This window comes from Danio aesculapii, chromosome 14 (genome assembly GCF_903798145.1).
Source record: "Danio aesculapii chromosome 14, fDanAes4.1, whole genome shotgun sequence".
Classification (NCBI taxonomy): domain Eukaryota; kingdom Metazoa; phylum Chordata; class Actinopteri; order Cypriniformes; family Danionidae; genus Danio; species Danio aesculapii.
Genome location: NC_079448.1, coordinates 17,912,648 through 18,056,826, shown reverse-complemented (window position 1 = coordinate 18,056,826; position 144,179 = coordinate 17,912,648). Strand labels below are relative to the sequence as shown.

At 36.1% G+C, this 144,179-nt stretch overlaps 2 protein-coding genes, 1 long non-coding RNA gene and 1 pseudogene across 6 annotated transcripts; all 4 read left to right on the top strand.

The window, feature by feature from the left end:
- Positions 1-17,822: 17,822 nt before the first annotated feature.
- LOC130241225 (ribose-phosphate pyrophosphokinase 1-like) lies at positions 17,823-35,117 on the top strand (annotated as a pseudogene).
- Positions 35,118-38,942: 3,825 nt separating this feature from the next.
- On the top strand, positions 38,943-43,441 carry LOC130240767 (uncharacterized). Its single transcript, XR_008838795.1, has 3 exons — positions 38,943-39,049; positions 40,591-40,699; positions 43,108-43,441. It is a non-coding gene; the product is annotated as an uncharacterized LOC130240767 (long non-coding RNA).
- A 15,251-nt stretch (positions 43,442-58,692) lies between these two features.
- On the top strand, positions 58,693-93,752 carry zgc:66447 (SLAIN motif-containing protein-like). Of its 4 annotated transcripts, none has more exons than XM_056472561.1 (9): positions 58,693-58,752; positions 62,565-63,128; positions 70,082-70,221; positions 70,747-70,869; positions 73,820-73,957; positions 79,324-79,614; positions 82,734-82,874; positions 92,529-92,823; positions 92,912-93,752. In XM_056472561.1, the coding sequence occupies exons 2-9, from the start codon at positions 62,569-62,571 to the stop codon at positions 92,979-92,981; spliced, it is 1,758 nt and encodes a 585-aa protein (XP_056328536.1). In that variant the 5' UTR covers positions 58,693-58,752; positions 62,565-62,568; the 3' UTR covers positions 92,982-93,752. The 4 variants fall into 4 exon arrangements, with proteins under 4 accessions (XP_056328536.1, XP_056328535.1, XP_056328534.1 ...); XM_056472560.1 differs by lacking the exon at positions 58,693-58,752 and adding an exon at positions 61,908-62,050; XM_056472559.1 differs by lacking the exon at positions 58,693-58,752 and adding an exon at positions 61,908-62,055.
- A 331-nt stretch (positions 93,753-94,083) lies between these two features.
- znf711 (zinc finger protein 711) lies at positions 94,084-135,640 on the top strand. The gene is made up of 9 exons (XM_056471885.1): positions 94,084-94,250; positions 101,673-101,756; positions 104,775-104,872; positions 110,712-111,176; positions 111,267-111,419; positions 119,429-119,563; positions 119,836-119,973; positions 120,251-120,382; positions 132,546-135,640. Exons 3-9 carry the CDS (start codon positions 104,797-104,799, stop codon positions 133,721-133,723), a joined length of 2,277 nt encoding a protein of 758 aa, XP_056327860.1. The 5' UTR covers positions 94,084-94,250; positions 101,673-101,756; positions 104,775-104,796; the 3' UTR covers positions 133,724-135,640.
- Positions 135,641-144,179: the final 8,539 nt, after the last annotated feature.

The window sequence follows — 144,179 nt, the reverse complement described above, 5'->3', positions numbered from 1 at the left end:
TCTCTTCACAGGTCTTGGATCGCATCAATGACACTGCATAGTCTCTAGGGACCCTCGGAATGAGTATCCCCCGGTGGAAATAGAGAAAAAGAAAATAATTAGCGTAGCTGCTGTTCATAGTATATAAACAAGATGCAAAAATGAAGTGTTATAAATGAAAATAGCAGTTATATAAACAAACATGTAAAGCATATGAGAGTTTCTAACACAGTGTCTGGTGTATTAAGGAGGCGTGTGTCCTGCAGGTGGTTGTCAAGCCAGCTAACCTGCGTGGAGCACATTCATGCATCATACTGCTATGTGATGCCACAGTGTGTATGCTCAAAAGATAGTCTTTAATCTAGTTTCGAATGAGAGAGGTGGTCTGAGCCTCGGACATTATCAGGAGGGCTATTCACATAGTTTAGGAGCCATAAATGAGAGAGCTCGACCTCCTTTACTCGACTTTGGTATTCTAGGTACTACCAGAACCCCTGAGTTTTGAGATCTTAAAGATTTCTTCTTATATCTGTCATATCTGATAATATGGTGATTGATTTAACAAGTGTGCATTGATATGTTGAGTATAAAACACTTATTTAGCAATAACAATTTTGTAAAAAATACATCCAGAGTTCTAAATCATTGACATGAGGCTATAGAAAGCAGATCTTTTTCATTCAAGATGTGAAAGCAAAAATAGAGATGTTTATTCTGATACTGTTTGTCTCAAACAAGAAAAAAATATATAACAACATGAATTAGGCATGTTCTTGCTTTATAACAGGCAGTAATGTAAATATTTATATTGAAATATTTTAAACTTAAACATTTCTGGCATCCCCCTGATGTAACAGTCAGAAACTTTCTTTTTTCTGACCTGAGCTAATATACTGTACTGAACCAACCAGCTCACATTTTTGCATCCATGTTGACTTTAATTTGTTTGTTGCTATTAGAACTTTCACCAAGTTATTTTTAGAGCATGCATGCAAAGTTATTGGATACAGACGAGCACAACAAGTGCAGTTTGCGAATGTTCATTGGAACGATGGATTTAGCAAACGGCAAATCAATGAACTATGTTGTAACGGCGGAACTTGAGACCTTAGTTGGCTAATGATGGCTTTCGTAAATGCACCCCAGGTCAGAATTTTTTTTCTGTCTGTTACATCAGGGGGAATGCCAGAAATTTTAAAGTTAAAAATATTTCAATCTAAATATTTACAATTACTGCCTGTTATAAAGCAAGAACATGCCTAATTCATGTTGTCATATTTTTTTCTTGATTTTAGACAAACAGTATCAGAATGAACATCTCTATTTTTGCTGCATATCTTGAATGACAAGATATCTGCACAATAGAAATTATGGGTAAAATAAATTAAGAAATTATAAAGAAGTTGTTACACCCTGCGAGTTATGTCGTTGTTTGGGAATGCACCCCCTGAGCTAATATACTGTACTGAACCAACCAGCTCACGTTTATTATCCATGTTGACTGTAATTCATTTGTTGCTATTCTGCATTCATCACTATCTAAAAAGATGTTTCATCTACAATACATGCTCAGAAACTTTCACCTGAGTTATTTTTATGCGCATGCATGCAAAGTTGTTGGATGCAGACGAGCACAACAACAAGCGCAGTTTTCTCTGTCGTCCTCAGTGGTGATGATGGCAGACAGATTAAAAAAAATCTAAAAAGTCGGGGGGGTTTGGGCTTGAGGGGGGGGGGGTATGGTTGGGCTTGAGTGGACAAGATTGTATTTTGAAAGTGGGGGACACATTTTCCCTCTGTCCAGTAAAAGTTACATCCTTGTACATTTAGAGCCGTGACGTCAACACACAGAATCTATCTGCACTGTTCAGCACGGTTGTCTTACTGTGCCAAGTATTCCTGGTCTAGAATGGTTTGTATCGTTGCCACACCGTTCCCAGGCTCTATGGAAAAAACAACTGTAATTTTACTGAACTGTTCTTAGAACAGTTTGACATGATAGTGGAAAGGTAGCTTATAATAACTGCTTTCTTTATCTGTCATCTCTGATGATACAGTGATTGATTTATCAAAGTGTGAGCTGATATGTTGAGTATAAGCTTTTAGCCAAAAAAAATAGCAAAAATGCATCCAATTTTCATGCATGTTGACCTTAAATTAGTTTTTTGCTATTCGGCATGTCATCGCTGTCTGAAAAAATGTTTCAACCTCAATACATGCTCATTAGAACTTCACCGAGTTATTTTTAGAGCGTCCAAGTAAAGTTATTGAATACAGATGAGCTTAAGAACAGACGCAAGTCTCTCAGTGTCTTCAGTGATGATGACGACAGGCAGATAAATAAAAAAACATAACAAGTAAGGTGCACATTTTCTCTCTGTCCTCAGTAAAGTTACACCCCACCCTTGTATATATATATATATGTATATGTATGCTTTCTCACTGCAACCGCACCAGACAGTGTGCATTTCTGAACCAAGACCACCTCATTTAGGTGATCTCGGACTCTGGATCCAAATGCAATTGTCATGTACACATATGGCCAAATGAATTAACGGGGGAAAAGCGCCAGTTTCAAACAACAAGGAGTGAAAGCACCCTGAGATCATCTGATCAATGTGGTGAAAAAGCAAATCCAATCAACAAAATAGGCTATATCCCTGCTGTATACTGGTATGTAATAGGCATTTATGTTAGGGGTGTAAACAGTACACTGAACTGTTCTGTTATCAGCAAGAGAGGTAGAAAGTGAAACTGACTGTACCGGAGCAGCACAGAATGGAACAATTAAGCCATCAGAAATGGACAGCCTGTATAGTGGAATAGTAGATATGTGTTGTCGCTGTAGTTAAGCTAATTTATAAAGGAACACAATCTATATTAGCATGACTAAAGATATATGAATCTACATATGTTGATATGCTATCCTTATTTTCAGCCCGATTGATTGGACAAGCATTTTTTTTTAGCCCTACGCTATACCCAGAGTATAAAATACATATAAATATGTTGTATCACTTACTTTAATCATTACTTTTGGAATGTCAAGCGACTTTAACTAGCACAACAAAACATGTTTCCAAAGAGAATCACCTATTGCACCTTTAAGTAATGATCTGAGATGATGCCAGCAAATTCTTTTTTGTCCCTATTATGTGTTTTTAAAATGACCTTCCATGCAGTGCGTAGCACAGCACTAAGGGAATGAAAACATCTAGGTTTAAATCTGAAAGTGCACAAATTTCTAAAACTAATGATTCTTTAACAAAAGAGTCGACTCAGAGTCGAATAAATGAATCATGTTAGATCACATTAATGTCAACATGGTACATCACCAAATATGTAGTGCTGGATCTGGTAAAATGTGAACGCGCCTTTCCCTTCAGACATTAGCTAAGCGCGGGGGATCTTGGGACTAATCGTGACATGAAGATGACGATCACTGACAGATGGAGATTCGGCTGTGGGGAATAAAGGGTTAAGTTAATTTTCAGCAACATCTCCTCTTTTGCCTTTACAACAAGCCTCATACTTTCATGACATCCTTCAGGTGTAGACTCATTTAAAGTCATGTAAGGTTTTAATCAGGTTCTGTTAAACAGCAAACATCTAGCTTTAGATCGTTTATCTAATTACAGTTCAATCTTAAGCCAAGCTTGCACATTTGGTAAAGACAGCTGTAAGAATCATAGGGAAAAGGGAGTATCAATCTTTAGAATCTGTTTATGAGCAATGAGAATCTCCTAAGATAATATCTGACTGCTCACATATTTTGTTTTGTGAGTATGAGTTCTGTGAGACTGCCTTCTGGTAGATGAATACAGGCTGCTTGTTTGCAGATACAATTAATTTAAGAAATCTTTTTCACCTACAGTATGTCAGTTAGACTTATGTAATTCTCTTCTTTGAATGTATTTTTTGTGTGTTTATTTGTTGTTGTTGGTTTTTGTTCAGTGCATGCAAATGAATATAAAATGTATCAATAAATAAACTATATTTAACAAAAATATATTTAGAGGAAAGTTATTATTACTCATCCTGCCATTACCTGCTTACAAAGTTACTTATTCACCTGTTTGTGTGTCTAAAGCCTGGCTTCACTTTGACTGTAACTTGTCAGACTGCACAAACATGATCCCCATGTCAGACTGTAAGATCTCAGCTGTGATAATGTCAGACAGAGTGACAATGAAGATACACCAAACACGGACATGCAAGGTAAATCATCCAGTTTGACATCATATATCCACGACACATTCACTAACCCATTTTAAAATCTCAAAGCAAACATAAACAATCTGTAGCTGTAATTTGCTTGCATCATGCCTCAATAATAAACTAGAAAAAATACCATTTTGACATTTCCCTGCAGGTGTTTACAGTTGTCTTCAGATTCAGCGCTCCTATTGGTTCTTGGATTGCCACTCATCATCAGCTAAATTCACACAAATGTCTGAGATCTTCTGACACTGCCAGAATTTCTTCAGAGGGAAAATTTAATTATGATTGCTGTTATGAGGGTTGTTGGTCAACATGTCAAACCAATGATCAAAGATCACAGAATTTAGCCTAGGATTTTAGGAATCTTTTCGGATTTCCCAAATTTGTCTCAGATGACCAAATCATGGCTAAAATCGCAAATTGTGAGCAGGGCTTAAATTAGCAGCTGAAAGTCCACAGCTCTGCACAGTTTAGCTTTACCTAAACCTGATGTCACAATCACCAGCGGACTAGCCTGGGCAGATCACTGGAGAACAACACACGTGCCATGTTAAGGAATTACAACTCCCAGCAGGCACCTCGCACATACCAGTTCCTGTTTCCCACTGATTACACACACACAAACGGTCAACCAAGATCATTGTGGACTGATTTCATGGACTATAAGACACACACACACACACACCACACACACACACACACACACACACATTGTGTTATGTTAAACAGTTTAGTGACCATTACACTGAAAAAAGTGTTGCATGCAAAACTGTTGCACACAATTTATTTGTGTTGAATTTAAACAAACAAATTAAATTGAGCAATGTTCAACTTAATTTGTTTGTTTAAATTCAGCTTAAATAAATTATTTACAACCACTTAACGTAAAAAAATTTAGTAAATCCAAGGAATCATCTTTGAATATTTTTTTTCAGTGTACGACACGTTTCCCTTACCTTGACTTGCCTGATTTGACCTTTTCTTTGTTTCTTTGTTTGCGTAGTTAGCCGCCTGTACCATTCACCTGTTTACCAACCACTCTTTGGATTACTCCACATACACCTGTTTGTTCCTGATTGACCCTTGCTTGCTAGAAAATTCTCTTAATAAAACTGCATTTGGTTCCTCAACTCCATTGTCCAGCATACTAACATTACACCTGACCACAAGTCCTTCAGTCTTGTTTACCTACAGATACATGTGTTGGAACTAATTGTTGCAGGCCTTTGGCCCAAGTCAATAAATGCCCTGCATTGAAATTCAAGTCAGTGTCTCTCATCATTTTGTAACAATAATAAACTATTAACAAGTTAATAAAAAAATTATGACAAAATTAAAAATTTGGTGGAAAATATTTGATTATTACTTGTATTAATAAAGGAGTTGTATTATGCTTACCACACCTTTGTTCTTGCGTAAAAGGTTAGTTGTGCCAAGTGTGTTAGGGAGTGAATTCCCAGAAAAGAGCATGTGATAGCTGTTTTATAGTACAGTCAATGTAACTTTGAGCTATCTTTGATAAATCAGGCGAGATGTGCTTTCACTTGACAAAAATGTGTTTTCACAACCCTTTACGTGTGTGGTCATGTCTGAAGAGAAGCATATTTGTATGCTGTGCCAAAATCATTAGATGTATTTTAGATACAGAGAAGAACAACCAAATGTTTGTGTGAGACAGTGTTTGTAACATTTCAAATATATAGAGATATATTAAATACATTGAAGCATTTGTACTACAAAGATGTGTAACTGATTTATTGTATTGATTATGTCAATTAACTGTTTCTTTTAATGATGATTGTACCTACTCATCACGATATGGTCATAAAAAAAATTTCTTAATCTTTTTTATTTATTTTTTTTTTTTGCAAAAATATAAATGATGTTTCCTTACACAATAGTCATTTCCTCAATGTTAGAATAGTTTCCATGTTATTGCTAGGGTGTTTGAGCGGTTGCCAAAGCATTGCAATGTAATGTTGGTTGCAACTCTAAAAACGTAGCCCTAAATAGATTTCTAGAGATTGCGAATTATGCATCCAGAAGTACGTGTGCTGAATTTCATCTTTAAAACGAATGCTACTGGGTGGTATGACGCCATTCCTTTTCATTCTTACCAGCTGACTGCTTACCTTTTTATGGATGGCTTTCCAGCTGTTACCAGTTTGTCAAGTGACTTGTTGTGTATGTCGGTGGACTTGAGAGGAAAGAGGAGTTAACCACGACGATGGGGTTCAAGTTTGGCGAAGAACGATTCCAAAAGCAGGTAAGACAAAAACCAAAAGATAAAAATAAGTAACAACGGTGAGAATGTGGTAAATCTGAAAACGTGGTAAAAATCAGGTGAGGCTTTCTTTTTCTGGATTGCTTTTGAAAACACTGTCGGTTGAGTTTAGGGTAGTGGGTGGGCAGGTCAATCCAGTGCGTATGAAAACACTATTGGTTGGGTTTAGGTAAGGAGGAGGGTGGGTCAGTCGATCAGTCAGTCAGCCGACAGCGACCTCTGGTGGATTACGTGAGAAGAGCAGGTGCAAATTGCACTCGTGAAAGAAATTTGAGATCTTAAAAAGTGTACACAGCGGCGCCTCTGGTGGAGAACTGCAAAAAAATTGCTCCTGGGACATATTTGCCGCTCTCCAGATATGTATAATAGGTCTACGTTTTCAGAATGAGCCTGGGTTGGTTGCTTTGCAGTTGGCTAAGAAAAAATGTACATCAGGTGTTTCCACAGCAGTTACAAGCATGTGAAGGATGAGCATCCATTTTTTTTATAGACTGCAAGCAGCCCTTATTATCGCAGACATAAAACCACACCCAAAACTCACTTTTTATTGGACCTAATGGTGTCACCACATATTTTTGTACAACTGTCTTTTATTCTTACATGCTGAACTACAGCTTCAGTGTGAATGTGATCATGTACAAACTTGTCTCTACATGTCAGAAGTTAGCACTATCTACTGTGCCATGTTTAAACATGATGAGGAACTTTCTGCAATATCTACAGGTCTGTAATGTGATGTTATGGGCTCTCCTTGTCAACAGTTTGAAATTTACATAAAAATGTTCGGATATGAAAAAGAAGCCTAAAGACTCTTGAAGTGAGACAGGGTGTCCGCGGGGGTCTTAAAAAGTATGAAAAGTTGATAAAGCAATTATGAGAAAATTAAGGCCCTTAAAGGTATTAAAAGTCTTAATTACGTTTTTATGAGGTCTTACATTTTGTTCAAGTGTTTGTCCAAAGTGTTTGACTCCAAAAAAGCATAAATATATTTATTTTTCTCCTAATATTGACAACGGCGGGCTCGATCCACGTGATTGGTTCGAGCTGGGGCACGTTCAGCCAAGCTCCTGCGTCAGGGTGATATCCCCGCAATTTGCGACAAATGTGGAAGGTGATGTGACGCTCCACATGTAGGGAAACCATAGAACAAAACAGACGAGACGGCAAAATAGGAAAATGTAAGTTAGCTTACTTCTGGTTGGAGAAAGATGAGTTTAAACAGTGGCTGAAGCCTGTCACTAAAAACAACAGCTTAATTTATTCTTTCAAGCTTTATTTTTTTATGAGCTTAATTGAGTTCTGTTGCATGGTTGTGCTCCATTGATTATTTAACTATAACTGTTTATTAGCAACAGTTTATTAAGTTAAAGGTTGATACTAATTAGAACTTGTAGTGGCGATGAGGTCTTTAAAATATTCTGAGAAGATCTTTAAAAAGTCTTAAAAGGTATTGAAATTATCTTTAGGATTCCTGCATATACCCAGGGAGTGAAGCTGGGTCAGAAGAAGATCAACCTTTGAAAGTGACTGTTGGCATCATTAAACAATCAACAATTTTATTTGGAGAAAAATGAAAGCATTATACCATTTAAATGTCAATATATGACATTGAAACAGAAAGGGGAAATAAAAATAAAGGCCTGAGCTGTGTGTGCATGTAGTTAATGTGTGTCTGTTTGTATTTAATAACCAGAATAACAGTCACACAGGTACTAGTGTACATATCAAGACTTCTGTTATATTAGTGCTGCGCATCGTGATGAAGACCAGTGTTGTGGGTAACGCTTACACGTAACGAGTTACGTAATAATACTTTTCTAATTAATGAGTAAAGGTAACTCATTACTTAAAAAATAAGTAATAATATTTGAGTTACTTTTTAAAAATCTACATGTAACTCGTTACTTTTTAGATTAATTAATATGCTTTTAAAATAGTTTGCTGAATTAAAATTAGTGTAATCACGTTGAATCATACTCAATGAGAAAATGAGCTCCCCATGGAAAACCAAGAAGGCAGAGCCTTACATTTCTGTGATGGAAGTATTCTCATTAATTTGAACGCATGAAAGAAAAGGGGCTTGTCCCAGTGGACACTAATTTTACTGAACTAATAAGACTAAAATACAAAAGTAACAAACACATTGGTTTAAGCTGTCAATAATCTCTATATACAGCATGTATTGCTTCAGGAATTTCTCAGAAGGTAACATTTAAAAAAAAAAATTTATACATTTTTTTAGAGTAAATGAAGGAGTAGTTTATACACTGTGTTGTTAAATGCAGATCTTCTCTATTTAACCCTAATTAATACCCTGCAAGACATCAAGCCTCAGGCGGGCATGAAAAAATGAAGTTTCACAAACTAGCACATGATAGGATTGACTACAGCTGATCCCTATCACTAATCACTAACTAGCCAATTGGATCATTCCAAATTTAATATAAATATCCAGCCTAAACTTCATTCCTCATCTTCGTTTTGGAACCCCCCCTCCATCCATCCCTCTCCTCAATTCTAAGTTCGGTGTGACACGGTGGCTCAGTGGCTAGCACTGTTGCCCCAAAGCAAGGGAGTTGTTGGTTCAAACGCTAGCTGAGCCAATCACACTCTCTGTTTGGAGTTTGCATGTTTCCCAGGTACTCCGGTTTCCTCCACAGTCAAAAGACATTGGGCTCCTCTATCTTGGGCTCATCTATCTCCGAGCTCAGGGTTCTCTCCCGGGACAGCCTGCCAAACCCTACTAAATAGTCAAGATTATCTAAGTGTGTACTCTTGAAAGTAACTCAAAAGTATTGTAACACATTACTTACAATAACAACAAAAAAAACTAAGTAACACAACTAGATGTTGTAAAGCATTACTTTCAAAAGTAACTTTCCCCAACACTGATAAAGACCACTCACTATTATTTTTGATTGTTTATTTTTTCTGAAATAGTTTAACAAAAGCTAAATCATTATGCATGGTGAAGCCCTAAACCTCTGTGATTCTTTTCCTAAAATGACATATTTTGTAAACTGAAGTATCTATGCCACTAACTATGCTCTAAAGTGGACTGATAGATCACATTATATTCATGTGAAACAGTATCTTTGCATTGGGAGCAGCTTTATTTGAATTGATTATAATAAAAGTAGCCTTAAATCCTGTATTGTAACTGCTGGAGATACAACAAAATGCTAGAACATAGTATAGTAGAAATGAGAGCAGATTCCGAGCAGACAAATCAACTTACGACAAGGTTAGCTTGAGATTTAAGAACATTCGCATGCAGACCAATCCCATTGTATGAATGACTGTATGCTGATAAATATGGGAACTGAAAACAATGGTAATCACGCCCTTAAATATCCACTCTCTAGGCTGCGTTCCAATCCACTTTAAGATACGCACTCACAAACTTTCCTAAACATGTTCTATTGGGGAAATTCCCACCAACATTTTAAAGTGCGTTCCATTTTGTCAAGTGAGCGAGGGAACCCACATAGCAAAATCTCTGGCCCACACAACCTGCTTTTGCTGGCCCCCATGCCGCAGAGAATTACTGTAGAGGACTGGACAAGTCTGGCTTCCAGACAAGGGCCAAACATAGCTCATATCTGGGCCAAGTCTCATCCAAGTTAATAACCCATAACTGGTCCACAGCGGAATGAACCGTCAACTTATCCAGCATATGTTTTTCGCAGCGGATGCCCCTCAGCCGCAACCCAACACCGGGAAACATCCATACACTCTTGCATTCACACACATACACTATGTCAAATTTAGCTTATTCAATTCACTTATAATGCCTGTCTTTGACTGTGGGGGAAATCGGAGCACCCGGAGGAAACCCAGCCAACACGGTGAGAACATTCCAACTACCAGTCTACTTATAAACTAATGAGAGTTCGTTGAAATGTAGATGCAATGTAGTTAAATTCAACAAACAGACCATCCTAAATAAAGTGAGACCAACATGTATTTTAAATGTTGGGTCAAGATGGACCAACTTGCATGGCCCAAATATCCCTTATTAGCATCTGGGCCAAATGCTACATTTGATATCTGGCCCAAGTATTGTGTGCCGCCTTAAAGACGGTGCCACCTCAGCCAAACCTGGGCCACGTTTGGCCCACTGCTGTATGTCAGTGCCGGATGAATGCCTGCTGTGCCAGCTTTATGCCAAATCTGGGCCAGAACTCTTTGCTACCTGGGAAAGCTTACATGGAGATACCATCCAAGGGAGCAAGTCTGTTTCATATCCACACTCCAAAAACTATTTATCCCAGAATGCAATGTGAACGTGACATTACAACAGTGTAGATTCCAAGTGCTCAGGTTTTAGGGCATTCCATTGAGCACATTCAGATGTTCAGCTAGTGGATGCTTGTGTAACTTAATCAATGATGTTCATTCAAGTCAATGAGATGGAGGGACGTAGAGAGTGAATGCTTTGGTTAAACATAACCTAACAAAATGGGAACTTCTCCAACAAAGAGAGGCTTAGGCTGTGTCTGAAATTGCTTACTTTTCTTTAATTAATGCTAAAACAGTATGCAAGCTCAGTATTATTTCTGAAATCATAGTATTCAAAAAAACAGTAGACAAGTATCTACTACTTCGAAGAGATGCTGAAATGCGAATCTTATGGATGCTACTCTATCCCATGATTTCACATGAGAGAATTAAATTTTATGCCCTTCAATCACTAACTCGTAGTCTCTGATTTATGCCATTGATTACATAACACAGGTGCATTGCATTCTGAGACAAATGGTATAGGTGCTGGAGTGGACCCAATCCAAAACCAAAATTGAGAGGTCGAGGGTATGTCCATGTAAGCTTCCCTTGTTTACTTGACGTAGTAGAACACACTTTAAAATGAAAGCGGAGTTTCCCCTGAGGGGAAATACTTAGGGAAGTTCGCAAGGTAATTGGAACACAGCCTAACTGTTAGATTTCCACACAATAAATAGCCCCAGTCACCACCCACATTAAGAACTCTTTCTCTTCTAAGCAGGCGCAGAATGTGTGCTCTGTCTTATATCAGTTAGCTGCTGTCTGTTTTGTGCTTTTTTGGTCCAGATATGAGCCGACACGAGGCAACAACACAGTTAGGTTTCATTGGTGCTAATTGTTTGGTGTCAGCTTGGTGTGTACTGGCCCTGTGTGTATCGCAGTCCAGGGGGGTATTCCAGAAAGCTGGGTTAACTTACCATCTGCTAAACCCTGAACTCTCGGTTGATTAACCCAAAACCTGCTTACCGCGAGTATGTTGGTTCCAAAACAGCTGATAAGAGTTAGTTAAATGTACCTCTGAAGGAAAACTGCAGGTTAATGCATGCACACGGCACATACCTGAAGGCATTTTCAGTAGATCACCGAATTCACGAGTCACCATAGAAAGTCACGGTTAGGAAAAAAGGGCAACGCATTTCACAGAGGCGGAGGTTTTTAAATCACAGATTACACATCTGCATCAATGAAAGAAAGAAATATAAGATAATAAATAGATAAGAAAAGGAAAAGTAATAATAAGAAAATTCATTAGTTCATTTAAATTACACATGCCACCCTGCCTTTTATTGTAATGAAAAATTAATCTTCTCTTTAACGTGCTTTTTGAGTATGTTATGTAACCATTCATGCATTTCATTTCCCTGGCATTAATTTCTTATGGCCACAATACAAATGTGTATTGACTAGTACTGTATATAAGGCTTATAGAAATTGTAATCCTTCTGGAGCTAGAAGAACTCTGTCCAAAGTCATAATTAAACACAGAAACCTACAGCTCCAGTAATATTTGATTACTGGAGCTGTATTAAACACTCAAGAATATTCTTTCTGTCATGCAGCTAATAGAAATGAGACTGAGGCCTGTCTAACTGCTGTGGGCCACCTGTTAGAGGAGCTGCTCTGTCCTTTAATAAAGGCTCATCAGTGGTTATTTGACTTAAACCACACAAATCTGTCACTGTTGTACGTGATTGTTGTCAGTTAGCTTTAGGTTCTTTTTATGGTTTTTGTTCTGCATGCAGATAAGTTCCTTCTGCCTCAACTAACAAGCAGTGTAAGAATTTGTCTGCAACTTTCCATATTTGAATTTCACTATTGTATCACAAAACAATCTTTTATTTATTTATTTTAATTCTAAAGTAGCTGTATAGGTCCATCTTCAAAGACAAATAAAGTCACATGAGCATCATTCTTAAGGTGAGAAATGTAGAGGAAAATGTTGTTACACGTTGAAAGGTGTGTGTTTAAAGCAGTGTAAAAAGTCATTCATTTTATTTAAGGAAATAATGAAATGAACAGTTGCTTTCAGTCCAAACTATTTAATTTTAAATATTTTTTTGACAAATTATATTTCTTAGCACTGTTCCATCTCTTTGGTCTGCTGGGTCACTGAGGTTTCCTCTGTGTCAGGCTGCAGGTAAGGGTGTCATATAAAGCAGAAAAAGGGTATCCTTGTCCTCCAGCAAGTAACAAGTAGTGCCTAGTAGTGATTCAATTGTATAATACAACATAAAATAAAAAAGAAACATTGTGCAAAGCAACATTTGCTCTACACAATGTTTTTTATACTATATTTATATTACCCCCCTTGAATCATTACTCCCTGACAATTGAGACAATCAGCCATTTAGCCTCAACATAGTGATGACGGTGGGGTCACCAATTATGAGCTAATAAGTGGAAGAGTAATGAGTTTTATAGTTGAAACACCAAAATATTAAGGACAGAAAATTAAGTTGTACCTGCACATTTACACTATGGACAGATTTCATATTATCAGTGTCCTTTAGGGACTGATGGAGCTTAAACCGGCTGCAATTGATGCACACAATAGCATTTGGAAACTGAAAAAAATTATATTAATGTATCAAGTGTGTGTGCGTGAATAGATGTATACATATGAACGACGTCCTACATCTTAAAATATGAATCTATTTTCCTACAAAAGACCAAAGCTGCACTTATTATATATAAGCTACAGAAAAATGTGAGGGGTGCAGAAAGGAAAACACGAGATCTCTATGAGAGATTCGAAACTCGCCCCGCCGCGCTTTGTTGATCATTGGCGACACACTGTCCACTACGCTGTTGACCACTCTGAATCATCTGTGTATTGATAAGCAGTGGTTTTGACCAAGGAACTGTACAAAAGTGTATAAAACAGTTCAGTGCCAGGCATACTGTATGATGCTACTGCCACATTGTAACAGTTGCCTAAATGCCCTGACTCGAATACAAAGACTGCTGCACTTTTCTATGGTAAGCGCACACCCGCGGTACTGTATATCTTGTTTGATTTTAAAAAGGTTTTGTTAAATAAAATAACGATTCTTTTGAAAACCGATTTCAATGTAAATAAGGGGAAAAAACGTTAACTGATTAATTACATGTTGTGGTCTTTTTAAAATAAATATTTGAAAATTCAAATCTGAATTTGTATAGCTGTAACCTTCCAATTAAAAATAATAAAAATAAAAATACAGGGTAGCCTAAAAATCCCAGCGTAATGCTTTTTGCCGCGATTAAACAAAAAGTATGCGTACAAAGTTGCAGAGAAAATTAGCTTCGATCATGTCTCTCTCTACTTGGAATAGAAATGTTACTACAGTGAGCGCCATTAATTATTTTATTTTAAAATGTATTATATGCTTCACAACCTAAAATAAAAAACGTAATCATAAAATTCATTATAAAACAAACCATCATTATACAATAACTTGCCTAATTACCAGAATCTATATATATGTACAGTTGAATTTAGAATTATTAACCCCCCTAAATTATTAGCTCCCCTGTTTATTTTTTCCTCCCCAATTTCTGTTTAATGGAGAGAAGATTTTTTAAACACATTTCTAAACATAATAGTTTTAATAACTCATTTATAACAACTGATTTATTTTATGTTTGGCTAATGTGGATTTAAGCCAAAAGTGGCCCAGAGAAGAGATGGCAAATGTGGCCCAGTTATCCTAAAAAAAATGTGGGCCACTTTTGGCAATATTTGGCACAGTTAGCTCTGGCTAATATGTGCTGTGAGCCTAAATCGGCCCAGAGAAGATACGGCAAATGTGATCCCGTTATCTTAAAACAATGTGGACCACATAGACTAAAGTCACCATCATGGAGAACAGTGTTTGCTTTAGTTGGGCTCATAGCCCTGAACCTCTTAATATAATTTTATTTTGGGGCTGCTGTAACTTTTGAGAACTTTGCTAGAAAAGTTTATTCATTACAGCAAACAAGCAACAACAACAAAAAAACAACTAAAAAAATAAACAATACAATTAAGTGAGGCACAACCTTGTGATGAAATAATGTAATTCATTGATGTTAAAAAAATGTTTAAATTTTATTTGAATTATGAAGGATTATGAAGGTTTATAAGTTAAAATACAAGTTCTATGGTTCAACTTCTCTGCTCACAGAGACGTCAATAATCAGCGTATGAACCTCAACAATGGTGACAATTAACAAAATGAACAAAACACCACAAAATAAGATACTAAAAGTGACAAAATCAACAACGTCAAACATAAACAGCAGAATAAACGGCAAATTAATAAAAATTGGAGCATCAATAAGCTATATAATGTATTTATACTACAATGCACGCTGGAATTTTTGTAACGTGTAGGCCAGATCTGGGCCAGAATAAAAGCAAATTTGGGCCACAATAGGGATCATACTGGTTCATTTGGTTGAATTCTGGCTAATATGTGAGATTGCTATGGCTTATTTGTGGCCCAGATCTGACAGAAAACAGACCACCTAGAGCTATCATTCCATTCAGTATGTGGTCCAGATGTAAGTGTCTGGTGTGGGCCTGATCTGGGCCAGAAATAAAAACAAACTGTGACCAAGAATAGGGTCAATTCTGGTTCATTTGGTTGAATCCTGGCTAATATGTGAGATTGGCTATGGCTTAATTGTGACCCAGATCTGGCAAACAGCAGAGCGATTGCCCAAGAGCCTCATTCTATGCGGTAGTGGGGCCGGACTAATATTTTATTCCATCTCGTTTCTTAAGCAAAGATGCTGATACCACACTATACTGCCAATATATATATATATATATATATATATATATATATAATATATATATATATATATATATATATATATATATATATATATATATATATTACTAGTCTAGGTATTTTGCAGTAAACTTTTTTCAATGATTGCTGACTTTTGTTGCATTTGTCTGTTATTTTCTTTGTGTGTTGCATAATTTCCATCCATACTCCAAGCATTGACCACCTTCTAGGCATGGGACAATAGCCGTTTTCAAGGTATACTACGGTTTGGAAAAGTCAAGGTTTTAAACCGCCAAAATTTTATTTTTTTTTTTTTTAGTACAACAGTATCTTCAGCAGAAAAAAAAATCAAAAGATGCCATTTTGAATTGTAAATGAATCAGTATTTTCTAATCTAATGAGTACGGCAGAAGTCAATGATTGATTTGAAATTATTCAGCCTGACATGTTTACTGCTCCAAAATACTTTAAATGTTTCTCAAAATAAATATTTTGTGTTCAAAAAATAAAATGTTTTTTTTTTTGCCCAGACATTAAAAAAACATATTTTAGAGCAGTAATCACAAAACCATAAAACCGTGATTTTAATTTTTTTTTTATCCAAGGTTATCATACCTTCAGAATCATATACTGACCCATGCCTACCACATTCTTAATAAGTTTTCTGTTCTGATCTCAGTAAATAACTGAGAAAGCATCAATCTGAGGCTGCATTTTTATGACGTTATCATGTACACTTCTTACAAAATATTTTACAGTATTTTAAAAATACAAAAATACAAGACACTAAAGTATTTTGATACAAAATATTAAGCCAGTTTCATAAACCCCATAAAATACAAATTACAGAATACTATTATGTATTTAAAATACATATTTGAAATACATGTATATATATATATATATATATATATATATATATATATATATATATATATATATATATATATATATATATATACATATATATATATATATATATATATATATATATATATATATATATATATATATATATATATATATATATATATATATATATATTTGGAAGAAACCAGTTAAATGAAAAATGTGTCCAAATGTTTGCTGGAATATAATCTTTGCAAAATGTTTTTGAATGACTACAGTTCAGAAAAAATTTTAGTACATTTTCTGATTAAACTGAACAATAAAAATTTAAATTATGATTAAGAGTAACTGCATAAACATGTTATGGTTATTTTTAGAACAGTGAGCGCCACTTGACTGAGCGCTGAACTACACAAACGTCCACTAGGTGGGGCTACACTTCAAAATACCTTCTGTGGCTTACTGCAGTGGGCTGGCGGTCTAATTTGATTGGTTCAAATGGTGTCCATCACCCCCACGACGATAGCAAACGAGCTAACTAGCTCAACACAGCCAAAATACTGTGTTTATAGCATAGCAACGACAAAACAGCGGTTTGCTTATTTAAAATCGATTTATTTTGTTAAAATATTGAAATAATAAATCGGACATTTGCCGAAACTGTGGCGAGAGGTGAGGTATGTTTATTATTGTGCTGTAATCATTTAATTTGTAAGCGCAGCTCATTTTACACTCTACTTGACATAAACATTAGCTAAATGTTCATTTAAATGCATCAACATTTTATCTATTAAACACGTTTTGTTTAAAAAACACAAAAACATTTAATAATCTTTACAGAGTAATTCACTTAATGGAAACTTTTTCTGTAATTCTGCAAGTACATCCTTGATAGTCTAAACAATCCTCATTTGTTTGCTGGTTGGTTTGCATTGCTAACTTGTGTGTCATTGTTTATTGCTAGGAACATTTTTCCAGCACTTTAACACTTGGACATTATTTACTTAAGAACTGGATAAAATACTATTTATGAAGCATATATTTGCTGACGTGGAAACACAAGAAGGTTAAACAGTTGTTTTATTAGTTTATTGCCATTGATCAGTCTAGAAACATGTACGTTATGTTGCAGTATATATTTGATTATCGAAACACAGATGTTGTTACTGTACATTCATATTGCAGGAGAATGGTGGTCCCTGATAGTGGAAGTGATATTCAGCCAGCGGATAATGGTGATACAGACAAGGTGATGTCCAATTCTGAGCCTGAACTCGACCCAAACCTGACCACGGTGGAGCTTGAGGAAGTCCGTAAACTACAGGATCTAGTGCGGCAGCTGGAGGTTCAGAATAAAACCCTTCATAACAGAAGCAGAAAACAAGTGCTTGGAGGCACCAACAATAGCAACCAAAGCAGGAAGTAATATTAATAACCTGCACAAAGTCATGGACACTTCTCCCAGAGCAGAGGACGCTGGGAACTTGGAACTCTCTGCTCCAGCAGACAGCAGTGGCAGTGAAGACATGTCTCCACTACCTGACACCTCCAGGGCAGAGGAGCAGGATGGGTTCTTAAGCTTGCCGTGTTCTTCTGGCTCCAAACAAACACTGGGATGGTTTGTCACAAGTAACTGTGATTCCGGCCTGCTGGGAGCAAGTGAAGCAAGTATGGACCAATCCGCCCTGGATGAAGTCGAAGTACTTGACTTGGAGTTATGTACTAAAGCTGAGGATGAAGACAGTTGGTAGGTGTTTTGAGCTTTATATATGTCATGTAGTGCTGAATTTGCATGTTTAGAATTTGCTATACACTGTAAAAAATTTAATGACAAAAAGTAAATGCAACAAATATTTTTCAATAAGTTCATCAGGTTTCAATAAGTTAATCAGGTTTCAACTACATTTTTTTAAGTTATACATAGTTTAAGTTAATATTTTAAGAAAACTTAATTTGATTCAACAATTTGATTCTTTACAGTGTACTTGTAATGTAAAAAAAAAATCTAACACACTTTTGTACTTTTTAGGTACCAATATGTAATCTTGAGTTATTAATATGGCCCTTTTAGTGTACACATTTGTACCTTTTGAAAAGGTACCACCCCAATGACAGCTCACACACCTTTATTTCTGAGAGTTTAGTAGTTATTAGGCATGGGATGATAACCGTTTTCAAGGTATTCCACGCTTGGAAAAGTCCGTAAACTACAGGATCTGGTGCGGCAGCTGGAGGTTCAGAATAAAACCCTTCATAACAGAAGCAGAAAACAAGTGCTTGGAGGCACCAACAATAGCAACCTCAAAGCAGTTTTAAAAACTTGGAAAACTTGGCTGTTTTAAAACTTGGAAAAGTCAAGGTTTTAAAACAGCCAACATTTTCTGTAATATCGTTCCTAAGGTATAAAAATTTTAAAGAAATCAGTGTTTTTGAAACAAATGAAGACAGCAGAAGTCAATGATTCATTTGAATTGTATAGCCTGACACGTTTACTGCTCCAAAATATCATAAACCTTTCAAAAAATAGAATAAATATAATAAATAAATTGGATCAAATTTGATTTGCATTGTAAAACTGAAAAAAAGTTTGAAGTTATTATTTTTTATGTTTTAAGTTACTATACTCTCAAAATCATCATGTATAAATCCACATATTAGTATTATGTATTTTATTTCCAAAAGTTTGCACAGAAACAGCACAAAATTTCCACAATTCTGTCTGGCTTTACATAAGATGCTGGTTAGCCTTCACTAAGTTGCCTTACAATATTTAGCATGAAACCTTAAATACAATTGCCTGTAATAGTCATTGGCAAAATTACATGCTAGAGCAATCTTCACTGGTTTTTGAAAGCCGCATATGTGTTTTACAGGGTTCATACAGTCATGGAAAACCTGGAAAAGCCATGGAATTTTGACATGGCATTTTCCAGGCCTGGAGAAGTTTTAAAAAACCCCACAAAGTTTTGGAAAAGTCATGGAAATTAGTTTAACAAATATCTGTATACTTAAATTAGGGCTGTGCGATATTGGAAAAAACTGACATTATGATATTTTGGATTTCTGTGATATATATTGTGACGTTAATACAATTTCACTAGATGATTTACCGGGTTTATTTGGATTAATTGGGGGGATTTTTGTAGGGGACTGAATCTTGAATAATATAGAAAAAATAATAGATAAAAGTTATATAATAAAGATAAAAAGTATTATAGTTTTCAGGCATTCACTATTCAGGTACAGATATGGAATAATCAACACTGGATAGTCTTCATTGTATATTATTTAATCTTTATTAAAGTTTTAAAAAGTTTTGTGGCCGGATGTTTTAAAATTTGAAACATTGAAATGTTCACACAGTCACAGGCCTTAAAGGGACAGTTCACTCAAAGATTAAAATGTACTTAACTATTTAAGTTAAGGGGGTAATAAAAATGGAAAGTAATTTTTGGTTGAGCTATCTCTTTAAAAATGCATGCAGATGACAAACTGTTACCCCATTGTGATTAAACTCTATATTAAACTATAATCCCAACATTGCATATCCTGCGATGTGACTATTGCAGATGCACATTGCGATATCGATGCTGAAACAATATATTGTGCAGTCCTAACTTAAATATAGGTTAGTTGTCTTTACTTTTCTGTCCTTGCTCTCACATTGTTAGTGCTGTGTAAGCTTTATCAAAGTTTTACATGGATATAAAAACAAATTTAAACAAAATAGATTGTTGCGTGTTCTATGATAAGCTGTAATAAATTTCAACGTTATGTTTTTTTATTATTCAACATGTATATGTGGACATTACATGAAACATTACGTCATGAAAATGTACTTGAAAGGTCTGGAAAAGTCTTGGAAAAGTCATGGAATTTTAGTGGAAAAAATGTGTATGAATCCTGGTTTTAGCATCTGATTACCATATGCAATGTGCTCAGCATTTGTGTGTATAGATTTGAATGAAAGGCTATATTTAGCCTATATTAATGGTGTTATTATACAAACCAATCCTGTTGTACGACTTGGATTCATTTGCTCCATTAGATTTTGCAGAATCTTCAATAATGACTTTTTTGAGGATCATTTCAATTTGATCTATTTTGGACTTTTGTAAGAGGGACAAAAAAAACTTAGATTTCGTTAAAGAATATATAAATGCATTTGTGTTTTGAAGTAGGGCTGAACAATATATCGTTTGAGCATCGATATCGCAATGTGTGTATCTACAACATTCATGTCACAGGAATAGATCTTTGTTTTATTAATGTTTGTTAAATCTTAAAAGAGAAAGATACTATTTTTTTATACAACAATGGCCATTTTATTTTACATTTAATTGTTCAATTTCAGTGCTTGAATACTTTTAGACTCCCCAGAAAACCATAAAGCACTGTTTATTTATTTATTTTTGCTTGTAATTTATTATATTGTATGCATATTCACTGCATAGAAAATGACTTTACCCTCTTAGTCAATATAAATTAACGAAATCTTTCCAAATAGAGCTATATTCAAATCATCTGGTTAAATGATATTCATATCATAATACATTTGAAGTCAGAATTATTAGCCCCCCTTTGAAATGTTTTTTCTTTTAAAAATTTTTCCCAAATTATGTTTTAAGGTCAAAATTATTAGCCCCTTTAAGCTATTTTTTTTGATAGTCTACAGAACAAAACATCATTATACAATAGCTTGCCTAATTACTCTAATCTGCTTGGTTAACCTAATTAACCCAGTTAAGCCTTTAAATGTCACTTTAAGCTGTATAGAAGTGTCTTGAAAAACAATATCTAGCAAAATATTACTGTCATCATGGCAAAGATACAATAAATTAGGTATTAGAAATGACTTATTAAAACTATTATGTTTGGAAATGTGGTTAAAAAAATCTCTCCGTTAAACAGAAATTGGGGGAAAAAAAATAAACAGGGGGGCTAATAATTCTGACTTCAACTATATATCGCAGTAAAACAAAATATCGCAATGTCAGATTTTTCCAATATCATGCAGCCCTATTTCGAAGATGATTGTAGGTATTTGCGGTTTGAGATGACATGGGGGCAAGTAAAATGGGACCATTTTAATTTGAGGACCAACAATCAAAAGTAATTCATTCAAAAATGAAACTTACAGTATGCCATCTTATACTAATCCACCACTAGTTCCAAGTTTGAGTACTGTTGACCACAATATAAGAAAATGTTGGAAACCGCCATTGACTTCAGTTGTATCCTACTATGGTGGTTAGGATGTTACATTTCATCATTGTTCAGAATATATTATTACGTATTCAACAGAAACCATTACGCTTTGATGCTTTAGTGAATGTGGGTGTAATTTGCAAGGCAATGGGAGCTTTCTCTGTAAACACAGAATTTCCAGTGGCGTATTGCAAATCAAGCCTAGCTGCTTTGCCACCATAGTGTTTGGGACACACAATGATGATCAACAATAGTCAGTACTTGCATTTTGAAATCCACTTTGAAGATAAGGGATGGGCAAGTGAAAGAGGTTTGTTCAGCCCAATGAATTTTTCATTTTCTTTGAAAGTTTAAAATTTGAGGGTTTTAGTATGCGTATTCAATCTGCTCTGTCTGTTTTTTCTGATGGTCTACTTGGATTGAAAATAAATCTATATTTAAAAGTCTCATTAAATTAAAATAAAATTTTTTTAGAAGTTAGAATCAGTAGTGTTAGTTTATAAGACATCTCTTAGCTAGTGTGCTCCAAAACAGTGACACAATTTGCATTTAGAAGATATAAAACTGATATAAACATGTAAAGCTTCGTGACTTCCACCCAAATGGATTAGTGGTTTTATTCACAATAACTCAGTTCAGTTTCTCATCAAATCGTGACCAATCAAATGCTCTCTAGTATCTGACATACCCCACCCCCTTCAAGACGCTTCTCATTTGCTTTTCGTTTGATGCGCTTGAGCTCAACCACTCTCACTGGCTGAGTGGTGATTAAACAAAACGCTCTTGGCTGTTTTTGACAAAGGGGAGGAGCTACACTGTTCCACCCTTTCATATTGTTTTGGTTGAGATTACTTTAAACATAAAAAAATGCATATTTCAAAGCACTTCACTTAATAACTGTAATTTATGTTCGTGAGGATGGATTTTTGCAGGAGGTGATTTTACATCAAGTAAATCCTTATTTTCTGTGGAGCAGGAAGCAGGTTAGTTTGGAATACAGAGTAAGAGAGGAGCGGGAAATGGTAAACCTGGTTGGAAAATGCTTTAATTCTGCTCCATTCTGGTGACAAACTCTGATTACAGTTTGATTGTTTGAATGTTTGATTGGTACTGTATGTAGAATACAGTACAAATCAACAGTGAGAGTGTATATGTATACAGTGCTCAGCATAAATGAGTACACCCCATTTTGAAAATAAATTTTATAAATTTTTCAGTGAATGTAGGTAATATATTTGGGCACACTTCTGTCAAATAAGTGAAAGTTAAGGGAGTACATAAATTCAATTCAATTCACCTTTATTTGTATAGCACTTTTACAATGTAGATTGTGTCAAATCAGCTTCACATAGATTATAGTAAATTGAAACAGTGTAGTTCAGTTTTCAATGTATAAGTTCAGTTCAGTGTGGTTTAATAAACACACTGAGAGTCCATACACTGAAGAGTAATCCATCGATGCGCAGCTCTACAGATCCCGAACCATTGAAGCCAGTGGCGACAGCGATGAGGAAAAAATTTCACCAATTGGCGAAAGTGAAAAATTGAAAAACCTTGAGAGAAACCAGACTTAGTTGGGCACGACCATTTCTCCTCTGGCCAAACTTCTTGTGCAGAGCTGCAGTCTAGACGCAGGAGGCTATAAGCTGGACCTCAGCGACGACTCGTATGTCCCTGGAGCATCACAGGAATCAGTCTCATGCTCTCCACTCCTCCATGACCACCACAGCAGCTGCTCAGGATACGGCCTGGTCCAGGATATGGAAACCTTGGGATCATCTCGTCGCTGGTCTTGGATCGAATTAGTGGCGCCGCATAGTCTGAGGGCCTAGGGATGAGTATCCCCAGGTGGAAATAGAGAATAATTAGCGTAGCTGCTATTCATAGTTTATATAAACGAGATGCAAAAACCTGTGTGGAGCACATTCATGTATCATACCGCTAAGTGATGCACTGAGTGTATGCTCTACTAAAAAGATAGGTCTTTAATCTAGTTTTGAATTGGGAGAGTGTGTCTGAGCCTCGGACGTTATCAGGAAGGCTATTCCAGCCATAAATGAGAAGGCTCGACCTCCTTTACTCGATTTTGCTATTCTAGGTACTATTCTGTGTATGGATGCAATGTATGTTGTAAAGTAGTTTGTGTATATCATATTTACATAACTTTTTTTGTATTTTTGTATTTTTTGCAGAGTCGCGCACCGATTTCTGCTAAGTTGGTGGCAATATGCTATCAGTCTCTGGTGCCGACCACATTATAACGATGGATCTGCATGCATCTCAAATACAGGTGGGTTTTAAACTCGTGAAAAGGAGTTACATATTCAAAAATACATGTATTAAACTGAAATTACAATTTGAACATCAATCTAGGTTTTTTTATGTTTTGCAGTTGGGTGAGGAAGCGGTACTAGCTTACTTTTGTTTATATACTGTTAAAATTGTATACAGTTTTTTTATTAAAAACCAAATAATAAAAATAACCTGATTGCTCTCCCCTGTATTTGATTCCCTATACCTTCTCCTTTGCATTCCTAAATAAACATGTATTCTTTTGTTGTCACAATGCAAACAATTGAAACACAGAGCCCATGAAAGTTTTATACTATCCAAGCACTACGTGACATGCTCACAAAATCCAATTAATCATAATGTCAGTATGCCTGAATAGAAGGCTGTTTTCTTGAAACATTTTTGCCACTACTAAATCTCCATTTGTTTGATTTTATTTTACATTTATTTCAATAAATAGAAATTGTTTAATAGTCTTGCCCTATATTCCACGATCAAACTTAGAATAGTGGAGAAAATGATCTTTGTAAAATTTCTTCCATCGTGTCCTTATCCAGTAATCACACATGACTAAAATTCATCAAAATACACAAAAGGTGTGGGGCCCATGCACAAAGATTTAAAAACATACATCTCTCCTCCTTTTTAGGGTTTTTTTGACATTCCAGTGGACAATTTATATGCAGAGCCTGCGGTTTTGAAATGGATTAAGGAAAATATACCAGAATGGAAGAACTGCACAATTGTGTCTCCCGATGCTGGAGGAGCCAAGAGGTCAGGGACGCCTTCTCATCATCTGCCTGCTTAGCTAAGCTTTAGGTTATGCTGACCTCTTGTGTTTTTTATTTTCCCATTGATAGGGTTACCTCCATTGCAGACAGGCTGAATGTCGACTTTGCCCTTATCCACAAAGAAAGGAAAAAGGCAAATGAGGTGGACCGCATGGTTCTGGTTGGAGATGTGAAAGATCGCGTGGCCATATTGGTTGATGATATGGCAGACACCTGCGGTACAATTTGCCATGCTGCAGATAAGTTAGAAACTACTACAAATACCACGTTATTTGTATAAATAGATGAATTTATTTAAACCGCATCACTGATACAAATTTATAAACATGAATAAAAAACTAAATCCAATCTAATAATCTTTACTCAAGTAAAGTACACTCATAAAGTTATGCAAGTAAGAGAAAATACTGAAGTAACTAGTTACTACTCTCTTTATTCTTACATATTTTAAGAACATGCAATCTTAGGAATAAAATAAAATGCAATAATGTTTTATGTATACAGTGCTCAGCATGAATGAATACACCCCTCACAAGTCTATCTTTTAATATAATATTTTCTATAGGATGCTATGCATATATTATATTTGGGCATGCACATTAGATGAGTCAAATCCGGAGCTAATCTAACAAAATAACTCATGACGGTGTTACAATTAGTGAAAAGGTGCCAATAGTTATCAAATTACCGTTAACGTGTTTTTAAGGTTAAAGCTGGAATTCATGTAAATCATCAGTTCATTCTTGTAGTGTACACAGAGACTGAGCTTGAAGCTGCCGGTGATCTGATCCTATGAACTCATCAGCCATCATTCATTCCAGAACAGGCACGCACGGGCTCAGGAGACGCATCTCTATAGCAACCTCTCGCAACACCCTCTCCAACGTGGCACCTCGTAATATTTGCGAAGAAGTCATATGAATCCTATTTATTACTATTTGACCGTATTGGAGGAATGCCACCAAATGTAGTGAAGTAAGAGTAAAGTTTTTTTTCTCAGAATTTACACGAGTAAAAGTACACATTTCTAAATTTACTCAAAGTACACGTTACCCAACAAATTTACTCAAGTAAATTTAGCTAAGTCAATGCAATTCGTTAGTACCCTCCTCTGTTAATTGGCAAAGTAATGTGAGGAAAAAATCACATTTTAAATGTTTTAATTCTTTTTTTGGCTAGCTGTCTAAATGATCACTATTTTAATATGCATCAATACTGAAATATTTGAAACTATACAATATTAAGGCCCAATCCTAATTCTATATATTTTTTTACCCCTTTTCCTTCCCCTTGGCCCTTAAATGAGTGTGAAGGGGAAGGGCTTCAAAATTTACCCCTAAGAATTGGGACAGCACTACAGCACCTGGACTTGTCACCATATGTCATCGTGATCTCTTGCTTCATATGAGATCAGACGATCGTGACTGCTGTAGTTATTTCAGTTGTGTCATTTTTTTGGTATTTATCTTCAGGAAATCACTGAAGGCAAATATCATGTTATCATAACGATCTAATGTGGCAATAAGATCATAATACTGTGCATTTACAAGGTGGTCATATTCACCTATGTAAACACACGAAAACAACACGAGCGCGCAAAACGAGGGGTAAGGGGAAGGGCTAAGGGGTAGAATTGGGATTGGGCCTAACTTTTACTCAGTATCCGTAACTGCTGCAGTTACTCTGAAAGTGAGGTCACTCGCACCTCAAACCCATGTGACCACACCTACCACTAACTTGTGCTGGTTGAAGCCATTTGATTCATTCAATAATCAGTAATAACTTTTTTATAAAGATAAATTTATAAATTTTTCACATAAGTGCTTAAATGTACAGGTCCTTCTAAAAAAATTAGCATATTGTGATAAAGTTCAATATTTTCTGTAATGTAATGATAAACATTAGACTTTCATATATTTTAGATTCATTACACACAACTGAAGTACTTCAAGCCTTTTATTGTTTTAATATTGATGATTTTGTAATACAGCTCATGAAAACCCAAAATTCCTATCTCAAAAAATTAGTGTATCATGAAAAGGTTCTCTAAACAAGCTATTAACTTAATCATCTGAATCAACTAATTAAATCTAAACACCTGCAAAAGATTCCTGAGGCTTTTAAAAACTCCCAGCCTGGTTTTTACTCAAAACTGCAATCATGGGTAAGACTGCCGACCTGACTGCTGTCCAGAAGGCCATCATTGACATCCTCAAGCAAGAGGGTAAGATACAGAAAGAAATTTCTGAACGAATAGGCTGTTCCCAGAGTGCTGTATAGAGGCACCTGAGTGAGAAGTCTGTGGGAAGGAAAAGGTGTGGCAGAAAATACTGCACAACGAGGTGACCGGACCCTGAGGAAGATTGTGGAGAAGGACCGATTCCAGACCTTGGGGGACCTGCGGAAGCAGTGGACTGAGATTGAGGTAGAAACATCCAGAGCCACCGTGTACAGGCGTGTGCAGGAAATGGGCTACAGATGCCGCATTCCCCAGGTCAAGCCACTTTTGAACCAGAAACAGCGGCAGAAGCACCTGACCTGGGCTACAGAAAAGCAGCACTGGACTGTTGCTCAGTGGTCCAAAGTACTTTTTTTGGATGAAAGCAAATTTTGCATGTCATTTGCATGTGTACCCACAGTCAGTGATGGTCTGAGGTGCCATGTCAGCTGCTGGTGTTGGTCCACTGTGTTTTATCAAGGGCAGGGTCAATGCAGCTAGCTATTAGGAGATTTTGGATCACTTCATGCTTCCATCTGCTGAAAAGCTTTATGGAGATGAAAATTTCATTTTTCAGCATGACCTGGCACCTGCTCACAGTGCCAAAACCACTGGTAAATGGTTTACTAACCATGGTATTACTGTGCTCATTTGGCCTGCTAACTCTCCTGACCTGAACCCCATAGAGAATCTGGGATATTGTGAAGAGAAAGTTGAGAGACGCAAGACCCAACACTCTGAATGAGCTTAAGACCGCTATTGAAGCATCCTGGGCCTCCATAACACCTCAGCAGTGCCACAGGCTGATTGCCTCCATGCTACGCCGCATTGAAGCAGTCATTTCTGCAAAAGGATTCCCGACCAAGTATTGAGTGCATAACTGAACATAATTAATTTTGAAGTTTGACTTTTTTGTATTAAACGCTTTTCTTTCATTGGTTGGATGAAATATGCTAATTTTTTGAGATAGGAATTTTGGGTTTTCATGAGCTGTATGCCAAAATCATCCATATTAAAACAATAAAAGGCTTGAACTACTTCAGTTGTGGTAATGAATCTAAAATATATGAAAGTCTAATGTTTATCAGTACATTACAGAAAATAATGAACTTTATCACAATATGCTAATTTTTGAGAGGGATCTGTATTAGATAAATATGTAAAAAAAAAAAAAATTTCCCCTAAATATTGAATAAGGTGTGTCTTAAAGTGATAGCAGTCATTAACATTAATAACACAATACAATACCTCCTGAACAATATTAAGCATTATTTTCATCTCTGTATTTGCCTGTTTGTTTATCACTTACTGTTCACTTGTCTGCAATAATGCTTTAATGTGATTTGAGAGAAATTAAAACATGCATAAATATCATTTTAATTTATTCTGTTCCAATATTTCCCAGTTATAAAATTAGGCATGGGACTATAACCAAGGTTTTAAGGTTTACCACAGTTTGGAAAAGACAAGGTTTTTAACCGCAACCTATTTTTGTTATACTGGTTTTATGGAATTCGATTTTTTTTTAAGACCATGAAACATTTGAGAAACAAATGTCTTATGTGCCAACATCCAAGACTGCATATCTTCCAAGTTTATATAGAAACTAACGAAGACAGCAGAAGTCAATGATTTATATTAAAGAGCCCCTATTATACATTAAAAAGGGTCATATTTCGGTTTTTAGGGTCTCCAACAACAGGCTGATATGCATGCAAGGTCAAAAAACACTTTCATTGTCTTATAATAAGCATTTATTTTTACCTAATTATCCTACCGACTCCCATATGAATTGTTCAGCGACTTATTTGTTCCCAAACCACTCCTTAGCGCGAAGCTAATCTGTGCTGATTGGACCGATGACAGCCTGTTGCGATTGGTCGACAGCGTTAAGCGCGAGACAGAGTGAAATGCCCAGCACGGCTTATCAACAATATTGAAGTAGTCAGAGTGCACAGCGTATGTGTGAGCATACCTGCCAACACTCCTGTTTTTCCCGGGAGTCTCCCATATTTCAGACCCATCTCCAGCCACCCACCCATTTTGTTATGTATCCTGGAAAACTCGTTATGTATCCCGTAATTTCAACCCCCCTCCCTTTTCTCAGCATTTTGGTATGCTCTGTGAAACCCAGATCCGATTGCAGCGGCTGCCCGAAACACGCTTCATTGTAGTTACTAACACCACAGTACATGGTTCTTAACAGTGTTATTCAGACATCTCACCCCCTAACCTAACCCCCCCGACCCCCCCCCCCCCCCCCCCCCCGGGTCTCCCCGATTTTCAGTGACAAATGTTGGCAGGTATGTGTGTGAGCCCAATGCAGTTAAACAACAGCATATCGCTCTATTCTTAACCATAAGTAAAAACAGTGAAACACATTCATTATTAATCCACACAGTGGCAAAAGCTAAACTATTTTGAAACTTGACCACTGCACGTGTGTAAGAACAGCTGATGGTGGCCATAGCAATGACAAACGGCAGTGGAACGCGAGCTCACAAATGCATTTAAATCCGTAAACAAAGCGGCACGCGTCTCACTTTCAACGTGGCATTAAATGCGAAATGAGAATATAAAGAGTTAACCAGATACACTACAAGCGGTTACAAGTAACAAAACACAATTAAACATAATTTGCAAGCTAGAGAAAACAAGGAGGCAACCGTGGTAATGCACTTACTTACACTTGTGAAAAGGAGGAAGAAACTGATCCTTGATCCACTGATCCATGTACTGATAAAGTTCCTGTCGAGCTCTGACAAGTAGTGGTGGGCAACGCGAGGCTTCATGAAACACTGAAACAGTCGAAGCGAATGTGTCGAAGCTTCGAAACGTTTCGAAACCCCACTCTACAGTGACACCTAGTGGTCTTTTTATGTATTGCACTTATTTAGTAGAGCTGTTAGGGTCCCTACTACCGTGCGGGGATACTGGGTTCAAATCCAGGCTGATACAGCTATTTTGAAATGCTTTAATATCAGTCTGAAATACTTTGTTCTTGTATTGTTTGTTTCAACATTGCTCTGACATCCGAATAAACACTTTGTGAATAAATGTCTTGTTTTGGTCATAAAACAGGGTTGTTGCTAGATCTGACATGGTTGTGGCCAGAAGTAATCAAGAATTATTTATGTTATTCAATAAATTTCCCATTGTATTTTTTAACGTCTACCAAAGCCTAAACCCAATCGTCACAGTACTGTAAAATATTCATTATTGTTTTACATTGTTACAAAAATGATGCTAAATTGATGGTGTATCAGCTGTATCCTATCTAGACTACACCATAAAACAGTAACATTATTAAAATATATAAAATCATGAATTCGGAGTATTTGTACACGTCGGGATTCGAACCCAAAAGTAATTTGAAGCACAGTAACATCATGCACACGCACGGTCCACTAGGCTATATGAGACAGAAGATTTTCTGACCCTGTCAGTAAAACGCAGATTCACCAGGTGTCGAAATGCTTCTGAACTGATGGATGCTTTGAATCACTTTAGTCACATGACCAGGTGTTTCAAACCTGGGTGACCTGGGTTTTTCGGATCATGCTTCGGTGCAGTGTTTCGAAAACACTTGCTCTTCGGGATCTCGCTACTGTGTCGAAACGTCAGTTTCACGTCAGCCATCCTACGGACAAGTCCCTTACATCAATAGTCTTTTCTGAACGTTCCTTTAACAAACGGCCGACGAATCCCCCGTTTAAGCGTGTAGATTCCAGAAGCACTTGAACAGTATAAGGCTGGGTCGATAATGCTGAGGTATTTTTTGCAAAAATAACACTCAACCACTGACTCTTCACAGTTTCATAACACTAATAACACTAACTTTCCCTCACACTTCCAATAAGATCTAGCTGAGCACAGCATCTTCGTGACTTGTCTTCCTGTTTTCTTTGCTACTGTGTTTGTGGTCAGGGCCGCAGTTTCAATTTCCCAGGTTTGCGGCGCTCAACAATTGGGCGGGCTTAAGTTTCGTATTGACGTCATGCCAAAACGGCTAAAGACTCGTTATCAAGACGATTCATTTGAAGCACTATGAGTCGACTCTTTTTATAAATTAATCAATAGTTTTAAACACGGCGCACTTTCAGATTTATCCACTTTGGATATTTTCACTTCACATATTGTTGTGTTACACACTACATGGAAGGTCATCTCAAAAACCCATAATAGGGGCTCTTATATTAATTATTTACCTGACATGTTTACTGTTCCAAAATATTTGAAATGTTTTTTTTTTTAAATAAAATATATGTGTTCAGAAGGCGGCGTAGTGGCACTGTAAGAAGTGCTGCCGCCTTACACCAAGAAGGTCGCTGGTTCGAGCCTCGGCTGGGTCAGTTGGCGTTTCTGTGTGGAGTTTGCATGTTCTCCCTGCGTTCGCATGGGTTTCCTCCAGGTGCTCCGGTTTCACCCATAGTTCAAAGACATGTGGTACAGGTGAATTGGTTAGGCTAAATTGTCCGTAGTGCATGAGTGTGAATGTGTGTGTGTGGATGTTTCCCAGTGATGGGTTGCAGCTGGAAGGGAATCCGCTGCATAAAAACGTGGTAAATAAGTTGGCGGTTCATTCCGCTGTGGTGACCCCAGATTAATAAAGGGGCTAACCCGAAAAGAAAATGAATGAATGAATGAATGAATATTGTGTTCAATGGGAACCAAGTTGTTTTACCCGGGCATTTAAAAGAACATATTTTAGAGCAGTAAGCACAATATCGTGATTTGTTTTATTTTTATTCATGGTTATCATACTGTCAGAAAACCTATACCACCCCATGCCTATATAAAATACAATATAATGACAAATCTAGTGACTGCAACATTCATGTGTTTGTGATTTTTAAGTGCTAATTGATGGGTGTTTCTTACAATGTTTTGTGTGTATGTGTGTTTTAGGTTAATATCAGCTGGAGCAACCAAAGTGTATGCCATTCTTACTCATGGCATCTTCTCTGGACCAGCTATTTCACGCATAACAACGCTTGCTTTGAAGCTGTAGTTGTGACCAATACAATTCCTCAAGAGGAGAAGATGAAACATTGTCCCAAAATCCAGGTTTGTCATGTTATGGTTTCATTTAACCTAAATTGAATTAGCAAGTTTTATTATTTAAAAAAAAAAAAAAAGTTCCATTCCATCCAAGTTTCATTTAATAATACTGTATTCAATATACGTGAATATGCAATATAGATGAATTTGCAGCTTGCTTTGGTTGAGACTGCAAACTGGTATTTTTACCATATTATTTTATTGTATAACCTTATTTATAAACAGTAGTAAATTAAGAATTTACAATGTACAACACTTTATCTTCTTTTCTACAGTGGCTAATGAATTATAAGTATTACAGATTTACAGAAAACCCACCTTTAACTTAAACCACTTTAAACAAATGTACAGGTGGATTGAAGCTAGGATGTTACAGCTTTAGTCACGTGTTCTCTTCACAAATCTCTTAGGTTATGATAATTAATCCGCTGTTTTGGATGAAATAATCTTAAATAAATAGCTTCATTTACATGGACACTTTTTGAGTTTCAGTTGGAATACAATTATGAGATTGATCACCGACCATCAGGTTTGAATGCATGATAACAAAGTGATTGGATTGATGTGCGTGTTTGTGTCACATGCTTTAAATAAGATTTAATTTTCTCATATGTGCACACTATGCAAAAAAGTGAACAGACTGGCAAATATTCATGCGGCTTTGTTTTGAAAACCAGTCAATGTTTATGTTTGGGCTGACGACAAAACTTGTGCTGCTGCCTGTATTTGTTAAGCTGTAAAAATACCCTTGTTCCCCCAGTAAACAAGGCATCTGTAGACAAATGTCTGAAACAACCTGTCCTGCAGCATTTCTCTGACAGTGAAAGAAATTTTCAAAGCAGCTGAAATGATCAGTGCATCTCTGAAACACACTGCTGAGTGTAAATGAGTGGTCCTGATGCACCATGAAATAATGAGATGCTTTGGCTAAGACAGGATATCTGCAGTACTGATTTCAAATATTATTTGTCCACTATTACAGTAAATGTGTTGGTACAATATATAAAAGTATAAAATCATTCTCTATTTTTTGTTTGCTGTGCATGATGTAGTACAGTCTGTCTATACACTTTCAGAAAAAATTTACAAAATCTCACTGGTGGCGATACCTTTTCGAAAGGTAAATTTTTGTTTCTACCTGTTTTTTAAGGTGCATATTAATATCTAAAATGTGGACCTCATAGTAACTTAAAGCTAGAAGGGAAAAAGAACCCTAAAGGTACAAATGTCCACATGTATGTAACAAATGATTGAGTATTAACCAACTTGTATCAAAATGTATGTTGTCAATATGAAAAATAATTATTGATATTGCATTTTTGCCATATCATCCAGCCCTATTAACAGTTGATGGGAGAAAGCTCAAGGTCCCATAATGCAAATTGAAAGCAGAAATAAATGCGGACAATAAAATCTTGAATCGCAAAATACAGAAAGCTGCTAATTTACAGATATTTTTCACAGTGTACATTTAAAAATACTGAAACAAAATTATGCGTTTGCCTTATTGACTTCCTTTTGATCAGCTTGCGATTCCAAGATGTGCTACTTGTTCAATATATACAACCCAGATTTTGGAATTGGTGTTTTAGGAAGGCATCTTAGTTTAAAAATTTTTTTGTCATATTTATGTTATTCAAAGTAGTAATGGATGATGCATTTATACAATCTTTATTATTATTATTAGCATATGGTGGTGGTTGAGGACATTCAGAGATTTAATTGGATTTAATTAATGCTCCACTGTCATTTTTGTATCACAAACCAATGTAATTTCAGTGTTGCTTTTTAAGTATAGTGCATTATTGTTGTTTTAAATAGAAGTGCATGCATCGGTTCACATTTGCTTATTTTATTAGGCTACAGCCATATTCCAAAATGAATTCTTTTCCTCGATCCTGACTAGTCTAGTCTATACAACTCATTCTCAAGCACTATGACACCACGATGTTAACGATTCAAGCGATGATCTTCACTAAGTGACTATTAGGTTCTTGGTTTGGCAAGACAATTCCTTTAACTTTATGGCTTGACATACTCTTAATGCACTGGTCATCAAACTTGTTTCTAGAGATCCTGTGTCCAGCAGAGTTTAGTTCCAAGACTAATCAAACAGACATGAACAAGCTAATCAAGGTCTTCCTAGGTATACTTGAAACTGCCTGGCAAATGTGTTGAGGAGAGTTGGAGCTAAACTCTGCAGGGACACCGACCCTCTAGGACCGAGATTGGCCATTTTTCCTTTATTGATCATTTCCAATCAACTAAATTTACAAGTTGCATCCTATCAAGAAACATCTCAAGGGTGATCAGTGAAAAACAGGATGTACCTGAGCTTAAATTTGACTGTAAAGTCTGGGATACTTTTCTACATGTGTACACTTCTGTACAAGCTTGCAAAGATTTCACAAAAACTTCTCTCACACTGTCATTATGGGTTATAGTTTGTAGAACTTTGAGCAAAACAATCCTCAATCATTCTTCTTCTTATTATATCACATTTTATTACAGTAAATTAGAAAACTACCATAACTACCATAACTTGAACTATGAATTTAATTATTTCATGTCAACAAATCTAAATGCAAAATATTTAAAGTATTTATTAATTATTAACTAACTATTGCATTAACTTCCTTGAACAAAACATATCAATATATATTGTCTTAATGTCTATTGTGTCTTTTTAATTATTTAAAAGATTTTCACAATAAACAAATAAGGTAATATTAGCACAGACTTTGTGTTGCTTTGGCGGTTTTGACAACCATCAGACAAATTTCCATTGATCGTAAAACATGGATGTTTACAAGAAAATAAATCACATGCACATTAAGTTTAAATTGTACCCTAAAAAAAAAACAATTATCTGTAAAACCTTTTTTAATGTATTTGTGATCATATCGTTCTTTAACATGTTACTGAAATACACAGGTCATCGACATTTCCATGATCCTTGCTGAGGCCATCCGCAGGACCCACAACGGCGAGTCTGTGTCCTATCTCTTCAGCCATGTCCCTTTGTAACGTCAGCACTTAGCTGGCAAAAGAGGAGCTGCTCCCTGGCGTTGTTTTGTTCATAGTTTGAAGATTTAAGCAAAACTTCATGATTTGGTTCTTGAAAACTGTACAGGATATTGAGCTTCTGTTTGCAGTCTGTTTACTAACAAATATCTGTTTACAATCTGTGACTGAAAGTTAGACTTGTAGGTAATAACAGGCAGAAGCTTGTCAACCTAATTTATTTATTTGAATCCATTTGTATACATTTCTGTGCTTTGAAAAAATTTGTCTTGTGTCCGAGACTATGACTTTGAAGAATGTACAAATCAATGGACATGATCCCCCCCTCCCCCCTAAAGCTCTTTTAAATAACTCTTTCTATGAAAATTTCTCTTAATAAAAACTTTGTTTACATTATGCCAGTCTGATTAATTTCAGATTTCTCAACTGTGATTTTTACTTTTTATTATTTGATATCTTAAATTTAATAATATTTAATGGTAACAATTTAAGCAGAGATTATAATCTGTATTTAAATCCTTATTTCATGTTTGGGCAAAGATCAGGGCCCATATTCTTAAACCACTTATGAATTCTCCCAGAGAGTAGTCTAGAGTTAGACTAGTCTAAATCCTAGTCTAAAATGCCCTTTTTTTCTGGTTTTGGCACGCATCACAGATACTGCAACTACACCATCACTGCAGCTGCAGAGTGTTTGTAGAGCGTGATATCCACAGCTGCTCCAAAACAAGAAAAACTATTGATTCAGTAAAGTGCACAGTTACAGATGGCACACAGACACAGACACATGCCCCAATCATGTGCATATGAGCTTTGTTCAGAACAGCAATGTAAATTTTGCAATTTATTGGAAAAAAATTTAAGCCTGATTTTCCACAATTTGCATTTCCAAATAAAAAGACTATACAATTGAAGTCAGAATTAATATCCCCCCCCCCCCATTTCTGTTTAACAGAGAGATGTTGTTTTCAACACATTTCTAAACATGATAGTTTTAATAACTCATTTCTAATAACTGATTTATTTTATCTTAGCCATGATGACAGCAATTAATATTTTACTAGATATTTTTCAAGACACTTCTATACAGCTTAAAGTGACATTTAAAGGCTTAACTAGGTTAATTAGGTTAACTAAGCAGGTTAGGATAATTAGGCAAGTTATTGCATAATGATGGTTTGTTCTGTAGACTATCGAAAAAAATATAGCTCAAAGGGGCTAATAATTTTGACCTTAAAATGCCTTTTAAAAACCTAAAAACTGCTTTTATTCTAGCCGAACTAAAGCAAATAAGACTTTCTCCAGAAGAAAAAAAATTATCAGACACACTGAAAATTTCCTTGCTCTGTTAAACTTCATTTGGGAAATATTTAAAAAGAAAAAAATCAGAGGGTAAATAAATTAACTGTATATAGTATGAAATTTATTGATTATTTATTCATTTTCTTTTCGGCTTAGTCCAATTTATCGAGTATGTGTTTTACACAGTTGATGCCGTTCCAGCCGCAACCCAACACTGGGAAACACCCATACACTATTGCAATTACACACATACACTATGGCCAATTTAGCTTATTCGATTCACCTATATCGCATGTCTTTGGACTGTGGGGGAAATCGGAGATCCCAGAGGAAACCCACACGAACATGGGGAGAACATGCAAACTCCACATAGAAACGCCAGCTGGGCCTCGAACAAGCGACCTTCTTGCTGTAAAGTGATTGTGCTACCCACTGTGCCACCGTGACGCCCCAAATGAAGGAATCCCATAAGGCCCAACCCTGCTTAACTTCCGAGATCAGATGAGATCGGGCGTGCCAAGGGTGGGATGGCTGGTAAGCTATATTGATTAATCAATTAATTAAAATGAAATAAATGAGGAAAAATGTAAAATAAAAAAGTAATAAATAACTCATGGACAGGGCCAGACCAAATCTGCGGACATTTTTTGTTATTTCTGCGCAGAATTTTGTAAAAAATCTGCAGATTTATGCGGAAAGATTTTGGAAGTATCGTAACTAAAAATATATATGAAAAAAAAAAAACCTTTTTAACTTTAATGTTAACATTGCAAATCCAATTAAATCCACTTATTTTGAAAACAAAGCAAGTCTTTCACATAATATATCTACTAAAAGGCTGAAAATATTACTTTACAAACTATTGTAAATAAATTAAATGAACATTTTCATAATATTACTGTAATTTAGAAACTGAATAAGGCGATGCAGAGGGTAGCACTTTCGCGTCACAGCAAGAAGGTCACTGGTTCGAGCCTTGGCTGGGTCAGTTGGCGTTTCTGTGTGGAGTTTGCATGTTCTCCCCGTGTTCGCGTGGGTTTCCTCCAGGTGCTCCGGTTTCCCCTACAAGTCCAAAGATGTGGTATAGGTGAATTGGGTATACTAAATTGTCCATAGTGTATGAGTGTGTGTGAATGAGTGTGTATGGATGTTTCCCAGTGATATGTTGCGTCTGGAAGGGCATCCACTGCGTAAAACATATGCTGGATGAGTTGGCGGTTCATTCCGCTGTGGCGACCCCAGATTAATAAACAGATTAAGCCGAAAAGATAATGAATGAATGAACAAATGACAAAAAAACAGGAAAATGTAAAATAACAAAGTAATAAATAACTCATTAATAGGGACAGACCAAAATCTGCAGACATTTTTTGTTATTTCTGAACACAATTTTGTAAAAAAATCTGCAGATTTATGCGGAAGGATTTTGGAAGTATCATAACTAAAATATATATGAAATAAAAATAATACATTTTTAACTTGAATGTTTACAATGCAAATCCAATTAGATCCACCTTTTTGGTAAACGAAGCAAGTCTTTCACATAATATATCTACTAAAAGACAGAAATATTACTTTACAAACTGTATTGTAAATAAATCAAGTGAATGTTTTCGTATTAGCCATTAATATTACTGTAATTTGGAAACTGAATAAATATAAATGTACACACATTTAGACAAGTAAATAAATAGACTCAATGGTGGGCTAAAAAGCTGCGGATTTCTGCGTGCGCAGATTTCGTGTGGGCCAACTCATTGATAACAAACAACGTTTAATCACAAATTATTTATATTCATAGTAATTAATAATGTTGATATTGATATAGATTTTAATTATAATAATACTAATAATAAATAAATCTGTGTTAGTTAATATGATGTTAATTTCCTGCACCTGTCAAGTCCAAGGTTGGACTTCCAATATTTGGTGTTAGAGGCTAGGCATGGGACGGTAACGATTCTTAAGGTATACCGCGGTTTGGAAAGTCAAGGTTTTAAAAACCGCCAAAATATTCTGCTATACGGTTTCTAAGGTATGTGTAAGATTTTTATTTACAGTTTTTTGAATTAGTTTTTTTAGGAAAACAGTATCTCCAGCAGAAAAAAATATCCAAACATGCCATTTTAAATTGTAAAGAAAACTGTTTTTAAAACTAATGAGGACAGCAGAAGTTAATGATTCATTTTCATTATTCAGCCTGACGTCTACTGCTCCAAAATATTATAAATGTTTCTCAAAATGAAATATACTGTGTTCAAAGGGGAAAAAGTTTTATTTTTTTTACCCAGACATTATAAAAATAATATATTTTAGAGCAGTAGTCACAATGCCGTGAAACTGATCTTTTTATTCAAGGTAATCATATGGGTGTCAAAAGAGTCAATGGAATACCTGTTGTCCTAGGTTGTGGTCCACCTCAAATACTCTTTACATGGAATGTGTTTCGCCACAAGGTGGTGCTGCTGGTATATCATTGTATAACGTGCAAACATAGGCTATTTAACTGCAGTGTTTTGCCCGCGTTTAGTGTTCAATCATATAGGTTTCTGTTCATAGAATTCCCACACATTTCAGATTCGATTACAGTTAACTAAATGCACAGGTTTGTCCTTTCAGAATACAGTACTGACAGATTGAACCAATCAGAGTGAGCAGCAGATTACATCCTTGCTGTTGCGCAACAGGGTGTGGGGGCTATTTAACCTAGCTGCTCCCTCTAAGCATTGCACAGAGATTCTAAGATATATTTTGTACTACAGCTCTGAGGCAACGCCAGGTAAGTCTTTTAAATACATTAATAACTTTGTTTCCATTATCTAAGAAAGAGTTTCTACTGTACACCATTTGTGGCTAGTTGCTATGTGCGCATTCCAAATTAATGGGATTATGAATCAACATTTAATTATATTACTTATGTAATGCATTAAATGTCGTGTGTAGTAATGTGAAGGGAATGCTTTTCATTTGAAGCCATAGCCTATGGCAGCATATGTTTGTGCTCACCTGTCAGTGAAGTGGTATAACGTTAGATAGTGTCCGCCCTTGGATTCCTCTTGTATCGAACGGTAACGGTAGATAAGGTGTGCACTGTGAGCTGAGCAGTCCGTTAATAATTCTCTCGACGCATAAAAGCTTTTTAGAACACACAGTTGCAGCAAAACATCTCGTCGACTGGAAAAACATACAAAAGAGATACTATAAAAATAGTTATAATAGTAAAAGATTTGGCAGACAATCTCTGCTCTTTGGCGACGAGTCTTGGGTGTGGTGAATACTGCTTTTATCGTGATCATACCTATTAGGAAATGCACCACACAGCCGCCCAAATGGATTATTTCTTCACCACATTTGTATGCATATATGTTTGGTTTGAGATGTTTAGAAAATAGGCTTTGAGAGGTGAACTTTGCTGTTAGTGTTGCTCCAAGAATACAGTGTGGCATTAAGGTCTTCAATACATAAAGAGGCTCCATTCAAAATAACTATTATCGGACTGTATTCAATATGAAATGGAATATCAAACGTCCTTTTTTGACACATGGCATTAATATGCAACTCTAAGAACTTTAATATTAGAATTTTTTTTTATCTTAACTGAAGTTAGCTCCACAAAATGATTTTGTAAAATTACTTCTTGTGACTTTATTTATGTTTAAATATACAAAAATCAACCTCCAGCACACTTTTTTCCCCTGCGCTCACACGCCCACACATCTGGTTTGTTGTCCTTCTGAGGACTTTCCGTAGACATATATATATTTTTTTCTATTTTTTTACCCTAAACCCAACCCCTCAGAGTAAACACTCAACATTTTTATATTTTCAGAAGTCTGTAGAGTTTAGAACGTTGTTTACCCATGGGCAAACAACAGTGGCTGACTTCTAAGCCTTTTAAACGAATGATGACAAGTCCGCATGTTGTTGTGATATTTCACTATGCAAGTGAGGACATTTGGCCCTTACACACACACAAACGCTGCAGTAATACTTTATAGTTTAATTTTTAGTCAGTGTTGTTGATAAAGGCTTATGTAACATAGCTTTTGAACACATACCTGAGGGGAGGGTGGAGTATGTATACGTGTCCAGACAAAGTCATGAATGCTTGAACTTACATTTTTGAGGAAAATAGCATTGGGTAGTTAAAATGCACAAAACAAAAGGATTACAAATAGCATAAATGTAATTTAACCAAAACATACTTTAAATAAAAGTTGATTCATGAACAACCAGTCATAAGGAATGTTTAGAAGAGAATAAGTTCATTCTGTGTGTTAAGGCTGAAATTAACTGATTTAATTACTTGAATTCTTGCAGACTCTTCAAAATGAGTGATAACCCTGTCAAAGCAGAAGTGCAGAACTTTGACAAAAATGTCTAAAAAAGACAAACACAGAGGAGAAGAACGTTCTTCCGACAAAAGAGGGTAAGCGAGTTTGGCAGCCTCACCCTCATAAGTCATTGTACCAGAACACAGCTTAGCCTTGCAGAGTCGTGTGCTGACCTGACACAAAGCAAACATTACAAGAATATTCGCATACTGGAATTCTTCTAAGATAAGACTATCTGTCTCTTTCACCTGGCTAAGGTGAAGAGTACACAAGAGAGGATCACAAAGAACACAAGAACAATGATTACCGTTAGCAGCAGGATTTATGAATTTTAAGCTTTGTTTTCATTAAAGGAATAGATCACTCAATAATTATCTGTTAATTTACTTGCAGGCTGGCCACCCAAGATTGTCTTTTTTCAGTAGAACAAAAATGAAGAATCAATTTCAAAGGCAGAAACACAGATACAGGCAACATACAAGACCTTATAAAGCGAAGCAATCATTTGTACCTACAGTTGAAGTCAGAATTATTAGCCCCCCTTTCAATTGTTTTTTCTTTTTTAAATATTTCCCAAATTATGTTGAAGAGAGCAAAGAAATGTTCACAGTATGTCTGATAATATTTTTTTCTTCTGGAGAAAGTCTTATTTGTTTTATTTCGGCTAGAATAAAAGCAGTTTCTAATTTTTTAAAAGCCATTTTAAGGACAAAATTATTAGCCCCTTTAAGCTATATTTTTTTCAATTATTCTACAGAACAAACCATTGTTACACAATAACTTGCCTAATTACCCTAACATGCCTAGTTAACCTAATTAAGTTAAGCCTTTAAATGTCACTTTAAACTGATATATTATGCACTGTCATCATGGCAAAAATTAGTCATTAGAAATGAGTTATTAAATCTATTATGTTTAGAAATGTGTTGTAAAAATCTCTCTGTTAAACAGAAATTGGGGAAAAAATAAATGGTGGCTAATAATTCAGGGGGGCTAATAATTCTGACTGTATATTTTGCTCTTAGATGTAATAAAACTGCATTCACATCAGTGCAGTTTTGCTACAGTATCTCTGTAATTGGTTTGCATCATGACATTAGGAATTTATTTTGGGGATTTGTTTTACGTTGCCTAATTTGCATTTCTTACTCGATCTTATTGATTGATAAGGAGCATGAGTGAAAATGATCTTCTGTGTTCTGCTGAAGAAAGAATCCAATGAGTAAATTAACAGCATTGTGTTTTTATTTAAATTAATTCTACAGTTTTTTGCATGCCTAAATTTGAAATTTGTTTTTCTCGTTCAGTGGAAGTAACTCTGCGATTCATTTACATCTGAATTTGAATTTACAGTTTCCTCAAAAAGAAAAAAATAAATAAACAGGAAGATATCTTGCAGATCTGTGTGTGCCAACATTGTAATGATGATATAATGTTTTCAAATGATAAGTTATACCAAAGTCCCTTTTAGGCAAGTCATTTCACTCAGCAGCCATTTTAGAAATGCCTCTTGAGGCATAATGCTCGGGCATTCTGTTTGAATGGGGAAACAACATATTCTCCACAATTGCTTGCCAAGCTTATGATTAAATTTCATATTATTCATTCATATTTCACTTTAGTTTCATTTCTAAATAATACAAATCTGCAGAAACTTTTGGCTGGTCTGAGCCCCTCCCGCTGAGAATCTTCAGTCTATATTGATCGCTGATTGGCTCTTGTACTAGAAGGCGGGGCTTCATTCTCTATTTTCCCGATTCAAAACTACACAAGTGACATATCATGTGTATTCTATAGTCTTTGGTTATACCAAAGAACTTAGAATCACCAAGAGGCGACACTCAATAGAACATTCCATTGCAACAGCAGCGCCCAGCAACAGCCCCGCGATTCCGCCATTTTGGAGTGAAAGCGATTGGCCGTCCATTGGATCTTATTGCCGTCGTGATGGCTAGCAGCTGCTTTGTTTTTTGTTTATTTATTTAAAAAGCACATTAAAGCTGAGATACAACCTGAAAGATGACAATACAACACTTACTATGACAATCACCAGCACTTTTAATAGTTTATTTTATTTTTATGATAGTCTATTTTATATTTTAGTTTATGCTGTTGTTCTGTTGGAATTTTCATTCCAAAGTGGCTGTCGCTTGACACTAGCGGCATCTAGTGGCTGTTTCCCAAATTGCACTAGAGTGTCGCCTCTTGGTGATTCTATGCGCTTTGGTTATACTTAAGAGCAGTGTTGGACAGATCATGAACTATAACACCACAACTCAGCTCCTCCTGAGAGCTGTGTGCTGAGAATTGGAGTTGTCAAACAGTATAACAATGATGTTCAAAAGGTTTTAGATAACACAAAATGAACCCTTTTGTTGTTGCATTGTACATTTTTATGCTACTCAGACCATTCATCCTAACATTTCATTTTAAACCTTGGTAGTCAAACTATTTGCACTGGCATTGTTTTCTATACCACTACTCCTATTTCATCTTTTCACAGATATTGAGCAAGAGAAGAAGGCCGGAGAGGGGGCAAAATGAATCTAACCTGTCACACCTATTCTCACATCCTCACAATTCTTGTACCATGATCTACACATCAATTCTAATTCTATATATGAGATTCATAATAACAGCAGCTTAAAAGCCATAACACCGGGGAATCATCTATTCATCGCAACTGTGGATATCTTCAGTCTTTTAAACTTGTGATTTGTATAGGAGATGGATAACGCCCACATCATTCTGGTGCCGTTTTCTGTTGGCCATTCTTCTTTAAATAACATGTGAGATTATATTTTTGTGTAATAAATGAAAATACAGAAGCTCTACAATTTTTCCCAATGTCCATTTCTTTGTGAAAAGAAACTTTAGCAATTGTCTCCTGAAAAAAGCTAAGATAATACATGGTTGTTGCAACCCAGGCTCATTCTGAAAACGTAGTCCTACATACGTTTTTGGAGACCACGAAATATGTCCCAGGATGTACGTATTTTTGCAGTTTTTGTTTTCGCAAATCCACGAGAGGCCGCTGTGTACTCTTTTTCACATCTCAAATTTCTCTCGCGAGTGCCGTTTCGCGCCTGCTGTTTTCGTGTAAACCCATCAGAGGCCACTGTTGATTGACTGTTTCACTGACTGACTGACCAATCGTCTAACCCACCCTCCTCCTTCCCTAAACCCATCCAATTTTATCGATTGACCCCCCACCCATCCACCCACAATTTACAAAAGCAATTTGGTAAAAGAAAAGCCCTCATCCGATTTTTTTTTTACCATGTTTTTGGATTTTACCACATTCTCACCCTGTTATTTACTTGTTTATTTAATTTTTTTTTGTCTTACCTGACACGAACCCCGTTGTCATGGTCAATTCCTCTCTGCTTCTCAAGTCCGCCGACATACATGACGAGCTAACCGGACAAACTGATTACAGTGGGAAAGGCGTCCACACAGAGGTAAGCGGTCAGCTGGTAAGCACGAAACAGAACGGTTTCATACCGCCCCCTAGCATTTGTTTAAAAAATTAAATGCTGCCATACGTACCTCCGCGGTCTGCAGAAACGTATGTAGGACTACGCTTTCAGAATGAGCCTGTGTTTGGTTTTTGAACCCATGAAACTCATCACTTAGAATAAGTCATTAAAAAAGCAGCTAACACTTTTTGTGGTTTGTAAACCTTACAACTTGGAGGTTGAGTATTGATGACAAAACCTGAAGTTATGGCCAGTACTCATGGTTAGAGTAGGGGCGAAGAAAGACATTTTTTAAGTCAGTGGACCTTTGTGAAATGGGGTGGACCTCAGTGCATACTTTTAAACTAAGTAAATAATAACTGCTTTCTTTTTCAATTCATGTTTATTTAAATAGCACTTTTTACAATGTAGATTGTGTCAAAGCAGCTTAACAAAGTTCTAGTAAAGTCCAGATTTCAGAGTTGAAGTTCAATTTAGTTCAGTTCAGTGTGGTTGAAGTTTCGCTGCTGAAAGTTCAAACACTGAAGAGCAAATCCAGAGAAGCGCAGCTCTACAAGTCCCAATCCAAGCAAGCCGGTGGTGACAGTGGTGAGGAAAAAAACTTCACCCATTGATAAAGAGAAGGGGGAAAAAAAGCCTCAAAAGGAACTAGGATCTGTTGGGCACATTATTCTTCTGGCCAAACTTCCTGTGTGGAGCTGTAGTCTAGGCGGCGGAGGCTGGAGAAGCTGCAGGGGTGAGTAGGTCACTGGTGGGGAGTCTGGCCTAAACGATCAATGCGGGGACTCGTCTGTCACGGTGGTCTTTCAGGAATCAGTCTCATGCACTCCATTCCTCCATGACGACCACTGCATCAGCTCGTGATACTGCCTGGTCCAAGATTATGGATATCTTGGGATCATCTCTTCACAGGTCTTGGATCGCATCAATGACACTGCATAGTCTCTAGGGACCTCGGAATGAGTATCCCCCGGTGGAAATAGAGAAAAAAGAAAATAATTAGCGTAGCTGCTGTTCATAGTATATAAACAAGATGCAAAAATGAAGTGTTATAAATGAAAATAGCAGTTATATAAACAAACATGTAAAGCATATGAGAGTTTCTAACACAGTGTCTGGTGTATTAAGGAGGAGTGTGTCCTGCAGGTGGTTGTCAAGCCAGCTAACCTGCGTGGAGCACATTCATGCATCATACTGCTATGTGATGCACAGTGTGTATGCTAAAAAGATAGGTCTTTAATCTAGTTTCGAACTGAGAGAGTGTGTCTGAGCCTCGGACATTATCAGGAGGGCTATTCCATAGTTTAGGAGCCATAAATGAGAGAGCTCGACCTCCTTTACTCGACTTTGGTATTCTAGGTACTACCAGAACCCCTGAGTTTTGAGATCTTAAAGATTTCTTCTTATATCTGTCATATCTGATAATATGGTGATTGATTTAACAAAGTGTGCATTGATATGTTGAGTATAAAACACTTATTTAGCAATAACAATTTTGTAAAAAATACATCCAGAGTTCTAAATCATTGACATGAGGCTATAGAAAGCAGATCTTTTCATTCAAGATGTGAAAGCAAAAATAGAGATGTTTATTCTGATACTGTTTGTCTCAAACAAGAAAAAAATATATAACAACATGAATTAGGCATGTTCTTGCTTTATAACAGGCAGTAATGTAAATATTTATATTGAAATATTTTAAACTTAAACATTTCTGGCATTCCCCCTGATGTAACAGTCAGAAACTTTCTTTTTTCTGACCTGAGCTAATATACTGTACTGAACCAACCAGCTCACATTTTTGCATCCATGTTGACTTTAATTTGTTTGTTGCTATTAGAACTTTCACCAAGTTATTTTTAGAGCATGCATGCAAAGTTATTGGATACAGACGAGCACAACAAGTGCAGTTTGCGAATGTTCATTGGAACGATGGATTTAGCAAACGGCAAATCAATGAACTATGTTTGTAACGGCGGAACTTGAGACCTTAGTTGGCTAATGATGGCTTTCGTAAATGCACCCCAGGTCAGAATTTTTTTTCTGTCTGTTACATCAGGGGGAATGCCAGAAATTTTAAAGTTAAAAATATTTCAATCTAAATATTTACAATTACTGCCTGTTATAAAGCAAGAACATGCCTAATTCATGTTGTCATATTTTTTTCTTGATTTTAGACAAACAGTATCAGAATGAACATCTCTATTTTTGCTTGCATATCTTGAATGACAAGATATCTTGCACAAAGAAATTATGGGTAAAATAAATTAAGAAATTATAAAGAAGTTGTTACCACCCTGCGAGTTATGTCGTTGTTTGGGAAATGCACCCCTGAGCTAATATACTGTACTGAACCAACCAGCTCACGTTTATTCATCCATGTTGACTGTAATTCATTTGTTGCTATTCTGCATTTCATCACTATCTAAAAAGATGTTTCATCTACAATACATGCTCAGAACTTTCACCGAGTTATTTTTAGAGCATGCATGCAAAGTTGTTGGATGCAGACGAGCACAACAACAAGCGCAGTTTCTCTGTGTCCTCAGTGGTGATGATGGCAGACAGATAAAAAAAATCTAAAAAGTCGGGGGTTTGGGCTTGAGGGGGGGGGGGGTATGGTTGGGCTTGAGTGGACAAGATGGTATTTTGAAAAGTGGGGGACACATTTTCCCTCTGTCCAGTAAAAGTTACATCCTTGTACATTTAGAGCCGTGACGTCAACACACAGAATCTATCTGCACTGTTCAGCACGGTTGTCTTACTGTGCCAAGTATTCCTGGTCTAGAATGGTTTGTAATCGTGCCACACCGTTCCAGGCTCTATGGAAAAACAACTGTAATTTTACTGAACTGTTCTTAGAACAGTTTGACATGATAGTGGAAAGGTAGCTTATAATAACTGCTTTCTTATCTGTCATCTCTGATGATACAGTGATTGATTTATCAAAGTGTGAGCTGATATGTTGAGTATAAGCTTTTAGCCAAAAAAAATAGCAAAAATGCATCCAATTTTCATGCATGTTGACTTAAATTAGTTTTTTGCTATTCGGCATGTCATCGCTGTCTGAAAAAATGTTTCAACCTCAATACATGCTCATTAGAACTTTCACCGAGTTATTTTTAGAGCGTCCAAGTAAAGTTATTGAATACAGATGAGCTTAAGAACAGACGCAGTCTCTCAGTGTCTTCAGTGATGATGACGACAGGCAGATAAATAAAAAAACATAACAAGTAAGGTGCACATTTTCTCTCTGTCCTCAGTAAAAGTTACACCCCACCCTTGTATATATATATATATGTATATGTATGCTTTCTCACTGCAACCGCACCAGACAGTGTGCATTTCTGAACCAAGACCACCTCATTTAGGTGATCTCGGACTCTGGATCCAAATGCAATTGTCATGTACACATATGGCCAAATGAATTAACGGGGGAAAAGCGCCAGTTTCAAACAACAAGGAGTGAAAGCACCCTGAGATCATCTGATCAATGTGGTGAAAAAGCAAATCCAATCAAACAAAATAGGCTATATCCCTGCTGTATAATGGTTATGTAATAGGCATTTATGTTAGGGGTGTAACAGTACACTGAACTGTTCTGTTATCAGCAAGAGAGGTAGAAAGTGAAACTGACTGTACCGGAGCAGCACAGAATGGAACAATTAAGCCATCAGAAATGGACAGCCTGTATAGTGGAATAGTAGATATGTGTTGTCGCTGTAGTTAAGCTAATTTATAAAGGAACACAATCTATATTAGCATGACTAAAGATATATGAATCTACATATGTTGATATGCTATCCTTATTTTCAGCCCGATTGATTGGACAAGCATTTTTTTTAGCCCTACGCTATACCCAGAGTATAAAATACATATAAATATGTTTGTATCACTTACTTTAATCATTACTTTTGGAATGTCAAGCGACTTTAACTAGCACAACAAAACATGTTTCCAAAGAGAATCACCTATTGCACCTTTAAGTAATGATCTGAGATGATGCCAGCAAATTCTTTTTTTGTCCCTATTATGTGTTTTTAAAATGACCTTCCATGCAGTGCGTAGCACAGCACTAAGGGAATGAAAACATCTAGGTTTAAATCTGAAAGTGCACAAATTTCTAAAACTAATGATTCTTTAACAAAAGAGTCGACTCAGAGTCGAATAAATGAATCATGTTAGATCACATTAATGTCAACATGGTACATCACCAAATATGTAGTGCTGGATCTGGTAAAATGTGAACGCGCCTTTCCCTTCAGACATTAGCTAAGCGCGGGGGATCTTGGGACTAATCGTGACATGAAGATGACGATCACTGACAGATGGAGATTCGGCTGTGGGGAATAAAGGGTTAAAGTTAATTTTCAGCAACATCTCCTCTTTTGCCTTTACAACAAGCCTCATACTTTTCATGACATCCTTCAGGTGTAGACTCATTTAAAGTCATGTAAGGTTTTAATCAGGTTTCTGTTAAACAGCAAACATCTAGCTTTAGATCGTTTATCTAATTACAGTTCAATCTTAAGCCAAGCTTGCACATTTGGTAAAGACAGCTGTAAGAATCATAGGGAAAAGGGAGTATCAATCTTTAGAATCTGTTTATGAGCAATGAGAATCTCCTAAGATAATATCTGACTGCTCACATATTTTGTTTTGTGAGTATGAGTTCTGTGAGACTGCCTTCTGGTAGATGATACAGGCTGCTTGTTTGCAGATACAATTAATTTAAGAAATCTTTTTCACCTACAGTATGTCAGTTAGACTTATGTAATTCTCTTCTTTGAATGTATTTTTTGTGTGTTTATTTGTTGTTGTTGGTTTTTGTTCAGTGCATGCAAATGAATATAAAATGTATCAAATAAAATAAACTATATTTAACAAAAATATATTTAGAGGAAAGTTATTATTACTCATCCTGCCATTACCTGCTTACAAAAGTTACTTATTCACCTGTTTGTGTGTCTAAAGCCTGGCTTACACTTTGACTGTAACTTGTCAGACTGCACAAACATGATCCCCATGTCAGACTGTAAGATCTCAGCTGTGATAATGTCAGACAGAGTGACAATGAAGATACACCAAACACGGACATGCAAGGTAAATCATCCAGTTTGACATCATATATCCACGACACATTCACTAACCCATTTTAAAATCTCAAAGCAAACATAAACAATCTGTAGCTGTAATTTTGCTTGCATCATGCCTCAATAATAAAACTAGAAAAAATACCATTTTGACATTTCCCTGCAGGTGTTTACAGTTGTCTTCAGATTCAGCGCTCCTATTGGTTCTTGGATTGCCACTCATCATCAGCTAAATTCACACAAATGTCTGAGATCTTCTGACACTGCCAGAATTTCTTCAGAGGGAAAATTTAATTATGATTGCTGTTATGAGGTTGTTGGTCAACATGTCAAACCAATGATCAAAGATCACAGAATTTAGCCTAGGATTTTAGGAATCTTTTCGGATTTCCCAAATTTGTCTCAGATGACCAAATCATGGCTAAAATCGCAAATTGTGAGCAGGGCTTAAATTAGCAGCTGAAAGTCCACAGCTCTGCACAGTTTAGCTTTACCTAAACCTGATGTCACAATCACCAGCGGACTAGCCTGGGCAGATCACTGGAGAACAACACACGTGCCATGTTAAGGAATTACAACTCCCAGCAGGCACCTCGCACATACCAGTTCCTGTTTCCCACTGATTACACACACACAACCGGTCAACCAAGATCATTGTGGACTGATTTCATGGACTATAAAGACACACACACACACACACACACACACACACACACACACACACACACACACACATTGTGTTATGTTAAACAGTTTAGTGACCATTACACTGAAAAAAGTGTTGCATGCAAAACTGTTGCACACAATTTATTTGTGTTGAATTTAAACAAACAAATTAAATTGAGCAATGTTCAACTTAATTTGTTTGTTTAAATTCAGCTTAAATAAATTATTTACAACCACTTAACGTAAAAAAATTTAGTAAATCCAAGGAATCATCTTTGAATATTTTTTTTCAGTGTACGACACGTTTCCCTTACCTTGACTTGCCTGATTTGACCTTTTCTTTGTTTCTTTGTTTGCGTAGTTAGCCGCCTGTACCATTCACCTGTTTACCAACCACTCTTTGGATTACTCCACATACACCTGTTTGTTCCTGATTGACCCTTGCTTGCTAGAAAATTCTCTTAATAAAACTGCATTTGGTTCCTCAACTCCATTGTCCAGCATACTAACATTACACCTGACCACAAGTCCTTCAGTCTTGTTTACCTACAGATACATGTGTTGGAACTAATTGTTGCAGGCCTTTGGCCCAAGTCAATAAATGCCTGCATTGAAATTCAAGTCAGTGTCTCTCATCATTTTGTAACAATAATAAACTATTAACAAGTTAATAAAAAAATTATGACAAAATTAAAAATTTGGTGGAAAATATTTGATTATTACTTGTATTAATAAAGGAGTTGTATTATGCTTACCACACCTTTGTTCTTGCGTAAAAGGTTAGTTGTGCCAAGTGTGTTAGGGAGTGAATTCCCAGAAAAGAGCATGTGATAGCTGTTTTATAGTACAGTCAATGTAACTTTGAGCTATCTTTGATAAATCAGGCGAGATGTGCTTTCACTTGACAAAAATGTGTTTTCACAACCCTTTACGTGTGTGGTCATGTCTGAAGAGAAGCATATTTGTATGCTGTGCCAAAATCATTAGATGTATTTTAGATACAGAGAAGAACAACCAAATGTTTGTGTGAGACAGTGTTTGTAACATTTCAAATATATAGAGATATATTAAATACATTGAAGCATTTGTACTACAAAGATGTGTAACTGATTTATTGTATTGATTATGTCAATTAACTGTTTCTTTTAATGATGATTGTACCTACTCATCACGATATGGTCATAAAAAAAATTTCTTAATCTTTTTTATTTATTTTTTTTTTTGCAAAAATATAAATGATGTTTCCTTACACAATAGTCATTTCCTCAATGTTAGAATAGTTTCCATGTTATTGCTAGGGTGTTTGAGCGGTTGCCAAAGCATTGCAATGTAATGTTGGTTGCAACTCTAAAAACGTAGCCCTAAATAGATTTCTAGAGATTGCGAATTATGCATCCAGAAGTACGTGTGCTGAATTTCATCTTTAAAACGAATGCTACTGGGTGGTATGACGCCATTCCTTTTCATTCTTACCAGCTGACTGCTTACCTTTTTATGGATGGCTTTCCAGCTGTTACCAGTTTGTCAAGTGACTTGTTGTGTATGTCGGTGGACTTGAGAGGAAAGAGGAGTTAACCACGACGATGGGGTTCAAGTTTGGCGAAGAACGATTCCAAAAAGCAGGTAAGACAAAAACCAAAAGATAAAATAAGTAAACAACGGTGAGAATGTGGTAAAATCTGAAAACGTGGTAAAAATCAGGTGAGGGCTTTTCTTTTTCTGGATTGCTTTTGAAAACACTGTCGGTTGAGTTTAGGGTAGTGGGTGGGCAGGTCAATCAGTGCTTATGAAAACACTATTGGTTGGGTTTAGGTAAGGAGGAGGGTGGGTCAGTCGATCAGTCAGTCAGCCGACAGCGACCTCTGGTGGATTTACGTGAGAAGAGCAGGTGCAAATTGCACTCGTGAAAGAAATTTGAGATCTTAAAAAGTGTACACAGCGGCCTCTGGTGGAGAACTGCAAAAAAATTGCTCCTGGGACATATTTGCCGCTCTCCAGATATGTATAATAGGTCTACGTTTTCAGAATGAGCCTGGGTTGGTTGCTTTGCAGTTGGCTAAGAAAAAATGTACACAGGTGTTTCCACAGCAGTACAAGCAGTGAAGGATGAGCATCCATTTTTTTATAGACTGCAAGCAGCCCTTATTATCGCAGACATAAAACCACACCCAAAACTCACTTTTTATTGGACCTAATGGTGTCACCACATATTTTTGTACAACTGTCTTTTATTCTTACATGCTGAACTACAGCTTCAGTGTGAATGTGATCATGTACAAACTTGTCTCTACATGTCAGAAGTTAGCACTATCTACTGTGCCATGTTTAAACATGATGAGGAACTTTCTGCAATATCTACAGGTCTGTAATGTGATGTTATGGGCTCTCCTTGTCAACAGTTTGAAATTTACATAAAAATGTCGGATATGAAAAAAGAAGCCTAAAGACTCTTGAAGTGAGACAGGGTGTCCGCGGGGTCTTAAAAAGTATGAAAAGTTGATAAAGCAATTATGAGAAAATTAAGGCCCTTAAAAGGTATTAAAAAGTCTTAATTACGTTTTTATGAGGTCTTACATTTTGTTCAAGTGTTGTCCAAAGTGTTTGACTCCAAAAAAGCATAAATATATTTATTTTTCTCCTAATATTGACAACGGCGGGCTCGATCCACGTGATTGGTTCGAGCTGGGGCACGTTCAGCCAAGCTCCTGCGTCAGGGTGATATCCCGCAATTTGCGACAAATGTGGGAAGGTGATGTGACGCTCCACATGTAGGGAAACCATAGAACAAAACAGACGGCAAAATAGGAAAATGTAAGTTAGCTTACTTCTGGTTGGAGAAAGATGAGTTTAAACAGTGGCTGAAGCCTGTCACTAAAAACAACAGCTTAATTTATTCTTTCAAGCTTTATTTTTTTATGAGCTTAATTGAGTTCTGTTGCATGGTTGTGCTCCATTGATTTATTTAACTATAACTGTTTATTAGCAACAGTTTATTAAGTTAAAGGTTTGATACTAATTAGAACTTGTAGTGGCGATGAGGTCTTAAAATATTCTGAGAAGATCTTTAAAAAGTCTTAAAAAGGTATTGAAATTATCTTTAGGATTCCTGCATATACCCAGGGAGATGAAGCTGGGTCAGAAGAAGATCAACCTTTGAAAGTGACTGTTGGCATCATTAAACAATCAACAATTTTATTTGGAGAAAAATGAAAGCTATTATACCATTTAAATGTCAATATATGACATTGAAACAGAAAGGGGAAATAAAAAATAAAGGCCTGAGCTGTGTGTGCATGTAGTTAATGTGTGTCTGTTTGTATTTAATAACCAGAATAACAGTCAACACAGGTACTAGTGTAAATATCAAGACTTCTGTTATATTAGTGCTGCGCATCGTGATGAAGACCAGTGTTGGGGGTAACGCATTACAAGTAACGAGTTACGTAATAATACTTTTCTAATTAATGAGTAAAGTAACTCATTACTTAAAAAAATTAAGTAATAATATTTGAGTTACTTTTTAAAAATCTACATGTAACTCGTTACTTTTTAGATTAATTAATATGCTTTTAAAAATAGTTTGCTGAATTAAAATTAGTGTAATCACGTTGAATCATACTCAATGAGAAAATGAGCTCCCCATGGAAAAACCAAGAAGGCAGAGCCTTACATTTCTGTGATGGAAGTATTCTCATTAATTTGAACGCATGAAAGAAAAGGGGCTTGTCCCAGTGGACACTAATTTTACTGAACTAATAAGACTAAAATACAAAAGTAACAAACACATTGGTTTAAGCTGTCAATAATCTCTATATACAGCATGTATTGCTTCAGGAATTTCTCAGAAGGTAACATTTAAAAAAAAAAATTTATACATTTTTTTAGAGTAAATGAAGGAGTAGTTTATACACTGTGTTGTTAAATGCAGATCTTCTCTATTTAACCCTAATTAATACCCTGCAAGACATCAAGCCTCAGGCGGGCATGAAAAAATGAAGTTTCACAAACTAGCACATGATAGGATTGACTACAGCTGATCCCTATCACTAATCACTAACTAGCCAATTGGATCATTCCAAATTTAATATAAATATCCAGCCTAAACTTCATTCCTCATCTTCGTTTTGGAACCCCCCTCCATCCATCCCTTCTCCTCAATTCTAAGTTCGGGTGACACGGTGGCTCAGTGGCTAGCACTGTTGCCCCAAAGCAAGGGAGTTGTTGGTTCAAACGCTAGCTGAGCCAATCAACACTCTCTGTTTGGAGTTTGCATGTTTCCCCAGGTACTCCGGTTTCCTCCCACAGTCAAAAGACATTGGGCTCCTCTATCTTGGGCTCATCTATCTCCGAGCTCAGGGTTCTCTCCCGGGACAGCATGCCAAACCTACTAAAATAGTCAAGCATTATCTAAGTGTGTACTCTTGAAAGTAACTCAAAAGTATTGTAACACATTACTTACAATAACAACAAAAAAAACTAAGTAACACAACTAGATGTTGTAAAGCATTACTTTCAAAAGTAACTTTCCCCAACACTGATAAAGACCACTCACTATTATTTTTGATTGTTTATTTTTTCTGAAATAGTTTAACAAAAGCTAAATCATTATGCATGGTGAAGCCCTAAACCTCTGTGATTCTTTTCCTAAAATGACATATTTTGTAAACTGAAGTATCTATGCCACTAACTATGCTCTAAAGTGGACTGATAGATCACATTATATTCATGTGAAACAGTATCTTTGCATTGGGAGCAGCTTTATTTGAATTGATTATAATAAAAGTAGCCTTAAATCCTGTATTGTAACTGCTGGAGATACAACAAAATGCTAGAACAATAGTATAGTAGAAATGAGAGCAGATCCGAGCAGACAAATCAACTTACGACAAGGTTAGCTTGAGATTTAAGAAACATTCGCATGCAGACAATCCCATTGTATGAATGACTGTATGCTGATAAATATGGGAACTGAAAACAATGGTAATCACGCCCTTAAATATCCACTCTCTAGGCTGCGTTCCAATCCACTTTAAGATACGCACTCACAAACTTTCCTAAACATGTTCTATTGGGGAAATTCCCACCAACATTTTAAAGTGCGTTCCATTTTGTCAAGTGAGCGAGGGAACCCACATAGCAAAAATCTCTGGCCCACACAACCTGCTTTTGCTTGGCCCCCATGCCGCAGAGAATTACTGTAGAGGACTGGACCAAGTCTGGCTTCCAGACAAGGGCCAAACATAGATCATATCTGGGCCAAGTCTCATCCAAGTTAATAACCCATAACTGGTCCACAGCGGAATGAACCGTCAACTTATCCAGCATATGTTTTTCGCAGCGGATGCCCCTCCAGCCGCAACCCAACACCGGGAAACATCCATACACTCTTGCATTCACACACATACACTATGTCAAATTTAGCTTATTCAATTCACTTATAATGCCTGTCTTTGGACTGTGGGGGAAATCGGAGCACCCGGAGGAAACCCAGCCAACACGGTGAGAACATTCCAACCTACCAGTCTACTTATAAACTAATGAGAGTTAGTTGAAATGTAGATGCAATGTAGTTAAATTCAACAAACAGACCATCTAAATAAAGTGAGACCAACATGTATTTTAAATGTGGGTCAAGATGGACCAACTTGCATGGCCCAAATATCCATTATTAGCATCTGGGCCAAATGCTACATTTGATATCTGGCCCAAGTATTGTGTGCCGCCTTAAAGACGGTGCCACCTCAGCCAAACCTGGGCCACGTTTGGCCCACATGCTGTATGTCAGTGCCGGATGAATGCCTGCTGTGCCAGCTTTATGCCAAATCTGGGCCAGAACTCTTTGCTACCTGGGAAAGCTTACATGGAGATACCATCCAAGGGAGCAAGTCTGTTTCATATCCACACTCCAAAAACTATTTATCCCAGAATGCAATGTGAACGTGACATTACAACAGTGTAGATTCCAAGTGCTCAAGGTTTTAGGGCATTCCATTGAGCACATTCAGATGTTCAGCTAGTGGATGCTTGTGTAACTTAATCAATGATGTTCATTCAAGTCAATGAGATGGAGGGAAGTTAGAGAGTGAATGCTTTGGTTAAACATAACCTAACAAAAATGGGAACTTCTCCAACAAAGAGAGGCTTAGGCTGTGTCTGAAATTGCTTACTTTTCTTTAATTAATGCTAAAACAGTATGCAAGCTCAGTATTATTTCTGAAATCATAGTATTCAAAAAACAGTAGACAAGTATCTACTACTTCCGAAGAGATGCTGAAATGCGAATCTTATGGATGCTACTCTATCCCATGATTTCACATGAGAGAATTAAATTTTTATGCCCTTCAATCACTAACTCGTAGTCTCTGATTTATGCCATTGATTACATAACACAGGTGCATTGCATTCTGAGACAAATGGTATAGGTGCTGGAGTGGACCCAATCCAAAACCAAAATTGAGAGGTCGAGGGTATGTCCATGTAAGCTTCCCTTGTTTACTTGACGTAGTAGAACACACTTTAAAATGAAAGCGGAGTTTCCCCTGAGGGGAAATACTTAGGGAAGTTCGCAAGTAAATTGGAACACAGCCTAACTGTTAGATTTCCACACAATAAATAGCCCAGTCACCACCCACATTAAGAACTCTTTCTCTTCTAAGCAGGCGCAGAATGTGTGCTCTGTCTTATATCAGTTAGCTGCTGTCTGTTTTGTGCTTTTTGGTCCAGATATGAGCCGACACGAGGCAACAACACAGTTAGGTTTCATTGGTGCTAATTGTTTGGTGTCAGCTTGGTGTGTACTGGCCCTGGTGTGTATCGCAGTCCAGGGGGGTATTCCAGAAAGCTGGGTTAACTTACCATCTGCTAAACCCTGAACTCTCGGTTGATTAACCCAAAACCTGCTTACCGCGAGTATGTTGGTTCCAAAACAGCTGATAAGAGTTAGTTAAATGTACCTCCTGAAGAAAACTGCAGGTTAATGCATGCACACGGCACATACCTGAAGGCATTTTCAGTAGATCACCGAATTCACGAGTCACCATAGAAAGTCACGGTTAGGAAAAAAGGGCAACGCATTTCACAGAGGCGGAGGTTTTAATCACAGATTACACATCTGCATCAATGAAAGAAAGAAATATAAGATAATAAATAGATAAGAAAAGGAAAAAGTAATAATAAGAAAATTCATTAGTTCATTAAATTACACATGCCACCCTGCCTTTTATTGTAATGAAAAATTAATCTTCTCTTTAACGTGCTTTTTGAGTATGTTATGTAACCATTCATGCATTTCATTTCCCTGGCATTAATTTCTTATGGCCACAATACAAATGTGTATTGACTAGTACTGTATATAAGGCTTATAGAAATTGTAATCCTTCTGGAGCTAGAAGAACTCTGTCCAAAGTCATAATTAAACACAGAAACCTACAGCTCCAGTAATATTTGATTACTGGAGCTGTATTAAACACTCAAGAATATTCTTTCTGTCATGCAGCTAATAGAAATGAGACTGAGGCCTGTCTAACTGCTGTGGGCCACCTGTTAGAGGAGCTGCTCTGTCCTTTAATAAAGGCTCATCAGTGGTTATTTGACTTAAACCACACAATCTGTCACTGTTGTACGTGATTGTTGTCAGTTAGCTTTAGGTTCTTTTTATGGTTTTTGTTCTGCATGCAGATAAAGTTCCTTCTGCCTCAACTAACAAGCAGTGTAAGAATTTGTCTGCAACTTTCCATATTTGAATTTCACTATTGTATCACAAAACAATCTTTTATTTATTTATTTTAATTCTAAAGTAGCTGTATAAGGTCCATCTTCAAAGACAAATAAAGTCACATGAGCATCATCTTAAGGTGAGAAATGTAGAGGAAAAATGTGTTACACGTTGAAAGGTGTGTGTTTAAAGCAGTGTAAAAAATCATTCATTTTATTTAAGGAAATAATGAAATGAACAGTGCTTCAGTCCAAACTATTTAATTAAATATTTTTTTTGACAAATTATATTTCTTAGCACTGTTCCATCTCTTTGGTCTGCTTGGGTCACTGAGGTTTCCTCTGTGTCAGGCTGCAGGTAGGGTGTCATATAAAGCAGAAAAGGGTATCCTTTGTCCTCCAGCAAGTAACAATGTAGTGCCTAGTAGTGATTCAATTGTATAATACAAATAAAATAAAAAGAAACATTGTGCAAAGCAACATTTGCTCTACACAATGTTTTTTATACTATATTTATATTACACACTTGAATCATTACTCCCTGACAATTGAGACAATCAGCCATTTAGCCTCAACATAGTGATGAGGTGGGGTCAACAATTATGAGCTAATAAGTGGAAGCAGTAATGAGTTTTATAGTTGAAACACCAAAAGATTAAGGACAGAAAATTAAGTTGTACCTGCACATTTACACTATGGACAGATTTCATATTATCAGTGTCCTTTAGTGACTGATGGAGCTTTAAACCGGCTGCAATTGATGCACACAATAGCATTTGGAAACTGAAAAAAATTATATTAAATGTATCAAGTGTGTGTGCGTGAATAGATGTATACATATGAACGACGTCCTACATCTTAAAATATGAATATATTTTCCTACAAAAGACAAAGCTGCACTTATTATATATAAGCTACAGAAAAATGTGAGGGGTGCAGAAAGGAAAACACGAGATCTCTATGAGAGATTCGAACTCGCCCCGCCGCGCTTTGTTGATCATTGGCGACACACTGTCCACTACGCTGTTGACACACTCTGAATCATCTGTGTATTGATAAGCAGTGGTTTATGACCAAGGAACTGTACAAAAGTGTATAAAACAGTTCAGTGCCAGGCATACTGTATGATGCTACTGCCACATTGTACAGTTGCCTAAAATGCCCTGACTCGAATACAAAGAGCTGCACTTTTCTATGGTAAGCGCACACCCGCGGTACTGTATATCTTGTTTGATTTTAAAAGGTTTGTTAAATAAAATAACGATTCTTTTGAAAAACGATTTCAATGTAAATAAGGGAAAAACGTTTAACTGATTAATTACATGTTGTGGTCTTTTTAAAATAAATATTTGAAAATTCAAATCTGAATTTGTATAGCTGTAAACCTCCAATTAAAAATAATAAAAATAAAAATACAGGGTAGCCTAAAAATCCCAGCGTAATGCTTTTTGCCGCGATTAAACAAAAAGTATGCAGTACAAAGTTGCAGAGAAAATTAGCTTCGATCATGTCTCTCTCTACTGGAATAGAAATGTTACTACAGTGAGCGCCATTAATTTATTTTTATTTTAAAATGTATTATATGCTTCACAACCTAAAATAAAAAACGTAATCATAAAATTCATTATAAAACAAACCATCATTATACAATAACTTGCCTAATTACCAGAATCTATATATATGTACAGTTGAATTTAGAATTATAACCCCCCTAAATTATTAGCTCCCCTGTTTATTTTTTCCCCAATTTCTGTTTAATGGAGAGAAGATTTTTTAAACACATTTCTAAACATAATAGTTTTAATAACTCATTTATAACAACTGATTTATTTTATGTTTGGCTAATGTGGATTTAAGCCAAAAGTGGCCCAGAGAAGAGATGGCAAATGTGGCCCAGTTATCCTAAAAAAAATGTGGGCCACTTTTGGCAAATATTTGGCACAGTTAGCTCTGGCTAATATGGCTGTGAGCCTAAATCGGCCCAGAGAAGATACGGCAAATGTGATCCCGTTATCTTAAAACAAATGTGGACCACATAGACTAAAGTCACCATCATGGAGAACAGTGTTTGCTTTAGTTGGGCTCATAGCCCTGAACCTCTTAATATAAATTTTATTTTGGGCTGCTGTAACTTTTGAGAACTTTGCTAGAAAAGTTTATTCATTACAGCAAACAAGCAACAACAACAAAAAAACAACTAAAAAAATAAACAATACAATTAAGTGAGGCACAACTTGTGATGAAATAATGTAATTCATTGATGTTAAAAAATGTTTAATTTATTATGAATTATGAAGGATTATGAAGGTTTATAAGTTAAAAACAATTCTATGGTTCAACTTCTGCTCACAGAGACGTCAATAATCAGCGTATGAACCTCAACAATGGTGACAATTAACAAAATGAACAAAACACCACAAAAAAGATACTAAAAGTGACAAAATCAACAACGTCAACATAAACAGCAGAATAAACGGCAAATAATAAAAATTGGAGCATCAATAAGCTATATAATGTATTTATACTACAATGCACGCTGGAATTTTTGTAACGTGTAGGCCAGATCTGGGCCAGAATAAAAGCAAATTTTGGGCCACAATAGGATCAATACTGGTTCATTTGGTTGAATTCTGGCTAATATGTGAGATTGCTATGGCTTATTTGTGGCCCAGATCTGACAGAAACAGACCACCCTAGAGCTATCATTCCATTCAGTATGTGGTCCAGATGTAAGTGTCTGGTGTGGGCCGGATCTGGGCCAGAATAAAAACAAACTGTGACCAAGAATAGGGTCAATTCTGGTTCATTTGGTTGAATCCTGGCTAATATGTGAGATTGCTATGGCTTAATTGTGACCCAGATCTGGCAAACAGGAGAGGATTGCCCAAGAGCCATCATTCTATGCGGTATGTGGGCCGGACTAATATTTTATTCCATCTCGTTTCTTAAGCAAAGATGCTGATACCACACTATACTGCCAATATATATATATATATATATATATATATATATATATATATATATATATATATATATATATATATATATATATATATATATATATATATATATTACTAGTCTAGGTATTTTGCAGTAAACTTTTTTCAATGATTGCTGACTTTTGTTGCATTTGTCTGTTATTTTCTTTGTGTGTTGCATAATTTCCATCCATACTCCAAGCATTGACCACCTTCTAGGCATGGGACAATAGCCGTTTTCAAGGTATACTACGGTTTGGAAAAGTCAAGGTTTTAAACCGCCAAAATTTTATTTTTTTTTTTTTTTAGTACAACAGTATCTTCAGCAGAAAAAAAAATCAAAAGATGCCATTTTGAATTGTAAATGAATCAGTATTTTCTAATCTAATGAGTACGGCAGAAGTCAATGATTGATTTGAATTATTCAGCCTGACATGTTTACTGCTCCAAAATACTTTAAATGTTTCTCAAAATAAAATATTTTGTGTTCAAAAAATAAAATGTTTTTGTTTTTTGCCCAGACATTAAAAAAACATATTTTAGAGCAGTAATCACAAAACCATAAAACCGTGATTTTAATTTTTTTTTTATCCAAGGTTATCATACCTTCAGAATCATATACTGACCCATGCCTACCACATTCTTAATAAGTTTTCTGTTCTGATCTCAGTAAATAACTGAGAAAGCATCAATCTGAGGCTGCATTTTTATGACGTTATCATGTACACTTCTTACAAAATATTTTACAGTATTTTAAAAATACAAAAATACAAGACACTAAAGTATTTTGATACAAAATATTAAGCCAGTTTCATAAACCCCATAAAATACAAATTACAGAATACTATTATGTATTTAAAATACATATTTGAAATACATGTATCAATATATATATATATATATATATATATATATATATATATATATATATATATATATATATATATATATATATACATATATATATATATATATATATATATATATATATATATATATATATATATATATATATATATATATATATATATATATATATTTGGAAGAAACCAGTTAAATGAAAAATGTGTCCAAATGTTTGCTGGAATATAATCTTTGCAAAATGTTTTTTGAATGACTACAGTTCAGAAAAAATTTTAGTACATTTTCTGATTAAACTGAACAATAAAAATTTAAATTATGATTAAGAGTAACTGCATAAACATGTTATGGTTATTTTTAGAACAGTGAGCGCCACTTGACTGAGCGCTGAACTACACAAACGTCCACTAGGTGGGGCTACACTTCAAAATACCTTCTGTGGCTTACTGCAGTGGGCTGGCGGTCTAATTTGATTGGTTCAAATGGTGTCCATCACCCCCACGACGATAGCAAACGAGCTAACTAGCTCAACACAGCCAAAATACTGTGTTTATAGCATAGCAACGACAAAACAGCGGTTTGCTTATTTAAAATCGATTTATTTTGTTAAAATATTGAAATAATAAATCGGACATTTGCCGAAACTGTGGCGAGAGGTGAGGTATGTTTATTATTGTGCTGTAATCATTTAATTTGTAAGCGCAGCTCATTTTACACTCTACTTGACATAAACATTAGCTAAATGTTCATTTAAATGCATCAACATTTTATCTATTAAACACGTTTTGTTTAAAAAACACAAAAACATTTAATAATCTTTACAGAGTAATTCACTTAATGGAAACTTTTTTCTGTAATTCTGCAAGTACATCCTTGATAGTCTAAACAATCCTCATTTGTTTGCTGGTTGGTTTGCATTGCTAACTTGTGTGTCATTGTTTATTGCTAGGAACATTTTTCCAGCACTTTAACACTTGGACATTATTTACTTAAGAACTGGATAAAATACTATTTATGAAGCATATATTTGCTGACGTGGAAACACAAGAAGGTTAAACAGTTGTTTTATTAGTTTATTGCCATTGATCAGTCTAGAAACATGTACGTTATGTTGCAGTATATATTTGATTATCGAAACACAGATGTTGTTACTGTACATTCATATTGCAGGAGAATGGTGGTCCCTGATAGTGGAAGTGATATTCAGCCAGCGGATAATGGTGATACAGACAAGGTGATGTCCAATTCTGAGCCTGAACTCGACCCAAACCTGACCACGGTGGAGCTTGAGGAAGTCCGTAAACTACAGGATCTAGTGCGGCAGCTGGAGGTTCAGAATAAAACCCTTCATAACAGAAGCAGAAAACAAGTGCTTGGAGGCACCAACAATAGCAACCTTAAAGCAGGAAGTAATATTAATAACCTGCACAAAGTCATGGACACTTCTCCCAGAGCAGAGGACGCTGGGAACTTGGAACTCTCTGCTCCAGCAGACAGCAGTGGCAGTGAAGACATGTCTCCACTACCTGACACCTCCAGGGCAGAGGAGCAGGATGGGTTCTTAAGCTTGCCGTGTTCTTCTGGCTCCAAACAAACACTGGGATGGTTTGTCACAAGTAACTGTGATTCCGGCCTGCTGGGAGCAAGTGAAGCAAGTATGGACCAATCCGCCCTGGATGAAGTCGAAGTACTTGACTTGGAGTTATGTACTAAAGCTGAGGATGAAGACAGTTGGTAGGTGTTTTGAGCTTTATATATGTCATGTAGTGCTGAATTTGCATGTTTAGAATTTGCTATACACTGTAAAAAATTTAATGACAAAAAGTAAATGCAACAAATATTTTTCAATAAGTTCATCAGGTTTCAATAAGTTAATCAGGTTTCAACTACATTTTTTTAAGTTATACAAAGTTTAAGTTAATATTTTAAGAAAACTTAATTTGATTCAACAATTTGATTCTTTACAGTGTACTTGTAATGTAAAAAAAAAATCTAACACACTTTTGTACTTTTTAGGTACCAATATGTAATCTTGAGTTATTAATATGGCCCTTTTAGTGTACACATTTGTACCTTTTGAAAAGGTACCACCCCAATGACAGCTCACACACCTTTATTTCTGAGAGTTTAGTAGTTATTAGGCATGGGATGATAACCGTTTTCAAGGTATTCCACGCTTGGAAAAGTCCGTAAACTACAGGATCTGGTGCGGCAGCTGGAGGTTCAGAATAAAACCCTTCATAACAGAAGCAGAAAACAAGTGCTTGGAGGCACCAACAATAGCAACCTCAAAGCAGTTTTAAAAACTTGGAAAACTTGGCTGTTTTAAAACTTGGAAAAGTCAAGGTTTTAAAACAGCCAACATTTTCTGTAATATCGTTCCTAAGGTATAAAAATTTTAAAGAAATCAGTGTTTTTGAAACAAATGAAGACAGCAGAAGTCAATGATTCATTTGAATTGTATAGCCTGACACGTTTACTGCTCCAAAATATCATAAACCTTTCAAAAAATAGAATAAATATAATAAATAAATTGGATCAAATTTGATTTGCATTGTAAAACTGAAATAAAAGTTTGAAGTTATTATTTTTTATGTTTTAAGTTACTATACTCTCAAAATCATCATGTATAAATCCACATATTAGTATTATGTATTTTATTTTCCAAAAGTTTGCACAGAAACAGCACAAAATTTCCACAAATTCTGTCTGGCTTTACATAAGATGCTGGTTAGCCTTCACTAAGTTGCCTTACAATATTTAGCATGAAACCTTAAATACAATTGCCTGTAATAGTCATTGGCAAAATTACATGCTAGAGCAATCTTCACTGGTTTTTGAAAGCCGCATATGTGTTTTACAGGGTTCATACAGTCATGGAAAACCTGGAAAAGCCATGGAATTTTGACATGGCATTTTCCAGGCCTGGAGAAGTTTTAAAAAACCCCACAAAGTTTTGGAAAAGTCATGGAAATTAGTTTAACAAATATCTGTATACTTAAATTAGGGCTGTGCGATATTGGAAAAAACTGACATTATGATATTTTGGATTTCTGTGATATATATTGTGACGTTAATACAATTTCACTAGATGATTTACCGGGTTTATTTGGATTAATTGGGGGGATTTTTGTAGGGGACTGAATCTTGAATAATATAGAAAAAATAATAGATAAAAGTTATATAATAAAGATAAAAAAGTATTATAGTTTTCAGGCATTCACTATTCAGGTACAGATATGGAATAATCAACACTGGATAGTCTTCATTGTATATTATTTAATCTTTATTAAAGTTTTAAAAAAGTTTTGTGGCCGGATGTTTTAAAATTTGAAACATTGAAATGTTCACACAGTCACAGGCCTTAAAGGGACAGTTCACTCAAAGATTAAAATGTACTTAACTATTTAAGTTAAGGGGGTAATAAAAATGGAAAGTAATTTTTGGTTGAGCTATCTCTTTAAAAATGCATGCAGATGACAAACTGTTACCCCATTGTGATTAAACTCTATATTAAACTATAATCCCAACATTGCATATCCTGCGATGTGACTATTGCAGATGCACACATTGCGATATCGATGCTGAAACAATATATTGTGCAGTCCTAACTTAAATATAGGTTAGTTGTCTTTACTTTTCTGTCCTTGCTCTCACATTGTTAGTGCTGTGTAAGCTTTATCAAAGTTTTACATGGATATAAAAACAAATTTAAACAAAATAGATTGTTGCGTGTTCTATGATAAGCTGTAATAAATTTCAACGTTATTGTTTTTTTATTATTCAACATGTATATGTGGACATTACATGAAACATTACGTCATGAAAATGTACTTGAAAGGTCTGGAAAAGTCTTGGAAAAGTCATGGAATTTTAGTGGAAAAAATGTGTATGAATCCTGGTTTTAGCATCTGATTACCATATGCAATGTGCTCAGCATTTGTGTGTATAGATTTGAATGAAAGGCTATATTTAGCCTATATTAATGGTGTTATTATACAAACCAATCCTGTTGTACGACTTGGATTCATTTGCTCCATTAGATTTTGCAGAATCTTCAATAATGACTTTTTTGAGGATCATTTCAATTTGATCTATTTTGGACTTTTGTAAGAGGGACAAAAAAAAACTTAGATTTCGTTAAAGAATATATAAATGCATTTGTGTTTTGAAGTAGGGCTGAACAATATATCGTTTGAGCATCGATATCGCAATGTGTGTATCTACAACATTCATGTCACAGGAATAGATCTTTGTTTTATTAATGTTTGTTAAATCTTAAAAGAGAAAGATACTATTTTTTTATACAACAATGGCCATTTTATTTTACATTTAATTGTTCAATTTCAGTGCTTGAATACTTTTAGACTCCCCAGAAAACCATAAAGCACTGTTTATTTATTTATTTTTGCTTGTAATTTATTATATTGTATGCATATTCACTGCATAGAAAATGACTTTACCCTCTTAGTCAATATAAATTAACGAAATCTTTCCAAATAGAGCTATATTCAAATCATCTGGTTAAATGATATTCATATCATAATACATTTGAAGTCAGAATTATTAGCCCCCCTTTGAAATGTTTTTTCTTTTTAAAATTTTTTCCAAATTATGTTTTAAGGTGAAATTATTAGCCCCTTTAAGCTATTTTTTTTGATAGTCTACAGAACAAAACATCATTATACAATAGCTTGCCAAATTACTCTAATCTGCTTGGTTAACCTAATTAACCCAGTTAAGCCTTTAAATGTCACTTTAAGCTGTATAGAAGTGTCTTGAAAAACAATATCTAGCAAAATATTATTTACTGTCATCATGGCAAAGATACAATAAATTAGGTATTAGAAATGACTTATTAAAACTATTATGTTTGGAAATGTATAAAAAAAAATCTCTCCGTTAAACAGAAATTGGGTGGGGGGGGGGGGGGGGGGGGGTTGGGGCTGGGAATAAAAAGGGGGGGCTAATAATTCTGACTTCAACTATATATCGCAGTAAAACAAAATATCGCAATGTCAGATTTTTCCAATATCATGCAGCCATATTTCGAAGATGATTGTAGGTATTGGCGGTTTGAGATGACATGGGGGCAAGTAAAATGGCACCATTTTAATTTGAGGGCCAACAATCAAAAGTAATTCATTCAAAAATGAAACTTACAGTATGCCATCTTATACTAATCCACCACTAGTTCCAAGTTTGAGTACTGTTGAGCACAATATAAGAAAATGTTGGAAACCGCCATTGACTTCAGTTGTATCCTACTATGGTGGTTAGGATGTTACCTTTCATCATTGTTCAGAATATATTATTACGTATTCAACAGAAACCATCACGCTTTGATGCTTTAGTGAATGTGGGTGTGATTTGAAAGGCAATGGGAGCTTTCTCTGTCAACACAGAATTTCCAGTGGCGTATTGCAAATCAAGCCTGGCTGCTTTGCCACCATAGTGTTTGGGACAAACAATGATGATCAACAATAGTCAGTACACTATTATTCTCTGTGGTTAATTGCATTTTGAAATCCACTTTGAAGATAAGGGATGGGCAAGTGAAAGAGGTTTGTTCAGCCCAATGAATTTGTCATTTTCTTTGAAAGTTTAAAATTTGAGGGTTTTACTATGCGTATTCAGTCTTCTCTGTCTGTTTTTTTCTGATGGTCTACTTGGATTGAAAATAAATCTATATTTAAAAGTCTCATTAAATTAAAATAAATTTTTTTTAGAAGTTAGAATCAGTAGTGTTAGTTTATAAGGCATCTCTTTGCTAGTGTGCTCCAAAACAGTGACACAATTTGCATTTAGAAGATATAAAACTGATATAAACATGTAAAGCTTCGTGACTTCTGCCCAAATGGATTAGTGGTTTTATTCACAATAACTTAAACTTCAGTTTCTCATCAAATCGTGACCAATCAAATCCTCTCTAGTATCTGACATACCCCACCCCCTTCAAAACACTTCTCATTTGCTTTTCGTTTGATGCGCTTGAGCTTAACCACTCTCACTGGCTGAGTGGTGATTAAACAAAACGCTATTGGCTGTTTTTGACAAAGGGGAGGAGCTACACTGTCCCACCCTTTCATATTGTTTTGGTTGAGATTACTTTAAACATAAAAAAATGCATATTTCAAAGCACTTCACTTAATAACTGTAATTTATGTTCGTGAGGATGGATTTTTGCAGGAGGTGATTTTGCATTTAAACATGAGGAAATGCAGCATTTCTAAAATGAGGTCAAAAAGCATTTTTACACCTTAATTTGATAATATACTTTATTAAACACTATAGGCTTTTAATGTGTACGTTTGATTGCCCCGGCATTAACATGTAGACTAATCTCGCTGATGCAGGCTTTATTTTTGAGTCAAATAATCCAGCCAGTAGACATCTAGTAAATTGGCATCGGCCAGCAATTAGCTTTCCATATGTCCGTATCTGTGTTTTGAGGTAATAGAATTATATTCCATTTGGTAGCAGCATTGGGATTGTGTCTTTGGTGTGGCGGTAAGCAGGTTTTGGTGGATTTATGCTTCATGTGATACTGCTAATTCCAGAATGGGGAAAAAAAGAGCTTATTGTTAACAATACGGTGACCTGAACGGTTTCTGAACATAGTCTTTCACATCTCAGTTTATTGAGAAGTAAATATATACTGGTTAAACATTAGTAGGCAGTTGTGCTGTTGATTCATAACACTGTGCTATTTTGCTACCTTCATGTGTTTATTAGTGGTGTAACAGATCTCACATTATGTTTTTTTAGCGTATTGGACCATTTTTCGAATCAGCCAAAAAGGAGAGGAGACGAATGTAATTTGCTTTGCATTGATTAAAAAAACAGTACTGCAGAAAACTTTTGGTTTTAACAAACAGAACTTGGATACTGTAATTTTTAACGAAGAAATAATCCGCTGAATAAAAATAAATTGATTTTAAACTAAATCTCTTTCTTGATTATTTGAGTCGTTCGAACACAGATTTGAATGCAGCGATCTGAAGGATTAATAAACATATGCAAATCACCATCATTTGTAATCTATGTTGCGTGGGTGTTGAGATCCCGATCTTTTAATGATTAATTGGGCAGCATTAATGCAGGCTAAACAAGTAGTGACAGAAAACACCTGTAATAACCTAAGAAACCCACTACATCCCGAATAACCCACCACAACTTCTTCTGTCATCATATTTTACAGGAAAGCCTAAATGATTTCATACATGTGATTTGAATGATCTCTGCAATCGTTGCAAATTCAAGATTAATCTCCAAGTTAAAAAAATAAATTAATCTGCAAGTCATGTGTGTTCCGAACTGGGTTGGGATCCGTACGAATCACGGATCAACCATGATCCGTTACACTCTTAGTGTTTATTAATGCTTATTCTGTGCTTAAACTAGTGGTAAAGTGGAGGACATCATTGTTTTTTGTACTGCTTGATGTGAGGCATGCATAATGATCTGTCACAACAAACACAAAAACAAAAAAGGGTTGCAAACCCAGTTTTAGCATCCTTATAGCTGACATGTTCATCTGTTGTAGCATATTTTATGTGATTGAAATAATGCTTTTTTGTAAAACGCCATTTTTTTTGAAGAATGTAGTTTGAAGTCTTGTTTGAGAAAATCTAAGGAGTCGCTAACCTTGTCATTTATTTTACTGTTGGTTTTTATTTATATTTTTTTAATTGTGCTTTAAATACGTCCAGTGAAAACCTCTTAGTATTATACAAAGGAATTTATCTTTATTGTAGAACACTTATCTTCATATTGTGCTATTTGTTTTGTATGAACTTATGAATAATCTTTTAAAGACAACCCAACTTAATTTTTATAGTGCTTCCAAAAAAGTTATGTGACAAATTTACATTTTTCAGTCATATGGTCTTGAATAGCTTAGTCCCTTTATTAACCTGTAGTCACCACAGCGGAATGAACCGCCAACTTATCCAGCATATGTTTTACGCCGCATATGCCCTTCCAGCTGCAACCCATCACTGGAAAATGTTTTTAGTCATATATGGATAAAATGACTTGTTAGTGTTTTTACGATTTTCTTTTTAATTTATAAGAGCTGTAATATATTGGGAGTGGCACAGTGGCAGCACTGTCGCCTTACAGCAAGAAGGCCGCGGGTTTGAGTCCCGGCTGGACCAGCTGGCATTTTTGTGTGGAATTTGCATGTACTTGCCATGTTGCCATAGTGTATGACTGTGTGTGAATGCAAGATTTTATGGGTGTTTCCCAGTACTGGGTTGCGGCTGAAAGGGCATCCACTGTGTAAAACATATGCTGGAATGATTGGCCGTTCATTCTGCTTTGGCAACCTGTGATAAATCAGGGACTAAGTCGAAGGAAAATGAATGAATGAATGAATGTAATAAATTGAACTATGCTTGAAACACTCACACCATAGTACAGTTTTGAGATTTGGCTCAAAAATGTAATGACACAGCATTTTTTTTTATACCAAGAGGTCCATGGAAGTTAAATAAATCTATTATCATTTACTGCATTGTATGCCAAATTATGTCAATACTAATTTTATTTATCTTTGTAATGTGGGACACTGAAATTGAAACGTCATGTCAACAACCCATATGCATTTACACCATGGAAGTGTTCAAATTTCATTGCTTCAGGCTGAATTTGGGAAATTTGTTGTGATTGTTCTTTTCCTTTAGGTTGTATGTCTCACCAAAAAAGGAGGTTATGACAGACCATGGACCTGAATCACCACTGAAATGGTGTAGAAAAGTTCTTGATCACCCCAGTCCAGCAACTGAAGTCGCCTGTCGGACACTCATCAACCGATTAGACCAATGTATGTGAACTTTGCATATGAACATATGCATAATTAAATTAACTTAAATTGAACCTAATGCATATTAAACTGAAGTGTAAGAGATGTTAATTTAGCTTATGTTAACAAAACAATGTGTTTGACGAACACAAATAATTAGTAATATTGTCATATGACATATTGTTATTTACCGCCCGTATTTGCTACTACTCTTTCTCAGACCTTAAATTTTCTCTTAAAGCTGTGGTGAAAAGGAAATGGCAATCTTTCCACTTCTCGCCTCTATGCTATTCTAAACCTGTTTAACTTTTTAAAATATACAATATACTTTCACCATTGTTTTTGCCAGTCAGTGGGATCCACAACAACACTGCATTCCACTGACGTTCATTGTAGAGTGACTTCTATTTTCAATGTCTCAGTGTAAAATCTTTATTGTTTAAAATAAGTTTGAGGTTTAAGGACAAGTAAATGCTCTTACTTTTTTTTTAAGCTGCTGTTAGATTAAACTCTAATGCTTTATTTTGTGATATTTGTGTTTTGTAGCATCTAGATGGAAGAATGTGTACAGTAGCCCATCTCAGACATCTGAAGCTGGTGTCTCAGCATCATCTTCTGCTGGGTACCTCAAATCAACTAATAAAACACTACTAACCTCTGGCAGCTCAGGTATGGCATTAACCTAATTCATTGTGCATCACTGACCTTACAGCCTTTTACCACAACATACACAAACACACACACACACACACCCCCATGCTAGTGTTTGAAGATGTTGACACAGCTGCTTATGCATCAGTTTTGTTTGTTAAGTACACATAGAACCAGATTTCATGCATGAGAGGTGTCTCGCAAATATTTTTTGCAAATTTCTGCAGTGTGTTTGTTTAAAATCTGTTAGCACTTAACAGTAATATGACCAAAAGGCACATATGTAATTGCTTCTGCATGAATTTCTGCTGTTCAATGAACCTTTTAATTTCACTCACCTGGGAAATGGCGGCAACTTGAACGGTTTGTGAGCACAAATAAGTGCAAACAGCGTGCCATATTATCTGATAATTGTATGAAATAATTCCAAATGGCAAATGACTGTATAAAACCACATAAAACAACACAAAAATACAATGTATTTGCTGAGTTCAGCGGTTAATCGGCCGAAATCAGCTGAGGTGACGAGACGGCAAGCAGCGAGACCTAGCTGTTACTCAAGTGGCCACGCCCTTAATTATGCAGACTTAATAAAACTTAATAAAAACTAAATGGTTCCCACAGATGGGTTGCGGCTGGAAGGGCATCCGCTGCATAAAACATGTGCTGGATAAGTTGACGGTTCAATCCGCTGTGGCGACCCCGGAGTAATAAAGGGACTAAGCTGAAAAGAAAATGAATGAATGAATGAATGAATGAATGAATGAATGAATGAATGAATGAATGAATGAATGAACTGGATGAGTTATAAAAAAAAAACACCCCTCACAGTCCTCATGAAGGGTAATATTAGCTATATGCACCAAAGCCATGTTTTGTACCAGGCTGTAAACATGTTTTTATCAGCTGTAAAAATTGGCCAATTTACCATTGCAGTCAGAAAACATCTGGACTTCCTGTAGCCAGCCCCCAAAGGCGAGTCTAGCCAAGGAAACTATGAACTGGTTTCAGAAAAGAATGTAAAGCTGTAGAATGGCCCAGACAATCACCTGACTTGAATCAAATAGAAAATAATGATCAAAAATCAGAGTTAATGCGATCATTAAAAAGTTTTAGACTGTTTATGTATAGGGGAAAAAATCACACCTGAACAATGCATGCGACTTGTCTTGAAGCTGTCATCATCAAACAAACATTTTATACAATACATTTTAGTACTTCTTGTAATTACATTTCATTGTTATTGTTATGGCCAATTCAACTTGCAGTTAAATGTGCTATATAAATGAAGCAGTTGAAGAAAAGTTTACTGTTATTACACTACAAATTTTTCAGATTTTTATTTGTACAGGGTGGGCCATTTATATGGATACATCTTAAAAAATGGGAATGGTTGGTGATATTAACGTCCTGCTTGTGGCACATTAGTATATGTGAGGGGGCTCATGAAAGAATAAAATTATGTTAAAACCAAGCACACCATTGTTTAAACAAAAAACAAAAGTTGGATCCAAGATGGCCAACTTCAAAATGGCCACCATGGTCACCACTCATCTTGAAAAGTTTGCCCCCTCACATATACTTATGTACCACAAGCAGGACGTTAATATCACCCAAAATTCCCATTTTATTAAGGTGTATTCATATAAATGGCCCACCCTGTGTTTTAATTGGCTTATTTGTAAGTTTGGATTGTTTGGCACTGTTACGTTTTTAAGATGTTTTAGTGGGATGCTGTAACATTTAAGTGAGACAGGTGTAATGTGTGTGACAGATCAAGTATGAGGCAAGAATCAATTCTCTATTTAAGCTTTTTACTCAGTAGTTGAAACAATTATGTAACAGTAATAAATGGGGGGGGGGGGGGGAAGAAATAAACATTTACAATCATCTTTAAACAAAAACAACGAATGTAAGCCAAATCAAAGAAATTAACAAAACAAAACAATCCTTAAAACTAAAGTCTAAACTAGGCGTCAAAAAATAAATGCAAATAAAAACCGAGATTTTCAGTGTATACGACACCCGAACTAAACTAATTAAAGCTACAAAACTCAAAATACACAGCTGGCAAAACACTCAAACTAATCTAACAAAACATCAATCTAAACTAAAACACACCGGATAAGACGGTCAAAGCTTAGTTTAGAACCACACAACAACCATCAAATTATGTTACTTAAAGCCAACGAAGTTCAACAAGCAAACTCGAATTACCACAGTAAACTGAGATAATAAATCACTAAACAGCCGAAGCATAGCACAATCAAATTGCGCGGAGCACGAATGGTACGCCGAGGCAGAGCACACCACACACTGGTCTGTCGGGGCTTTAAATCCTTGCGGCTCGTCCTGGCATTGGTGGAACCGACACCTTCATAATGATGATGGACAGAATGGTAAACCAAAAAGAAACCTAAGGACTAAGCAAGCAGAGAGGAGGGTGAAAAAAAATAGACAAAGAAAACATCAAACATAATAGGCAATAACAACTTATGCGACTATGAATGTGTCAGGGCTTAGGGGAAGCACAGCATGAAGCATTGCTAAATATTTACAGTTTTTTTGTAAAATAAAAGGTTAACATTCACACAAATTACAACTCGCTTGCTAACAATAAAACACACAGTTTGGTAAATAAACTAAAATAAATAAATAAACCACAAAGTGCAACTCACAGAGCACCTGACAGGGCTAGTTGCATTAAATGCTCATTGACTTCTTTGAAGCTAACTGCACAGCTTTCGTCTATTTAATACGTGAGCATTTCCCCCCAGCAATATGTGTCCTTCATTATTTTTCAGAAGTGTTTTGCCTATAGACATTCATTATTCACTTACTGAAGGAGAAATGACATGGTTGCGCACAGATGTGGTTAATAATCAAATTGATTTATGCTTCTTATTATAAATTATTATCATTTTATATTAGTTGTTTCAGGCTGACTATTGTTTTCTGTTGTTTACAGGTTACATGGGGATTTATTCTGCTCTCAGCTCACAGTCCTCTATTGACAGTGAATTAAGCTCAGATGAATCCATCTCTATGGGCTATAAGCTTCAGGATCTGACTGATGTTCAGATAATGGCTCGCCTGCAAGAGGAGAGTAAGTATCATTTATGAGAAACAATTCTAGACTATAAGAGTTGTTAACTTTTTAAAATGTATTTATTATAGGACTGTGTTTCACCAAGATTATGGCGATACGATACATATCATGAGACAGAGGTTGCAATATGATACATTGCAATAGCCTGCAATATTGCAAGCCAAGCGATATATTGGATGTTTATATTATTTAAAGAATTTGATTTTATGAAAGCTATCATTAAGAACACACCACCATATCCAAAAACATTTATTTAATAAGAGCATGATGAGATCAACATTTTCACTAATCAGTCCTTTTAACATTGGATATAATGTAACTATGATTTATGCAGTATGGATAAAAAAGAGAAAAAAAAAATCTGCAATATTCTTCTCGTTCCTAAGGTATGTGTAAGATTTATAATTAATTTTTTTTTAGGACAACAGTTTCTCCAGCAGAAAAGATATCCAATGATGATGTTTTAAATGTTAAAGTAATCTGTGTTTTCAAAATAAATGAAGACCGCAGAAGTCATTTGAATTCATTTGAATCATTTAGCTTGACATGTTTACTGCTCCAAAATATTTTAAATCTTTCTCAAAATAAAAGATATTTTGTTCAAAGGGGGAAAAGTTTTAGTTTTTTACCCAGACATTTAAAAAGAACAGATTTTAGCAAAATAATCACAATACCGTGAAACTGTGATCTTTTTATCCAAGATTATCATACTGTCAGAATCTTATACCGGCACATGCCTAAAACAGACCATACGCGTTTACTTTAATAGCTTAGCTACTGTAAGGTACAATGTCATTAATTGCACTTAGATATTTGTGCTTAGTATTAATGAATAAGTGCTACATAATAACTGTGACTTTTTGACAATATGTGCTCAAATGCAATCTTACAATTGAAAAGTAGTGTGACTGACAAAAAATATATTGTTCGAACAAGCAAAAGAAAGCTGATAAAAACAAATGGAGCTCGAGGATGAACATGAACTCACAGGCTGTCACCATTACAAAGGCTTGGGTTGCGCACAGGTGATATGATCTGCCGCACATCTGTTGCCTAAATCTACAGTCTTTGTTTGTTGTAATCTCGCAAAAACAGTTTACCATCTGTGGTAACGTCACTGGTGTGCTCGGTTCTCTTTCTAATAAAATTGGCAAAAAGCAATGCTCGTGCTCTCAAAGTCCTGCTGCTTTCAAGACATCGATATAAAAGCCTTCATTCTCTATGACACTAAGAGGGCACATATCTTTCTGAATGAATAAAGAATTCAACTGACAGAGTTATTATGGTTTAATTTGTTGTGATTGGTGAAAACATTGATCTTTTAACTTGCTCCTAAGTGAGTTGAAGGGGATCCATGTTAGCCACATCAAATGTTTCATCCTTCATTGCTACTAGCAACAAGCTTTATAAAGCAGCTAACTTTATGAACATCAGGGGCATACATCCTTGTACATTAGTCACTCTCGTCCTACCCATCAAGAATACTTTTTCTAGCACTGGGATGTAAATGTTAAATTTAAAACGAAACAAACACTATACATCTTATAACTTGTGTATTGATATATTCTTACACCTCTGATTTATTCATGAAAAATACAAATGAATGAAGAATATTGAAATGATTTTTGTTCTTGCATGTCATTTTTGAAGACAAACAATCAAATTCTGCTTCGACAATAAGACTGGATTAGGTAAACTATGGACTGCTGGCATTTCAGTATTAAGAACACTTTCAGGGATTAAACTGAGTAACTGGGTGGAAGCACAAAAGGTTTATAATGTGACAAACCAAATGAAAGTTTGTTTACAGACCATTAAACTAGGGCTTGGAAAAATCTAACATTGCGATATATTTTTTTTTATTTTGCGATATTGAAGTCAGAATTATTAGCCCCCCTTTGAATTTTTATTTTCTTTTTTTAATATTTCCCAAATGATGTTTAACAGAGCAAGGAAATTTTCACAGTATGTCTGATAATATTTTTTCTTCTGGAGAAAATCTTATTGGTTTTATTTCGACTAGAATAAAAGCAGTTTTGAATTTTTTAAAAACCATTTTAAGGTCAAAATTATTAACCCCTTTAAGATATATATTTTTTCGAAATATCATTATGCAGAACAAACCATCATTATGCAATAACTTGCCTAATTACCCTATTCTGCCTAGTTAAGCTAATTAACCTAGTTAAGCCTTTAAATGTCACTTAAAGCTGTATAGAAATGTCTATAAAAATATCTAGTAAAATATTATTTATTGTCATCATGGCAAAGATAAAAGAAATCAGTTATTAGAGATGAGTTATTAAAACTATTATGTTTAGAAATGTGTAGAAAAAAATCTTCTCTCTGTTAAACAGAAATTGGGGAAGAAAATAAACATGGGGACTAATAATTCAGGAGGGCTAATAATTCAACTATATTTAACTGTATATTGCGATATGAATACAATTTCACCAGACAACTTAAGCCTAGTTCACACTACAGGATTTTAAGCCTGATTTGATCCCGATTTGAAAGTTAACGAGCTCGCCGACAGATCGGGCTGTGATCGGGAAGAAATCTGCGGGTGCATGGCACTCGCCAGTCTTTATGTGTGAACCTACTGAACAACGCATCAAAGAGGCTCGCTGAAGCATCGCCGACACCTTGCAGACGGAAATCCAATATCTAGCATGCTGAATATTCCAGAGCAGTCGGCCGACTTGACCCCACGTGCCGTCAGATGTAGTGACGAGCTGCAGCCAATGAGAGAGCATATCAGCATAAGCTAAATGCCTGTGTGCTCAGGAGCTCAACAGAAACGTCTGTGATTGGCCAGAATGGGCATCGATGAACTTGCTTCATTCTGCGTTAACACGGACACGAGAGTAGGCTATATTAACAGGGGAACTAGAATTCTGTAACTATTAGAATTACTATACTGGTCATTCTGACCGTTCTCATATAAAACATCATATTGTCACATCATATTCAAAGCTTCTATTGAGATATTAAAATTAAGCTCTGAATGTCTGTCGTCATATTTGATGACACCATTACCCTAAAAATATTATATTTTCTGGTAATACAACCTATAAATATGTAGTTAAGATACTAGAACACGCAAGGCTCTGGGGCTCGCTTTCATTTTCACTTTCAAACAGAAGCTATTTCCCTGCACAGAATATGCTGTTTTAAAAGATATATCTGAAGTAAATTTACGTTTTTGCTATCAAAAAGTTGCATTTATGTTAGCAGGAAGTTGCTAGTCAAAAAATGCACGCATATTTAAAGTCACAGCGAAAAGTAGCATTTTGACCAATATGGTAATTAAAGGTTGAAATGCTCAGTTCTACAAAAATTAAAAACTTTCTGTGTATCAATCCACTTGAACCTTGCAAATGAGCGATTGATCCACTGATGCATCAGCTGATTGACGATGTTTTTAAATGCTTCCTTAAAAGCTTGAAACACTGTCAGTGATGTAATCAGCACACAAGCAGTGTTCAGCTTTTTCTGACGACTCCTCCCTCAACATTTCATTGGCTGTGGTTTGGTAGCTGGACTGAGCTGTTGGGGAACTAGTTGTTGTCAGATCTTGTAGTGTGTCACCCCCCTCTTGTGGATCATTTACATAGTGTCGTGTAGTGTGAACACCACAACGATTAAAAGACACAAAATCAAGTCATGTAGTGTGAACAGCACAGCGATCTGCCGATATTTAAAATTCTGTAGTGTGAACTAGGCTTTAATATCTTTATTTGGAAATAATTTGTAATGTTAGATCAATTGGGATGATTCTGCAGTGGGAGTGCTTCTCCATCAAATCTAATAAACAATCTATAAAATTTTTGGGGTCCCTCGACACATTTTCATTGTTGTCTGTGCTATTTGCAGTGCATTTGTGTATTTGCATGTGTTGTGAGTAATTTCATGCTCGTGATTGGCCAGAGATTGATGAGTTTATGTTTACTATTTGCATCTCCATAACTTCTAATAAACAATCTATAAACTTTTTGGGGTCCCCTGACACATTTTCGTTGTGGTCTGTGCTATTTGCAGTGGATTTCTGTATTTGGAGGTGTTGTATTTTCATGAACAACAATCTATAAATATAATAATAAAAAATATAAACAATTGAAATAAAGTGTTCTATCATTTCCCAAGTCTAACAGTATTCAAGTACATTAACTAAATGATAAAAATAAAAATAATTCTATAAAATTAATTGTAGTTAAGGTCACAGATGGCACAATTTCTTATGCTTGAATGCTTTTAAAATAATTATACAATTACAGGCATTAATAACACATGCAAATTATAAATTATAATACAAACTCAACATTGCATATTCTGCGATGTGACTATTGCAATTGATCATATTGCAATTTCAGTGCTAAAATGATATATTGTGCAGTCCTACCTTAAACCATATAAAATAATGATAAAATATAAAACTAATTCAAACTCTTAATGAAAGTGCAACAGTTGCTCAGTAATTATACCATGATCTGGCATTTGACTAAGGCTTTCAGATCTGCTTAAAACAAATTGTTGTTTGTTAGAAATAATACATATATTATATTATATTATATTATATTATATTATATTATATTATATTATATTATTATGGACTAAAGAAAAAGGAGAAAAGTGCAGTTTCAAATGCTTTAAAATCCTGTAGACTACCTTTTGAAAAAAAAAACTTGATATAGATTAGGGCTACACAATATATAGTTTCAGCATTGATATCGCAATGTTCGCATACGCAATAGTCACATCGCAAAGATATAAGAGCTACAGAATTGTATTTAATCACTGTATTTATATGGACTTTATATAATTAATTCAAAAAAACATTTCTTTAAACATTTTTTTTATCTTGTTTCTAGTAAAAATATCTACATTTCATTGTGAAAACGAGATTATTTCACTCACCCCACTGGCAGATAATTTCTTTAAAAGAAACAAAAATAGTTTAATTTTCACTTATTTCTTCTGACAGTGAAATCTAAACTATATTTTATTTGGTCTAAGATTTTTTTATATATCTATTTGGATGACTAACAACACAAAACAAAGGAAGAAAAGCATTTTTTGCATTGCGATTATTCAATACCGAATACTGTTAGACTCCCCAGAAATACGTCAAATTGAGCTATTCAAATCATCTTCTGAAACTATTCATATAACAATACTTATTGCAGAAAAATAAAATATTGCATTGCAATATCATATTTGTCCAATATTGTGCAGCCCTAATGTAAATATCTTTTAGAGTCTTCAACTTGACTTTTCATTATACTACTGATGCTTTACCATCTGCAGTTTCAAATGAAGCTTTTTTCCTGTCCTATAACAAGTGCTCTTTGTGTCATTTTAAGGTCTCCGACAGGACTACGCATCTACCTCTGCCTCACGTCGCAGCTCATCTGCGTCCCTGCAGTCCCTACGTCGAGGTACCTACAGTGATCAGGAATTTGACTCATACAGTCAGGAAGATGAGGAGGATGAATGCTGCTCTCTGCCGCAGCATCTACAGCGTTACTCTCCGTCACCCCACAGCTCTCCTCGCTGCCTTTCCCCCAGTACACTGGCTGAGTACAACCGCCTTTCTGCCCCTCGGCCACGCTTGTCCCGCTGTTCCCTTGCTGGCACAGGGGCTAAAAGTGAAGGTAGGGCATTGATTTAGTATGAATCGTTTCTGCTTTCAAGGTTTTGTGCTGGACATTGTACAGCAGAATTGATTTTGCTTGTGATGAATAAAATCATATTGGATGCACTGCTATGCACATAAATAATTATTATGTTTTGTAGAATGAGAAGTTTGTCATTTAAAGAGACTATGCATTTTCATATCTTAATGTTATATTTCTGGAGATTATGCAGTTTCTAGGAATATCAATAATTATTATTTTTATAATTATACTTTTTACTGATTTAATCACAATTAACAAAACAATTATCATGAAATTACAATACACCTTGTCATCATCATATGCCATGTCTAGAACGTAAACAACCAGTAAGGGCCAGGCTAATTTAGTGAAAAGGATATGCACATGTATAAGTTGTTGGATGTTATCAATATCATTGGAGGTGTGAATCTACACTGTTCTTAAACTGGATTTATACTTTCGCCTGGCACCGCATCGCGCACCTCTGCTGACCGCGCATGCACTTCAGGAAATGGACGAGGCTTTTATACTTGCCGCGTTCGCCGTTGTGATATTTTTTAAAACAACAGGGGGCGGTCAAAAGAAACTGATCGCAAAGTAGAAAGTTTCCGGAACTACGTCATATCATTAATATAATTCAAGATTTTGAAACTAATTTTTTTTTTTTTTATAATTTATTTTAATGATTATAAGGATTTTTATAACCATTCAAGATTTTTTTTAATCAAACTTTGATGCATCACTTGCTTTTGTTCATATTGGGACAGTTTTACCTATTAAAGTTTCTTCAAATATTAATGACAACAGAACATGGATTGCTTTACAAATATATGTTTTATTTATGGCAAGAATAAAAGCAAAAAAGTACACTGACTAAATTCAAAATTGTAATATATACGTCAGTGTAAATCCTATGAATGGTGGAAAAACATATTTCTGTAATTGTGTACCCGGGTCTACGCTTTTGCCATGGCCTCTTTTGGCTTTAACAAACTTTTCCCTCAGATTTTTCTAAACCTTTTAACCAAAACTTGCTCCTTTCCCATGGCTGTTGCAATTTCTAGCCAATACTCAAGCGAACTACCGGACGTGTCAAGTATAAACCAGGCTTTACACCCCTATGACTGATCACGCGCTCAACAGAAAGTGCTGCGATTGGCTCTAACGCTCTGGCACTGTTCACAGATGAGTGACACTGATAAACAGCAGCGGCGATCACAGCTGATCCATAATAGACACAGAGGAGAAAACTCGCTCTGCAGACACGTGCTCATAACAGACACGTTACAGCCGAGAAAAAAGGAAAAGTCACACCAGCAGGTCAAAGGGCCACAGTGAGAGAGAGCGAGAGAAATTGAGTTTACTTTCATTTTCTCAATAGCAGTGAAATAGGGGCTTACGCTGTAACTTCAGTGTCAGTGAAAGACTTTCCAGCAAACACTCACGCAGTGAATTGTATGCAGTTTCTGTGTTTTTAAGTAGTTGCAGTGCTTTAATTACTCATGCTCACCTCCCTCTCCATAGTAAGCTACTGTGTCATAGTGCATATGAGATAAATGACGTCAGTAGGTAATTACCAGATGATTATTACTGAACCGATACCGAATTGTCCACGTCTGAATTGTGGTGCACTTAAGAAACAATTAATTTTGACCCCCCTATATATCATCGTTTAGTACTATTGGATGGTAGTATTATTTATTTAAAATCTATTTGTTTGTCTAATATAACTATTAATTCGAGTTCTTGAATTTTTTTCATTAGAAACCTGAATATAACATAATCATAATCACTAGAAGAACTGAAAATCCCAGATTTATTTATTTTCGTCTGATCTTGACACCCCCTTTTAATATCTTTGTTTTGCATATTTCAGTGAAAATTGTTCTCAGGGATTTGGGTAAAATCCCAATTATGCAATTTTTGCTATTCGAAACGAGCGCATTTTGCATCAAGTAAACCAGTTTTATTTACAGAGGAAAAATTTAATAAAATATATGATTAGCTAATTTGTACATTTATAATGATCTGAGATTCTATGATAAAAACTGGCAAAGATGAAAAATGAGATTCAACAGTTATGTACGAAAACGTTTTATTGAACTGAGTAATATTTAACAAAATCTGAGACTTACCAAGGGAATCGCTGTTTCAATGTTTTCTTTCTGTACAATCATTTCAGTGTGTAGCTGATGATACCATGAGACTATAAATATGAACTAAAACCACCAGTAGGTGGCGACAAGTCTTAATAACAAAATTTTGTATTTTGACAAAATACAACAAAATAAGCAGAAAATCTGTTTGGGTTAATAACTGTAAATTAGTATTCCCTCCTTACTTACTGAAGTGTTTACGAAATAATTAGATATCATGTGCTTGTATGCTCAAGAAAAAAGCAATCCAAACCACAAATAGATTACTATCTACTGAGATATGCAAGCATTAGAAGCCGAGGTATAAATACAGGATGTCACAGAAGTAAGTACACCTCCTCCCTTTGTGTAAATATTTAATCATAACTTTTCACGTGACAACAATGAAGAAATTACACTTTGCTATAATGTAAAGTAGTGAGTATACAGATTGAAAAACTGTAAATTTGCTGTCTTCTCATAATCACTTAACACACAGCCAATAATGTCAAATCTGCTGCATGTGAAATTACCAGATGCAACATCATGGTTTTACCCTAAATTCACCTCAAAATTTCAGTTTTTCAGTGTTTGAAATAAATCCTTCTGTGACATGGTTCCATAGCCATGTGATATTTAGTAATGCTGAATCAATGAAATAAACAGTTAAACAGTTCTGTTTATTCAGCAACTGCTTTATCTTCAGGGGATTTCCTGGGTTTCTTCATGTGTATTTGGAAGGGTTTATGGGTTTTTGTAAGAGCACCCTCTGGCCTTTTGGAGGAGATCTACTACAGACAAGAAACACGCTGACAAGATGTAAATGACAATCTGAGCTTTGCATTTTCAATTTGATTAATCAACCAGCCCCACAAGCTCTCCTTTAAAAAACCTTCACATACATTTATTCTGCATTTAAGAAAAAAGAATATTCTCAATGGACAAGTAGTGTGTTAAGTTGGCCGTGTATGTGGTTTTCAGAGGAACTCAGACACAGCATGCCTAACCTGACCCCACGCACCAGCCTGCGCTCTTTGGAGGCAGTCAGAAACAGCCGCAGCATGGAGGCTAACTTACAGAGTTCTGGCAACCGCACGTCCTGCCTGCCCCACTCCCCTAAAGGTTGGTACCCCCACTCCTCTGCTGCACTTTCACCCTTTTGCCTTTTGTCCTTGACTATAGTGAATAATGATGTTTTGTCTTTAACCCACTCTTTCAAGAGCACCAGCATGGAAGTTTCATTTCTGTCTTTTTCACTCTAAACCTTTGTTGATCTAATGTTTATTATTAATTCTCTGATTCCTTAATGTTATCTCCCTCCTTCTGACCCTTCTCATACCTTGTCTAACACTTTTAGAGTGCTTTCACACTAGCACTTTTGGTCCGCACCTGGGTTTGTTTGATGTCAGAGTACGGTACGTTAAGCTATTGTGAGGTACATTTAGCTAGTGTGAACACTGTCTTCTAAAAGAGGTGGTCTGGGGGATCAGCGTGCCGCAGAGTCTTAAAAAGTATTAAAAGTTGATAAATCAATGTAGAGAATTTTAAGGCCCTTAAAAAGTATTAAAAGCCGTAAATGCTATTTTGCAAGATATTAAATTTTATATGATTTTTGATTATGCAATGTATAATTGTATGCTAAAGAATTAAATCTGCAAATATCAGGATGTGGTGTAGTTTATGATATCAATAAAATCCCACTTAATTTGACATCATGCTGCTTTGTTTACTGCAGTAGTAAAGGCAACACCATTATTTCTGCAGTTCTATAGACACCAACCTGTTGAATTAACTAGATTTAATAGATTTTTATTCAGTATATGAATAATGTTTTAGTTTTGGATTAGTTTCTTACATTAATATTTAGTAAATAAACTGTAAGTTAAAATCTTGCCAGTGTTTCCGGTTGAAACCTAAAGTGGTTATAAAGTCTTAATTTATGGAAAGAGTCCTAAAAAAGATCTTTAAAGGTATTGAATTTCACTCTCTGATTCTCTGAAACAAGTGAACAATCAACTGTACAACAAACCTTAGTTTTCATAACGTCCATTCGTGTGTGTATGTCTGTATCACCTATATTGGCCACAAGCGGGACTGACCCAGTGCAAATAGTGATAATGTTTGCTTGTCTCCACCAAAAATGACTTCTGCAGACATCACGTGATGTTCTGAACGTTTTACTTTTTTTTTTTTTTTGCGGCAGATAGATGCAAGTGGGTCTCCGTATTTTGGTTTTGGTAACAAAGCCAAAAGATTCAGTAAAAGCAGTAGGAACGTGATATGCATACATCTCCATTTTGGTGCTTTGCTTTTGTGGTCTTCACCTAGCAACAGCTATACTAAACAGCAGCTTGATGACACAAGCATTCAAAAGGAAAAAAAGACAGTGTGACCAAAAATCAGCCGTTGGGTGGACAAGGCATGTGTGAAACACCCTGGGCTCTATTTTAATGATCTAGGCGCAAAGTCTAAAGTGCATGGCACAAAAGCATTAAGGGCATGTCCAAATTCACTTTTGCTATTTTAAGGACAGAAAAATACGATCTGCGCCCTGGCGCATGGTCTAACAGCGTTGTACTTATTCTCTTAATGAGTTATAGGTGTGTTTTGAGCATAAACCAATCAGAGTCTTATCTCCCATTCCCTTTAAGAGTCATTTGCTTTACGCCATGGCGCATTTGCTATTTACATGGCAGACTCTTAAGTGGAAATACTGAACGCTTTACTAGCGAGAAAACAGTTAAACAGACCATCTGTAGAGCGAGGATTAAGAACAAGTCTCCTCTGTTCGGCCTCTTTTTCCTTCTATACTTTTATTCTTTGCTCCTTTACTTTCGTGGATAAGGAAGCGGTGTTGTATGCACTCCGCTGAAGACATCCATTAGCCTACATATTTAATTTGTAGCAAATTAAGCACAAAGATTTGTTTCGAAACTATTTTTAAATTCAGTTCTAATTTCCAGCTAACAAATAGATTAACAATAATAACAAAGTGTGGTCAAATCCAAACACACATACTTTTCTTATGCCTCATATAGCGATGCATACGTCTCTAAAACCCAACAGGTGGAAAAATTTTAACTTGTTTTTATTAAAACAAATATAAATATGCATATAATAAATAATACTGCTAATAATAATATTATACAAATGTAAATTGTCATAAATAAACTGAAAAAACCATGAGATGAAGCATAGAGGCAGTGGTTTTTATATTTATGTAGAAAATAATCATTTTTGTAACATTTTAATTCTTTAATTTTTTTTACATGTAAAGATATTTGTTTATTGATGTACATCCTGTGTGTATAAAGCAATGTGTAAGCATTTAAACCCACATAGGCATTCTGGGCCGGACTTTATATCTGCTTTTAGATGGTCAATGGTTCAGTCTATTTCAGTTGTTTAAAATAGCAACGCGCCAACGATGCGCCTTAACACACCTCTATTTTAGACCGGAACACCCATGACTCCACAAAGTGGTGCAAATGGATTTGCTATTTAAACAACGTGGTGCAAAATGTGAAAATTAGGCGTGCACTGGTCTGAAAATAGCAACAAATTGCTAAGATTTATAAATCTTACATGTTTTTATGGTTATTCTGTTATAAACTTTAAGCTACACAATTTGTAGAAGTAAAAAAGCTAAACGTAATTAGAAACCAAATCCACATATCCATCCATCCTTCCCATTTTAAAAAGTTTTTACTTTTACTGTCTATCTGCACAAAGGGCTGTTGCAACTTTACCTTCAAGGCTTTACATTACAGATTATGAAGGTCATATAGAACTGTATCAACAATGAGACGGGTGTCATTCGTAGTTGTCTTTAAATGTACAGTCAGAAGACAATTACCTGTGATATGGATTTAGCTTTTGATTGCATCACTGCTCCTTCTGCTCTGCTACACACCGCTACTCTACTTTGGCCCACAATATGAAAGCAGTAACATGTTAACATGGGTGCAGAATAAAACATGCACTGCATACACTCTGCTTAAACATGTGGTGTGAAGAGACCCAAGGCTGCAAGAGTGAATAGATGAGTTTACTTGTTGAATGTTATGACATTCAGTTTCCAGTCATGTTCCTGGGGATCTACCTATTAGGGTGCAATGTTTCTACTCATGAATCGTTATGCATCACGATCACGACTTCGGTATGGTATGGTTTATGCCATGTCCAGAAAAAAAACTTCAAGAACATTATACATATTTATTGGGAAACAAACACCTGACAATGTAACAGGCTTCACGCAAATGACTGTAGTTTTGCATGTTCACTTATTAATTCAAATAAAACGCTTTAGAAAAATAAAGAGAGAAAAAGCTTAAATTTCCCCTTTTTCTGTTTTACATCTTGACTTAACAGTCACAACCAATTGTGCAGATAATAATTATCTCAACAAATCTTAATAATTGAGCACTTTTGGAGTATTGATTACCTCTGTTTACATAATGCTTGCATTACCAAGGCAACAACGCATTTTTAGATTGCATTAACAGAGCTCCATAATCACTTATCAGCACCATCGTAGTGAATGAAACTTAAGCAAAGAGAGAGCGCTCGGCTCTTCTCTATTAATTCAGCAGGAACAGACCATCGATAAGAAAACTATTTACTAAACTAATAGCAGGAGTGATCAGGCTGGAAGAACACCTAGCGGACCAAGGGACAGACCTACTGTATGTCCGGGTCTGTAGGGGATGCTTCTGGGTCTGGACATGGACATTGATCCGCCTGTTAGTGACCACTAATCTAGACTTTTTTTGCAACAACAAAAAAAAAAGCGGCATTTATTAATTTTTGTGTTTGTCTTACTTTACATTGACTGTCTGTTAAAACACTAACGGCAATGCTCTACACATACCGACACGTGAGGAAACGCGATGTCCTTAACAGATTTACATACTAAGAGGTGTATATGAAAGGTAATCGGAAGGGTACAAAGGCGGAACTTTTATGCTTTGTTATGTACAATACAATCCCCCAACCAAAATTAAAAATGCATATTCTGAACAGCGGATTGGCAACACAGTGGCTCAGTAGGTAGTGCTGTCGCCTCACCGAAAATATTACTTTACAAACTATTGTACATAAATCAAATGAACATTTTCATAATATTACTGTAATTTAGAAACTGAATAAGGCGATGCAGTGGGTAGCACTTTCGCGTCACAGCAAGAAGGTCACTGGTTCGAACCTTGGCTGGGTCAGTTGGCGTTTCTGTGTGGAGTTTGCATGTTCTCCCTGCGTTCGCGTGGGTTTCCTCCAGGTGCTCCAGTTTCCCCCACAGTCCAAAGGCATGTGGTATAGGTGAATTGGATAGGCTAAATTGTCCTTAGTGTAAAAGTGTGAATGAGTGTGTATGGATGTTTCCCAGAGATTGTTTTCCAGAGTTGCGGCTGGAAGGGCATCCGCTGCGTAAAACGTGCTGGATAAGTTGGCGGTTCATTCCGCTGTGGCGACCCCAGATTAATAAAGGGACGAAGCTGAAAAGAAAATGAATGAATGAACAGCGGATCACAGGGCATACAGAACCGTGGGAGGACGACAGGACGATACTATTTTTTTACGGAGAACTGTTGCACTACTATTGCCTACCTGGAGGGTTCAGTTCCAACTCTGATCAAACACACACACTGTTTATTCTGAACACGTCTCTATTTAACACGTGCTGCTCTGGTTAGTTGTGTCTGATCAGGGTTGGAGCTGAACTTTGAAAGAAGGCAGATATCCAGGAACCGGAATGGTCATCCTTGTTCCTTCCTTCTTTGCACTTTTCTGCTTGTTCGCATTCACATTGCACTGTTGCTTACAATACTGGAGAAGGTTTATGTCACTTATGTGGTTAAAACCTCATGCTAAAAAAAAACTTTGGTCACAGCTCAAGATTAACATTTTGAAGTGATCATTTCTTGAGATTAACCATGTTATCAAAGGTATTAAACAATTTCTTTTCCTGCACACTGATATACAAGCAGGTTTTTTTTTTAAATCTCAAAGTAGACATTTAATATATTATATTGTATGGCATCTCCTTCACTTTTACTGGGGCATTAGGACTCACACAGACCACAGATTGAGCACCCTCTGCTGGCCTCACAAACGCCACTTCCAACAGCAACCTAGTTTTCCCATGTGGTCTCCTATCCCGGTACTGACCAGGCTCAGCCCTGCTTAGCTTCAGTGAGTAACTTATCTTGGGCTGCAGGGTGATATGGCTGTGGAATAATTAACTTTGAGATGTTAATATAAGGTTCCTTAAACAACATAATAAGTATCTGTATTCCTCAGTAGTGTGGTTGTTTGATGGTACTTCTCAAACATGTCTAGCCATGGACTTGTTTGGGTGTTAACACTAATGCACATCCTTCTGCTCGCTTGAAGTTGGATATGGAAGTAATCTGTGAAATCAGACAAACAACTTTGCTTAATACTGAATTTACAAAAACAGAAAATCTAAAAGAAAACAAAATCATTGGTTTGTGCATGTGAATATGTAGGTCCATTGCTATGTTTAATGAGGTAAAAAGTCAATGTGTTGTACAAACTCGCTCACAGGATAATGACATTGGCAACATACATAACTGTTAAAGTTCCCCAAGATCAATAATGTTTCCACAGTAAAAACTACTTTAGATAGAAAGGTCACAAACTCAAGAATAAAATCTTTGTAATATCTTATATGAATGAAATTTTTCTATAAATGGAAAATATAATGCATTTTTAATTGTATTATTATTTAATTTTTTTTATAATACATTTTCCTTTTAAATAATCAATAAATAAGAAGTCACAGAACTGCATAGTTAACTTTAATAACTATAGCTCAAAAATAGAATAATGATAAGTGAAAGGTACAAGTGGCGGCATGGTGGCTTAGTGGTTAGCACTGTCGCCTCACAGCAAGAACATCGCTGGTTCGAGCCCCACAGCTGACATTTCTGTGTGGAGTTTGCATGTTCTCCCGATGCTGAGGTGGGTTTCATCCAGATACTTTGTTTGCACCACAGTCCAAACACATGCGCTATAGGTGAATTGGGTAAGCAAAGTTGGCTATAGTGTACGTGTGTGAATGTGAGAGTGTATTGGTGTTTCCCAACATAATAAGTACTGGGTTGTGGCTGAAAGGGCATCTGCTGCATAAAACAAATATGCCGAAATAGTTGGTGACCCCTGATAAATAAGGCACTAAGCTGAAGGAAAATGAGTGAATGAAAGGTATAAGCTTGCATTAAAAAATAGGCCTTTGCCTTAGCCCACTAATCTCCAAGAATTAAAGTAATGTCAGTCCCCTGTTGTAAGTCTGCTAATGAATCCAACCCACTAGTGGCTAGTGCCAGGTTTCTATCAAAAACCCTTGTGATTTAAAAAATAAATAAATAAAAATTGCATGGAAATACAAAAGTCAGCATCTAAAAGAGGCAAGAAAAAATAAAAGCTATATATACCAATAACATAATTTATCTTGCATTTCTGAAAGAACTCTAATAAAGAAAATAGTCTGGAATAGAAAACACAAAATAGAATGTTAAATTATTTCCAAAAAAATTTAAAAATGGCATGTGCAAACTTAGGCTACTATGAAAGTGCATGAAACAAAAATAGATCTATCTGAGTCTTCTCTGTATTCTCAACAAGCTTCACAGGGATGAGTAATTTACGATTCTCATGTTAATTTTATAAGCATAAGATCTGTGATTTTTAGAAACACAGAAGTAAAGGTGTGTTAATGCAGTGTTCATACAATAAAAATAGATCACTGTTTGAGTGTACACAGCTGTGCATGGAAGTTACGTAATTATGAATATGTAGGGCATAGAATGCATTGCATCATGCACAGAATTGTTGAGCATCATCATGGAGCAGGCTTCAAAGCTCATTATCTGCAGCAACTTTTGTACTGATGCCGGATCATTTTCTCTAAGATTTTTCCCAATAAATAAAAGCAATAAAAATTTCAATTTAAAATTAATAACGAGGTGATGACATATTGATATAATTGCAAACAAATGTCAAATATTGCTGTCGAAATAATGCTGTCTTCAATAGTCACAATTTGTAGGATAAATTGTGGGAAATAGACATGAAGTAATGATACTGATAATAATAATTTTTAGAAGCTGTTTAGACAGAATTGTGTGTAGGATTAGTGTGTACACAGACCATATTAGACTGGTATAAACACATTAACATTAAATCAGAATCCAAAGCCCAATTATTTTAAGGACATCTGCACCATGACGTAGCAGTGCATTTATCCCCACCTACTGATATTGATTGCTGGGCACATAATATCATGTCTCAGTATTAACCATATTATCATATCTGCAAGATGGGATTTGCAAAGAAACTGGGAGTAAAAGATCTGTTGCTACTATCTGTCATGCAGCTGAACCTCAAGAAGAAGCGGTACCTCAAATCTGGTCGCCAACCTGTAGATCTTTATCACTCTACTGGTAGATCCTGAAAACGACAGAAGAACAAGTACAAGAAACACATAGTGATGTGTATCTCTTGATTTTTTTTGATCCAACTGCTGTTTTGAAATGTCTTTATCCAGCTGTAAGCAATTTACAGAAGGCAAACTGCTGATGCTGTAAAATTGTGCAAACCACAGTTACAATAGCTGAATTATGTTATAATGTTTAAATATTTTTATTGGGCAGCAGTCCTGGGAGAGAAGTCTTAGGAGAGAACTCCAGACTTCCCTCTCTCCAGACACATCCTCCAGCTCCTCCGGGGGGATCCCGAGGCGTTTCCAGGCCAGCCGAGAGGCATAGTCCCTCCAGCGTGTCCTGGGTCTTCCCCGAGGCCTCCTCCCGGTGGGACATGCCTGGAACACCTCCCTAGGTAGGTGTCCAGGAGGCATCCGAAACAGATGCCAGAGCCACCTCAGCTGACTCAGCAGCTCTACTCCGAGCTCCTCCCGGTTGACAGAGCTCCTCACCCTCTCTATAAGGGTGCGCTCTGTCACTCTGCGAAGAAAACACATTTAAGCCGCTTGTTTTACCACAACTGACCGCATTACTGCTGCCGCTGCACATCTCAATCTCATGCTCCATCCTTCCCTCACTCGTAAACAAAACCCCAAGATACTTGAACTCCTCCACCTGGTGTAAGGATTTTCCTCCCACCTGGAGATGGCAAACCACCTTATTCCGGTGGAGCACCATGGCCTCAGACTTGGAGGTGCTGATTTTCGTCCCAGCTGCGTCACACTCGGCAGCAAACTGCCCCAGTGCATGCTGACGGTCCATGTTCGATGAAGCCAACAGAACAACATTGTCTGCAAATAACAGAGATGAAATCCTGTGGTCCCTGAACTGGACCCTCTCCAGCCAAAGGCTGTGCCTTGAAATTCTGTCCATAAAAACTATGAACAGAATTGGTGACAAAGGGAAACCCTGCCGGAGCCCAACATGCACTGGAAACAAGTTTGACTTATTGCCGGCAATGTAATTATTATTATGAGTAGTAGTGTTATCAGTATTATTTTAAGTAGTAGAAATTTATTGCAGCTCATTTATAAAATGCTAATGTAGTGGGCTACCTGCAGAAGTGTTATTGATAATCACTTAACCATTTTATAACTTTTTAAATTTAGTTTACAGGTACTTTATATGATCTGATTACTGCTAATGTCACAGTGCATTGTGACCCAAATATTCACCCCTCCAAATGTCATCCAGATGCATCTTTGCAGATTTTTATTGGTTGTATCATTTAAAAGTTTAAAGTAGATAATGCTTCTACCTAATTCAAACCCGTTAAATGTAAAAGTTTGCTTTTTTTTTAACAACTATAAACGAGGACACTTCAATCAAACAACCGGAATCCTGGTTTGTGGTCCTTAAATCATGTTTATTTTGCACAGTAACATAATGGATCATATATTTATTTGTATGATGGGCCTCTTGTTACATTTGCTGAAAGTGCAAAAACATGTTAAATGTGTGTGTGTGGCTCATTCATAGTTGTAGAAAGGCTAAATAAACTCCACATCATCAAAAACCATTCAGTACTGCTTCTTCAGTGTCTGAGCTGTTCATCACGTTTCAATATGGCTTTAGACACGATATGAGAATATCAAGAGATAACCAGATACAGTACAAGCCGCATGGGGCGATTATGAGTAACAAAACACAATTTAATACATATTTTGCAAGCTAGGGAAAATGAGGCAACCGTTTTAATCACACTCACACTTGTAAAATGGAGGAAGAAACTGATCTATATACTGTGTACTGATAGTTCCTGTCAAGCTCTGACAAAGTTCCATACATCAATAGTCTTTTCTGATCCTTCCTTTAACAAATGGTCGATAAATCCCCTGTTGCAGGGTAGATTATTGCATTAATCACCAGAATGTTCACTCATCTTCAGTTATGATCAGTCCCCAACACACCTGCACTCCGCTAGTGTTTGCACAGGAGCAAAACAGCAAAAAATCTCTGACCCAAAAAATGACATTTTAATCAGGGTATAATTAATGATCTGGTGGCTATTTTGAGCTGAAACTTGACAGACGCTTCATTGAGACATCAAAGTCACTTATTTTATACCTTGTAAGAATGGGCAAAATAGGAGCCTTTTAAAACTTTCTTTTCAGTCACATTACATGGAACAACAAGATAAGGGTTGTTCCCTTTGAAACATTGCCTAATATGTTAAATGTAATGCATCTTCTTTTAAAGTAAACTGATATTATTCAAATGAATACACATTTATATTTTTTCATACATGAGTGTATGTTTTACGGTGCTCTTGTAGGTGCATCATCTTCAAGGATGAGGAGTGATGGCCAGTCTCCTCTTTATCTGCGAGCCCCCATGAAAGCTCTCAGCCCTGTGGGGTCTATGTCTGCATTGCGACAGCATTCCAAAGGGCCACCTAGTGCTCAAGTGGGGCACACCGAAGCAATGAGGAGGGTTCAGTCTCCTGGTCCCACAAATGGTGTTGGATATTCAGGCTGCAGGACTGCTGTTGTTACCAGGCAAACGCCTGGAAGAGGCATGACGCCGGCATCACCTTCTTCCAGAGCTAGACTTCCACAGACTCCTAGAAGGTAACTCAAAACCAGGTAAATACATCCCTGCCATACTCATTGTGAAAGTTAAGTGAAATTGATGTTGTTTTCTTTTTCCTAACCACAGTAGATCACTAGGAATGACCAAACCATCTGGCCACCTTACTGATGAATCCTGGAAAGATGGATGCTACTGAAGCCCTGAGAATTTTGTCTGTGAATTTCACAGAGAACTCCAGCGTGGTACCACTGCCTCTGAAGACACGGCAAGGAAAATCAGCACAGAGGCCCTAAAACAAGAGTGAAGATGAATCAAAAGCCTCCATTCATAAGACTAATAATGAATAACAATGGGTCTGTTTCAGAGACTGAAACATAGATGGTAGGCTAATATTTGCTTGTAACATACCTTTTTTCATGTGAAAGAAGTTTGAAAAAGTATGTAAACTTGAATAATGAAAAAATGTTTACTCCTGTAGTTCATGTAATTTTTGTGACATGTCGAATTTAATTCTTAGATACTGTGGATAACCTGATTTTGATCCTGCATGTTTTTTTAAACAAATGATCTGTTATTTCTATGTAGAAAAAAGAGAATATTTTAATTGATGAAGGACTAGTTGTATTCTGTAAAGGCAGACATTTGTCTGTCCGTATCACCAGGACACAATGGAGCAATTCGAAAGGATATTTTGTTTAAAATTGACGTAAGGAGAAGGAAATAATTTATGTTTATTTACTTTTATCTTAATTGAGATCACAGCATTGTGCCAAGGTGCATATAACTACTGGAACACTGTTTCTTAAAGTGCTTGCAGTTTATTACACTTTCACTATGTCTGGGTGTTTGAATATGAATTTTGAAGCCTGTATAGTCTAGATTTAAATGTACCCTAAGGTGGTTAAATTGGAAATATCACAGAGTATGCAATGATAAAGGAGTGCCTCAAAAAACTCAATAAATCTATTACAGCAATAAACCTAAGATGAAGGCAATATTATTCATATCAGGGATAGGAATTTACTGGTCAAAGAGCTTAAAACGGAACAAGTTATGAACAAGCTGTTCTAACAGATTGGACATTATGTGTTTAATATGTTGCATATTACAGAACACAAGAAATGGGGAAAATAGTTCAAGCCTGTGTGGGCCGATTTTTTCTTACAGGCAGAAAGCGCAGTGACATCGTTTGTGTTGACGTAAAGTGAGCCGCGCGTTCTCTCTGTCCCCTCCCTCTGCTGTTCATAAAGAACAGTCTGGTTGGTTGAAACAGAGAAAGGAGAAGTCTGATTGGTTGATGCAACAAATCGAGCAGCGTGATTGGCTTAGGCCTGGAAAAGATGGTTTGGGATCCTCGATGTACAGGCCGCAGTAGTGCTACCGTTGGAAAAATAATGATAATAAATTGCAACAGATTCGAGGGGATCCGAAACGCATCAGCACATTGAAGGCAGTCGGGCAATAGGTAAAGCATTTTGAGTTTGTGCGTCGTGTGTATAAAATTGTCGCCGTCGGCCTTCATGGGCCTGGCTGATCCTTCTGTTTTGCTCAAGCGCCTGGAAGCGCCTCAATGCGCAGGAACGTGCGTAAATTTAGTTCATACAACGACTGTGCACCATGTTTTGGGCGCATTAACTGCCCACTTACGAGTTATCACAGAAGATGTATACATATTGCATTGTTTTATGGTATAATGGATTTTGTTTGACTCATTACGGGTTCACATGGTAGTTAGCTAATGCTATTAGCCTATTAGCATGTAGTGTAATGGCGGAGAGCAAGATGGCGCACTTACGCAGCTGCATTTGCGCAAGCATTAAACTACGTTTGGGCTGATTTCTACGAGAATATTAAAACAGAATTTCGCAGCGTCAAGTCACATATTGTGTTAGGCTGTTAAGAGCACCTAGGCATTGAAACCATACAAACTTCGTTACTTGGAAACTCTTTTTTTGCATTCTACAGCATGCTTGCTCATGAAACCTACTACGATGAAGGCTACCTCATGAATATTAATAAGTCTCATCAATGGTAACTGTAGCAGTTAAACTCCCCTAACAAATTAATATTCATTAGTTATAGATCTTATATAGGTCTAAACAAAACATGGCACAGTAGAGCTGTGGATGGCAATAATACTGATATGCTTTAATCAAATATACAACATATCCCTAACCGGAACTGAGCAATTTGAAGTATCAGTAGCCAAGCCTTTGTCGTAGTAGCCTTTAGTTTACGTTATGACTGCCATGAGCGTTGTACTGACAACGTTTTTTTGCTGGGTTTCAGATACTGCGTCAATTTAAAAAGTTACAGTTGTGTGTGTGTATATAGTATTTTTTTTATTTAAACAACAGCAGATATACAATTTAATCGTGACATCCAATAAATACGAATGTAACATACAACATACAATAAACTGAAATATAAATTACATAATTGAAGTAAATTAAAAAGACAGCTTCAACTTAATATAAGAAAACTTTACAATTATATTATGATTTAACCTACCCAATTGACAGCAAGTTTACTTTTCAATTAACTTCAGCTGCTTTGCAACTATAATTGTATCTTGACATTTCTCGCAGTTAATATACTGGAGCGAGTGTATGAATATGAAATGTACCAAATAATATCAAAAGATTCATTATAAATTCCACGGATAAGTTTCCACAGGTTGTTTGAGACAAAATAAAATATAACATCTTTGGGAGTCAAATTACATCTAAAACCTGAATTGTTATAATTTTTTTGGACGTACAAAAAACATACATAAATCTTCCCAAAACTTCTTACAATGCTGACATTCATAAAAAAAGACGAACCAAAGACTCTGGGTGATTTAAACAGAATGAGCAATTTCCATCCATCTGAATAAATTTAGATAATGTATAATTGCTAACATGTTGTAAAGTATTTTTAAGTGAAGTTCCTTATGTTTGTTGATTATGCAGAAACGAAACAACCAAGCAACCAAGCTTTTTTCCCACACAATATCTTCAAAACAAACATTCCAAAAATTTTTCCTCTAGGCTTGTGTGTATATAGTATACTTACTTTTCGAATTGAGTTATGACGTCACATTGGAAATCCCCTCACATATTATACTGTCTCACTGTCCGACTGTGTATTTACATCCAGCCACTATTTGTTTATTATATTACAACTGTAACAAATTTTCAACATGATTTGAATGACATATTTATTTTTAGTTATATTTTTAGATTTTGTGACAGGATATTCCGTACGCACTAAGGTTGGGCGATGTCGACCAGTTTGGCATCGTAAGATGTCTAATGTGAAACATCACGATGGACGATGGCATCGTCGTCATAGGCGTCAGTGAATTAAATATTAATGAATGATTAAATAATTTCATAACAAATTATTTATTTGTAGCCTACCGTTTCAACTAGCAGACCCACATGGTCTTTTTTGTACCCATAACCAAATCATAAATAAAAAAGATAAGTTACACACAAATTACCACCTGTCCATCACTTTTTCTGCGAGACTCTGGCATGAATCGGCAGAGTAATCTGTGTCGTTATAATGGCGTCAACAAACTTGGTTGGTAAAAAAGGTGCACAACCAACAGGAACCAACCAACAGTATCTGAGGTTTTCGCTAAAATGACTAAGTACAAGCGTGAAAGCGAAAGATTGAAGCAGTGGACTGACGCTATGACACGTTACCTGATAGATTCAAAAGACAGAAGAGTCATTAGCTAGAGACAGGATTAATTAAATATCACGTTTAACAACTATAGTGAGACACGATCCAGTGGTACATCCTTGATAAACTGTCCAACGTGCACTGTTCAAAGCATCTGCTGAGCTGGAGCTCAGATGAGCAATTGACAGTGGTTGTTTCTCAATTCCAAGAACGCAGAGAATGGACTTGCGTTCTTGTGAAGACCTGTCTTGCCAGGTGTCCTCGGAAGAACAGACTTGGGAGACCACGAGGACTGAGAAATGGGATGCTGCGTTCTTCCTGATGGTCACGTGACCTACACGCGTTTTTAATGGAAAACTATTTAAACATTACAGTATATATACAATGATTTATTGTTTTTCCCTTTTTCACAATATATACTGTGCATAAAGACTTCACAAATATATGTTGCACAATATAAATAAAACAGATTTTAATACAAATTTCAGCAAACAAACACCCTTAATGTGTTTATTTCTTAAGATTTTCGTGGTAATGTTTATATTCACTGTGTCATTTAGAAAACTCCTGAGATAAATAATGTGTAACCAAGAACACATCCAGGAACTTTCTCGCATCCTCCGTTCTTGTGGTCTTGAGTATTGGAACTGAACTTTGGCAGGTGATGATGACGTTGCACGAGAACACAAAGATGCAAGATCGCTGAAAACCGCATATTGAGAAACAGCCAGTGTGTGTGTGTGGTCACGTGATGTGCGTTTTCAGCAAGTGGTACTCGTATAGTGTGGACAGAAGGCTGTTCAGAAATAGTAGGTGAAATGCCAGTGTGGATGTGGATCATTTTTGTTCTGAAATGCCATTTTAAACTAAGCTATAGTAGAGTAAATGAGTGTATTTTTCATGAGCGGGTTTGCAAAAGGGGGTGGGGCGGAGGATCGCGATGCCAGCTCAGCATTGTGATTTCCATCGGCCATCGGTGATGGACGATGGCATCATCTATAGACCCATTGCTAATACACACTTGGCTGTTTGACACTATTTTCTGCACCTACCGGTAAAGGACCCCAGACACCTGCCTCATGAAATGCGTAGGCTTTTTCCCATTCATCATGTGGTATCAAATTTCATTAAAACAACACTCTTCCAGCAGTTCATACTCACATTTAATATCTCGTTTGTCATGGGGGCATTCATGAAATGTTCCTGAGTGAAAGTGCCAAACTGCAGTTACAGTTGACAAATTAAGAATGAAACACCCGAAACTACATGAAACTCCAGTGGAAATGTGGATAGTGCGGTGCCTCAATGGTGTTAATCAAATTATGTGCTAAAACATGTAAAACGATCACGAAAGAAACATTCAAAAAGCAATTCATGTAAACACTTTAATCATATTATTGTCTTATTCAGATTAAATAAATTTGATTACTGATGTCCATGTAAACGTAGTCATTGTTAGTATCTAATGATACCTGCGTCATCCCATCTTCATCTCATCTTAGTTTTGGAAAAAAGTTAATCAACAGATATTTCATCATTATTTTCATTAACAAAATTATCCCTGCTTGACAAAGACTGTAGCAAATGTATCGCTCATCATTACTTATTGTGCAATTCTTAGTGTCATCTGTTACCATTGAATAAACCTCTGAGATCTGCATAAAACACAAATATTAGTGACTATTTACTCTAACTTTCACAACCAGAATGAAAACTTACAGAAGACTAATGCCGAGTTCAGACTGCATGATTTTAGCCCCGATTTTTGACTCGCCGACAGGTTTTGAGAAATCGCAGACAAATGCCTGAAATCACAGGCCAATTGGGGCTTGTGCGCGCAAGTAACACTCACACAGTGTGAACTATTAAAGACGCGATCTGAGAGAATCACAGATGAGTCATGGACACCTGTGAGATATTTGACATGCTAAATATCTGGAGCTGTCAGCAATTCAAATCATGCCGTGTGAATGTGATCAAATTGAAAATAATATCGGTGATTACCTATAGCCAATGAGAAAGCAGCATCCACTAGTATGGGTACGGGCAGGCCAGTGGGAGGTTAGGGAAGAAGTTAAAAAAGCTACTTTTTAGTCTATTTGGACCCAAGAAATGGAGAAAAGTAGTGGAAATTTTGTAGGAGCACCAGTGTCTATTTGACGTGTCATCTAAGCAAAATCACAACCGGGTAAAAAAAGAGAAAAAGATGAGAAATTGCTAGTTTACTTCAAACGGCAGGTGAGCAAAATAAGTGCATTTTCATTGAGTACATGAAAGCCTTCTTTCCTATTATGTAGTTAATAACTAAAGATACACTACGTGACCTCGAGTTGTTTCCATGTGACTGGTCACATGTGTTTGGTTATGAGAGATGTGGTTTGCGGACCCAGACAAAGTTGTCGGCGATTCTCCAATTTTAAAATCATGCAGTGTGAACCCCCTCCCCTGTTACCGCTCCATCTTTCAGTGTAAACAAAGCAGCGATGAAACGCTACCCCAGACATGACTACTTTGAAAATCTTGCAGTCTGAACTCGTCATAAGTTGCCCAAACTTGACAGTAACTACTGCATGCAAAAACTTTTAGGGCCCTATCATACACCAGGCACAAGACGTGTTTCCAAGACGTGTTGCTATTTTCAGACCAACGTAACAATAACTTTCCCGGCTTCCGCCACATTGTTTAAATAGCAAATTGATTTGCGTCACTTTGTGGACTCATGGGGGTTCTGCTTTAGAAAAGAGGTGTGTTAAGGCACATTGTTGACGCGTTGCTATTTTGAGGAACTAAAATAGACTGCTCAATAGACCAGCTGAAAGCAGGTCTAAAGTTCAGTTGTGCGCCTCGCTTAAACATTGCTTAAAACACGCAGGATGTACAGCAATATACAAATATCTTTACCAATAAAAAAAGAATTAAAGCAATAAAATATTTTAAAAAGTATTATTTTCTACATAAATATAAAAATCAGTACCTCTATGCCTTTCACCTCGGGGACTTTTTCAGTTTATTCACGACAACTTGCTTTTGTATAATGGAAATAACACAACTGACATTTTTCACATAAATTTGATAATGTTTTAAAAAATATATTACAGAAATATAATTAACTTTTTTCATCTACCAGCAACATTTTTAATCACTTAAAATAATTAATCACTTATAAATATTTGCTACATTGTTCTGTGCCTAACTATGTTAATTTATAATTAAAAGTAGATGTTATTTATAAAAACTGTCTCATTTGTTGATTGATAATTTGATTTTATAATTCACTCTTCAGAATGTCATTAAAGGTCCTGTGAAATGCTTTGAAATATGCATTTTTTTTATTCAATATTTGACGTAATCTCAACTGAGAAACGAAGAGGGGGTGGGACATAGTGTAGTTCATTTGATTGGTTATGATTTGATGAGGAACTGAAGTTTGATGTGACGTAAATAAAATTGTTGACCCATTTAGGCGTAAGTGACACTACAAGCTTTACATGTTTTTTTATCTTCTAAACGTGAATTTTGTCACTGTTTTGGAGCTCACTAGCTTACCGATATCTTTAAAACTAATACTAATACTTAAATCTAAAAAAACGCTTATTTTAATTTCATGGGACCTTTAAGGGAATATGGTGAACATCTACACTCTCCGAATGGTGCCTTTGGACTTTTCAAGGAGCAAAATGTTTAGTGCACTGAAAGAATTTTATGGTTGAGACTGCCCTCATAATGTCTGACTCCTTGATCAGTGCCTTGACTATTAAACAAGGATGCTGATTGAGAGACACTCATACTGAAAACAGAGTGAGTGGTATGTTTGGCCGATGTGCATATCTGTATGTGGACAAACTTCTTTTTAAGTTAATGTTTAGTTGAGTTTGCTTGGTCCTCCCAGATTTTTTTGTATTTCCTACAGTACAGTATACAGGGGTTGGACAATGATACTGAAACCCCTAGTTTTAGATCACAATAATTCCTTATTATGGTGTAGAGCCTTGCACTTTGTCCTCCAGAATGGTTTGGTTGTAAAGTGCACAAGTATTGGGCCTAGGGAATGCCATGATATTGCAGCCCAAAGCATCACTGATCCACCTGATGCTTCAGTCAGGGCATGCAGCAGTCTGAGTGGTACGATTCTTTGGGGGTTTTCCACACCAAAACTCACCCAGATATGGGAAAGACAGTGAAGGTGGACTCATCAGAGAACATTTCATATTTCACATTGTCCACAGCCCAATATTTTTGCCGCTGGCACCATTGAAAATGACATTTGGCATTAGCACAAGTGATCAAAGGTTTGACTATCGGAGCCTGGCCATGTATATACACCCTGTGGAGCTTCCGATGAACAGTTTTGGTGGAAACGGAGTAGAGCTGCACATTTAATTCTGCAGTGAGTTGGACAGCTGTTGTTTTATGCTTTTTTTGGATAAAATCCAGGTTAGCACCCAGACATCCCTTTCAGACAGTTTTCACTTGCGTTCACAGTTACTGCTTTTGGATATTGTTCGTCCTGCTTAGTGGTATGCTGACAGTACTCTAGATACTGTGGCTCTTGGGTCATAGATGCGCTAGCAAGACACTCACCAACAATTTGTCCTCTTGAACTCACCCATGTCACCCATAATCGAAGAAAGTGCCAAACTGCAGTTAAAGTCGACAAATTAAAAATGAAACACCCAAAATTACATGAAACTGCGGAAGAAATGTGGATAGCGTGATGACGCAATGACATAATTAAAATTATGTGCTATAACATGTAAAATGGGATCATAAAAGGAACATTCAAAAAGCAACTCATGTAAAGGCATTAATTGTATTATTCTCTTAATTAGATAAAAGCAAATAATTTGATTACTAAGGTCCATGTAAACGTAGTCAGTGTATGGAACACATCAAACAAACTAGCTGGACGGATACTAACCAATGGACCGACAAAGCCCAATGGCCAACCGTCGACTTGCTGTGTCCTGGCCTTAAGTCTGCTAAAATAATTTGTTAAATCTAATAAGCTGGCTTTTAATATTTGAAGGGTGGACTTGATGAAGTATAATGCAGCATCGTTGTACAGAGGGAAAAAGACAACAACATTTTTTTTAACAGAAGTTACTCACATAATTCATCATGGTTTGCTGGAAAATGGTGGATAAGATCTGGAAGTTAATCATTTTGTGTCATAATTTTAATAATTTTCTTGCTTTTTCTTTGTTTCTTTCAGACATTTTCCTTCCTGATGACAGCTTCAGGTTTTCTTAAAATTTGTGACACTTTCACGTGAAAGGAACTGCTGTCAAATGTGAAGGTTTGTTGGACAGCAATACCAGCTTTTCTTTTTTTACTTGCAGAGTCACATTTAAGCTGAATTTAAAAGAAAACTTTTTGAAATATGACTTTAACGTGGTTATTAACAGCTCTAAATATGAGATACGGTAAATGTCATGTAAACAGAATTTTGTCCTGTGTTCACAAATAAAGTTAAGGGAAGCAGTGTGTCAGAGTGACTAAACCTTTGTAAAACATTGATGAATACCTGTTTGTATTTTGGTGGTTTGTTACTGGCCCAAATTAATATGTTTCTGTTGTAGATAGTTGTTTAGAAACGTTGTCTAGTTTAGATATTCTGTATAGAGAAGTGATGTGGGGCTTCTGGTAATTCAGCCTGATTTTGGGCTCACTGCTTGAGCTTGGTGGTCTGACAGTGCAAAGACAGCTGTTTTCCGGCTTTTAATTTATAACACCAAAGCATTTCCTGCATTTTCTCTCATTCATGTTCTTTTCATAATAAAACAGAAAAGGAAATGTGTTGCTGATGCCTTTGAAAGCATTTGTGTCATTTCAGCTTCAGCTTTTACAGCTCATACACATCTGCTTTTTGCTTGCTCTTAACATCAGCATTTTTTTTAGATGTTTTTCCACATTCAAACCCAGGCAATTTTTACCAGCATCAAGCAGAGTCAAATCACCCCCCTGACTTTAGACGGCACCTAATGAACTTGGAAGTCATGAAAGAAAAGTGAAAAACTTGCTATCGAATCCTATTTGCTATTCTCATTATATACCCTTCCATACATAACTCCCTCCTGCCAACATTAATTGTAGTTGCGTTTATCATACTGCTGTTGTGTTCAAACACCAATAAAAAAAGCAGCTCCACATTCAACTTGCCTCGGTGCATCCACCAATTTTTGCGTATGTGCATAAATGGTTCTCTGGACGCCTAGACCGTTTTGTGCTTGAGCCTCATATGTACTGTAACTTCAGCAGCTCCAGGCACATGAACATAATGATGCTGCGCATCAAAGAAAAAATGAGGCGAGGATCAAGATTTTTTTTTAATTTATTTCTTTTTTTATTTTTTATTTTTTAAACGCTTTTTACACCTGCTGTTTTGTACATTGGTGTTCATGATCACATTGCAAAACCCGAGCGAAAAGATTAATTTATGAAAATTCATACTAAGTTTTCTTTATAATAAAAAAGTACTTTGGTAACACCAAAGACTATGGAATACACAAGACATGTCACTTGTATCTTTTTGAATGGGGAAAAGTGTAACTGTCAATATGGTGAGTAAAGCCCTGCCTACTAGTACAGCAGCCAATCATCGATCACTATATGGTGAAAAAAGCCCACCTTCTAGTACAGGAGCTAATCATCGATTATGCTATAGATTGACGATACTCTGGGGGAGGGGCTCGGACCAGACATGAGTTTCTGCAGATTTTGTGTGATTTAGACGTTAAGATAATAAAACTGAAGGAACGGCCGTTGTTTAAATTAATTGGTGATTCTGAATATGAAAATCATAAGCTTGGCAAGCAATTTTGGAGTATTTGATGTTTCCTCATTCAGATAGAATACCCGAGCATACTGCCCAAGAGGCATTTCAAAGATGGCCACCGAGTGAAATGACTTGCCCTAAAGGGGCTTTGGTAACACTTTATAACTACACACTATAAATAATTTATTAAGCATTAGCAAATAGATACTTCATTATTTGTTAAGCATTAATTCTACATTAATAAACGTTAGTAAGCAGTTTATAACTACAGCTACAAATGCTGTATTCTTGACTTATAACCACATGTATAATGTGTTTAATAATTTAATTTTCATACTTTATTAATGTTTAATTTTTTATTGCTAATTTAAATATTGCATTATTTACAAACCAGTTATTTAAGCATAGTTGGTGGTTTAAAGATCATTCAGAATGAGTTGGTAAATGATTAATAAACTATTGAAATCAATGTTTATTTATCTTATTATTCAGGCATATGTTAATAGTTAATTTGAATGCTAATAAATGCTTTATTAACTTAACTTTTATTCAGTTTTGTCTCCTAATCTAAAGTGAGGACAATTTTATCATTATAAATCCCTTATTAATGACAATTAAAGGATCAGTTATATTCTAAACAGGAAAAACAGAAAATAAATGACTTTTTTTAAAGATGAAATGAAACAAAACAACTCAAAAATCTTTGCAACCTTATCTAAAGTCAAATTACTGTACAGTTTTAACATCACTGAATAACAAATAATGTATCATTATATTTTGTTAAATTATTATTATTATGTTTTATCCAATTTTTACAATAGTTTTACAGTAATTTTATTTTTTTTAATAAGATTGCAAAGATGCATTGTTTATTTGATACTGAGCCTTTATTTGTCATCTATAAGGGGTTTATAAAGCATAAATAGTCCTCACTTTAGGTCACAAAACTGCATGGTTGAGTTAATCAAGCGTTTATTAACATACGAAGTAACCATTACTATATGCCGGAATAATATGATATAAAAACATTGATTTCAATAGTTTATTAATCATTCACTTATTCTGAATGATCTTAAAAACCATTGATTACTCTTAAACTGGTTTGTAACTAATGCAATACTTAATTTAGTAATAAAATAATTCACTCACAAATTATGAAGTTACAATTATTAAGCACATTATAAATGCGTTTATAAGTCAAGCATAATGTTTGTAACTGCAGTTATTAACTGCTTACTAACGTTTATTAATGTAGAGTTAATGCTAATGAATTCACTATATGCTAATGCTTAATAAATGATTCACAGTGTGTAGTTATTATAGTGTTACCAGTACTTTAATAAGTATCATAAGCACATTTAATTACATTTTAGATTTTTTTGTCATTTATCAGTGCAGAATTGTCTCATCAGAATTAAGATGATTTTGAATAATTCTTACCATAATCATCATACTTAGATGAAAATATTATAATCCACAGCTCTAATCCTCATATAGCAGTAATTTATTATTATTATTATATATTTGTTTACATTACAGTGCTGTAGAACAGTCACAGATTATGGATCAAGGTGGAGGGATCCTGGAGCTTCACAAAGACTTGAAGATGCCCCATACAATGATAATGCCAGATTTTGGTAAGGAACTATAAATACAAACTGACAAATACTACTGCTTGCAAGATATTTGATCATTTTTAGGTCATTGCAGTGACAATTTTATAAAGATGTCCACTTTCAAAAGATGAATTTCTTTTGTCATTATTTATTTTTATAAATTTAATAATATTTTTCGTCTGTCTCACTAATCACATTAAATTGTATTGTGCAAATATGTTGTATGTGTATTGTACATTTGTAGAAGTATACATCTGTCACTTAAAAAATTAGTTCACCATTGTTTTGTTTAAAATCAAAAAATAAAATAAAGTAAAATTAAAGTAAAAATTTAAACCATTGTCTGATCACACAGATTATTAGGACTATTAGGAGTAACTACATTTTTAACCCTTTAAAATTGTTCAGAGCTCATCTGCTTTGGTTTGCATGTCTTTGTTTAAGAGCCGATAGAAATCAAAAGCCACCAGGTAGAGCAATGATTTTTTTTTTGCATACAAAAATCAGTTATGTTACACATTGTTTTTTCTCTTTATCGAGCCTGCAAAAGCTGTGAAAATGCGTTTACAACAATTGTACAACCTTTTCCTAAGACTCCTATGACGTGATACTGTACTGTGCGCTATGATTTCACAGTATGTCTTATGTGGAGACTTTACAAGATGGATCATTTGTTGTCTGTGCTAACCATAGCTGTAAGCGAACTCTGTTTTCCACTCATTACTGTCTCTTATTATTGTGATGTGCTGCTTAATTTCTTTTTCATATATACACACAAATTAATGACATTTATGAATACATGCACAATCACACACTTTTGGTCATTGAAGTTACAACTGCATGCAAAAAGAACAACATACAAAAGAAAGAGATTGACTTAGAACGTAATTTACCAGTTTATTAATGATTTGATCGGCTGCAGTTAGAAATGATCCTGTTTTTATCCTCTAAGGGCTTATGCAATCTATGTCGCCATCTTGTTGATGAACAACGTCGACCGTCTTTGCTCTGCTCAAAGACAGGCTAATGGCAGCCAATGCGCTGTCTCTCAAATAATAAATATTAAAAACAGGCACTATGCTTATAAATAAACTGTATAGTTGCAATCTAAACAACTACATTCTCGACTAAAAAAAACTCTAAAGTACATTATGTTGTCCAACTGCAGCAATATTTGTCAAAGTGTAGAGTGTCCTGCTTGTTGCTGTGTGTGGGCGGAGTAATAAACAAGGGTGAAGAGGCTGGATGAGTGCTGTTATTTGCAGAATATCGCATGGCTATCAGCTTCGAGAACCAGACAGAACTGTTGTAAAAATGTAAATAAAATGAGTGAATTTCTTAAACGCTCACTCACTATTCTTTGGCTTAGTCGCTGATTTATTCGGGGTGGCAACAGCAGAATGAAACACCAATTAAACACCTATATAAATTAAGGGCTAGATATACTTCTTCTATGGCAGGTCTTAAAGAGTTAAAGAGATAGTTCTACCAAAAAAAAAAAATGTGGACATCAGTTACTCTTGACTTGTTTAACCCCTTGACTATCAAGCACTGGTTATTCACTCCCAGCACCTGTAATCCCTGCTGGTGCTGGTACTCGAACACTTTAAAAAATTAATGACCAAGTCATTAAATGCTCATTTAAAATAACTTATTCAAATACTAACCTGAACAAAAAATAATTAAATGATGTATAGAAGAGAGAAAACTAAGAAAGAAACATTTTGTACACAACCGTTAAAACAGAAACTGCAACTTCTTTTCAGCTTGTATATACGTAGTAATTTTTCTCAGTGTGGGTTTTCAGTTCATGTCTGTGCTCGTTATTGTAGATTTTCAGTTCATACTCATTTTCTACAACAACAACAAAAAAATATAAACTTTATTTCAATGCTTAGACATACAAACAATAATATTTCAACCAATTCATTCATAAAAGAAAGAAAATCACTTACTATATTGCCTGTTGAAATTTTAGGCCCAGAAAATGATTCAGAACACAAGGCAAAGCAACACAATATTTGCATTATTTACTAGAAGAAATAAATCTACTTGAGCAAAAAAAAAAAAAAAGAACTCAAAATAAAACACTGCCTGAATGCCCTGAATTTGTGTATGAAAATGCAATACTTTCGTAACAAATGATCGTTCACTGACTGTCTCCGTGAAACACTCACAGAAAAAAGCTCTGATATAAAGTCCTTTTCACGCGAAGAATGTAAAAACAAAAAATTCTTGTTCAACACTAATGGTGGGCAAAGTGAGGTTTCATCAAACACTAAAACCAGAAGCAAATGTGTCAAAGCTTCAAAACTTTCCCAAACCCGTCTCGACAGTGACAACTAGTGGTCATTTATGCATTGCTCTGCAACAGCTTCAGAAACAAAACATTTACCCAGTATACCCAATGTTGTAGAGCTGAAGTGATTTAGTGGAGCAGTGAGAGTTTCAGACTAGTATGCTGAGATAATGGGTTCAAATCCAGGGTAATGCAGCTATAGATGTTAGTTTTAAAATGCTCTGGTCCTGGGATGCTCATTTCGGGTATTTCGTTAACTGAATATTAACCGTTAACTGGTCAGATTAATAATAAATTATTATTTAATTTAAAAAATAATTAACGTGTATATTTTGTGTGACACATTTAAAATACTGATTTATTTTAACATACGGACATCAGCATACAGAACATGACAGAGCATCTTCACGTACCTGCAGTGTTTCCAACAGCATAGAAAAAAATGAACTAAATAAAAATAATAGAATAAATAGGCCTGATATTTTTCACTTAAATGAAAAATTTAGAGTACAAAACAAAAATACTGACTGAATCCTTTTTAAGAACTGGCATAGGCAGTTTTTTTCCAATCATGTTTATTTCCTTCTATCGAATAAAATATCAGGCTACCTCAAATCGATAGCTCTACGGAAAATATGCATTTAGTTTATGATCTGCTGTTATTATTATATCACAAAACCTCTGTCAAAATTTTTAAAAGAAGTCATTAGTTTAAAGATTATGGGCCCTATCATACACCCGGCGCGATGTGACACTAGGCGAGACGCAATTGTTGTTTGCTAGTTTCGTTTTGACGTTTTGCACCACGCTGTTTAAATAGCAAATGCATTAGCGATCATATGTGCGCCCATAGGCGTTCTGATCTAAAAAAGGAGGCGTGTTGAGGCGCATTGCTGGCACGTTGCTATTTTGAGAAACTATAATAGTCTGCTCTACAGACCAGAACAAAGCCAGTCTATTGTCCAGCGCAGAGTGCGTTAGTTGTGCGCCTCGCTTACACTGGTTAATACACACAAGATGTAGAGCAATACGCAAATATCTTTACATATGAAAAATAATTTAAATATTAAGGATATATATATATATATATATATATATATATATATATATATATATATATATATATATATATATATATATAATAAGGATATATATAGGATATAAATATAAAGGATTAAAATATTACAAAACATTATTTTCTAGCCTACATAAATATAAATACCATACTTTCATACCTTCTTCATCTCGGGAGGCTTTTTCAGTTCATTCATGACAATTTGCTTTTCTATAATGTTGTTATTATTATTAGCAGCAGTATTTATTATATGCATATTTATATTTGTTTTATTAAAAACAAGCTTAGATTTGCCCACCTGTCAGGTTTTAGACCATATGGGCCATGCCATGTGTATTAGGATATAACTCAGGTTTCACTTCGTTATTATTGTTCATTTATTCATTTGCTGAAAATTAGAACTGAATTTAGAAATAGTTTTGAAACAAATATTTGCGCTTAACAAACAAAATTAATAATTTATAGGCTACTTGATGTCTGTGCGTACAACATGTTTCCCTATCCACGAGAGCGAAAGTGAAAGTTAATAATGAGGAGGCTTATCTCTCATGCTCCGTTTAACTGTTTTCTTGCTAGTGAAATGCTCAGTGTTTCCACTTACACTTACTTTACGTCATGTAAATAGCAAATGCGCTATGGCGCGACACAACTGACTCTTAAAGGGAATGGGAGATGAGACTCTGATTGGTTTGTTCTCAAAACACGCCTTTAACTCATTAAAAAAATAAGCTCAACCCTTTTAGATCATGCGCCACGGCGCAAAGCGTATTTTTCCGTCCTTATATTAGCAAAAGTGGATTCTGACACGCCCTTAATGCGTTTGCACCCTGTGCTTTGCACTTTGCGCATGGATCATCAAAAAAGATCCCTATGTCTTCTAATCATGACTTATTTCCTTCATCTCACTCGCGGTTCGTGTGTCATAAAAGACAATCACAATGACCATTAAGGCACATATGTTAACTTTTTGTAAAGTATAGGCTACTATAGCATAACAATTTTGTTGTTTACATATGATATTGCATTAATTTGCATACATGTTTTATAAGCTATAAAATTAAAGCCTCAGTTTGGTGCGAAGTTATCATTTATGCAAAATTAAGAAAATCTTTGGATTTGCTTGATTTGTGGGTTATGTAGGCTATTTAAAGAATGGATATTTTATAAGCACTATTAACAACTGTAATTTCCCAAATGGAAAAAAAAATAAATAAAACTTGAGTTTATGACTGTATGCTTCTTTCATTTATCTTCTTTGGCAAACGTGTTTTAGGCATGTGTGGTTGCACATGTTACCGTCCCACGAGTTAACAAAATATGTTGCACATTTAGGAACCGATCACACTGAACACACCTTTCCGTTCCAAAAACGCGAGGCGCACCTAGCTGCCTTTTTCGTCGACAAGAAAAAAAAGAAGCGTTGTGCTCTTTTTTTTTTTATTTTATTTTTTTATGTCACTAGGAAACAACTGAATCAGCTGACCCATATTGTGCGAGAGTTTTGCTGTCAATGTTGTTATAATTGTAATATTTAATAACATTGTGATATTCAAGATTTGTTAAGTACAGCTCTGGATAACTTGAAACGGCTACCACTAGTCTCTCCTCTATTTTTAAAAGTTCTCTGTAGTCGTCTAGATAACACAAACAGTGCTGTCACCTCAATGGAAACCCTGCCTTTGCTTTGAATTCATTGAAGAATGAAACAGACTCGACTGAAGTAACACGCTCAGAGTTTACTTTTATTTCAACTGCGAGCGCACAGTTCGCAACAGCAAAAATGCGAGGTGTGCAAGGTGCATAAGCAGCACATAAAATGCTCGTGGCTGTTTAGTAAACCATTCAAAAGAAGCCCCTCTTAACCCAAAAAGCACGTTCGCTGTCATTAGGCCCCTTTTGCAGCCAAACTTTAAAAATATGTAAAATAATTTTTTTAAAATCATTTATAACTGGTATCATTAATCGGTTACAAATGCACGCTTTCATTTAACGGTTTATCAGTCATTTTGAGCATCCCTTCTCTGTTCTTGTAACGTGTTTAGTCTTAACATTGGTCTGTCATCCGAATGAACACTTTGTGAATAAATAATAGGTCTTGTTTTAGTCTCAAAAAATTTACATTATTAAAATTCATCAAGTCATAATTCAATAAGTCTGGATTCAAACTCAAGCCATTTGCAGCACAGTTACTCTGCGCACACGCATTGTCCACGAGGCTATATGAAAGTTTTATTTCCGATCCTGTCAGTCAAATGCAGATTCACAAGATCTCAAACCGCTTTTGAAATGACAAATACAGTGAATTTCACATGTCATGTGACCTGGGCGTTTTGGATCATGCTTTGATGCGTTTCGAAACACTTGCGCTTCAGGATCTTGACACTGTGTCAAAACATCAGTATCACGTCAGCCATATCTATTCAACACACACATGGCACTGTGTATTTTTGTATGTAGACATATTGCTCATTTTGATATCATTGCAGGGATGAGTGGCATGGCCCACCTTGATGGTGAGCACATTGTGGTGTCGGTGCCAGAGGCTGTGATGGTGTCAGATGTGGTGACAGATGAAGAAGGCATCATGTTGGAGACTGCCCTAGAAGCTGAAGTGGTAGAAGAGCCTGACATCTGTCATGAGGACGTCATCACCACCGAGGGAGTGATCATGTCGGAGTCGATGCTGGGAGCTGAAGTTGCCATCCAAGAGGCTCTCAGTGGCACTGCGGATCTGATTGAAGAAACTGTGCCTGATCAGGTGTTTGTGGCTGAGCTCATGTCACCTCACATGCAGAGCCCACTGGACCATAACCTGGTGTCTGCAGAAGTCATGGTGACAGACGCGGACACGGTCATTCACTCGCACGACACCCTGCAATCTGATGTCACCATTAAAGCAGATGATGAGGAGGATGTGAAAAGCACTTCAGAAGACTACCTTATGATTTCCTGTGAGTTTGCGGTAACATGCTAGCTTTGAGAGGTGCATAAATTCAATCAATTGAATCTACTGCAATGCGTGATCTTTGGCCTTTTTGCAGTGGATGAGGTAGGGGGGAAGCTTGACATTGAAGACACCTCTTTAAAGATCAGTGACGGCCAAGATGATGACGGCTCGAAGGAGGATGAGTTCAGCTCGGAGGTCATAAAAGTTTACATCTTTAAAGCAGATGGAGATGAAGATGTGGAAATTGGTAGGAAGCATCTTTCAAATCTTTGCTACAGGCTGAATGCATAATACTTCAATCATTATTCTTAACCTCCTAGGGCCTGAGTGTCCACATACGTGGACAGCACATTTTAGCTCTTAAGTGGCTATTTAAAATACTTTGTATGTCTGTAACAAAATTTAAAAATATTTAGTGTCATCCTGCAACTGTTTTGCAGCATGTGAAATGTCCCAAACACTATTTTAACTGTCCAAAATAGAGGAAAAAAGTTTTTACTCTCTGAAAACATTTCTATGTTAAATATGCATTTAAAAATGCATTTAAAAAACTCAGGAAAAAGTGTTTTATGTAAATTCAGACCATGAGTCCACATATATGGACATCATTTTATTCTAAAAGTACATCGGATCAAAAGGTGATACTTGGGTTTTTATTCTAATTAGGTTCTAATAAGCCCAAATAGCAAAGAGAAATAAAAAATTCATGTAAAAACACCATGGGCTTTAAGAGGTTAAAGGAGCTGTTCACCCAAAAATGAAAATTAGCTGTTTGCTCACCCTCAAGTCATCTGAGATATACATTTGAAGTCAGAATTATTAGCCCCCTGTTTTTTCCCCCCAATTTCTGTTTAATGGAGAGAAGATTGTTTCAACACATTTCTCAACATATTCGTTTTAATAACTCATTTCTAATAACTGATTTATTTTTATCTTTGACATGATGGCAGTAAATAATATTTTACTAGATATTTTTCACAGCAAATATTGATTTAGTTTTAGTCTTAGTCTTAATTTTTTTACTTAAATTTAATATTAGTCATTAGTCATCTCAATTTTAAAAGGATTTTAGTCAAGTAAATCTACTTCAGATTTTGTTGACTAAAATATAACCATGTTAGTTAAATCATAATATATTATGTATATTTCAAAAAATGTCTAAAACCATTATGTACACCTGGAAAACACGCTTATAAACATGAGTGCTATCAAGGTGCTTTATGTTCAACAAGCTATATAAAGCATTATTTTTTTATTTTAAGCCAATATGGGTCTCTGGACGAAAAAAGTTTGTTTTGCAATGGTATATTTTTTGCGATAGCCAAAATGATACATTTTTCTTTTATTTCCCTCCACAAATGTATCTGTTTTTTTTATTTGCAATATCCATTGCAATGTACTTCATATAGACAATTTCCTTAATATTTAGAATTTAAACCTTAGATTCGCGGTTTTCAAACAATCATATCTCAGCCAATTGTTGTCCCTAATAAACCATATATTCATGGAAAGCTAATTAAAAATGTGACATTTATGACTGGTTGTGATCTGCAGTCTACTTGAATAAACTGAGAATAAATAATTCTGCTGTACAGAAGATTACTGGAATTAATTACGCTGCTGTCAGTTTAAAAATGAATGTTTGTTTAGTTTGTTATATGTACAACCAAATGGAATATGTTAAGGGTGAAAATTGTAATTGCACTAGAGCCTCACACTCTTAAGCACTGACATCACGCCCTGTTCATCCATAAACACACAACTAAAACTGTGTGCTCAAATAAAAGCAAAGATGTCATGCCAAATAGATTCTTACACTGGTAAACCATTTAAAGTTGATTAATAGCATGGGAAAATCATCTGTGAGGATGAAGATCAACCTCAGTGTTAAGGGAGTCACACACCAGATGCGACACGGCACACGCATGACAGTTAAAAGTATCACACACACCAGACGCGCACATTCGCATGATATTTAACATGAAACTAATCAGATGGCGCTCTGTGGCGCAGCAGGAATATGAACAGTGTCCTGAGTCGTGGCTGGTCGTCGGCACCGATGTGTGTACCCTGATAGAAACCTATGTTTAGAATTCTAAAATGCATGGCGCTGCACGTCGCAGAGCGGTGCTTCTGGTGTGCGACCTGCTTTATTTGTAAACATAACTGACAGTATTTTGACAGTTTTAAAAATATATATTTTGTGCTGTCTCAAGTGCATTTCAAGTGTGCTTTACATTTATTTATACCTGCTTTTAGCTCTTCTTCTTCCACATATTGACATTTTGGATATTTAATGAGGCTTTCAACAACTGATTGCTTATGCTCTGCTGGGTAGCTCAGTGTAGGCTACATTAGTTTAAATATGCACAGCTCACCTCACTGACACATCGGATATTTGTTCTAACTAGATCTTTCAACAAATTGTTCCTACATCAACATTTAAAAAGACCCTAGTGTTTTCTCAGGAGCCACAAGAATTATTGTGTTTTGCTAGTACATGTTTTTTAGACACTAGAACTTTCGGCTATCTTCACAGCAGAATCCTGTAATGAGAACTCGTCATTCATTGACAAAATGTGAACTACTGCAGCTGGCATTTAATTAAATATACAATTTAGGGGCAGTGCTTATTAGTAGAAACAAAATCTGCCATGACAGGTTTAGCAGAAAAATACCTTTTTTTTATAGACATGATACTGTATTTCACACATAGCCAGTCAGACACGATGTGCCTTGAACTTCCAATTTGCATTACTTTGGACAAACAATACTTTCTCCAGGCAGTAAAACCTGATCCATCAGAATGCATCTTACAATGTAAAAAACATAATATTATTTAAAACATTTGTAATACCATAAGTATGAAAGTTATCAGTCAGGAACGGCAAGTGTTTTTTTTTTTTTTTCTTTCTTTTATTTGTTTAAATTTATTTGACAGTGTGCCACATCTGATTTTTATTCTAACTGTTTATATTCACTAAGAAATATATTCACTGGAAATTTCTACTTAAGTACAGAAACTTGCATTTGCTAAAATAAAACTGAAATTAAGTCCATTTACTGGTGTCAAAACAGAACTCAACATACAACTATAAGTTTGTTTGACCCTCTAATGCAATACACTAATAGGAACATTTGATTATAACAGTATCAGGATAAAATTCTTTCAAGGATCCCATAATTATACTTTATAGTTTTTCTTGCTAAAGTTTACTTGTCTTGCTGGAGTTTATTGCCGTTTCACTTCAAAGCATGTCATTCTGCACATAGAAAATGGATTCTGAGCACACACTTTTTTCCCTAAGTGCGTACACCTAAAGGCACAATACAAACACACTACAAGCCATATTACTCAGCGCCTAATTATAGGACTAATTATATACTAGATTATCTTTCACATATTTGATCAAAAACTGTTGAAACCAGAAAATATTTACAACATATAAGTGCATTTAGTTACATCTGAAGTGAAACGCAGTTAAAATAGATGCATGACAGTGAGTGTCCCAAATGACAGCAGATTAATAGACAAAACTGCTATGGATAATTTAGCCTAAAATTGAAATTTTTTCAAGATTAGCTTGCTCAGCTGATCTATATTCATTTCTTTTCTGCTCAGAGCACAAATAATATCTAGTAAAACAAGTGGGTGACCAAATAGCTTCTGGCTGTTAATAGCAGGAAAAAATGTCAGTGGTGGACCAGCAGCTGTTGGGTTACCCACATTCTTCAAAATAACTTTTCTTTTGATAGATGAAAAACGTACCATTCAGTAGCATCATTGTTTTGACACTATTTGTTGGTGTAATATAAAAATATGATATTTTTCAGATGCATTAACCAAGAACTGATAACCTGTGCTATATAAATAAAGCCTAAAATAACGTTACATCTAGGATGTTATGCAAAGTTGCTTTTTGAGCGTAAGGCCAATATGACAGCTATTTGAGTATTACTTGGAGTCTGTTAAGAGCCTTGCTATACTTCAAACAAACTGAACTGAATTTTTGTGTTTTTGAACAAAATCCAGTCAAAAGAAGTTTGTTTTGGCAGTTCACCAAAGCAAACTTTGGGGGGAGTCCATTTTTACTCCTAAAACTTTTGAGTTCTTTGCATTTACACAATTGGAGTGTGTGTTTTTCAACTCCGCTTTCTTTGACATACAATTTCTTCTCCCTGATTAATTTCTCATTCCACAAGAGTCAAACAGGTGAACAGCATCCAAAACAACAACACAAGCCACACGAAGCAGAGCTAGTACAGACCACACCACACAGTATCCACACCTGTCACTTGCAGAGAGATTTTAAAGATTCAGAAGGGAAGAAGCACACCTCATCAGCCAATGTGTTTTCTGTTAGTGTGCACACGGCATTTGGTGTCTATCTTGGGGAAAATACAAAAAAAATTGTAAATATGTGGCATGCCACAGTGCTGGTTTTTGTTTGCCTTTTAACTTTACAAACATCTTTTTGCCCTGATAAAAAGAAAAAAAAAACTTTCTTTGAAGTATACTGTCTGGGGTTATTAGGATTATGACCATCTGCAGTCAGAGGCGGCACAACATTTTTGAAGCAGATGGCTGCCACATATTTCTCTGCAAGAAGCCTTGAACTACGTTGGAATTGTGCTTTTCTATATTGTGTTAACATAAGCTAGTTCTTAAAATGTGCCGCATGGGACCTGTAATACCTTTCAGTGTCAACCAAAGCATTTTTTTTACTGAGCCCAGCATGATTTTTCTGTTGTTTCAAAAACAGTGCTATAAAAATAGTGTATTTTTCTATCAGCAGTAGCATAGTGAAGCACTCAGTGTCACTCTTGAACCATTCAATGACAGTGAAGGAGGAGAAGACAAGTTCCACACAGATTAACTTTCACTCCATCTGTTCACCAGTAGTACAGGCAGTGTACGAGCCCATAGTGGTCATGATTTACCGGTAAAGCTCTTAATTTACGGCTCAGTCCATGTTCCTTCCTTATGACTGAAATTACAAGATCTTGCATACAAGTGGCCAAAATTAGTTTCTTTTTCAGGATGGCAGGGTGCATCCTTACAGATGAGCTTGGAGTAGAGCTGCAGCTCCTCTACGTCAAGAGAAGCCAGCTGAGGTGGCTGGGGCTTCTTTTCAGATGCCTACTGGATGCCTACCTAGCAAGGTGTTTCAGGAAGGTTGGAGATCCAGGACCTCTGGAGGGACTATGGTCCCGTTTATATTAATACGTTTCAGTTTTCACCCTTCACCACATCACCCTGGCTATATTGTTGCATCTTAATAAATACAATGAAGACATGATATAAGGAACTGCCTATTTTTATTTTGATGTCGTTAGATATAGACAACAAGATGAATTAAATATTGCGTTTAACAAATATGTGAGATTAGATCCAGAGGTAGATCCTTGATGAACAGTCCGACGTGCACACAGCTCTCATCGCTGCAATGCATGCCAGAGTGTGTGTGGTCACATGATGTACATTTTCAGCAGTGTAGTATGGACTGAGAGTTGTTCAGAAACGCTAGGTGAAATGCCAGTGTGGACGCAGATTATTTTCATTTTAAAACCCCTTTTTGGAGCTGGAGGAGCTGATGGTCTGGTGAGAGGGAAGGTTCTCTCCTGATATTGCTGGTCACAGATAAGCCTACGAAAAAAAATATTTTTTAAGCTTTATTTTAAGTGTATATTCCATCCAATGTTTTATTTCCCCTTTGATGGGACAATCTTAAGGTTATCAATTCTATTGTTTAGATACTACTACATTCAGATACCACTGTCGCTTGCTTGCCCTCACTGACTGTTGTTTTTTGTTTTTAGTAATGTGCGTATGGTAATAAAACAATCAGTTGAACAACAAAGTTCTAAATTAAAAGTCTCTTTAATGGTTTTGGACTCCAGCACCAATCAAGCCAATCGAGCACCTTTGCTATGAGAAAATGTCCTTGTACTACATGACATCTCTGCATTAATATAATAGGCAAGCATTCGGTTTGTTTGTTTGTTCGTTATTTTTATTTAGATTTTTGGTTTGGTGAAGAGGAGACAGCAATTTCAATATCAACTCAAACATTACGTATGCATGAGATGCAGTAACAAGCGCTGCAGGTGAAATCATGACATAGTTTATGCAAGTATTATTGATTGCAAACTAAAATAAATGAACTATACAGTATTTAGCCTAATGATGAGCAAACAAGTTTATCAAAAATTAACTAAAATTTCTCTCTAAGGTATTTTGTTCAGTTTATAATGCATTTTGTAATATTGTTCTCTGCTAACACTTCAAGAATAAGATCTACCAATCATCTGCTTCGTGCGCTGTTGAATGTTGAATAAAAAATTGACTCGCATTCTCTGTCCATCTTTTTTCATAATTAGTAGATGCAGCTTATCAAGTTCATAATTAAAAAGTGAATTGAAACCAAGATAATTATATCCCATAATAAAAAAAGACACTATCCATACAGTTGCCAATTTAACAAGCCTTTAACATTTTTTCTTCCTTTTTAGGACTACTTTCACTAGGCATTTTGGATGTATTTCAGGGTGCTTTTGAAGTAGGCCATCTACGTCAGTCAGAAGCGCAGGGTGGAGTACTAGTCAGATAAAATATGAAGCAATGTTCATTTCAATTTGAAGTTAGCTGTTGTGATGACTTTTAAAAAGTAATGTTTAATAATAATTGAGCATTCATACACGTTTTTACTACTAAACATGACTTGCATGACTCCTCCATGACTTTCAGGTAAATATTCATGCCCCAATGTTTTAAAGAAGGTGTATGTATGCATATTAAATAAAAAGAAATATTTACATGAAATTATTTTAGCGAACTAAAATATACACAGATCTATGCAGTTTAATGCAAAATAAATGTTCATTGAGCTAACGCAAATAATGCGACAGCATGTGATCATTCAAGGACAGAAAAGAAGTGGTTACTAACTGTCCCCATAAATGACATTTATACACACCATCAGAATAATAATGATGGAAAATGATTCAAAACAATTGATAGAACTAAACTGCAATTCGTTCAAGTGACAAAATGACAAACAAAATGTGCATTCACACTGTTTAGAATGCAAATTTAAAAAATGCCCATTTAAAGAAATAAAATGTTTTATTGTAAAATAAAATATTTTGATTATAATTAAACACTAGAAGGGAGGCTAAGTCATAAAAGCAACTATTTTCTGAAAATAAATGTTTCAGTTTGGCAAAACAAAATACTCCTTTTGTTACTCAGAACTGATTACTGATGTTATTATGCTCATGTTAATTGGCATCACTTCACTACTTCATATCAGGGTAATTTTGGCAAAAATGTAAGTTAAAAGCTGAAGAATTCTGTGTGAGCTTAGGAGCTCCACTGGATGTACTTACTCTATGTATAGATTTTCCGGGAATTTCCACCTTAGGGTTAAAGTGCAACCTGAAACAACAAGCCAAAAGGCAAGAAGACAGGTTTTGTTGTCATAAACAGTGGAAATTGAACATAATTATAACACAACTTGTTTCTGATGCAAGTTAGACTCTGGCAGGGCTGCCCGTTGTGGCTGCTTCTGTTCATTTTTTTTAATGGCTGAGTTTCTAGGCATAGTCTTTGGCCAGAGACGACCTGGTTTTGGATGTAATTTCTGCTATTATACAGTTGAAGTCAAAATTATTAGCCACCCTTTAATTTTTTTTTTCGTTTTAAAAAAATATTTTCCAAATGATGTTTAACCGAGCAAAGAATTTTCCACAGTATTATTGATAATGTTTTTTCTTCTGGTGAATAAAATTTGTTTTTAGCTTATTTGTTTTATTTTGGCTAGAGTAAAAGCAGTTTTTTTTTTTTTTAGTTATTGGTTAATATTATTAGCCCTCTTAAGCTATAATTTTTTAATTGTCTACAGAACAAACTATCATTATACTGCGACTTGCCAAATTAACCTAGTTAAGACTGTAAATCGCCCTATAAGCTGAATACCAGTGTCTTGAAAAATATCTAGTTAAAATTATGTACTGTCATCATGGCACAGATAAAAAAATGTATTAATTAGAACTATTATGTTTAGAAATGTGTTGAAAAAAAATCTTAGCTCTGGTAAACAAAAATTGGGGAGAAAAATTCCAGGGGGTGGGGTAATAATTCAGAGGGGCTAATAATTCTGACTTCCTCTCTATGTATCTGTATTTATTTAGACATTTTTGTATTTTCCATTCATGACCCCTTTTAACATTAAATGTGTTTGTGTTGTGTTGTAGGCAGCACAGAGGTGGTAGAAGAGAGTGATTTTCCTGGTAGGCACACTGTGATGGAGCCAGTGGGTTCAGGAAGGCTGCCCAGAGAGAAGATGGTCTACATGGCTGTAAAGGATGCCAACCAAGAAGATGATTTAAGTGCGTTCTGTAGGACTTTCACACTTCAAATAGTTAAAATGTGTGTCATTCTGCTAAACAGAATTTTTCTTTATTATTATTTTATTTAAATTTTTTATTGTTGATTTAACAGTAAATAAAGGTTGTTCATTAAATATTTCTTTATACAGGGTTAAAATAGTATTTAGAATGATGATAACCCAGGGTTAAGCATAGTGGGAAAAGCCTATATGCCTTGCTTATAGCAAATGAAAAGTGTGTGTTGTGTTTTTTGATATCTGTCCTTAATGTAGACTGTTCCGAGATGACTGACCAGGTGTATATGGAAGTCATTGTTGGGGAGGAAGAGGCTCCTGCTATCACAGAAGCCCAGATGGAGGACACAGCAGTTAACAAGACCATTGTTCCTGCAGCTTGGGCAACTGCATATGGTCATTTATTTCACTTTGTTGAAGGATGAGATGAGAATTGCTTTGAATGAATAGTTCACCAAAATGAAAATTCTGGCTGAATTTGTAATAGCATGCTACCAGCTTAATGTAGTAATGTAGCATCAGGGACAGAGACAGAATTTTCATGTTGGGTAAACTGTTTCTATGAAAGGTAGCTTAATATTTATATAAAAAATCCCATATTATTTATTTTTCGTGCATTTGTATTGAGTAAATGTTAACTCAAAATTCCTTACCTGTCATGGCTTTCCTACAGGAAGCAGTCTAGAAAGTAAGAATGGTGCTGCCACTCCCTACCTGCAGATCACTGACAGCATCAGCACAAGCCGAGCACTTAAGCAAAAGATTAAGAAGAGGAGGAGAGGGGAAACACGCCAGTGCCAGACAGGTATGAGCTTCTGTAAATGCAATTTGATCCAGGATGTTTTTGAACTCTTCTGAATATGCCATAAGAAAGCGAGAAGGAGGAAATCGCAATTGTTCTTCTTGTCTTTTAGCAGACAGTTAGCTTCGATTACTTTTTTTTTTTTTTTTTTGATGAATATCAAATACAACTTCTGCCATGAAACTATGCACACACAGGCTGATAGGTCAGCTAATCTGCTTCCAAGTCATTAACTACATGGTGCAGGAGATTGATTGCTGTTGTCTCGGCTGCCAATAAGTTTGCTCCTCATCATTTTAAAAGCTTCACGTCGTTCTACTCTGTTAAGCTGTAGCGTGTTTTCAGAGACCCTCCTCCACCCCAGCTCCACCTGCGTTTAGATCTGCTACAGGGGTTAAATATATGCTATGTTTACAGCAGCGTGTTATATTTTCAGATGGCATGTTTGTGAATATACTGGCAGTAGCAGGTCTCGGTACTTGCTCTGCCATAATGATCAAAGCAAGTTACAGCAACAGCATATCAGATTTATTTTGCCAAGAACAAACACATCAACATTACCGTATACTGCGGTGGCAGAGAAAGCTTAATGCGTTGCGATTTTAAGAAAGCACATGCAATTACAAAAAACATCAGCAAATAAAGAAATAATCTTCATCAATATGACAGCACACCTGTTGCAAATTGGTCACAACACAAACAACTGAGGAAATGCGCAGCAAATTGGTCACAACACAAACAACTGAAGAATTGCACAGCAAATTGGTCACAACACTTGCAAGTGTCTACGTAACACAACGCAAATGTTTCAAGGGGACCCAAAACCATGCCTGATCCTGCTGAGATATGGATGTGTTACTATGCCACGACTGTTGCTCAGTGAAGTGATTGGTGGTCTTTGAAAGGTGAGTTGTTTTTGTTTACTTTAATATCCTGATAACACGACATAACAATACATCTATATCTAGCGCGTTAAGCTCTCTCGGCCACCGTAGTATACGTATTCATTACCATACTAAATCCCAAGAGTGGTCATGACAGAAATATAAAAATGACTAATTTGCATTGTTTTAGCCTACTATTGTACGTTATTTACCCTATACAAAAATGGTGCAGCCTGCCAAAATGTGAAAATAGAATTTGACCTTCAGAGTTTGATGATTTAATTAATTTTTTTTGTGAAGTTCAAGTTCACAGGATTTTCCTTTTATTAAAAATGCATAAGTCCAGTGTGGAACTACCAGAATTCTATAACTTTATAATTCTGGCTCTTCTCATATAAAACGTCATATTGTTACATCATATTTATATTCAAAACTTCTACTGAGATATTCAACCTAAGCTTTTAATGTCTGTCATCAGATTTAATTAAGTTATCGCACTAAAAATACAATCTTTTTGGTAATACAGCCTATAAATGTACAGTTAGGGCATACTCGCACTATGTAAAGTTGTTCCACCTCCCGTCTCCCCCGTTGGCCTGCACTCACATTGCATTTGGGCCTGGGCACGCTTATGTCATCGTTGATGCATTGTTCAGTAAGTGCTCTCGCTCAGCACAGTGGAGATTTCTTTAGTTATATAGTTTTAGTCATTTGATATGCAGTGACACGCATTCAAATATTTTGCCGAACAGATCAGCCACTTTTGATGCTCATAAACAATCATAAAGCCCTCGTGCTGCAGAAATTAGGAGGTTTGCTAAAGGTGCAGCTGTCGCGCAGTGAGGGGTTTGCGTTTGTAATAATCGACGACAGTTCCAGTTCATTGAACAGTAAGAATGATTAATAAATCCATATGACACAGTCCCTTAAAAGTCACGTCTCATCTTCAGTTTCGGGCTCCCGAAATATAAACCACCCACGAATGTCCACTCCTCATTTTCCCCTTTACAAGCAGCTGAGAAGGCCTTTTCGCAGCACTGAATATACTGTTTTGAAAGAGATATCTGAAGTAAAGTTATGTTTTTGCCAACAGAAGGTTTATGTTAGCAGGAAGTTGCTAGGTAACAGAGGCAGGCGCGCATATTTAAAGTCGCGAGGAAAAGTAACAAACACTGAAATGCATGGAGCCATTTTGACCTCTATGGTAATTAAAGGTAGAAATACTCATAACTCTTTTCTATTTTTTTAATTTTAATGTTAAAAAGAAATGTACACATATTTAGTAAAAGTCAGGGTATTATAGATAAGTGTGTTTATTAAATTGCAAAAATTAAAAACAGCCAAACTGACCACCATGGTAGTTCTAGTGTTAAGGCCCTGGTATACATCAAATAAAATCAAAGAATGAACTGAAATGGTGTCATTTAGAAAAAAATCTATCCAAAAGGAAGTTTCTTTTGAGTTCGTTTTGGCAGTTCAGAGTCAGTTAGCAAAATAATTTTTTTGGCATTTTAAGCTGCTACTGGTCCGTGACATGCAATCGGTAGATGTGTTCTAGAACTCTGACTTATTTGACTTGATTGATTCATATCTAATGTTCATGGATGTTGGATAGGAGATCAACAAGTTCTTAACATTGTTTCATTTGGTGTCTGTGTGTGGCAAATACAAAACAATGTTATAGGTATGAGCCGATATAAGATTCTGACCTTATGATAACCTTGGATAAATATATCACGGTATGATGGTATTGTGATCACTACTCTAAAAAATTTTGTTTTTAAATGTCTGGATAAAAAAAAAATACTTTGAACCCTTTGAACACAATATATTTTATTTTGTTATTTAGATTATATTTATCATGTTGTTGTAATCAACATAACATATTTACAGCCTCACCTATTGCAGAGCAGGGGTGTTGGAAGTTTTGAAAACAATCTCTGCTTGTTAAATCGTGATGTTATGGTGACGTATGAAATTCTGTTTCCAGGTCCAAGCCGCTACTCATTTGAATTAAGAAAATATTAGTTTATGACCCCTTTTAGTTGTTTCACACATTAAAAGTGATTTTTACATAAAATCATGGTGTACGCATCAGTCTCTGGACATGCTGCTTCACAATCACTAACATTTGAACAATTTATTAATAATTAATCACTTTCTGCCAGGGGCGTCGCTAGACCCAATTTCCTGGGGCACTAATTTATTAGGCAATGGACATATATATTACCAACATGATTATTAAAAGTAATACGTTGCTTTGTAAACTTTTATTATCACCATTTGATGAGTCTTACTATACAGTTTGATATAGTGCTTGGACCCAGAAGCCAATTTGCTTGACGTCACATTTAACAAGCGGATACTGTCACTCACCTTTTTCAAACTTCTTTTTGCTCTCAAATGAAGTATGAAAAACAACGTTGTTTGAAGTATGCTGGGGCTTTTGTAAGTTTTCACCAAACAGTGACAAAATCCACACTTAGAAGACACTATGCATTCAAACTTAGTCTTTTATTTCTACCAATTTGGAGTAATATTTTTAATGACATCACTCTGCACTTCAGCTTTTCAACAGATTTTGTCCAATCAAATGATCTCTCAAATCTGATGTCCACAAAAAACCTATTTTGTGTTTGCAAATGGTTGATTAGTTTTGTGGGAGAAGTCAAAGTGGAGGCAGAACAAGACTTTGGCCTAATCCCAATTCTACCCCTTATCCCTTTTCCTTACCCCTACCCCTCATTTTGCGCATTCTCGTGAAGGGGTAGGGGTGTCCCGTTTCACTTTAGCTTGAAGGCGTAGGGCTAAGGGGAAGGCATGCATAGACCATTTTTCAGGACCACACTCGAAACCAAGGGGTAAGAAAATCTCCTAGAATACACCAGCCATGATGGCAGCATAGCTGCACCAGGAAGTAAGGAAAAATTTGTATTAGTATAAATTAGTATATCCACAAATTAGTATCATTATTATGAGTTTTTACAACAAACAAGCATATGTTTTTATATATATATATGCATAACCACGTTTGTGTTTTACTTTTATGCTTAAAAAAACGCTAAAATAAAAACCACTGAATTTCGCTATCAATAATCCATAATAATATCTCCTGTATAGCAGTCCCACAACATTCTGACACTCGATGACACTCAAATACCCTGTCAGAAAAGTCTATTGACCGGGAATGACCTTCTTACAGTGTCTGCTATAATGTGAATGTTGTTTTTGTTGTGTTTATATAGATAAATATGGTCACTGTGTAAATGTGCAGTATAGTTACGATCTTATTGCCACATTAGATCACTATGATAACATAATATATGCCTTAAGTGATGTCCTGAAGATAAATATAAAAAAAATAACACAACAGGAATAACTACAGCAGTCGTAATCGTCTGATCTCATATGAAGCAAGAGATGACATATGATGACGTGTGCAGGTGATATAGTGCTTTCCCATTTCTTAGAGGTAAATTTTGAATCCCTTTCTCCTCACACTTGGTTTTAAGGGCCAAGGGGTAGGGGTACAAAAATAGAATTGGGATTGGGCCTTTGCTTTATTGACTCGTTTCCATTGAGTGGTATGGTTCAGTATAGTATAATACAACATGATTTGGTACTGGTAACCTATATCAGACTGCCAATAGTACCCTTACTTGGTAGATGTGGTGTATACCGCAAAGTAGTGATCAACATCAATATTACGTGAGGAAGAAAGCCGTAACTTGTTTTGTGCATGCTTGAATTTGTTATTTCCAATGTAGACATGTGACAAGTATACACACATGGAGGATGTAATGTGCCTTGCGTTCCTATAGGTTTTTAGTTGCGACAATGTAAATAGCCCCTTACAGGGGACCTATTTTGCAAAAATCACTTTTATAAAGGGTTTAAACCCAGTTATGTGACAACAGTGTGTGAATATGATCAGCCTCTAATGGTAAAAAATTATTATATTTTTAAAATCACTTGATTAAAAAGCAGTCTGCAGAAACACTTTGATTGTCATTCTCCCTTTGTGCATTTCATCAGAGAGGAAAAGTCCTGCCTATTTGTGACAGTTTCTCACTAATTAGCGTAAACTGACCTGAGTGAGAAGCAACTATCAGCCATTAGAATTTTCATACCATATCTGCTGAAGAGAATGTCAGCAATTCAATTCAATTCAATTCACCTTTATTTGTATAGCGCTTATACAATGTAGATTGTGTCAAAGCAGCTTCACATAAAAGGTCACAGTAAATAGGAACAGTGTAGTTCAGTTTGTAGTGTTTAAGTTCAGTTCAGTTTAGCTCAGTTCAGTGTGGTTTAATAATCACTACTGAGAGTCCAAATATTGAAGAGCAAATCCAACGATGCGCAGCTCTACAGATCCTGAACCATGCAAGCCAGTGGCGACAGCGGAGAGGGAAAAAAAAAAAAAAAAAACTTCACTAAAGGCGGAAGTGAAGAAAAAAAACCTTGAGAGAAACCAGGCTCAGTTGGGCACGACCATTTTAATTTCTCCGCTGGCCAAACGTCTTGTGCAGAGCTGCAGTCTCAGTGGCGGAGGCTGGAAGCTGGCCTCAGCGAAGACTCGTCTGTCTCTGGAGCGTCATAGGAAACAGTCTCATGTTCTCCACTCTTCCATGACCATCGCAGTAGTTGTTCAGGATTCAGCCAGGTCCAGGATATGGAAACCTTGGGATCATCTCGTCGTTGGTCTTGGATCGAATCAGTGACTCTGCATAGTCTGAGGGCCTCGGGAAGAGTATCCCCAGGTGGAAATGGAGAATAAAGAAAATAATTAGCGTAGCTGATGTTCACAGTGTATATCAGCAAGATGCATAACCTGTGTGGAAGCCCGCTAAGTGGTGCACAAAGTGTATGCTTTACTGAACAGATAGGTCTTTAATCTAGTTTTGAATTGGGAGAGTGTGTCTGAGCCTCGGACGTTATCAGGAAGGCTATTCCATAGTTTAGGAGCTATAAATGAGAAGGCTCGACCTCCTTTACTCGACTTTGCTATTCTAGGTACTACCAGAAGTCCTGAGTTTTGAGATCTTAAAGAGCGAGTTGGATTGTAGCGAGACAGAAGATTGGTTAGATAAGCAGGAGCTAGATTATTTAAAGCTTTATATGTAAGAAGCAATATTTTAAATTCAATACGAAACTTAACAGGCAGCCAGTGTAAGGAGGATAAAATTGGGGTGATGTGATCAAATTTTCTAGACCTGGTTAGAACTCTGGCAGCTGCATTTTGTACTAATTGAAGTTTGTTAATAGAGGATGCTGGGCAGCCAGCAAACAGAGCATTACAGTAGTCCAGCCTAGAAGTCATAAAAGCATGGACTAGCTTTTCTGCATCTGAGATGGATAGCATACTTCGTAACTTAGCTATATTTCTCAGATGAAAGAAAGCAGTTTTTGTGACATGGGAAATATGATTTTTAAAAGTTAAATTGCTGTCTAATATGACACCCAGATCTTTTATAGTAGAGCTAACGCTAACTTTGTATCCCTCTAATTGTAGATCGAGTTGTGAGATCTGCTGTGTACAGGATTTAGGCCCAATAAGTAATAATTCTGTTTTGTCTGAGTTTAAGAGAAGATAATTGTTGGTCATCCAGTCTTTAACATCTTTAATACACTCAGTTAGCTTGGACAGATTAGACGTCTCGTCAGGTTTAGTTAAAAAAATATATTATTGAGCAACTAAGAGGCATTAGAAATGTGGCATTTTTAGGATGCACAAGTTAACGTAGTCTCCATAGACATACTGTTTTTGACATTTTGAGTTTTTCACAGAGATAATGTTAGTCCTGTTTTGAATCTGCCATGGTGCTAATGCGTAAACAGTGCTCAGCATAAATGAGTACACCCCATTTTGAAAATGCATATTTTATTTATTTCTCAGTGAGTATGGGTGATCTATTTCAGTGCATTTGACAAAACAGACTTATTAGGCAGATATTTTTATTAAAATAATATTTTAGTCACAGAACATATTTTGAAAATAGAAAGATAATACAATTAAATTCAAGTGAAATTTATATATTATATAATAAGTGAAATTGTGTATTATAAACTACAAAACTTCAACTAAATTGTATTTTCCCCCCTTTTTTATTTAATATTTTATTTTTATTTAATATTTTCCCTAACATGTACTTTTGGGTGTATACAGTTTTGGACCATTAATTGTAAATCACATTGGGCTTCAGTACTGGCTAATTGAATGTAAATGCACAAATATAATTTTGTATAGAATCTTATAGAAAATGTCTGTTTAAAACACAGGTGTCAAAGCCAGTTCCTGGAGGGCCACAGCTCTGCACAGTTTAGTTCCAACCCTGCTTCAACACATTTACATATAGGTTTCAAACACACCTGAAGGACTCAATTAGTTTGATCAGGTGTGTTTAATTAGGGTTAAAACTAAACTGTGCAGAGCTGCAGCCCTCCAGGAACTGACTTTGACACCTGTGTTTTAAAAGATAGATTTGTGAGCACTGTCCATTTTAGCTCTTCCTTCTTTTTGAGAGCACAAACTCATTTGAATTTAAAATAACAGTCACCAAAATGGCACAAATTTGATCAAAGAAGACAACAAGGTTTGTTTGAGCTTGGGTTGGCCATGGTTCATTGCTGTGTGTATTATTTTGTATTACGTAATTGTAATTGTACTTTGGTTATGAATTTAAAATTGAATCTGTGTTTTATTTAAGCTCTACCCGTTTGGACCCTTTAGGGTCCCAAAAAGTGGTATGGTTTGATATTTTTGTACCATTCACAACTGACAGTGGAAACATACATAATAAAACATTTTATACTGTACCAAACCATGCCTTACCCCTTGAAAACAAGCCATAATACTGGTGTTAGTATCAGTGATAAAATCAGATCTGCAATATGATTCATCCAGACACCCTCATCACTTTTTTTAAGAATTTGTGTTTACATTAATATTCATTAAAGCCCTACGAGCATGAGTGAGTCAGCCAGTACATGTCAGGTCCAGTCTCATTTCCATCTTCACTATCGAGGCTTATTCAGGCCTTCTCAGGGCTTCCTCAGGGGAAATAGCCAGGGGTTTTCGGTCCACCAAATACTGTGAGCCAAAGCAGGCAAGCGAGAATAGTCATGAACATAAACACACAATGATTTGCAATGCTAAAGGATACTTATACTAATGCTTGCCATAATAAATACACAATATGTTTATGAAAATACCACAGACCAAATGATATATTATTGTAATTGTGTACATCTTTGTTTTCATATTTCATCTGTCTCTTCTCTGTGTCGTTGTTCATATTGGACTTTAATATGTCAGTTTTTTTCATGTGAACTCCATCTGTTGCTTTGATTGACTAGATAACATTAATATAATGGTAAATGATAATAGTGAGATGGAAAATTTATACAAATGTTCATTCTTCTGGAAATTAAAGCCCTAGTGTTTTTTTTTTTAGTTTAGTCTAGCAATCATAAAATAAAGGGATATAGGGAAGCAGCAACCAAACCAGTAGTGCTTTGTTTTTTCCCACATATAAAAAAATTATGTTCAGTTCTCTTATCAGGGTACGCATGGACTCGGATTGCAGTTCAAGTTTGTATTTTTATTTTTTCATTCATATAACAGGAAAGCGAGTTTTGGAGTATATGTATTTTACTGCAGTTTGTGTATATCACATGAATACCTGATTGCTGCAGTGTGCTCTCTCACACATTACGGCTGTTTGATGGTGCGTACGCGTCACTCCCTATTTGTGTATATTTGGTTATAGCTTCCACAATCCATTCTGTCCCATCATGGATTAACATTGTTAATTATAATATTATCCATGGGACTCTTGCAAAATGTGTAAACCTAAATTGAAAAAGGCAAAAAAATTGATTTAACTTGAAAGCAACAAGGACACATTAAGACCTGCTCACTTGGGAAGCAGCAGGTGATAAATTTCAGGAGACCTTTTCCTGTGTCTTCATAGTGGAAACATTTTGTCTGGTTGAGCGTAGGGTGTGTATCGCAGTTTCAGACATCTCTTAAGTTACAATCAACAAGATCACATTTAAATTTGCTCAAATCTATCAGCACAGGAGCGGGACAAAACTTCAGTATTGCAGAAAAATCTGTCCCGTGCAGATCTAGTCTGAACGCACTTTGCCTGTTTCCTGATTTCTCCACTGATGGTTTACCCACTTATGGCATCTGTCTGGTATGTCAAGAAAATAATATCCTTCACATGGCTTTGGACTCACTAAACTCACTATACTTTGGCAAATACAGCTATGGACCCTTTTCACAAGATGGTAATCAGAATCAGAATCAGAAAGAGCTTTATTGCCAGGTATGTTCACACATACGAGGAATTTGTTTTCGTGACAGAGCCTCTACAGTGCAACAGGATTACAGAGACAGGACAAAAAACAGATAATAAATATATTTAAAAAAAATAGAAGTAAGTAGTGAAGCAAATATACAGATTGACAAGTGTATGTACATGTTTATTACTATATACAACGTTATATGTGCAGCTGTTATGTGCAAATTGGCATGTAAAGTGTGTTGTTAAATATGTGTATATGTGTATAAAAGTGTATGGCAAGTAGTGATGTTGGTTCCACAATTATTATCATCAAGTGTTCATGAGATGGATTACCTGAGGGAAGAAACTGTTTCTGTGTCGGGCTGTTCTGGTGCGCAGTGCTCTGTAGCATCGACCAGAAGGTAAAAGTTCAAAGAGGCAGTGTGCTGGGTGTAAGGGGTCCAGAGTGATTTTGGCAGCCCTTCTGCTGGCTCTGGATAAGTACAGTTCTTAGGGAGTAGGAAGGGTTGTACCAGTGATTCGCTCAGCAGTCCGAACTATTCGACGTAGTCTTTGGAGGTCGTATTTAGTAGCTGAGCTAAACCAGACAGTTATTGATGTGCAGATGACTGATTCAATGATGGAGGTGTAGAACTGTTTCAGCAGCTCCTTTGGGAGGTTAAACTTCCTCAGCTGACGAAGAAAGTACAGCCTCTGTTGAGCTTTTTTGACAATGGAGTCAATGTGAGTGTCCTGAGAGATGGTGGTGCCCAGGAACCTGAATGACTCCACTGCTGCCACAATGCTGTCCATGATGCTCAGTGGGGGGAGAGCAGGGGGGTTTCTCCTGAAGTCTACTATCATCTCCACTGTTATTAATCTAATAAACCTTAATCTCCTGTCTGTAAGCAGACTCGTCACTGTCCTGTATGAGGCCGATAAGTGTGGTGTCATCTGCAAACTTCAAGAGCTTCACAGAGGAGTCTTTTGAAGTGCAGTCATTCGTGTACAGGGAGAAGAGCAGTAGGGAGAAGACACACCCCAGGGGGCACCATTGCTGATTGTGCGGATGCTAGATGAGAATTTTCCCAGCTTCACCAGCTGCTGCCTGTCCGTTAGGAAGCTGTTGATCTACTGACAGACAGAGGTGGGCACAGAGAGCTGAGTTAATTTGGGCAGGAGAAGTTTTGGGATGATAGTGTTAAACGCCGAGCTGAAGTCAACAAACAAGATCCTCACATAGGTCCCTGGTCTGCCTAGGTGTTGCAGAGCATAATGCAGTCCCATATTTGCTGCATCATCCACAGACCTGTTTGCTCTGTAGGCAAACTGAAGAGAGTCCAGTGAGGTTTCAGTGATGTCCTTCAGGTGGGCCAGCATCAGTTTTTCAAAAGACTTAATGACCACAGATGTTAGTGCCACCGGTCTGTAGTCATTTAGTCCTGTAAGTTTGGGTTTCTTTGGGATGGGGAAGATGGTGGAGCGTTTGAGGCAGGAGGGCACTTCACACAGCTCCAGTGATCTGTTGAAGATCAGGGTGAAGATGGGGGCCAGTTGGTCAGCACAGGATTTTAAACAGGCTGGTGTTTTTTTTCCTCTTCTGTTTCCGTAAGACCTGGCGCACCTCATCTTCGTTAAACTGTAGTGCAGGTATGGGGGAGGCAGGCGGTGGTGGAGGTGTTAATGGTAATGATGCATTTAACAGTTGTAAGCATCTTTAATCCTTGAAAGTTTTTAATATCTTCTTTTTTTATGTATGTGCATTTATGAATATGTACTTCTGTATTATATCATCTTTGCATTAAATTGCAAAAAAATAAACTAATTATCCTTAGGCAAGGTGATTTTTAAAACCGCATATATGGGCAGGACAGTAAACTTGAAGGTGTTCTCTATTTTGGCTGCTATCAGTCTCACACATTCTTTCTTTGAAACTTGTGTAAACAAAAAAAAAAAACGTGGTACACTCCCATTCACTGCACTCTTTGTTTAACCAACTATGACAACTTTAACTGCTGAGAAAACTGGAAATGTGAAAAAGTACTGTTGTCACGTTGAATTTTTCAGAGATATTTTAAATGAAAGTGTGTTTTGACAGTTTCAAAATCATGAAAGTTAAATCATGCCAGCAGATATTCACTGTTTGCATACACTGTAGAGGCATGCCTTACTTTGAACAATTCTTGTAAAACCAACCACTGGCTGTGATCTAGTTTTCTATAGTGGTTAAACATGGAGTTTCAGTCTTTACCATAGTGTTACTCTCCATGTGATGGCATTTCCCCTAGGCCATATGCATACATATATTTGGTCGCCCATTTAAGCTAAGGTAGGTTGCTGCTGGAAGTGCCGTTCGTGAGACCATCAGAGGTTGCTCAACCTGGGGTCTGTGTAGGTCCTAACACTCCAGTATATTGATGGGGACTCTATGCTGTTAGTTAAACGTTTAACTTGACTCTCTGTGGTTGTTAAAAATCCCAGGATCACATTTAATAAAGAGTAGGGATTGAACCCTGGCATCCTGACCAAATTTGCCCACTGGCCTCTGTCCATCATGGCTTCCTAACCATCTCCCATATTATAATTGGTTTCATCAATCTGTTTCCTCTCCACCAATCAGCTGTTGTGTGGTCTGGCACAAAATGGCTGTCATTGCGTCATCCAGGTGGATGCTGCACATTGGTAGTAGATGGGGAGATTCCCCCAAAAATGTATAAAAGTGATTTGAGTGTCCAGAAAAGCGCTGTATAAATGTATGGAATTATTATTATTATTATTATATTTAATTATAATTTAGCATTAGTCTGAAAGAACACAACAGATGGGCTTGTGTTATTGGGATCTTGATTGACTGTAGTAATGTTTAAATACACTTTTAAAGAATTTTTAATTGTATTTATCTCAAGATTAAATATAGACGGTATAGTTTTATTTAAAAATACAATACAGAATTGCGTAATTTCAGCACAATCTCTTTCTTTGTTTTAGCTGTAATCATTGGTCCTGATGGGCAGCCACTGACTGTGTACCCCTGCCACATCTGTGGCAAGAAGTTCAAATCACGGGGTTTCCTGAAACGCCATATGAAGAATCATCCGGACCACATGTTTAAGAAGAAGTACCAGTGCACCGATTGTGAATTCACCACCAACAAGAAGGTGAGTTTCCACAACCATCTGGAAAGCCACAAGCTCATCATCAAGAATGAAAAGATCCCTGAGTACACCGAGTACACTCGCCGATATCATGAGGCCAGTCCACTCAGCTCCAACAAGCTCATTCTGCGAGACAAAGAGCCCAAGCTGCACAAATGCAAGTATTGCGAGTACGAGACTGCCGAACAGGGTCTTTTGAACCGCCATCTTCTGGCCGTGCACAGTAAAAACTTTGCACATGTCTGCGTAGAGTGTGCTAAGGGTTTCCGCCACCCCTCTGAGCTTAAGAAGCACATGCGGACTCACACGGGAGAGAAACCTTTCCATTGCCAGCACTGCGAGTTCTCTTGTGCCGACCAGTCCAATTTAAAGACTCATATAAAGAGCAAACATGGGACTGACCTGCCCTTTAAGTGTGGCCATTGCCCACAGGCGTTTGCGGATGACAAGGAGCTACAGAAGCACGCTGAGATATTCCAGGGTCATAAGACTCACCAGTGTCCCCACTGTGAACATAAAAGCACCAATTCCAGTGACTTGAAACGTCACATAATCTCGGTACACACTAAAGACTTTCCGCACAAGTGCGACGTGTGTGAAAAAGGCTTTCACAGACCCTCTGAACTGAAAAAACATTCTGAAACCCACAAGGGGAATAAAGTACACCAGTGCCGGCACTGTGATTTTAAGACGTTGGACCCCTTCACACTAAGCCGCCATATTCTTTCTGTTCATACTAAGGACTTGCCATTTAAATGCAAGCGCTGCAAGCGTGGATTTAGGCATCAGAACGAACTTAAAAAACACATGAAAACACACAGTGGCCGCAAGGTTTACCAATGCCAATATTGCGAGTATAACACTACAGATGCTTCAGGTTTTAAAAGGCATGTCATATCAATCCACACTAAAGACTATCCCCACAGGTGCGATTATTGCAAGAAGGGTTTCAGGCGGCCATCAGAAAAGAACCAACATATCATGCGACATCACAAGGAAACCTTGTTATAACGAGATCTGACACGATCTGAGATCTGACACGCTGTCATTTACATGGTGAAATTTAACAAACTTCTTATTTAATGGTCTGCTAATATGTAAAGAAACATAAATCAAATCTGAGGCGGGTATAAGTGGTTAACAGTATGGTCATGTCTGTCTTTGTTTTGTCTGCATAGAATAGGTTAGGAAAACGCTCATTCTCCAGTGCCTATATTTATTACCCACTTTGATTCAGTTCAGTCAGCAAATCCTAATCCTCAACTTTAAAGTTTGCCCAACAATAAAAATTGTCATTTTTACTTGCCCTTGTGTTGTGACAAACAATTACTTTTATATTGAGAATAGCGTAAAAGTGCCGCATATTACTCCTGCTGCTTTATTTCATTGCAGCTTAGCATCAGAAAGGATGAAACAGCAACATAAAGTCATCATAAAATTTTGAGTACTTGTTGGCAAATGTTTGTATGTTTGAAAGCAGGATAAAAGTTTCCAAGTAATTATGTGTAGCATAGAAAATGGTTTGAAACAACTTAAGGGTGAGTAAATGATGATCAAGTTTTTAAATGGGTGTCATGATATATGCCAAATTGAATTTTACACAGATGTAAATTAGGCTAGAGTCACTGCACAATGTAAAGGTCCTACATCACTTGTCAACTTTACAATTCATATTACACAAGCATTTGGGATTTTGTCAAACATCAGCACAATCGACTTAACTGGACTTTTTTTTTTTTTTTACACTATTTCAAGAATTAAATGTGCTGTTGACTAGTTTATTTTTTCTTTTGGCAGAGGACAATAAATAAATACATTCATTTATCTATGGTGTGTTAAACCATCATGATGTTAATTTAAACAACTTTTGTTTTTGTAGTTATCAGAAATGCTGGCGTTTAAACCAGTATGTTTTTTGAGGACTTTCATACCATTTGCTCCCTACGATCCCAGTGTCTTGATTGATTCTTCACATATCACTCTGTGTTGTTAACTTTGTGAATACTGTTGCACATTTTAGTGTATATGTACAATGAAATGTTAACAATGCGATGAACATGCACATACTGCCAATTATTTAGAATCTCTTGAGTCATGCCTTCTGTTTTTGCACTGAATTCAGCAAGTATAAATCACTTGTGAATATTTTAAGTTTCAGTTATGCTATGATAGATGTACATTAACAAATGCAAATCAACAAAAGAGCTTTTACAACTTTTGCTTTTATAATGTCACTTCTTTGTTGAGAATTTTTGGTTGGTGGGCAAACATTCACATCCCAAAGAAGCCATTCCCCCGACGTATTTGTGTGGAAAAAACCTCAGTGCTTAAGAGGCATGTCTTTATATACCAGTAACTGGCATAGCTGTTGACTTCTTATCTGTAGTTAACAGCAGTATTCTGCAACTATAGTAGTTTGCAGATAACCGTTCATGGTGAATTTCTTTAATAAGAAGAGGTGAAGAGGGGCTGCTTTTAATCTATTTTATTGTCAGACACCCAAATGTAGTAATAGTCAATCTAATGGCTAAAACAAAGTACTAAACATGTCACTATTTTTTCATAGAAATTTTTTTTTAATGTGCTGAGGATTTTCACCAGATGTCAGTAAACAACCAAAGTAATCAACAAAACTACTTAGTTTTGAAATTAAGTTATGTGTAATTAAATTAAATGACACAGGGAAAAAGTATTGAACACATGAAGAAAGGAAGGTTTAAAAAAAAGTATGGAAAGGCCAGACAGAAGCTGAAATCTTACAGCCAAATAAACTCTTAACTGGTTTCAGACAAAGAAAATAAAGCTGCTAGAATGGCCCAGACAACCACCTGATCTGAATCCAATAGAGAATATGAACTAAGGATCAGAGTTGATAGACGAAACTCATGAAACTGTCAAGATTTGAAGAATCTGTCGATGTATGGGGGTGGGGGGGTTGTGGGGGGGGGGGGGGGGGGTGATGGTGAAAAACTACATTTTTAGTCAAACCATCCTTCTGCAATCTTATACCAAAAACGCAAATAAGGGCATCGTTAATAGTTAAGAATGTTGCTTTTATGTGACTATTGTATTGCAATATGGAGCAATGAAGTGTTGGTGTTAAATCAAAAGTAATTCACAAATACTTGAAAATGAGATGATATAATGACAATAATTATCTATGGTTACAACTGAATTAGTTACAAATAACTGTATAAAACGATAAAATATGAAATGATAAAAACATATGATAATAATTGTCCCCAGCTTAAATGTAAAATAAAGTTACCTTTGAGAGAGAGAGAGAGAGAGAGAGAGAAACAAAGAGAGTAGGCCCCAAAGATAGCCTGATAGCAGTAGAGTCAGAGAAGATAGACTCCAGAGCAGAAGAGGAGCAGAGAAGGAAAAGAGGCAGAGCAAAGTTTACCAACTATTTTGTATCTTTCTTGACCATGTGACCAAAGCTCAAACACTGAGACATTCAAACTGACCAATCAACATGTGACCACATCGTAAAACCCCCAAAGTCCACACACCAGGCCCTGATCTTATCAGTATCTGCCTTTGGAGTCAGTATGGACCTTCTGTGGTGAAAAAGACATGCTTTGCTATATAAACAAATGCATATGATTATTGTTATTCCTACAATTTAATGTTTCAGCAAATTGAAATATTGAAATGTTTTTTATTCGCTATCCTACAACTTTGATGCGATCTACATTGTGTTAGTGATAGAAATATACAAAACAATAAGTACAATGCATGCTGTTTTGTAAAAGAAGACAGTCATGTCGGTAAAGAACTGCACTTACATTTGCTTCCTGGGTCAAAACTCTTGGTTTAATTGCACCATATTGAAATACAATACAATCACATAATAGCAACACTCTCCCACATTTTTAGCTATTAATGCTGCCCTTATTTCTGTTTTTGGGATAAGATTGCAGAAGGATGGTCTGACTAGAAATGTACAGTTATTCACCTTCACACTGATAACTTTTTTAGTCATTCGGCAGAACTATAAGTAGTTCAGTATTTTTCCCTCAAGTTATTTCATTGTTATTGCACATAACATAATTTCAGAAAGAAAAAAAAAACCTTTTTGGTTAGTTTGTATGTGGGTGTTGTTTGGGGTTTTACCGAAATCTGGTACAATTGCACATCAGCAGCACCTTTAGTATATATATGTTTACAAGGAAAAATTGGAACTGTTCAATACTTATTTTAACTGCTGTATGTAAAACATAAGCTCTGTCTCATTAGAACATGTTTTTTAAGATTGCAACAAAAGATTGAAATCTTTAGTTCTGAACAATAGACTCTGTATCTTGAAATTACAGAACACCCCTTCTAACACTTGACATATTGACAGAAGTAATGCAACTTCAGTATCAAATGGATGATGCAAATCTAACCTTTATTATTATTATTATTATTGTGATGGCCATTCTTTGTTCACAATTGAATTGGTTGTATTAGGGTAATGCTGTGAAACAACTTTTTAATTGATCAAGTAATCATACCTTATTGGCGTAGTTACAGGTCTCAATCAGTCTAATTAAGTAAGACCTTATGCATACTGGAGAGATGCAGCAATTTACGAATTGTTAACATGCTCAAATTCTAAATTAGGCCCATTACTTTTGTGACTTTTTGAATAATTCTAACCTTAGTTCGAAACTCACCTGCACATGCAGTTGTTGGGCAGATGCCTAGTGTTGAAAATTATGTGAGCAGTACAGATATTGCAGTGTTTGTTAATGTTGTGATTGGGTACTTGCATAATCCATGAAAAAAAAATTCATGCATTTCATTGACTTTCTTTTTGGTATTGGCAACCAATGGACTACTGGTGAGGCGGTAATACATTTTTAGTTTTGTTTTAATTGATTAATGTATTTATGTATTTGCTTTCAGAATTGTTTTGCACTCTGGTGTTTTATTGACATTCAGCAAATGGCACTTTTCAGATGAATGAGAAATAAAAACAATGAAAATTGAACTCCATCTACTTATATAAAAGTTGTATTATGCTATTAAAGTGGTCAATTATAAATGTTGTACTCTGTTGCTCTTTTATACCCTTTTATTCACTGTTTCAGTTAGCTCACTAATTCATTAGTCCGGGAACTAACCAGAGAAGTCATTTTAAGGGTGGCCTTGACTACAAATATCTTTCATGTGCACTCCATAATAATAATAATAATAATAATACATTTGATAGGTTTCTCTTAAAATTCTAAAGAATAAAACAAACTTCAACTCAAAACATCATTCATAAATGTGTAATGAATAAACGAATGCAAATTACCACGGAAAAGGTGGACCATTTTATAGTAATACTTTTCGAAAAAACGTTTTTGGACTGAGTGTTTTTATAAACAATCGTCGTGGTGTGTCTGGGAAACTGAAAATATTTATTCCATAATATTCTGTCTCCAAAGCTAAAGTAGTTGTGCAAAAATGCAGAGGGAGCAAACCAAATAAATGAGCCAGCTTATCTGTAAGTGACATCAACTGGCTTCTTGATGACAGAATGTGTCGTAGGCATTTTGTGATGATTAATAATAGATACTTATCTAGCTTTTGTAGTGATAATTCCTTCAATTTGTCTAGAATATTAACAGTAATAATAGTATTCATATTAATATTGAGATTGTGATTATTAATTAGTTAATTATCTGCCCGATCTGAAGGATTTGTGAGATCATCTGACTTGTAGCGCCTCATTATCAACACAAGGAAGACACAAATGTAACAAATGAGTATTTATTGACAAAAGAATAAACAAGGATAACTAGACACTATTAAATGTACAATAAACAAAGTGCATAAGAATGAATCATGAATTTGATTAAACTAAGGATTGCAATGAGTTACTCTATATTCTCTAAAGATAAGCTAGATCCCTAATAAGATAAACATTATTCTAAAATAACAAATAACTTTTTTTGTCATTAATAGATATCTGTTACAATTATCTATTTAGAATTAGAATAGCATATACTGAAACACACATGCCATGGTCTCTGATAGAGGTTTGGAAAGTGATATATTTATGTATAGGCTGTGGATGATGTCCTGATGCATAAAACAAGCAGATATGGGATTGTAGATTTCTGGAAGTGACGATCCTGACATCAGGATCCCGCAGACTTTTTTTCCTTGAAGGTAGAGATCCTAAAGCCTGGAACAGGTATGTGTGGGTCTCTTTAGGAGAAGGTTTTAAAGCTTTGTTTTCGGCAGTCTTGAATAAGAAGTACTGGGAGTCCAAACTCTTAAAACCATGAAAATTCTTGCTGGAACACGCAAAAATGTTCTGAAGTCTTTGAGCAATCCAGAGAAACTGGGACATGCAGAGAGTCCTTTGGAGTGAATTACTGAACAGGAGATCTTTTACCAAATTACCTTGCAGACTTTGTTGTTTCTCCTTGCAGACATTCATAGTCATGACACTTGCACAATGAACCTTTGTCAGCCACTCTTCAAGCAGCTACAAGCAACACAAGTTTAAAGAACCAACCTATATATTTTTTTTCGGGGGTGGGGGGTGTTTCTATCCCTTCTCTGGTAGATAGGATTAAAAATATGGTGCCTTTCAAATCCATCATTGAGGTCATCACAGGTCCACAGATCCATTATGTGATATACATTTGCATAGTCGTAGTCAAACCAGACTCATTACAAATATGTAAAAAATACGTAACTGGAGGTACGTCTGCTTGCAGTTTTAGCTTTTGCAAATCCACCAGAGGCTGCTGTGTGCACTTTTTAATGATCTCTAATTTCTCTTGCGCATCCTTGTCTTGCAAAAATCCACCAGAGGGTGCAATATACACTTCAGCCAACCAGGCCAGCTTTCTGTCGACTGACTGACTCAGACCGACCCACTCACCCCCATCCCTAAACCCAACTGATAATGTTTTCAAAAGCAATCTAGAAAAATAAATGCTGTCAAGGCCACATGACCATTTTTTCAGCCTGTTGTTTAATTTTTAAAATTTTTTTTTTTGCTTTTTTTACCTTGTTTCTGGAACCGTTCTGCACCAGACTCAAACCCTGTAATCACTTATCCCAAGTTCATCGGCATATGCGACAAGCTACTGGGCAAACATCGAAAAAGCTGTCCACATGGAGGTAAGAGGTCAGCTGGTAGTGCTAAAACAGGGGTCTCAAACGGGCCATTTGCACCCACTCCTCTTCCCCCCAAAACATATTTTTCAATCACTATCATTGTTGTGCAGTTGCATATAGCCACTTGTGGTTTTGATATCCCACCTAGTGGACAGGGTTGTCGCAATACCATTAAGGCCCAATCCCAATTCTATTTTTATACCCCTACCCCATCTCCTTCCCCTTGGCCATTAAAACCGAGTGTCAAGGGGAAGGGCTTCAAAATTTACCCCTAATAATTGGGACAGCACTACATCACCTGCACACGTCATCATATGTCATCTCTTGCTTTATATGAGATCAGACGATCGCAACTGCTGTAGTTATTTCAGTTGTAATTTTTTTATATTTATCTTCAGGACATCACTGAAGGCATATATCATATATATTATCATAATGATCTAATGTGGCAATAAGATCATAACTATACTGTCCATTTACACAGTGACCATATTCATTTATATAAACACAAAAAACAACATTAACATTATAGCAGACACTGTAAAAAGGTCATTCCCAGCCACTAGACTTTTCTGACAGGGTATTCAAGTGTCATCAGTGACAGAATGTTGTGGGACTGCTATACAGGAGTTATTATTGAGGATTTGTAGCTCGTGAAATTTAGCGGGTTTTATTTTAGCATTTTTCTTTAAAAAGCATGACAGTAAAACATGAACGCGGTTATGAATATATTAAACATGTGTTTGTTTGTTTGTTTGTTAAAAATTCGTAATAATGGCAATGCTAAAAAAATGCTAATTTGTGAATCTCCTGACTTCCAGGTGCAGCTGTATAGGCAGGTGTATTCTGGGAAATCTTCTTACCCCTTGGTTTCAAGTGTGGTCCTGAAAAATCTTCGTTCGAAGGGGTATCTACCACTTGTCCTTACCCTACGCCTTCAAGCTAAAGCGAATTGGGACACGCCCACCCCTTCACAGGAACATGCAAAACGAGGGCTAGGTGAAAGGCTAAGCGGTAGAATTGGGATTGGGCCTAATTCGCGATACGATGCTATACTAGCTGATGCATCGTGATACCAAGTAGTATTGTGATACTGTAATTCATACCTCAAATCTATGAAATAAAGAAAATAGTCAGAAATTCTATATTTTATGTTATAATAGGCCTACTTGAATTGAATTCATAATTCTTTTATTATTGAAAAAGTAATTGCACATCACTTCACCTAAAATGCATTAGTTATTTTTGTTTATTTTGTAGATAACAGACAACAAAAAAGTACATTAAAATAAAGATACAAATTATACCGAATGCAATTTGTTACAAAAAGAGCTTTTTTCCAACAAAATTTGGCTGTATAAAGTGGTCAAAAATAGTTTCAATATTTACTGTTGCTCTTTTAGGTTTTTCATTTACTGTTGTTTTTTTGTTGTTGTTTTTTTTGTCTCCAAAGTAATTTAAAATATTACCTTGTGAGTTGTTGCAGTTGTTGTAGCTACTAAATCATATTGACAGGAGCAGAAATAAACTGATTCAGATTTGAACTAAAGCGTCAGAAAACGTGCAATAGGTTACCATAAAAGGCGTGAATTCTACAGTTTTGCAACCTTACAGGGCTCCACAGATTATTCAAATAAAAAGGTCTATTGTTGCACAAACGTGTGAGCATTGCAAGGTTATAATAGTTTTGGATTTTTCATTAGTTTTAGCTTCTATTTTGTTTTGACTTTTTGTTTTCAAAGTCAGTTCTTTTTAATTAGTTTTAGAGGCAGATTTACTAGTTTTTATTAGTTTCTATATTTTGAAATGACTGTTTTAGTTTAGTTTTTATTAGTTTCAGTATTAGTTTTAGTTTTTTTTTCTAAATAAGGATATTTGTTAGGTGCAAGATTCAAAATCATCAGAATAAATATTGTATTATAAAAACTCAGCCATGCATTTTCTGAAACAATTATTCAGAGAACACATGAACACTATCATCTACCACAACCATCTACACATCCTCAAACTCAAATACAACAGCCCACAAGATAGCAGCCTTAAGTACAATATGTGTACAAGGCTGCTTCTGAGGTTAGGCACAATAGTAATTTCAGTCAGTTAAAACACCACCATGATCTGAAAAAAGTCTTACAGTAAAGTTTTGCAACCCAACTGAATCATGATTCACTTATTTAAATTCCATTACGATTGTCTGTTATAAAATAAACTTATGTTTTTCTCCAGATCCTTTCATATAATGGCCCGTTTCCACTGAGTGGTACGGTACGGTTTGGTACGCTTTTATGGCGGTTTCCACTGTCAAAAAGCGTACCAAACCGTACCGTACCACTTTTTTGGCACCCTTTCGAAAGGGTACCAAACACGAGAAAGGGTACCAAAAGGCAGAGCCACACGCGCAGCTGAACGCTATTGGTTTACAGAGATCCGTCATTCGCTTACGCAACAAGCCAGAATGAAAACAAAAAACCCGCCATGTTTGAAATACACAGCCGACGAGTCGAGACATTACAGCAGAATGATATATACATACAATAACGAGCCATGGTCGACCCGGACTCAAACAAACCTTGTCGTCGTCTTGATAAACAGCCACAAAGCCAAGAAGAAGAGCAGATTTACCCTGTGCCCCGTAGTTTTTTACGAGCCAGTCTGAGGCGCGAGCGGTTTCGCTTTCTTGCTAGCGCTCACGCGCGTCTATCATTATATCTGAAATAACAAACTTCTTGAGCTGATGATAATAACCTGCGCTTGATTATTGACGTGCATTTGAAACCCGATCCTGTCAGACACTGACAAACGCGAGAGTGAAGCGCGAAAAAGCAAAGGAGGAGCAGGAAAAAAAGGAGCACATTATTTTTCAGCTAACATGAACAAAATGCCATGTATAACTTATTATCTTCACATTTTGGACTAATATGAACTGGGAATGACGGAATTACTCTCTAACAGAGGCTACATGTGCTGCTGAAGATTACAGACATAGATAAGAGGTTTTCACTGACTGTAGGCTATATTTTGTGTTGTTTTGAACCTAAATATGGACGAAAATCTCTGCTGTGTGTAGTTCTTCTGTAGTTGGTAACATATCGGAGACTGTTAAGGGGCTGTATGTGTTTATATATGTTCATTTATTTAGTTATTTAATATAATTACAGACGTTACAGTAGGCTGTTTCGCACTGTCATTGATCTGCAGTTATAATCAACTCATGTTCATTGAAAAGTTAGTAATAAACATTTCTACACAAGTATTTGTGTATGAAGCGTCTGTTTTGTGAGAAGTGCTTCTCATATGATATGTAAGTGAACCGTACAGCTTTATTGTAGACATTTCCTCGAGCGAGAATGACGTTGACTGAAACTTTCTGTCATACACCACGCCCACCAAAAGGGTACCCTTGTTAGTGGAAACGCAAGCCTGATAAAGGTGACCCATACCAAACCGTACCGTACCAGTCAGTGGAAACGAGCCATAAGCAATCGGTTCACCCGCGCTGCAGTTGTTCAAGTTTAGTTCGGTCACACAGAAGGCTACTGTTTATGTTTGGTTGACTGAATCACGCATGCGCAGTATTATCGAATCACGGCTTCTTAATGTAACGCTACTGTTCTAATAACTGAATGAGAGTATATATTGGATTATTTAGAGTCAGGGGGGGGTGGGGTATTAGGCTTGTTAAAAAGTAAGTAGTTTGTGGATAAGTGCTTACTGGAGACGCGAATCATTTAAAATGATTCGGTTTGATTTGGTGAACTAGTTCAATCGGTTTACTTAGAAGATCCGGTTAAAAAGATTCATTCGCGATACAGAAATAAAACCCATTATTGGGAACAAATGTGTTGTAATAGTTTAAAGTTTAAAGTGTCTGTATTTAATGCTGTCACCGTGCTGCTGTCACGTCCACTCGTTTTTTTTTCGCTGGAGCAACAATAGCGAGGATGACTGGAGGAGAACCGGCTCGATCTCGCCAATGGTAGCGGGACTACAGGTGCGAAAGGGTCAAACACCTGCAGCTGATCAAGCTGGTTTTAGCTGGCCTTTTTTTAGCCTGACCAGCTAAGACCAGGCTGGAAATGGCTGGAAACCAGCCTGGAAATGGCCCAAACCCCTCTAAAACCAGGCTGGTCGACCAACTAAAACCAGCCAACCAGCCTAGGCTGGTTTCAGTTGTTTTTTTCAGTAGGGTTAGTTCTAGTTTTTTTTTTTTAAACTTGTTTTTATTTAAATTTTAGTTAACGACAATTTTTTTTAATGTTAGTTTTCGTTTTTTCGTTAGTTTTCGCTAACAATAATAACCTTGGAGCATTTTAGTGACTTTTACACATGCAACATTATGTATTGTAGATGGACC

Bases quoted from the DNA above. Each gene is read 5' to 3' on its own strand.
- znf711 (XM_056471885.1), top strand. From the start codon at position 104,797: ATGGATCAAGGTGGAGGGATCCTGGAGCTTCACAAAGACTTGAAGATG. The intron at 119,564-119,835 runs GTGCGTTCTGTA...TCCTTAATGTAG, and splicing joins CAACCAAGAAGATGATTTAA to ACTGTTCCGAGATGACTGAC. The intron at 120,383-132,545 runs GTATGAGCTTCT...TCTTTGTTTTAG, and splicing joins AACACGCCAGTGCCAGACAG to CTGTAATCATTGGTCCTGAT.
- zgc:66447 (XM_056472561.1), top strand. From the start codon at position 62,569: ATGGTGGTCCCTGATAGTGGAAGTGATATTCAGCCAGCGGATAATGGT. The intron at 70,222-70,746 runs GTATGTGAACTT...TGTGTTTTGTAG, and splicing joins CATCAACCGATTAGACCAAT to CATCTAGATGGAAGAATGTG. The intron at 82,875-92,528 runs GTTGGTACCCCC...GTGCTCTTGTAG, and splicing joins CCTGCCCCACTCCCCTAAAG to GTGCATCATCTTCAAGGATG.